This window comes from Emys orbicularis, chromosome 5 (assembly GCF_028017835.1).
Source record: "Emys orbicularis isolate rEmyOrb1 chromosome 5, rEmyOrb1.hap1, whole genome shotgun sequence".
In the NCBI taxonomy this organism is placed as follows: Eukaryota; Metazoa; Chordata; order Testudines; family Emydidae; genus Emys; species Emys orbicularis.
The window spans coordinates 145,968,887-146,110,153 of record NC_088687.1 but is presented as its reverse complement, the minus strand read 5'-3'; the positions used below and the strand labels follow the sequence as shown (position 1 = coordinate 146,110,153).

At 53.9% G+C, this 141,267-nt stretch overlaps 4 protein-coding genes across 4 annotated transcripts in view; 1 reads left to right on the top strand and 3 right to left on the bottom strand.

Annotated features, from left to right (window-relative positions):
• The window catches only part of DCTN1 (dynactin subunit 1), a 124,195-nt gene extending 109,346 nt beyond the window's left edge, over window positions 1–14,849 (bottom strand). The window contains exon 1 of the mRNA XM_065404587.1: window positions 14,807–14,849. The gene's annotated coding sequence lies outside the window, so the exon portion shown is untranslated. The remainder of the gene's footprint in view (window positions 1–14,806) is intronic.
• Window positions 14,850–24,485: 9,636 nt separating this feature from the next.
• Window positions 24,486–84,539, bottom strand: LOC135879583 (retinol dehydrogenase 13-like). Its single transcript, XM_065405623.1, has 6 exons — window positions 84,383–84,539; window positions 51,993–52,232; window positions 39,125–39,214; window positions 38,633–38,821; window positions 26,220–26,326; window positions 24,486–24,680 (listed from the first exon to the last, which is right to left on the bottom strand). Exons 1-6 carry the CDS (start codon window positions 84,537–84,539, stop codon window positions 24,486–24,488), a joined length of 978 nt encoding a protein of 325 aa, XP_065261695.1.
• Window positions 84,540–118,042: 33,503 nt separating this feature from the next.
• On the bottom strand, window positions 118,043–123,743 carry C5H2orf81 (chromosome 5 C2orf81 homolog). Its single transcript, XM_065405769.1, has 4 exons — window positions 123,519–123,743; window positions 122,226–122,438; window positions 121,347–121,538; window positions 118,043–119,074 (listed from the first exon to the last, which is right to left on the bottom strand). Exons 1-4 carry the CDS (start codon window positions 123,741–123,743, stop codon window positions 118,043–118,045), a joined length of 1,662 nt encoding a protein of 553 aa, XP_065261841.1.
• Window positions 123,744–125,695: 1,952 nt separating this feature from the next.
• On the top strand, window positions 125,696–139,929 carry WDR54 (WD repeat domain 54). Its single transcript, XM_065405660.1, has 9 exons — window positions 125,696–125,921; window positions 129,016–129,078; window positions 130,039–130,105; window positions 134,311–134,367; window positions 134,812–134,939; window positions 137,574–137,674; window positions 137,828–137,990; window positions 138,398–138,472; window positions 139,798–139,929. The coding sequence occupies exons 1-9, from the start codon at window positions 125,697–125,699 to the stop codon at window positions 139,927–139,929; spliced, it is 1,011 nt and encodes a 336-aa protein (XP_065261732.1). The 5' UTR covers window position 125,696.
• Window positions 139,930–141,267: the final 1,338 nt, after the last annotated feature.

The following is a 141,267-nucleotide window of genomic DNA, read 5'->3' as shown; positions in this document are numbered from 1 at the left end:
GCAGTATCCAATACAGAGCTGGGTGGGGAGCTCAGTGGGCTGCCACAGGAGTTAGGCTGATTTAACAAAGACGTTAATTTAAGAATTAACTAAATTCTTAAAGCTAAAGCACAGGACTAAGAGTCAGGAGACCTGGCTCTGTACAGATGTTACTGCCTGGCCTCAGCTGAACCCCTTTGGGCCTCAGAATGCACAGAAGAGCAATAAACAAGGGTTGGCTAGCAGGGCCGGATCTATGAGGAAGGATTAAAAGAATTAAATATGGGCAGAGCTGTTCGGCTGAACAACTACTACTAAGTGAAGGTCAGAGTGTGCAAATATTTGAAGGGCGTAAACCCCAACCAGAGAGAGGAATTATCTAGAGACATATGACAGGGCAGAACTACAAAAGATGGGACAAAAATCCAGAAAGGTAACATTTAGGCTAAATATCAGGAAAACTATCTTGACAGTGAAGGGCTCTGACTGTAGAATCACATCCCAGAAGGAGGAGAGCTGTTCTGTTCACTCCCTCTGAAGCACCTGGCATTAGCCACTGTCAGAAGACAGGATACTGGGCTAGATGGACCTTTGGTCTGACCCAATATGGCCGTTCTTAGGCCACTCGGCACATTTAAAGCCAGACTAAGCAAAAAACTAGAAAGTGCACAATAGTGAACAATCCTGGGCAGGCCACTGAGCGAGAACTAGATGAGACCTAGTCTTCTCTCTCTAACGTCCATACATTTGAGTCTGTTATGCCTAGATTCCTAGAAGTAATGAGATATAATTATGCAAAGGGAAAACTCAGGCTGAACATCAGGAAGAGTTCTCTACTAATAAGGTCAACTGTAGGGAGTAATAGTTGAAGCACTATCTTTACATTTAGACCTGAAAGCAAAAAATAATTATAGGTATATCTACATACACACACTTTTCTCACTTCCTTCAAGCAAAATTTAAAATAGAAGGTTAAATCCTGCTGTTTTGTTTTGCTTTTTAAAGTTCCCCATGGAGCCAGCCCCCAACTTTGTTGAGGTGTTGCAGCATTGTCCAATTAAAAAGCCAGTTGCTCAAATGGTCAGCATCTGTCAATCAACTTGCAAATAACATGACCTACACCTTCACTGGGCCACTTGAGTGCCTGCTGACAGTGCTGGTGTGGAGGCCTTCACCAAGCCCACACAGTTCCACTCTCACCAGCACAACACACATTGTCAATGACTGTACTGTCCAACTAATGATGCATTTCCACTCATAGTAACAGCAGCAGCAGATTCATATGGCTATGATGTAGCCATAGTGGCATGTAGAATGGATTTCCATCTTTAATAGTCCCTTGCAAGACTTCTTCCTTTGGCAAGAGTCAGCATGGAGGATTTCGGTTTCTTAAATCCCTCAAAATTGCATCTTCCAACCTCATTCACAGTTGACTTTGTTGCTCTTCTTCCTTCAATCTGAGCTCTATAAACCTTCTGTAAAAGCATACATTCTTCTGCACGTTGGACATGACCCCGCTACTGCAGTCGTCTTGTTCTCAACTGCTGCAAGATTGCAACTTGCCGGGATCATCTAAATATCTCCTCATTTGTGACAAAAATCAGACCACACTGTTAAGAATACACTGTAACTTTTGATCCTGACAACTGTTTGGTTTCCGCTCCTTGGCTGCTTTTAATTGCCATGTTTCTGATCCATTTAATAAGAGTTATCACTACCGAGGTGAACACTCAGCTCCTAGTTGTCACACAGACATCCCACTGCCCAGACAGAGGCTTCTGAAGCTCCAATGCCAGCGATGCAAGGCCAATCCAACGTAAGACTTTTGACATAGAACCTCCTGTTGTCAACCAACTACCCAAACAGATAAAACTAGTCACCCATTCAATGTCACTGCCATCTCCATGTAGTGTTGGCAGGTCATTCCTTTCTGTTTTATAGGAGGCACACATAGCTCCTACTATATCATGCATTTTAATAGCTACTCGGGGACCTTGATAACATCGTATAAAAGCTGAAAATATTTATATAAAACCTGGGAGGAAAGTGTCTTATTTGAAAAACAAAAACACAGTTAACCCCCAAATTGCTATTTTCAGCCCATTTTTAAATCCCCAAATCTAAAAATAAAAGCTGAAAGATACCATCTTACAAAGGGGAAGTGGTGGAGGCCTCGTCTTCTGGGTCACTGAAGGGAACACTTCTGCCTTGGCACCTAGTAGGACAGACTACACAGAACCAAAGAGGGCACTCGTTTCTCATTTCTAGAGTTCTAGGACTGGGACTGGGTAAGCACAAAGTTCTGCCTCCTCTGTGACAGAGCCTCTTAAACAGTGACACCACAAAATGACTAGAACGTGAGCAGCAGTGACGGCTTCCAAATGAGCCTTCAACAAAATCCCTTGAAATCCTGCCACAAAGAGAAAAAATTCCACAGCTATTGAAATAGGTCAAGAATGAGAACAGAGCCATCTGTGTCTCATACTTATGGAAAGTCTTTGCCACTTAAAGGCACGTGTCTCAAGAGCTGAGGCTTGAGAGATTCCAAAGTTTAATACCTCCCAATCTCTCTCTCTCGCTCACACACACACCCAGCCAGCCAGCCCAAGAGCCAAAGTGCTACATGGAGGGAAAACTGGATCAGCGTGGAGAGGATTCTGTTCCTTGTAGGAAAGAGGGAAATACAAGAAGAAAAGCAACATGAATAGAGGTGTCTGAAAACAGAGACGGTTCAGGAATCATAGCACCTGGTTAGGCCTGCTGGCTAATAAGCAACACTGTCCTGCCTTGCCCCACGGAGCACCTTGAGAAAGAGAGAAGAGCAGCTGCCAGGAACAGAGGTTTCCCAGGGAGGCAGGAAGACGTCCATAAGTCCATGTTAACCAGTTACACTGCTCAGGCAGAAGCAACAAAATGTTCAACTGGTGGCTAAGGCAAAACAACCGCCAGAGGTAACTCCATTAGGGGAGCATCCTATCTGTAGGTACATCTACACTTACGGTGGCACTACACACCCAGCTAGCACAGGTATGTAGACAGTGAGACTTGGTTTAGGCGGACTAGACCAGCGTGGAGCACGTACTCTACATGCCTGAACCCTATGGAATATACCACACAGTTCTCTATAGGGCCGGCTCCAGCATTTTTGCCACCCCAAGCAGCGGGGGGGGGGGGGGGGGTAAGAAAGCCGCGATCGGCACTTCTACCGCCGCCGCTTCATTCTTTGGGGGCAATTCGGCGGCAGGTCCTTCCCTCTGAGAGGGACTGAGAGACCCACCGCCGAAGAGCCGGACGTGCTGCCCCTTTCCGTTGGCCACCCCAAGCACCTGCTTGCTTTGCTGGTGCTTGGAGCCGGCCCTGGTTCTCTACACACCCAAGCAGCGCCTCCCACATCTATACTCCTATTGTGAGCGATGTAGTGTCCTGCTGCCGGAGCCTATCCCCACAGCAGAGAAATGCTCTAGCGAGGGAAGGCTGCCGGGAAATGCTTGCAACACATACATAAGGGACCCTCCACTCCCTTCAACTCAGGCTGGTCACTGCAAGTACTTCCCCTGCAATAGGCAAGCCGAGACCATCTCCTTAGCTACGAGACCTGAGCCCTCCCACAGATGATTGAGACAGTCCACTGCTACTGAGCAGTCTGCAAGGATCTGGAACAACTTGGCTGGGATCACTAAGGAAAGTGTCCGAGTCAAACCTATAGTTCATAACTGTAGCTGCGGTGGCCAAGAAACTTGTTTCTATAGCTGTCCTGCACAGCAGCCCTGATCGGGGTTTGCTAGGCACCCGACAAACACTCAGGAAGACACAGTCCCTGCTCCAAAAACTCATAATCCAACTCGACACGATGGAGACAAATGGAAGTAGAAGGGAGACTAGCATACATGCAAAGTGAGCAGGGTGATCTTTGGCACATGGTATGTTAGCCCCAGAACTTTAAAAAAGGTATTAACTTACTTTTATTTAATTTTATTATGGGGCCAGGTCTGTGGCATTAGCAGGAGTAGGTAGGAGCAAGGGAGTGGTGGGAAAAAAGGAAGGAAGGAAGGAAGGGGAAAGAGGGGAACTGAGGGGGAAGGGAGAAAGGAGCAGGAAGAGCAAAGCTGGTAGAGGAGGTATTGAGATGGAGGGAGGGGGGGCAGTCAGACAATAACATCCAGACTCAAATTGTAGACAGCAGTCTGCTGATACAGCGGCCTGCCCAGGGCACACAAAGGTATTAAGAGCCCTTGCTGCTCCCAAGGGCTGGCTGCAACACTAGAAGTCCCTGTTCTACTTTCCCCAGCCCTTTGAGGGAGGGGTGTGTACAGGGATCTGGTGCACTCCTCCCGCCCTTTGAACCTCAAACACGTACAGCCTTTTCTTTCCGATGCTGACACTGCCACAGCTCTCTATGCTTGTGTCACTCTGAGACATTAGTGCTGTAGTGTGCTTCGCACAGGGACCAGCTGGAAATGAAAATTATTGCAGAACAATGCTATACATTTAAGCAGTGCTTCATAGAGAGCGCCCACTGCATGGGTGCTGCTCTGTAGTTCACACGGACTCCAATTAGCTTTAGGATGGAGTCCCTGGGTAGGTCTATACTGCAACCGCAGTTCATGTAGACAAAGCTGAGCTCGCTCGGGAACCAGAGCAGCGAATGCCAGGGCAGCCCATGCTGAATCTCAAGCTGCCGTGGTTTCACTACTCCAATACCTAAGCTAGCTAGATTAATGCTAGCTCAGGTACGTCTACACATGCTGCAATCCCACCCAGCAACTGCAGTACAGACATTCCCAAAGATGGCTGTTTTGACCTAGAGAGTCCTAAATGGCTGGATCATGGCCACCGAAGAGTCCGCCTTGTTCCATGACCAGTGTAGGTGCTTGAGCTAGCCAGCCCTGGTTTCAAAGGAGAAGAGTGCGTGCAGGATGCATTCCATGAGACTCTAGAACATGCTCCCCGAGTGCTGCTCAGGGCGTGAGCCATGTCAGGTAGGTCTCAAAAGCCTTTTGGGGCTCTACAGCCTATAGGTCACAATCAACAGAATTCCCAGGAACCCCCCATCAGCCAGTGCAGATCACAAGAGTACTGACATCAGGTGCTCCAGCAAAGGGCACTGTTTAATGAGCAGGCTACTGTATATTGCACCGGCTTCAGTTCTGGGAGAGGAAGTGTCCATAAGATCATTTCTGTATTAAGATGTGGGCTACGCTATGAAAACTTCGGAGAACCCTGCTTAGGGCGTTGTGATATTTTGCGTGATATTTACTCTTTGTAATACACAACTAGAGGCCCCAGCCATACCTCACACACACACAAAGGCAGCCGCACCAAAGAACATGCAATCCAAGTATAAAATCAGAGACAGCATGTGGATACAGATTGGGGGGGCCCACAAGGGAACAGTGAGACGGTAAGTGTAATAAGCAGCAGTCAACAGCACGCCAACTGTCTTGCGTTTTGCAGGCATCGTGGCAGAGGTGAGTTTTAAGGAGAGATTTGGAGGCTAGCAGAGTTGCTTTGCAGATATTTACAGGGAGCTTGATATGAAGTATGAAATATACAAATATTTTGTATTTTATGGTATATTTTCCCATGATCCTTAAAAGCCAAGTCAAAATATGTATTTACTACATAGGTTTACATTACCATTCATGACTGAATTAGATAAACTCAAGGCAGAACAAAGTAATGAGGTCATCTGTGCTTGACTCGGTGAGTTTTCTACCATGACTTGCTTTAATCTGTTCAAACAGGAGTACTGCTACATGACTGACAGCTTCTGCACCTTTCTAACAAAGGAGTAGGTGGCAAAAGCCATAGTTCTACCAGCTAGGGAGATTAATTTCTGCCAGACTTCCTATGCACACTGAAGTCCAATGGTCTTGATACCAGTCTTGAATTTTCCCTCTGCATTCAAGGTTTCCCTTGAGTCAAGAAGTTAACTTCTGAAGCAGGATCTAGCCAGGTGTCTTTTAATGGAGCACTAAATAGGATAGAAGACTATCACAGCAATAAGCACCTTAGAGAAAGCCGATAAGAGAAACATACTGTAGGGAATCATCCTGCACTGACAAGGGAATAGACATGACTGCTCCTCAGTTCACTGGCGAGCAGCGGCAGAATCCTCCCCTCAGACGAGGAGCAGGCTACTGTACCTCACTAGCCCTTCCTTCCCGGGGAGTGAGACCCAAACACAGCCAGGAGGTCATCCGGCTAGACCAGTGGTCCCCAACCTTTTTCGTCTGGCGGCCGCCAGACGACGAGCCACGGAGGAGCGTGGCGGCGGATGAGCATCTGCCGAAATACCACCAACAAGCGGCAACGTCAATAGGCGTCGCCGCCGAAATGCTGCCGACAAGCAGCGTCATCCAGAGGCGTCGCCGCCGAAATGCCGCCAATTGTCAGCGGCATTTCGGCGGATGCTCATCCGCCAGCCAGTATGCGGGTGTACTTAGACGCCCCGGCGGGCACCATGGCGCCCACGGGCACCGCATTGGGGACCCCTGGGCTAGACCCATGTCGAATGGTGTTTTTCCACCAGTGCTATAGATGTGAGTCGTCATTACTGGACCATCACTAACTAGCTCACGTGAGAGGACGACTGGTCTTGTAGTTAAGGCAGTGGACATGTGGGGTCTATTCTTAGCTCTGCCACAGACTCAGTCACTCAGTTGTTCCCCTGGTGCAGCGTGGGGATGTTATTCACCCAACCTCACAGGGGAACTGCCAGGATAAAGTCATCACCACAGAGGTTCTGACGTTTTTCATAACACGGACTACATTTTAAATGGCGAGTGAGCGCCTCTCAGGCACTTCCCCACATTTGCAGTCATAGAACATCCCCGTAGCAACTACAAGAACAACCTATGTGAGGTGCCCCTATGCTAGTGAAGAGTGCCATAGATATTACCCTAAATATCAACAATAAAGCCAAAGCTTTTTAACTAAAAACCAAACCTTAAAATCTCACAGGACATGGGGAGTCCACTGGAGAGAGCAGCTAGCACATTATAAGAGCAACCTAATAATTCAGTCAGCTGAACTGAGCAAAAAGTTTAAGAACCTCCACAAGCGTCAACGTAATTTATTAACAAACAGCAAAATTCTGTCAGGCTACGTTACGCTTAACACGCTATTGGGGTCCCTTGAAATAGCTTCAGCACTTGTCAAACCTCTTGCGGACCTTTCAGCAGCTTGGAGTCTTGCAGCGAGATGCTGGTGTGAAAAACAATTCTAAAAACAACACTGAGTTTCCATCTTTACTGTGTCAATCTGACTCCAGATCAAGTCTGCTCAATTTGCAAGCAAGAAGATGGTTTTTCTAACTGCCAGCCCTGCAAACTCCCCTGGGGACCTGAAAGTCAAGCTGGGTTCTTGCTTGTTCATGCTTCAAAAACAGTAAGACTCTGCAGGCCAGATTCTGCCTTCAGTTACATGTATACAATGATCCTATACTATTTAAAGCCTGCCCTCAGTTACACCCCTCTGAAAACTATGTTTAGGTGTAAGTAAGGACAAACTTTGGCCCTGCAGATGGGGCTTATTAACCCTATAGTTGATGCATGAGCCAGAATAAAACCCAGCTCCCTCTGCTGTCGCTGTGCTGACTCCTGGAAAGTTTGTTACAATATACTTAAGGCAAATCACTGCTAACTCTGACCTACAAATAGCCAAAACACAAGAGGTTAGGGCCTAGCTATTAGCTACAATACTGACAATCAGGTCAGGTACTTTCTTCACTGCAGGAAACCCCAACTTCATCTTAAAATGAGTCTTGATTCACTTGGCACTAGGACCCTGCAGATGAGTGCTGCGAGTCTGCGCTCTGACAAACTGCACCATTTCACAACTTCGGCAACAGCCAGAGCAACAACAAAGCCAGACTGCAAGCACTGAAGGACAATGAGGTTGTTATTTTTGTTTTCTATTCCTTATGCCACCCATTCCACGTTTTTCTGTTTAGCTAAAACTGAAGCGATCGAGATTGCAATCAATCTATCAGAAGCACCTCATTGAAAAGGTAACCATAGCAACACACCGAGGAACACAGGATGCTGCATCCAAGCTACATCTGTCTGGTAACAGGAGGAGGTTAGTCAATTTCAGCTCAAGATCATCTCCATCAAAACAACGCACCCATTATTTCACAGCTGAACACCTTTCCATAGTCATCAATAGCTCTGGCCTTTAACCATCTATACACTGTACATATCATGTAACCTTCATTGTTTCTGACTGTATCAAGGGTAAACCCTTTTAAAAATACGCCTACTCTGCTCTTATAACTCAAAGATTTAAAACAACCAAAACAAAGGTTTTCACTGTTCCTTCCTTATTTGGATTTAAACGATACTGCTGTCAAAACATAATTGCTTTTTACCTATTAGCCACACTCCTGTCATTTTCCTCTGCCCTCTGAATGATTAATACACATTTTTTAATTCAACTCATCTCATTCAGTGCATTGCTGGTTTTCTGACATGCAACATTATTCTTTATCTTCAAAATACTGAAAAACTGAAATTAAGGCTCATTTATAGAGGGACCTAGGAAGAGAAGCAATATAACTCGAGAAGAAATCACCCACATTGTAGCATTAACACATACACGCAAATCGTTTAACAACCCAAACAGACAGATGGAGAAGAACATTCACCGGGATGCTGAAGGGGAGATGTGGCTAAAGGTTAATTTTATATCTGAGTATATCATAATCCTCATGTATTTTCTAAATTATTTCTGTTCTGACTCATTTGGTCATATATTATTCTTTAGAATGGTTTAATCCAGACCTCCCAAGCCCTCGGAGGGTAAATGCAGAAACCCCTGCAATTCAGCACCCAAAGGTCCCCATGGGGATTTGGGTCTTTATAATGCATCAGACATCTCACAAATGGAGGCCCAAACCTCCAAACCAATAGCTCCAGAGACCTCCCTCCTAATAACCAGTTATACTTGGCACTGCTAGACCTTTCCAGCAGAGGATCTTAAAGTGTTTTGCATTTCATTTAGCAATGAATCTTCCCCAAACATATGTGAAGTGCGTCAATATTACTGACCCTATGTGAAGTGGGGGGAACTGAGGTACAGAGAGTGACAAATGACTTGTCCGAGATCACCTGGCAAGCCTTTGGCAGAGCCAAACGGAATCCAGATCGCCCATGTCCTAGTCTGAGACTGTCCCTCCCACCTACATAATAAATGAGGTGATGTTACAGGACTCCACCAAACACGCTCAGTGAATTTACTGGGCTGCACCTGAATGAATTGGAAAAAGTAGTGAATTTCGGCTCAGAAAAAAGAGCCCTCTACTGGGAGTTTCTCTTAGTAGTCGGTGCAGTGTTCTAGAATGCAGCCATTCAATCAGGGGCACTATCTAGGCTGACACATCCTTGTGTGGCTTACTGCAATTATGAAATGGCCTGATTCAGTCTGGAGTGAGTCCCATTGAAATTGTTTCTTGCCATCAAAGCCATCTGGAGGAAAGATTTAATTTGTAATAATGAGATTTAAGGTCTGTAATGGCATTTACGCAACACGACTGCAGTATGCAAGTTAACTGGGGACAGTGTCTATTAGTCATTTATCTTTGATGTCAAGACACGAGCATCATCAGGCCGAGTTTTCCATTCAGAAATGAGGGTCGTTCGCTTGCCGTGATAAAACGATCCATCTGACAATGAAGCAAGCGGAGGGGAGCTCTCTGCTCTCCGACTCATCCATTCAAGGTCTTTGGGAAGAATTGGTTACAGAGGCTGACTCTCTCAAGAGAAGTGCTGGAGGATGAAGAGGGTGTGCATAGGTATCTCAGAGGGGTAGGAAGAAAGAAGGGCATAGGAGGCAGTCAGGCCTCTCAGCTGTGTGCTTTGAGGGAAGGAATCTATGGAAGTGAGCTCTGTCAAGGAAGAGTGCAAACAAGAGAGGTCTGGAGGGTGGAGGAGAGAAAGCAGGCCACCACCGACTTGGTAATAGTCAGAGACTCCTTCCCTCTTTGTGTTATGTCATATCTGTATGGTAGTAGCACCTCAAAGGCCCGGTCAGAATCAGGGCCCCATTGTGATGGGCACTGCACAGGCACATAGGAAAGAAGAGAGCCTGCCACTACCAGCCTCCCCCAAAGATCTGCTATTGTAGATCCTGATAGCTTACACCACTCCAAGTTCCTGCTGAAGAACCAGTGCATTTAACAAGTCTCACTCTTCAGGGCTGCTTGTTTGTGACTCTCATGGAAGGGCGCTCTCTCTCTCTATCGGAGCACGGGGGGAGGGAAGAGACATTCCTTCCTTCCCTGCGTTAGTATCACAGAAGGCCTGCTGTCTTACTGCCTCCATCCCTCACCTCTGATAGAAGTCCCCACTAGGCCCTGGGCAAAGATCCAGCGATGTCACCAGAGCAAAGGGCCATCCCCAGCTGCTGCAGTTAGAGGTGTCATCCTTCAGACCAGCATTACACCAGGGTCCCCTCTCCTCATTGCCAGTGACTGTTCACGTGGAAGCTAGAGGATAAGGGAACATTCTCATGCTCAGTACCAGGGTGAGGTACCACTGAGTGCAGAAAAGCTGCTCACAGCGTGACTGCACCAGCAACGTCTACCTCGTTATGTACGAAAGGAGTTACCAAATACCAGCTTCTATTCAAATACCTCATGTGGAGGTTCATGTTTATCAAGTCTTTTAAAGATGACAGCTTACATTGAGCACAGAAGTAAACACACTGGACAATAACAATGAGGCAGAGCTAGGATGACTGTCTCAACAAGCACTGCTGTATTTACCCAGTGCCCAAATATCAACACTAACACTAAATTACAGAGCTAATCAAAGACCTGGCTTTCAGACACCTACTTAAGCACATAAGAACGGCCACACTGCGTCAGACCAATGGTCCATCTAGCCCAGTATTCTGTCTTCTGACAGTGGCCAATGCCAGGTGCTTCAGAGGGAATGGACAGAACAGGGCAATTATTGAGTGATCCATCCCCAGTCATCCACTGCCAGCTTCTGGCAATCTGAGCTAGGGACACTCAGAGCACAGGGTTGAATCCCTGACCACATTAGCTAATAGCTATTGATGGACCTATCCTCCATGAACGTATCTAATGCTCTTCTGAACCCCATTATAGTTTTGACCTTCACAACATCCCCCGGCAACAGGTTCTACAGTTTGACTGTGCATTGTGTTATATTTTGTTCTTGTGCCCAAGATAGTGTCTGGCACAGAGCAGATGTATTTAGAAAAATACACAGGATTGAGGAATCAATGCCATTGGCTAACTAGAGCTCCAACCAACCTGTGCCTTAGGGGACATCTGACTGGCAGAATTCTCAGCCAATCAGAGGAGTAAGCTGCTGTCCAGTTACTGACCCATACCTGTAGAAGTATTTCTCAAAACTATACACCAATAGCCAATAAGAAAGCAGGGATTTGCATGAAGAGCTTCAACGAGCACATATCCACTTGTACGGATGGGATATTATCCGAGGGCTCAGATTTGCTACTGCCCTCAAAATATGACACTTTTCCCTGCAGCAAATGATCAGTACCTCAACTTCTGCCCCGGCAACATACACTCCCCAGGAAGGCTTACCCCATTAAAAAAAAAAAAGCACACTTTTAAAGCTTTCCCTCCTTATGAACATGCTTTCAGATGGAAGTCTAGACTACACGTAAAAGTTCACTTATGCTGGCAAAGATGTGGGGCCAAGGACTTGTGTTTTGGATTATCTTGTGTTTTGTCCCTTAGAAGAGTTTCATACCAGGAGGCAGGCAAATCTGTAGTTCTAGAACGTTGTAATCATAACAGAGTGCCCCAAAACCACTAAAGATAAAGCTTTCTAAATCAACACCTGTGTCAGGAAAAGTGTTTTATACATGTTTCACAGATGCATGTTAAACTTTAATCTGTTTGTTGTTTAAAGCATTCTGGAGATGTTATAAGTGTGAAATGAATTGGAATACTTTTAGTACAAGAGATGCTATAGTCAGATTTGGGTTTCTATGGGCAATCCATAATGATTGTGCTTTTTTGTGATTTTATTACACACTGCAGAGTTCTTGATCACCAAATGCAAGATGTTTGAAAGAATATGTAACTACAGTCAGCAAAATGAAACCTGCTTCCATGCCTTAGATAGGTTGAAGGTTGCAAGCCTCCCACCAAGGAAAAAGGTGAATTACACTAAATTTTTAAAAAATTGTAGCAACAAGCAGCATCTGAGTTAAACTGAAAAAAAAAAATGTGTTTTTTAAAAACTTCTATGCAGGTGTCATTATGTTTAAGAACAATCCTGCTTCTGTACGAGTCTCGGGGGGTATTTTGGCCTTTCTGGATATGCTCTCATTTGTTTTTAAGTTTGCTGATAGGAACAGCTGCACAAAAACAGAATCTGTGTTTCCACAAATAGGTCACCTGCTTGTTACTGTGGAAATAATTGTTACCAGATTGTGGAAATAGTTCATTCATTGACATTTGTACTAGCACTTCTTTTCCTAAACGGTGAAAGAAAACACCTTTCCACATCCCTCTAACAGTGCCACTGCTGTATGTGTGTGAACTGTATCAAAGTGCTGTCTGGACAGCACTCATACAAGTGGAAAGGGCTTTACAAATGAATAAACACCACTATTAATGTTTGGGTCTCCAGGTGGGGCAGAAAGCAAATGAATTAATAAACAAATAACCTGTTTTCATACAGTTATCCCTAGCAACTTTATCAATGGGGAATATAAAGTTTAAATAAAGCAGAATTGTCTCTAACCACACACTGGTTGTGGTCTCAGATGAGAGCTAGGAGCCCAGAACTCCAGAGTAATTCCAACTATGCCGATAACTCACTATGGGGAAATTATTTCACTTCTTTGTGCCTGAGGTTTCCTGTCTATAAAATGGGAACTCTGCCACCTACTTACCTCATAGGGGAAATGCAAGGCTCTATTAATGTCTACACAGCACCTCAAAGAGCATGGTCTACAGCAGGGGTTCTCAAACTGGGGGTCGGGACCCCTCAGGAGGTCACGAGGTTATTACATGGGGGGATGTGAGCTGTCAACCTCCATCCCAAACTCCACTTTGCCTCCAGCATTTATAATGGTGTTAAATATATAAAAAAGTGTTTTTAATTTATAAAGGGGGGGTCACACTCAGACTTGCTATGTGAAAGGGGTCACCAGTACAAAAGTTTGAGAACCACTGATCTGGAGGCTAAGTACATCCCTATTAAAGAGAGGATTTTTTTTAATTTACAGTAAAACATTAGCAAAATTCCTGATTTCTGTGCTGCCCCCTCATCATATGGGAACCAGATTAGGAATGAGAACAGCTGCCAAAGCATTGGGCGATTCAGCCTCACTCTTTTCTTGAAGCATTTTATGGCCCCACTGATTTCGAGAGAGATGGATTAAGCTTCACCACCACAGGGAGGCAAAGAGAACGCCTGCTGGGTTACGGTGCCCCCTTCCCGCAGAAATGCCAGGGTGAGCTGGGTACCGAGCAATGCTAAGCTTCGCTCATTTCCTTGGCACTTGACCTCTTTACACTACAGAAACCAAATCCTTAAAGCTCTATGGGGTAGGGACGGGAACCCACCTCCTCCCTGTGTCTGCGCAGCTCCCAGGCCGCCAGGGCCAGAGCCCAACCAGGCACCACTGCAATATCAATACTAAACCTCAGACAAAAGGCAGGTCTGGGCTGCAAGGGCCACATCAGCAGCCAACAGGAAAACCGGCTGCAAAGAGAAACTTCTGCAGTGCCCCGCCCTGGCACCAACCCGGGGCAGGGAGGTGGGGCTGCCTCATCCCAGCACCAACCCTCACAGAGGGGAGCCCCCCCGCCCTGGCACCAACTCCCCCAGGGGCCACCCCCACCCCCAGGGGGCTGCCCCATCCCAGCACCAACCCTCACAGGGGAACCCCCCCCCCCGCCCTGGCACCAACTCCCCCAGGAGCCACCCCCACCCCCAGGGGGCTGCCCCATCCCAGCGCCAACCCTCACAGAGGGGAGCCCCCCCCGCCCTGGCACCAACTCCCCCAGGGCCACCCCCATGGGGCTGCCCCATCCCAGCGCCAACCCTCACAGAGGAAACCTCCCCGCCCTGGCACCAACTCCGCCAGGGGCCACCCCCCATTCCCCAGGGGGCTGCCCCATCCCAGCGCCAACCCTCACAGCGGGGAGCCCCCCCCCGCCCTGGCACCAACTCCCCCAGGGGCCACCCCCCATTCCCCAGGGGGCTGCCCCATCCCAGCGCCAACCCTCACAGAGGGGAGCCCCCCCCGCCCTGGCACCAACTCCCCCAGGGGCCACCCCCCATTCCCCAGGGGGCTGCCCCATCCCAGCGCCAACCCTCACAGAGGGGAGCCCCCCCGCCCCCAGGGGCCACCCCCCCCATTCCCCGGGGTGCTGCCCCATCCCAGCGCCAACCCCCACAGAGGGGAGCACCCCCCCGCCCCCAGGGGGCACCCCCCCATTCCCCAGGGGGCTGCCCCATCCCAGCGCCAACCCTCACAGAGGGGAGCCCCCCCGCCCCCAGGGGCCACCCCCCCCCATTCCCCGGGGTGCTGCCCCATCCCAGCGCCAACCCCCACAGAGGGGAGCACCCCCCCGCCCCCAGGGGGCACCCCCCCATTCCCCAGGGGGCTGCCCCATCCCAGCGCCAACCCTCACAGCGGGGAGCCCCCCCCGCCCTGGCACCAACTCCCCCAGGGGGCACCCCCCCATTCCCCAGGGGGCTGCCCCATCCCAGCGCCAACCCCCCATCTCCCTGCCCCGCCCCCACAGAGAGGGGGAGGGGAGCCCCGCCCCGCAGAGGGGGCCCTGTCCGGTGCCGCGGGGGGTCGGTACCTGCTGCCCGGCCGCCCCCTGGACTGCTCACCCTCGGCTCCGGCCCCCGGCTCCGCGCGCCCAGCCCAGTCCCGCCCCGCCCCTTGCCCGCGGTTGGCGATCGCGCCGCCTGACGCACCCACACTCGCCGGTCTCCTCAGTGCGAAACTTTCCGGTCAGGCATCGCCAGGGGCAGCCCGCGGGGTCCAGCGGAAAGGGTCGCGCAGGCGCGGTGAGGCGCGGAGGCCAAGGAGAAGCAGGGCGTGAGATCACTGTACGGCAAGAGGAAGGGGACTCAGGGGGCGGGGCCTAGAGCAAGGAGGGGCGGGGCGGGGCGGGGCAGGCGCGCGAGAGCTGGGGACCGGGCGGCGGGTGCACTGCTGGGAGGGGCTGATCGTGAGGGACCCGGTGCATGGGGGCGGCACCAGGGAGCAGCTGCCAGGGGCGGGGGTCTGAGCACCACTGACCAACGCTACTGGGGTCTTGAGCACCAGGTGCTAGGTGTAGGGGGAGTTTGCGGGGAGGGGGGCTGCAACACACACACACCCCTAGTTCCAGCACCTACACACGCACGCACACCTTGTCCAGCACCTACACACACACCCACACCCCTAGTTCCAGCACCTACACACACACCCACACCCCTAGTTCCAGCACCTACACACACACACACACACACACCCCTAGTTCCAGCACCTACACACACACACACACACACACACACACACCACTTGTCCAGCACCTACACACACCCCTAGTTCCAGCACCTACACACACACACACTATATGCTTTCCAGCTGATTTCTAGTGTCTAGCAAACGCTTTTCACAAAGCGATCACGCCATATCTGACCTATCCGGCCTCATCCTCAACGGAGACCTGCCCACTCTCAGGAGCAGCCTGGGTGCTCACGTTCATAACTTAGCTAGACACTAAAAATCATGGTCTTAAGTTACAGCACCGTGTAACCCACTAGCCCGGCTTTTGGTCCTGTGGCTACAGGGGCAGCTCCTTGAGGGGTCCCTTAGAACATGTGCTCACTACCTATGTTGTGCTATCTGTGGGCTCTTGTATTTAGCTGTGACACTCGGAGAACATTTCCCAGACCCGGAGAAGAGCTCGGTGTGGCTCCAAAGCTTGTCTCTCTCACCCACAGGAGTCGGTCCAATAAAAGATATTCCCTCCCGCCCCCACCTTGTCCCTCTATATCTTGGGACTGCTCGGCTACAACGTGCTGCCTGTGGCTCTTTAGACAGCAGGAGGCGAGGAGAGGAAACTTTCTCTCCCCTCCCTCGGGAAGGTGGGGCCAGCCAGCCACTGCCTTGGGACAGGAAGCAGGGGAGCCCAGCTGCTGGGGAGGGCTGAGGTGGGGTGGAGTTGCTGCTGGTAAGGAAGGGGCTGTCACTTTGAAATTGTGGTGCCCGTGGGGAAGAGAGCCAGCCCAGGTTTGCCCTGTCTGTGCTGCGGTCACTGGGATCCTGTCTCTGGCAGCCGCCGTTTGGCTCTGTCGCTGTTTCGTAAGCTGAGGTGGGAACCGAGAAGGGCTGGGAAAGGGTGGATCAGAACCGGGAGGAAGCCGGGAGGGGGGCATGTAGATGGGATTGTTAAAATCAAGTAATGGCAAATGAAACGTGAGAACCCCGCGGTAATAAAACTCCTGGGCAGCTTTCAGCCCTCCAGTGGGGATTCAGCCAAACCTCCGGCTCACGCTGGAGGCCTCTGTCCCACCATGTGCTAAACCCAGGGTGGAGGGAATGGATGGGGAAACTGCCCCTGAAAAACATGGCGGGTGCGATCATGTCTTGTATTGGACCAGCTTCTGGTGGTGAAAGAGACAAGCTCCAAACAGCTCCAACCACACTGCAAACAAGGAGAGAAACAAAGGCAGAGCTCAGGGGGGCTGGAACAACGGGAATAGTGGGGTGCTGAGAGCCACTGAACCAAACTGTAACCCCTGCATGGGATGGAAACCGCTTCCAGCCAGGGGGTGCGGCCGGCAGCCCCCCTAGATCCAGCACCTATGGCAGAGCTTGGGAGGTCTCCTGGGGAGGGGGGGGTGCATGCGTGCCAGAGAGAGCGAGCCTGCGCCTAGAGCCGGGGGGGGAGTGGAACACAAACACTGGAATAGCACAGCAGCCCAGGGGTTTCCTGTCTCTGGCAGGGGTCAGGGGCCAGGCCTCCTGGCTCTGAGGGACTGGCTTGACCCTGGGGCGCTTGGCCAGTAGATGGGGCTGCCCACCCTGCTGTGCTCCGCTGTGCTCCAGGAGGAGAGGCAGCCTGCTTCTCTCGCTTTCCTTGAGCAGGTCCTGCTGGAGGGTGCTCCCTGCCCACCCCTCTCCCCTGGCCTTCTGGACTGCCTCATCAGGCCCCACCCTGCAAGCCTCCCCAGCACGCCCCTTGAGTCAGCCGAATGACATCCAACCAGTCCGTCTCTGAGCCGCACCCAGGAAACAGCTGTCCATGCTCTGCCTCCTTGCCCTCGTGTCCCACCCCGGCCTGCTGCGAGCTGAGGAGGGCGAGGAAGGGCCGGTGGCCAGTCTGTGCTATTCTAGTTCCACAGTCTGCCCGGGAGAGCAGCTGGCAGCTCCTCCACGGAGCTCTGAGCATGGGCGAGTACCTGGCGCAGTTCATCACTCCCCTGGCATCTGTTCCTTGTGCAGCTAGAGGGAGACCCTGGCGTGTGTCTGTGGAGGGTGCGTCAGCTCCTTCAGAACCTCTTCCTGAGATTCTGGCCCCACTTCTCCCCACCCCCACTCCTAATTCACACCCCCCTTCCAATCCATGGCCCCACAAAGTTGTGGGACCTCCTCCTCCACCTCCTCCTGGCGCTGGCCAGGATGGCCATCCGCCATCCCAGGAAGATAAAGCTGGAGGTGCCTGTAGGGCCTGTTTCTGCTCTGCAGAGTCATGCCACCGAGCAGAGGTCCTCTGGTCGGCGTCCACCGGCACCTTTGAGGAGCAGCGGGCGCTGACGGGGGTTCTTTGACCCATTCCAGTATTTTCATTAGTTGTCCCCAGTATTTACTTGTGGGCTGGGTCCGCTGCCCACCCCCCCTCGGTTGAGGGGCGGGCCCTTAGCTTTAGGCAGGCTTAAGCCCACCTCTCCTGGTAACCGCAATGGGACCTGGGACCCCAGCGGCTTCTGAAGCAGACCCAAGAAACCTGCTAGCAGCCAGCCAGGGAATGAGCTGCCCGGAGTGGCAGAGGCGTGGGCGAGATGGCTGGCGGTGTAGGAACGAGGGCGCAGCAGAGATTTGAGGGGAGAAGCAAAAGAGACAGAAAATCTAGGGGAGAAGGGAGAGCTCCTGGTGTAGGGCAAGAAAGAAACCGGGGAGTGTGAGGGAGAGAGGCCTGGAAGACATGCAGGACGAGAGCCCCAGGGCTAGTCCAGGGCAGAGGTGGAGCCTCCCAGCAGACTGGCCCAGCTCCCTCTTGACCCTGTTAGTGCCGGGCAGTGGGCTGCCCCACAGGGCTTGCTGCAGAGGGCTCTGCACCATGCCCCTGGGCTGTGCATGCTGCCTCCCCGGCACGCCCTGGTGGCCTTGCACCCAGAGCCCTGAAAGGAGGCAGGACAGTCGTGTGGCTGAGGCACAGGGACTGGGGACCAGGACTCCTGGGTTCTATTTCTGATCCTGACGCGGAGTCGCTGCCTGAGTCCCTTTCCCCATCAGTCCCTGACCCTCCCTGCGTGGCTTCAGTCCCTAATGTGGTGTTGTCCCACAAACTTATACAGGATCGTTTTAGGGGTCAAGACAAAGATGCCACATTTATTATGATAACAATTTGATTTATGACCAATAACTAATATCTTAATCCTTATACACACACATTATACCCAATACCTATACACACACACACACATTCACACACACACACACATCCATCAGATGTTCTGCAGCTGCTGCATAGTTACCAGTCCTGCTTGAGTCTGTGGCTTGAGTTTGCAGCTTGGGTTCGTAGCTTGTGGCGGTAACTGGCCAGGAAAGCTGGGCACAAGGACGAGCTGGGTCTCTGTTGGGCATGCACCGATGCCCTTCCATGTTGGCAGCAGAATGTTACCCTCCTCCAAAGTTTTCCATCTCACCCATCCTTTTTGTAGGCTTTAGTTTGAATCCAGAGTCTATAGGTCTTGCTGTGTCACGCTGCCTCCAGGTTTGGTGATTGATCACCTGTCAATTGCAGACATGACTTTCAGCCTCGGACCGGGCTTTGATCTTCCTTCTATTGTACCTTTTCTTTTTAGGGTGGATTCTTCTTACTTTGTTAGGGCTCTTGTCTGCATCTTCAGCCGTTGGTGTTTGAACTCTATTTAATCAGGACAGGCTGGTGCTGGAGGTTGATTCCATCATCCATACATACCTCATTCACACATCTGAACTAAACTAATAAGATTACAGCAGGGTTTGCAAAAATGAAGGTTGCAGCAAGCCCTTACAAAATGGAGTAAGCGTTTTAAAATGGGGTTTGAATTACAATATGGCAAACAGTGAACAGAAGTTACAATATAGACAAGTATAATGGATGGCAAACAGTGAACAGAAGTTACACTGTAGGCAAGTGTAATAAATGGTGAACAGAAATTACAATACTGAAACAGTGCAAGTCTCAGTGATTTAAGTAGGAATTGGATTGATAGTGAAACTTACAAAGGCAGCTGACTGAACAGCTATGGCTCTTAACAAGCATCTTAACTGTTAATTAGCCAGTTATTGGGGTAACCGGTTTTATGAATGAATATTATTTCATTCATAAAACTTTACTTATGAAGTTACATTCATAAAGTAAACAATTAAAAACAATTTCATTCATGAGTCCTACAGTGGGCCAGTGCTCTGAGCTCCTTGGCTGGCCGGTGCACAAAGGGCAGGCAGAGCTGGGGATGTGGGATGCTCCCCTCTGAACCCCTCCTCTCTTCCCCCCAGCAGCCAGATGCCCAAGAAGAAAGTCGTAGCGCCGCTGAGCCGCTTGTGCCTGGGCAACGTGGCCAGGCACATGCAGAGCGTGTGGGTGAAGGATTACAGCGAGAACTACCTCGACGAGTACCAGTTCCGCTACGTCATGGGGCCCTTCAATGAGCTGGGTGAGAGGCAGCCGTGTCCCTCTGCCCCCGCCACCCTCCCATCCCAGAGCATCTCCTGGCCTTGTCCCGCTGGCACCCGGGAGGGCGGGGGACCACCTGGGCATAGCAGGGAGGAAACGCGCTGCAGTGCTGACTTCCTGGCCTTGCCATTTCACAACGCAGACACCCTCCTGCCCTGCTGCCCCCTGCCCGCCATGGGCAGCCCCTCTGCTGGCACAGCCCCGTGCCCAGGGAGGCTGATTATCACGCTGTCTCCCACACAGCCGGCTGTTTAGTCCAGGACCTGCTCCAGTTACTGGGCGAGAGTCGGCGCCTGACGCGGGCCGCACTCCACCTGCTGCTCCTGCCCCACCTGACAGAGCTGAGCCTGCGCTCCTGTCCGGGCCTGGTCAGCAACGCCATCACCCAGCTGATCACGGTGCGGTGCCAGGTAAGCAGAGCCCCAGCGACCTCCTGGGGACGCACGTGTGATCAGGAAACAGGAGGGAAGGGGTCTGAGCGGATGAACTCCTGGGTTCTGTCCCCAGCTCTGGGAGGAGGTGGGGTCCAGTGGTCAGACCAAGGCGGACTGGGAGCCAGCACTCCTGGGTTCTGTCCCCAGCTCTGGGAGGAGGTGGGGTCCAGTGGTCAGACCAAGGCGGACTGGGAGCCAGCACTCCTGGGTTCTGTCCCCAGCTCTGGGAGGAGGTGGGGTCCAGTGGTCAGACCAAGGCGGACTGGGAGCCAGCACTCCTGGGTTCTGTCCCCAGCTCTGGGAGGAGGTGGGGTCCAGTGGTGTTAGCCAAATAGGGCCCGTTCTCCCCCCGGAGCTTACCTAATTACACCAAGGAGGCACGGAGAGACAAGAAGACGGGTACCAAGTTCTTTATTGATCGATCAGCTGAGCGGGTGCTCTCATCGGCTAATGCCAGAAGAGAGACACACCTTACATGGCCGAACAGGCCCTTTTTATAACCAGTAACAAACAACTTAGCCTTCATCTTTTTGTGTCATTACGCTGACCTATAGATAATAGGTTACACAGGATACATATATTATTTTGGGGAGGGGGATACAAGAGACATCTGTTGCGGATACATTTGTCATTTTGCAGGGAAAACAAGGTACATTTGTTGACCCTTTGCACTAAATACCTTGGGGAGATATGGGGAAACAGCTGCATATACTTGTGAGCCAAGTGAGCCAATTAAATTGGTTAACAAATAGCTGACATGGTTAAATGCACGTCCTTGGTTCTATTTAGATCTTTAGGCCTTTTCTATCCGTGGTCAGAGCTGGGGGGAGGCTGGCAATTATGACTACTAGGTTCTATCCCCGGCTCTGGGAGGAAATTAGTCTAGTGTTTGCAGAGCGGGAGCGGGGGCGGGGGGGATATTGTCTGGGAGTCAGGACTCCTGGGTTCTATGGTTATGTTCCCCAGCTCTGGGAGGAGCTGAGCTCAGGACTCCTGGGTTCTATTCATGCCTTAGTCGCTGATTGGCTTTTGCAGGGAAGGTCAGTGGTTCCCGCAGCAGCACGCGGAGTGGGTGTGGTGGGTGACGGGCTCCCAGTGTAAATAGACAGGGGGCGGGGTGCTGGGCACGGCCGTTAGGGGAGTGGCTGCCTCGCTCCAGCACAGCACTGGCCTGCTGCCCCTCCCCAGAGTCAGGTGAAGCCAGGATTGGACAGGTCCCTCTCCACCGTGAGGGTGGGGCCCTGCCCCGGGGGGAGGGGAGAAGCTGCTGCGACCCCTACCTGCATCCTGGAGCTAATGGAGGAGCCCGTTGTGCCCCCCCCCAGTCATTAACCCCCCAAGGGAAGCGCCTGGTCTATCTCCCTGGTTCCTGTTGCAGAACTTGTCCTCCCTGGACCTCAAGGGCTGCAGCCGGGTCCCGACGGCCGCGCTGGTGGACCTGCTGGAAGGGCTGCCGCGTCTGAGCAAGCTGGGCCTGGCGGAGACGCAGGCCAACACGCAGGTGCTGGCGGCCGTGGGCTCCTGCTGCCGGCGCCTGCGGGAGCTGGACGTCTCGCACTGCCAGAAGGTGGCGCCGGACTCCCTGCTGCACCTGGCCTACGACCAGACCGAGAGCGCCCTGTGCTGCCCCGCGCTGCGGGTGCTGCTGGCCCAGGGGATAGAGCCCAAGGCCCGCAGCCAGGACTTGGTCAGAGCCCTGGCCTTCGTGCTGCTAGCTCTGCCCAGCCTGGAGTTCCTGGCCAACAGCTACCTCAGGGAGGCGCTGTGTCTCATTCACACGCAGCAGTTCAGCGGCGCGCAGGGCTTGCCGGGATTCCCCTCGCTGGAGGAGCTGGCCCGGTGCAGGCAGGGTGCCCGTGCAGCCGGGGGCGACTCCTGGCTCACGCTGCCGCTCCGGCGGGTGGAGGAGGTGGAGGATCCCTTCCTCCCCACCTTCTGCTCCGTGTGCCCGGAGGTGGCAGAGGCGGCCGTGTCGCTCAGCGACGGCCCTGGCACCAGCTGGGGCAGCCTGGCCTGGAGCCGCCTCACCCAGCTCGCCGTGCACTGCACGGGGCACCGGGGGCGGGGGCTGGCCGAGATGCTTCCCGTGGCTCAGGGCCTGGGAGCCCAGCTACAGTCCCTCTCCCTCCACGGCTTCTCCTACGATGACGAGTTTTCCTTCTGCGCCCTGCTGAACTGCTGCCACAACCTCGCCACCTTCAGCAGCCACCTGAACGCCCCCGCGGGGCCCGTGCGGCCGGCCGACGCTGTGCCCAACGGGGAGCCTGCCGCGGAGCCGCAGGACTGGGAGCTGGACCTGCTCCGCCACCCCTTCCCCAAGCTCCGGCACTTCAGCTTGGGCCTGGCCAGCTCGTGTGAGCCTCTCCCTTCCCAGCATGCCACTGTCCTGCGGGCGAGCCTGGCCTCGCTACTCAGCCACTCCCCCCGCCTGGAGACCCTGGCCCTGCTCAGCATCCCCTTCTCCCTGGACGGCGTGTTCCAGAAGGTGCTGGCTGCCCCCGACGCTGCCCTCCGCAATCTGCGAGAGCTGTCGCTGGCCGAGAGCCAGGTGTCCAGCCCGACCCTGCACTGCCTGCTGGCCTTGGACAACGGGCTCAGCTCCCTGAACCTGGCCGGCTGCCCGGCCATCCACCGGCGGGACTACGACCAGCTGCTCCGCACCGTCCGCAAGGAGCGGCTGGAGCTGGACATTGCATGGCAGTGAGGTGTCCTGCCTCGCCTGGGACGCTGCCCCTCTGCCCCGTGCCGCGGGAAGGAGCCCACACCGCACGCAGGCCCCAGAGAGCTGTGTTTAATAAAGCAGAGTGAACACGGGGGGGGGGGGGGGGGAAGCGCCTGCGAACGAGCTTCTGTCAGCCTCCCTGGGACTGCGCTTTCCTCGGCACAGCCTTGAACAGGGGCGGTGAGGGCCCCATTGTGGGGGGCCCGGGGGAGACGGCGAGGGGCCCAATGCCAGGCCTGCCCTGTATACTGCCGGGACACGGGCTCAGGCTCTGAGGAGGTTGCTGACTGGCTTGGCCCGCCCCCCATCAGCAGCTGCGCTGTAGAGGCTCCTCCAAGCAGGGCCCCCACTGGAGTGGGGTAGTGTAGACAGGGCCCTGCCCTGCCCAGGCTAGTTCTGAACTGTTCCCCAGATAACGGGCGGGGCTGCCACAGGCGGCAGGAAGGGTGGAGGAGGAGCTGGCACTCAGCAGCACGGAGACCAGTGGGCCCTTGCAATAGGGTTGCCAGGTGTCCGGTTTTCGACCAAAACGCCCGGTCGAAAAGGGACCCCGGCGGCTCCGGTCAGCACCACTGACTGGGCTGTTAAAAGTCCTGTTGGCGGCGCAGCGGGGCTAAGGCAGGCTTCCTGCCTGCCATGGCTCCGCGCAGCTCCCGGAAGCAGCAGCATGTCCCCCTCTGGCTCCTAGGTGTAGGGGCAGCCAGGGGGCTCCGTGCGCTGCCTATGCCCGAAGAGCCAGCTCCACAGCTCCCATTGGTTGAGAACTGCAGCCAGTGGGAGCTGCGGGGGCAGCGCCTGCGGATGGGGCAGTGCACAGAGCCTCCTGGCTGCGCCTTCGCATAGGAGCCGGAGGGAGGACATGCCGCTGCTTTTGGGAGCTGCTTGAGATAAGCGCCGCCCAGAGCCCGCACCCTAATCCCCTGCCCCAGCCCTGATCCCACTCCCGCCCTCCAAACTCCTCGGCCCTAGCCCGGAGCACCATCCTGCACCCCAAACCCCTCATCTCCCACCACCAGCCGGAGTCCTCACCCCCCTTGTACCCCAACCCACTGCCTCAGCCTGGAGCCCCCTCCCACACCCTGAACTCCTCGTTTCTGGCCCCACCCCAGAGCCCGCACCCCCAGCCGGAGCCCTCACCCCCTCCCGCACCCCAACCCCCTGAGCCAGCCCGGTGAAAATAAGCAAGTGAGCAAGGATGGGAGAATGAGCGACATGGGGGGAGGGCTCGGAGAAGGGGCAGCGGTGGGGCAAGTGTGTTTGGTTTTCTGCAAGTAAAAAGTTGGCAACCCTACCTTGCAATGACTCAGCTAATTCCCACCCTCCTGCCGGCAGAGCCCCCACCTCCCCTCCTGCTCGCCCCAGGCCCCAGCTCCCGCAGGCCACCTGGCCCTGCGCCCGCGGGAGTCGCTGGGTGCTGCAGGGCAGGGGCGACAGGCTCCATTGTTCACATGCGCCCGCTCTCCGTGAGGCCTGTCAGTCGCTCCGACTCCTCCCACAGCTTGCGCTCCAGGCCCGGGTCGCGGGCAGCCGCAGAGGGCAGCACCAGCCTGCAGTCACTGTCGAAGTACTTCCCCGTGATGTCTGCGACCTCCTCCGAGACGGCGCAGTAAATGGTGCTGGCTGCTCCCTCCTCGGCGGACTAGAGAGAAGAGGGGGGTTAAAAGCAGCCTCAGCAGCGGCTCCCCCCCACACCAGCCCCCCACAGGCCCCAGGCTCTGCACAAACCCCGCCTGGCGGCACCAGAGGGGCACAGCTCAAGCCCCCCACCGAGGCTCTCATGCCATCCTGGCCCCACAACTGCAGAGACAGGGAGCAGCGAGTGGGAACAGGGCCCTGGAGCAGGGAGGGAGGGACAGCGGGTCCCGGGCACAGTGTGGAGAGCTGGGTCCAGGGGCGGGGCAGGGAGGCAGTAACTGAGGGTATGGGGAGCCGGGCAGGGGGCAGGAAGTAGGTGGGTTTGTGGAGGGCAGGCCGTGGGTGAAGTTGAGGGGAGCAGGGCAGGGGGCAGGAAGTAGGTGAGGGTGTGGGGAGCAGGCAGTAGGTGGGTTTGTGGAGGGCAGGCAGCAGGTGAGGGTGTGAGGACAGGCCGTGGGTGAAGTTGAGGGGAGCAGGGCAGGGGGCAGGCAGTAGGTGAGGGCAGGCAGTAGGTTGGCATGGGGGGACAGGCCGTGGGTGAAGTTGTGGGGAGCAGGGCAGGGCTTGGGCAGAGGGTTGAGTTGTGGGGGGCTGAGGGGTGGGGCTGGGGCAGAGGATTGGGATGCGGGGGTGAGGGCTCAGGTGGGGCCAGGGATGAGAGGTTCAGGGTGCGGGAGGGGGGTCAGGGCTGGGACAGAGGGAGGGGGTGAGGGCTCCAGCTGGGGGTGCAGGCTCTGGGGTGGAGCCAGGGATGAGGGGCTCGGGGTGCAGGCTGCTCTGGGGCTGCAGCAGGGATAGAGGACTCCCCCCAGCCAGGGCCAGCTCTCTCGCCGCAGCAGCTCCGGGGCTGGGGAGAGGCACCTCTGCTCGCCTGCGCGGCCCTGGATAGCCTGCTGTGCGGCCGTGGGGCCGGGCAGTTTACAGGGAACGTAGGTCCTGGCCTCGCCTCCACCGCAGCTCTGGCCAGGGCAGCAGGGGCCGGTTCTCTGCTCTCTTCGAGCTCAAGTCACGGCCCCTGTGCATGGAGGGGAGGAGGGCTGCTTAATGGTGGAGGGTTCAAATCCCCCCAAGGGGACTTGTCTGAGTCCCGCTCAGTGCAGAGGGTGACGTGCCCTGGAGGTGGGAATTAGGGTAAAGCCTCCCTCTACGGCTGCTGCTCCTCCCCCGGCGTTTGCTCGGGGACGCTCCTGAGGGACCCCAGAAATGCCCCCACCTCCCTCGCTGCAGCACCCTGGCACTCCGGCTCTGTGCACCAGCAGCTCCCCACCCTGACCGCAGCTGCCTGGACCCTCAGCCAGCCCCACTGAGCTCGACCCCAGGGCCAGACCTTCCGGGGGCAGGGTGTGGGCCGAGGCTTTGGGGATCCCGCTGTACGTCAGCCCACAACAGAGCCAACTGGAAACTTGTGCCCTGCCCCCAAGGGTCTGCGCTAGTCACTCGCTGGCCCTACCCTGCCCGTGGGGCGAGCAGTCTGCCAGAGCAGCCCTCCGGGCCCCACACCCTTCCGGGCCTGGGCCCCCCACTGCCCCCCCATTGCACGCACCATGAAGAAGATGCTGGCGATGCTGAAGAGCAGGCGAATCAGCCAGTTGAAGTGGCGCATGATTTCTGTCCTCACGATGCCGGGGTTGAGGGAATTGGCCGTCACCCCTGCAGAGGAGCAGAGTCAGTCACTGCGTGGGCTCTGGGGACAGCGTGGGGGGCAGGGCCCTATAGCCAGACCCCCTGGAGGCCTGAGGGGCCGGGGGTGAGTTTTGTACTCGCCAGCCTAGAGCCAGGGGCCTGTTTATTCCTCGAGCAGGTGCCGCCCGGACACGCTCCAACGTGCTCTCCCCAGCCTGGGAGGCCCCCTGCCCTGGGGGGCCAGGCCCTTTCAGAGGCGCTAGACTGAGCCCCACCTGTGCCCAATTACCCGCCTCCCCGGTGCTTGTTGGGTCAGTGACCAGGCCTCACAGGATGATGGGGGGAGTGATTAGGAGCTGAGGGTAGGCTCCGGCAGCACGCTCTGGGGAAGAGAGAGACAGCTGGGTTCAGGGGAGCATGAGACCCCCAGGGGCCGGGACGCAGCTCTCCATGCCAGCCAGGCGGGATGGCCCGGAGCCATCCGCAGGGCTGGGCAGGAGCAGCCCTTCCGCGGGGCGCTGGGCCAGCAGCCTGGCAAAGACACTGGGAATCTCTGGTGGTTCAACTGGTTCTTTGATGCTAATAAAACAGGCCCAGCCAGGCGAGTGACTCAGAAGCCCCAGGTATCCAGGCCTGTCTGGCAGCAAAGAGACGGGGTGTGACGAAGTAGGACTGTTCTTAATGTATTCCTCAGTTTCCCCTATGCAGTTCTTAAGTATCTAGGGGGTGGGATAAGGGTGTATGGTTGCTGCAGAGCAAAGGGCCAGGGCACATAAATGCCTGACACTCTGTCTCCTAGCAACTGATGGCCTGGGCCCCTCCTCTGCAAAGGTGCCAACTGAAGGTGTTGGAGACAAAGGGATCAGGTGACCTCCTGGCCTGGGAAAGAGACAAAGCCCAGAGAAGGAGGGGCTGGACGGGAGTTTGGAGCTAGCTGGGGACTGGAAGGGAGGGCAGACAGGAGTCTGCATCGCTGGGCCCCAGAATGGACCCGGCGGAGGGGTCCCGTTCGCTGGACCTACAAGCTCTGTTTTAGACCGTGTTCCTGTCGTCTAATAAACCTCTGTTTTACTGGCTGAGAGTCATGTCTGACTGCAAAGTGGGGGGTGCAGAACCCTTTGGCTGCCCCAGGACCCCGCCGGGGCGGACTCGCTGTGGGAAGCGCACGGAGGGGCATATGCTGAATGCTCCCAGGAGAGACCCAGGAGGTGAAGCCGTGTGAGCTTCTTGCCCTGAAGACGGTCTGCTCCGAGGGAGAGGAGGCTCCCCAAAGTCCTGACTGGCTTTGTGGGGAGCAGTTCCAGAGCATCGCCCGAGGACTCCGTGACATGGGGTAGGGCCAGGGTCTGGCACAGATGAGGCAAGACCTATCCCAGCCCCTTCTCATGGGATTCTCCCGCCTGGGTCTCATGCTTCCAGGGTGAGGCAGGCTGGGAACGCCCACAGCTGCACCCCCACTGGCCCGTCCTTCCCTCAGAGACGCTGTGGGGTGCAGGAGCCTGGGCCAAACTGCCATTAGCACCTCCCGCTGCCTACACCCCACTGGGACGCCGGCCTTGCTTCTGTGTGTCACCACGGTGCCGTGCCAGTGACTGAAACTCTAGCACCCAGTGGCTACAGCAGTGGGGCTCTTCCTACAGGGCAGAGGGAGCAGGCTGTGGGGAAACCATGCCTGGGGGGGCAGAGGGGAGATATCCAGGCAGCCTATGCGATTCCTGGATTAGGCCTTCCGGGACGGGGGAAATCACTTCAGTGGAGCAGAGACCGTCCAGCCCTGCACGGGGCATGCAGCGGGGAACGGAGCCGTCTCTCTCTCATAGGGACTGAGGCGTCTCTGGGCCATTCCAGCACCCCAAACTCTGGTGCCGATGGCTGTGCTTCCCCAGAGGGGTTCTGAGATGCTTGGCGCCCAACCCTGCTGCCGGAGCAGTGGCAGCTCTCCCCCCAGGTGATCGCTCACCACGAGGGCACCTTGCCCGAGGCCAGCCCCCAGCCTGGTGTGCTCAGAAGGGCACACGCACTGTTGGGAACGGCTTGTGGGGTAGAGCAGGCAGGGCCACGTGCCTCTGTTTCCCGGGTTTCTGACGTTTGAGTTTTGCTGAACTCAGCATTCGGGAAGAGCCCGAGATACCCCAGGGCAGCCCGACCTCTGCAGGTGTAACCCACACACCTCCTGGGTCCCGCTAGTGGCACCAAGACCACTTAAAGAGAGAGCGAAAATGAGTCGGCTTAACAGCCAGTTGGCTTTTAGCTCGTGCAATAGAGGCTCATGCACTGAGGTCCCAGGTTCAATCCCGCCCGCCGACGACAGGGGTCTGTCGGGGTTACACAGGCACAAAGGGTTTGTCAGTACCTGACGGTCAGGCCAGCTCCGATGCAGAGACAGGTTAAAGTAGGGGGCACCTTGCAGACGGTGGCTACTGTGGTATCATGGGGGAGGGGAGAGAAGCTCATAGAACCGTAGAGTTAGAAGGGACTGCAGGTGTCATCTAGTCTAACCCCTGCCAAGATGTGGTGTCTGACCCATCCCAGACAGACTCTCCAGCCTCCTTTTGAAATCCTCCAGTGAAGGAGCTTCCACGACCTCCCGAGGCGTCTGTTCCACTGACCGACTGTTCTCACAGTGAGGAAGTTTGTCCTGAGATTTCATCTAAATCTGCTGTGCTGGAGTCTTTCAAGTATCTGAAGTCCACTATCATGTCCCCCCTTAATCTTCTCTTTTCCAAACTAACATACCTGTTTCTTCAGCCTTTGCTCGTACGGCTGCATTCCATCCCTTTGATCAGCTTTGTCGCTCGCCCCTGGAGCCTTTCCAGTTTCTCTACATCCTTTCTATTAGGGTTACCATATTTTGAGCCTCCAAAAGGAGGACACTCCACGGGGCCCCGCCCCCGCCCCCAGCCCCGCCCATGCCCCAACTCCGCCCCTTCCCCAAAGTCCCCGCCCCAACTCCGCCCCCTCCCCTGCTTCCCGCGAACATTTGATTCGCGGGAAGCCTGAAGCAGGTAAGGGGGGTGTGGGGGGAGGAGGCGCAGCCCAGTCTGGCCCCCCCGGCGTCTCCAGCCTGGGTCGGCTCAGGCTCTGGGGTGCCGGCCCCGGGCCAGCCCCCGGCCGAGCACCCCCGGCCCGCCCAGCACTGCCGGTCCCCGGCCCGGCCCCCGGGCCCCCGGGCGAGCGCCCCCGGGCGAGCACCCCCGGCCCGCCCAGCACTGCCGGTCCCCGGCCCCCGGCTCAGCACCCCCCGGCCCCCGGCTCGGCACCGCCGGCCCGGCCCCCGGCACCGGCCCCCGGCTCGGCACTGCACCGCCGGCCCGGTCCCCGGCCCGGCCCCCGGCCTCCAGCTCGGCACCGCCGGCCCGGTCCCCGGCCCCCAGCTCGGCACCGCCGGCCCGGTCCCCGGCCCGGCACCGCCGGCCCGGTCCCCGGCCCAGCACCGCCGGCCCCGCATGTCCCGATTTTCCCGAACATGTCCGGCTTTTGGGGATTTCCCCCCGGACGGGGATTTGGAGCCCAAAAAGCCGGACATGTCCGGGAAAATCCGGACGTGTGGTAACCCTACTTTCTATACATTGGTGACCAGAACTTCGGCTGAGGCCTACCCAGCGCTGTCACCTCCTGTGACTTGCAGGCGAGGCCTCTGTTAATACAACCTGAGATTGCATTTGGGTTTTTTGCAACAGCATCACATTGCTGACTCATGCTGAGGTTGGGATCCACCCCAACTCCCAGATCCTTCCCAGCAGTGCTGCTGCCCAGCCAGTTTCCCCCCATTCTGTATTTGTGCGTTTGGTTTTTCTTCTCTAAGTGTAGCAGGTTACATTTGTCTTTCTTGAATTTCATGTTGTTGTCTATAGCCCAGTTCTCCAATTTATCAAGATCCCTCTGGATTTTAGCTCTAGCCTCCGAAGTGTCTGCAACCCCCTAGCCTTGTGTCATCTGCAAACTTGATCAGTCTGCTCTCTATTCCTACATCCAGGTTATGAATAAAGATGTTAAATAACGTCGGACCCAGAACAGATCTCTGTGGAACCCCACTTGAGACCTCCCTCCAATCTGACATCGTTCCATTCACAGTGACTCTTTGTTTGTGGTTGTTTAGCCAATTATGTATCCACCTAATGGTAGCTCTGCTGAGCCCACATTTCTCCAGCTAACTTATCAGAATGTCATGTAGGACTGTGGAAAACGCCTTGTTAATATCCAGGTATATTATGTCCACCGCCCACTAAATCAGTTCCCTTGTCAGAGAAGGAAATCCAGCTGGTTTGGCGTGCTTTGTTCTTGGTAAATCCATGGTGGCTGCTAGTGATCACACCCTTTATCCTCCAGGTATTTGCTGATGGAATGTTTTATACATGGCTGTAGTAGCTTCCCAGGTAGGAAGGACAGGCTGACTGGTCTATAGTTCCCTGACTCCTCTGTTTTCCCCTTTTTAAAGACGGGCACTACCTTAGCCCTTCTCCAGGCTTCTGGGACCTCTCCTGTCAGCCATGAGTTTGTAAATATTATTGCCAGTGGCGCTGAGATTTCTTCAGCCAATTCCTTCAGCGCCCTGGGGTGACTGGCACCAGCCCTGCTGACTTGAATTCATTCAAATTAGTCAGAAGATCTCTGGCATGTTCTTTACTTATCCGGATCTGCCTCCCTTCCCCTGGATTGCCTACGGTAAGTTGGCTAGCTGTCTGATCAGATGATATTTTTGTGAGCAGACTGAAGCAAGGTAGGCATTGAGCAGCTCTGCCTTCCTATCATCTTCCATTACCTGCTCACCTTCTCCATTGAGCAGCGCACCCACTCCGTCCTTGTGCTTTCTTTTTTGTGTGACATATTTGTAGAACCCCTTCTTCTTGTCTCTAACATTCCTTGCCAGTTGTGACTCCTGCCTTGCCTTGGCTTTCCTGATACAGGGGCTGTCCCATGTATATTTCCTTGGGGACATGCCCCTCCTTCCATTTCCTGGGTGGATCCCTTATCATTTTTAAAAGCTCCCTGGTATCCAGATCCTACAGGTCAAGACCAAGGCCCAGAGACCTAGTGGGAGCCACTGGAGATCACACGGCCCACTTGCTCCCTGGGAGAAGCAGTGTGTAATACATTCTGCACCAGCTGCAGGTTCTGAGTGGCCTTCGGGTACACCCTACGTGGAACTAATAGCACTGACCCAACTTTCAGGGGACATAGGCCTGGAGAGCTACCATGGGCTCTGCCACCGAGGGGCCAGCTCGCAGTGGGGCAGGAAGGGCCCTAAACAGCAGGGCGAGAGAGCCGGGGCTAGTGAAAGCCCTGGAGTGATGGAGGCCCCTGAGAACAGATGATCAGACAGACTTTCTGCCATCTAACATGCAATCAAGTGAACAGCGTCGGCTAATCACAGCTCCCCCCAGTGCAAGGAGCCAGGCCTTGAGGCCGCACCGTGTGTCGGCACAACCCAGATGGAGACGTCTGCAGATGAAAGCAAGGCTGATGTAAGGACATGATGAAATAAACGAGACCCAAAGATCATGCCCAGCCTGTTCTCAGGGACAGCTGTCTCCCGGGAAGGAGTCACCACGCTGAATGACTCAACAGAAAGGTCCAAGGCAGTGCGGCAGAAGCAGATCCCAGCTGGAGACAGCAGCCAGGCGAGGAGCTCCAAGGAGCTGGGAGCACATGGGGCATTTCTCACCTGCTCCGGGCATGCCCAAGAAGCTGTAAGAGGAGATGAACCCGGTTCCCCTCTCACTAAAATTGGTGTGGATCAGCGGAGCTGCCCCAGGTCAAAACCACCTAAACGAGGGGAGAATCGGGCACTGTGAGATACTGAGAAAACAGCAGTGCTGAAAGAGGCCTGGGAGGGCAGAGATGCCAGTCAGGGCACAATGCCTGGGGATCAGAAACTGCGAATCCGTAGAGCCATTGTGGCCATGCAGCTGCCAGCACCAGTATCATGGGACGAGCTGGAGGAGCACAGGGCTTGGCCATGCCAAGTTCCCGCAGAGTCTGTAGGAGAGAGAGTCCAGCCGAGTGCCCGTTTCTAGACCCGGTGGATGGACGGGGGGGGAGGGGGGAGTTAGCCCAGGACAATGGGCTACAGACAGGTGACTTGCCAAAGTCTGCACTCCATCCAACTCGGTCTCCCTGTGCTGACAGTGGCCAGCACCAGCTGCGCCAAAGCGAGGAGCAAGAACCCAGGCAGGAGGCAGTGACGGGATAACCTGCCCCAGGGGGAAATTCCTGACCCCTGACGGTTGGAGAGAGAAAAGTTCCCAGCCTTTATTCTGTAACTCTGATTGTTCTCATTATCCAGGTGACCCTTCACTGACCCCTGCTAAACCCTTGGTCTCAACCACATATAAGAACATAAGAACGGCCGTACCGGGTCAGACCAAAGGTCCATCTAGCCCAGTATCCTGTCTACCGACAGTGGCCAATGCCAGGTCGACTCCCTCTGGGGCAACTAACAGGCAATGATCAAGTGATCTCTCTGCTGCCATCCATCTCCATCCTCTGACAAACAGAGGCTAGGGACACCATTCCTTACCCGTCCTGGCTAATAGACATTAATGGACTTAACCACCATGAATTGATCCAGTTCTCTTTTAAAGAGAATGGTGGCAGTGGATTCCACGGGCTAATTACACACAGTGTAACGATATTGCCTTTGATCAGTTTTAAATGTTCTGCCTGTCAGTTTCATTGACTGTTGCCATGTTCTTGTGTTGTGAGAGGGTCAATACAAGTGCCCCATTTGCTCTACCCCATTCGTTATCCTTTCCCCAGGTATTCGGCTCCTCTCAGAACAAAACACCCTGTCATTTGCCAGGAGAGCTGCAGGAGGGGCAAGATCACGCAGGGTCTGTTCTCATTTCTGTCCATCTCAGGTGCTATCACTGTAGTATCTGAAGCCTCACAACCTGAACCTTCAGTGCCTTGATCCTCACAGGCCCTGCATGCAGCAAGCAGTGTTACAGCGACTGGTTCAGTTAAACCTTGTTATGGGTCAGGCCTGGGCACCACCTTCCGTGGAGGACAGATGTAAAGAAATCATTGTAAGGAGGTCGCTGAAACAATAGCAGTAGCCCCCCAAAACACAGGCACATGGAAATGGTGTGTAGAAGCTAAAACATGTGGCCCAAGAGGATTGGTGGAAGGGTGTGGGGGGGATAGGGGTGAGGGGTGAGAGAGAGGGAGGGCATGTTGAAGCAGCAAGAGAAAGCCAAGTAGACAGTAACAGACAACTAGTAATGTGGCCATGAGCGAGAGCTAAGAGAGACAGCTCTTTGGGCGCAGAGCGCTGGTGGCTAGGCAGGCTTGGAGCAGCAAGCAGACACTGGCTCCTGCTGTTTGATTTCTATGTTCAGGGGAACAAGACTTCGTACACCTTTTGTAAATAAACAAGACTGCACCAAAGAAATCCCTGACTCTCACCAATTCATCCTCCGACCTGGAACAACGAACAAGAGCCCCAACTTTTGGCTAGCTTCTCAGGTCACAAAGGGCAACACTGTTATCCCCACAGGTACAGAAAAAATCTGAAACCCAGAGATTGATTTCAATGGGAGTTAGGCACCAAAATACCTGGAAAATCTGGCCGTTGGGTCTTGATTTCACTGTGGCATCAAGAGAGGGTTGGAAATGTACATGGATGATGGCGGTGATCTGGAAGCCTACTTTCGTCGTCTCCGACTCAAGGAATATTTTCAACGCACCACTGAACAGTGCACTGACCCACAGGTACCCTCCTACTAACACTACAAGAAGAAGAACTCTGCATGGACTCCTCCTGACGGTCGAAATGACAGACTGGACCTCTACATAGAGTGCTTCCGCAGACGTGCACAGGCTGAAATTGTGGACAAACATCATCACTTGTCCCATAACCTCAGCCGTACAGAACGCAATGCCATCCACAGCCTCAGAAACAACTCTGACATTATCATCAAAGGGGCTGACAAAGGAGGTGCTGTAGTCATAATGAACAGGTCGGATTATGAACAGGAGGCTGCCAGGCAACTCTCCAAGACCACATTCTACAGGCCACTATCCTCTGATCCCACTGAGGAATACCAAAAGAAACTACACCATCTGCTCAAGAAATTCCCAGCTACAGTACGGGAACAAATCTACATGGACACACCCCCAGAACCCCGACCAGGGGTATTCTATCTGCTACCCAAGATCCATAAACCCGGAAACCCTGGACGCCCCATCATCTCAGGCATTGGCACTCTTACAGCAGGATTATCTGGCTATTTGGACTCTCTCCTCAGACCCTACGCTACCAGCACTCCCAGCTATCTTCGAGACACCACCGACTTCCTGAGGAAACTACAATGCATTGGTGTTCTTCCTGAAAACACCATCCTGGCCACCATGGCTGTAGAAGCACTTTACACCAATATTCCACACGAGGATGGACTACAAGCTGTCAGGAACAGTATCCCTGATGAGGCCACAGCACGTCTGGTGGCTGAGCTTTGTGACTTTGTCCTCACCCACAACCACTTCAGATTTGGGGACAACTTATACCTTCAAGTCAGTGGCACTGCTATGGGTACCCGCATGGCCCCACAGTATGCCAACATTTTTATGTATCAGAGGGGTAGCCGTGTTAGTCTGAATCTGTAAAAAGCAACAGAGGGTCCTGTGGCACCTTTAAGACTAACAGAAGTATTGGGAGCATAAGCTTTCGTGGGTAAGAACCTCACTTCTTCAGATGCAAGTAATGGAAATCTCCAGAGGCAGGTATAAATCAGTATGGAGATAACGAGGTTAGTTCAATCAGGGAGGGTGAGGTGCTCTGCTAGCAGTAGAGGTGTGAACACCAAGGGAGGAGAAACTGCTTCTGTAGTTGGATAGCCATTCACAGTCTTTGTTTAATCCCGATTTGATGGTGTCAAATTTGCAAATGAACTGGAGCTCAGCAGTTTCTCTTTGGAGTCTGGTCCTGAAGTTTTTTTGCTGTAAGATGGCTACCTTAACATCTGCTATTGTGTGGCCAGGGAGGTTGAAGTGTTCTCCTACAGGTTTTTGTATATTGCCATTCCTGATATCTGACTTGTGTCCATTTATCCTCTTGCGTAGTGACTGTCCAGTTTGGCCAATGTACATAGCAGAGGGGCATTGCTGGCACATGATGGCATATATAACATTGGTGGACGTGCAGGTGAATGAGCCGGTGATGTTGTAGCTGATCTGGTTAGGTCCTGTGATGGTGTTGCTGGTGTAGATATGTGGGCAGAGTTGGCATCGAGGTTTGTTGCATGGGTTGGTTCCTGAGTTAGAGTTGTTATGGTGCGGTGCGTGGTTGCTGGTGAGAATATGCTTAAGGTTGGCGGGTTGTCTGTGGGCGAGGACTGGCCTGCCTCCCAAGGTCTGTGAAAGTGAGGGATCATTGTCCAGGATGGGTTGTAGATCACTGATGATGCGTTGGAGAGGTTTAAGCTGAGGACTGTAGGTGATGGCCAGTGGAGTTCTGTTGGTTTCTTTTTTGGGCCTGTCTTGTAGCAGGAGGCTTCTGGGTACACGTCTGGCTCTGTTGATTTGTTTCTTTATTTCCTTGTGTGGGTATCGTAGTTTTGAGAATGCTTGGTGAAGATCTTGTAGGTGTTGGTCTCTGTCTGAGGGGTTGGAGCAGATGCGGTTGTACCTCAGTGCTTGGCTGTAGACGATGGATCGTGTGGTGTGTCCGGGGTGGAAGCTGGAGGCATGAAGGTAGGCATAGCGGTCGGTGGGTTTTCGGTATAGGGTGGTGTTAACGTGGCCATTGCTTATTTGTACTGTGGTGTCTAGGAAGTGGACCTCCCGTGTAGATTGGTCCAGGCTGAGGTTGATGGTGGGGTGGAAGCTGTTGAAATCATGGTGGAATTCTTCCAGGGTCTCCTTCCCATGGGTCCAGATGATGAAGATGTCATCAATGTAGCGTAGGTAGAGAAGGGGCGTGAGTGGACGAGAGCTGAGGAAGCGTTGTTCCAGGTCAGCCATAAAGATGTTGGCATATTGTGGGGCCATGCGGGTGCCCATAGCGGTGCCACTAGTCTGGAGGTATATATTGTCACCAAATTTGAAATAATTGTGCGTGAGGATAAAGCCACAGAGCTCAGCAATAACATTTTTATGGCTGACTTAGAACAACACTTCCTCAGCTCTCGTCCCCTAGTGCCCCTCCTCTACTTGCGCTACATTGATGACATCTTCATCATATGGACCCACGGAAAGGAGGCCCTTGAAGAATTCCACCTGGACTTCAACAATTTCCACCCCACCATCAACCTCAGCCTGGACCAGTCCACACAAGAGATCCACTTCCTGGACACTACAGTGCAAATAAGTGATGGTCACATAAACACCACCCTATACCGGAAACCTACTGACCGCTATACGTACCTACATGCCTCCAGCTTCCATCCAAGACACATCACACGATCCATTGTCTACAGCCAAGCCCTAAGATACAACCGAATTTGCTCCAACCCCTCAGACAGAGACAAACACCTACAAGATCTTTATCAAGCATTCTTAAAACTACAATACCCACCTGGGGAAGTGAGGAAACAGATTGACAGAGCAAGACGGGTACCCAGAAATCACCTACTACAGGACAGGCCCAACAAGGACAATAACAGAACACCACTGGCCATCACATACAGCCCCCAGCTAAAACCTCTCCAGCGCATTATCCACGATCTACAACCTATCCTGGAAAATGATCCCTCACTCTCACAGACCTTGAGAGGCAGGCCAGTCCTCGCTTACAGACAACCCCCCAACCTGAAGCAAATACTCACCAGCAACTACATACCACACCACAGAAACACCAACCCAGGAACCAATCCCTGTAGCAAACCTCGTTGCCTACTCTGTCCCCATATCTACTCTGGCGACACCATCAGAGGACCCAACCACATCAGCCACACCATCAAGGGCTCATTCACCTGCACATCTACTAATGTTATATATGCCATCATGTGCCAGCAATGCCCCTCTGCCATGTACATTGGCCAAACTGGACAGTCCCTCCGCAAAAGAATAAATGGACACAAATTGGACATCAGGAATGGTAACATACATAAGCCAGTAAGTGAACACTTCAATCTCCCTGGTCATTCTATTACAGATTTAAAAGTCACTATCATTGAACAAAAAAACTTCAGAAACAGACTTCAAAGAGAAACAGCAGAACTAAAATTCATTTGCAAATTGAACACCATTAATCTGGGCTTGAATAGGGACTGGGAGTGGCTGGCTCATTACATAAGCAGCTTTTCCTCTCCTGGAATTGACACCTCCTCATCCATTATTGGGAGTGGACTACATCCACCCTGATTGAATTGGCCCTGTCAACCCTGGTTCTCCACTTGCGAAGTAACTCCCTGCTCTCCATGTGTCAGTATAGAATGCCTGCATCTGTAACTTTCACTCTATGCATCCGAAGAAGTGAGGTTTTTACCCACGAAAGCTTATGCCCAAATAAATCTGTTAGTCTTTAAGGTGCCACCAGACTCCTTGTTGTTTTTATGGACGATGAGAACAACCCGAGTTACAGAAATAAAAGCTGGTAATTCCTGCTGCCTGGTTAGCCCAGCCTTGCCCCAAACCCTCGCCAGTGGGGCCACATGGAACTTGCTGGGAAGTCAAACCCCACCCCACTGCCTGGGGTACATGCCGGAATCCTGGCAGCTTCTCACCAAGCCCTAGAAAATGTCCCCGGTGCTGTGTTCTCTCTAGCGCCGGAAGCAGCGGAAGGGCTAGAAGAGCTCGCCATGGAACGAGCAGGCCCGGGCACAGCCAGCCCGGGGAGCAGACAAGCTCTCCTGCGAGGACACCCCCCACCCCCCACTCCTGCACAGCTCACAGCCCTCCCAGACGAGGAGGCCGTGGCGCCTAGCAGCATCTGTTCTGTACCTCGGGGAGTCACACCCTTGACAGCGTTGGTGAGTAATTTGGAAATGTTGCAAATAGAGACTCCCCCCCCCCATCCCCCGGTCCCACGACTGGGGCGAGTCGAGGGAGCGCGGCTGCCGTCCCAGCGGAACGGCAGCCGGGGCAGAGCACACGCAGCAGCGGTAACTGGGCCAGTGGGTGTTTGCAGGACAGGGCAGCTAGGCCTGGCCCCTCTTAGCTGGCAGGGATTAGGCTCGGGACCCTCCGCAGGTCCTGACCACAGTGCAGGGAATTCCCCCCCCGGGAGGCCTGTCTGCTGGGACGGTGCCTCCGGATCACAGTGCCAAGGCCATCGCTTCCCTTTCTGCCAGGGGGACGTGAGGAGCGAACGCAGCTGGGGGGGGTTCAGGAGGGGCCACAGGGTGCTGGCCTCTGCTGCCCCGGGAGTGTGGGGGGGGAGATCACACTGACCTGTGGCCTGCAGCCTCCTGGCCAGCTCGTTGGTGAACAGGATGTTCATGAGCTTGGTGCTACTGTAGCACTGGTCAAAGTTCTTGGGCCTCTCCTCCCCGGCCAGGTGCTTCACGTTGACCATGCCCCCGACGTGTCTGAAGGACGAGACGTTCACGATGCGGGCGGGAGCGGAGCCCTTCATGGTGTCTGTGCGGGGGAGGGGCAAAGCCAACAGGCTCATGTCAGGGGGTGGCGTGGTGGGGCAGGGCTCCCACATGGCCGGGGAGAAGCCCCAGCTTAGAGAGACCCTTGGGCAGCAGACGGGGAGTCGGCTAGCAGCCCCGGCACAGCCAGCGCAAGGCCTGGGTCCATGCCCCAGGGGAATGCCAGGGGCAGCAGGGCAGCCCTCCCCCAGCCCCGCAGCACCCAATGCCTGGGGCAGCCCCGCAAGTGCCCAGTGCAGCCCCTCCCCCAGCTGAGCGAGTGCCCAGTTCCTGGGGCAGCCCTTACCCAGAAGCAAATTGGTCAGAAGAAAAGGGCCCAAGTAGTTGGTGGCGAACGTCTGCTCCAGCCCCTCGGAGGTGATGGAGAACGGCAAACCTGGAAGAGAAGAGGGGACTGGCACAGCAGGCCCTGGCTGGGCAGTCGGGGGTGGGTGCCATTCGGATTCGTGCTCCCTGCCCGCCACAGCCCCAGGCTGAGCTGAGACAGCTGCTTTCTGCTAAGCCTTGTCTGTTCACTGGTACCACCTCCCACGTGTCTGTCCCAGCCCCGGCCGGGCTGTGGCCTGCAGGCTGAGTGCTCTGGTGGAGTGCCTGGCCCAGTGGGCCCCGCTCCCTGATGGGGTACTTCAGTGCCACTGTCAGACCGGGAATAACCTCGGCGTGGGATCTGCCACGGGCTGGGTCATGAACAAAGCTCTCCCAGCCACCCAGGGAGACCTGGCAGCTTCGGCGAGACGACGTGTAGAGGTCACCGTGGCAAGGGCCAGCCGTGCCACGTGCCCGGTTAGCAATGGGGTATTGGGCTGGTGCTGGGCACCTCACAGCAGGCCCGCCCGTCTGTTGGGGTAACTGGGCGACAAAAGTACCCGACTTGTGAGCTCCGCTATGGAAAGCAAGTGCACGGTCGTAGGATGTGACCGTAACCGACAACAACGACCGCGGAGGGGCAAAGGCGGGACAGGCTGAATGAGCACAAAGAGAAAGGCCTCATGACGGAACTCAAGAACTGTGCTAAGCCCGGGCCTGGGCAAGGAGAACAGCACAGAACCAGAAATCAGGGGATCCAGATTGGTGCGTTGGAAACTAGACCTTGCTGCTGGACAGGATAATGAGGGGACGGGCTGGGATGACACGGGCTTGGACATTAACAGCAGCAGCAGCTCCAGCCTGTCTCAACTAAAGTCTTCTCCTTTCCCCAGAAGCACAGTTATCACCAGCTTTCGCTGGTTTCTCTTCTTTTCTGTATCTTTAATCACCGGCTAAACGGACGTTTAATGGGGTGTTTGCCATGGCGCTAAGCAGGCTGAGGTCTGCGTGTACCAAACTCCAACCTGGTGTAAACACTGTGTAATGTGGCTGGGTTACGTTAACACCTTTAGCCCATATATTTCATCGAAATTCATACATTTCTGGCACCCAGTGTGGAGCCTAGAGGGTTCATACATACTCAGAAGCCAGCACCTTAGCAAACAACTGGAGGTTGCTTATCTGTACCCAGAGGTTCTTCGAGATGTGCGGCCCCAGTCTGTATTCCACGCGTGGGGTACACATGCACACCTGGGCCTGAAGCCAGAATTTTCTTAGCAAGCCGTGTCCGTTGATCCGCACATGAACCAAACTGAAGGTATAAATGGCCATGCAGCCTGGTGCCTCTCCAGTTCCTTCTCTTACAGCAAATCCAGATAATTGGCAGTAGAGGGGATGGAGAATCATAGAATATCAGGGTTGGAAGGGACCTCAGGAGGTCATCTAGTCCAACCCCCTGCTCAAAGTAGCACCAATCCCCAACTAAATCATCCCAGCCAGGGCTTTGTCAAGCTGGGCCTTAAAAACCTCTAAGGAAGGAGATTCCACCACCTTCCTAGGGAACCCATTCCAGTGCTTCACCACCCTCCTAGTGAAAAAAAGTTTTTCCTAATATCCAACCTAAACCTCCCCCACTGCAACTTGAGACCATTACTCCTTGTTCTGTCATCTGCCACCACTGAGAACAGTCTAGATCCATCCTCTTTGGAACCCCCTTTCAGGTAGTTGAAAGCAGCTATCAAATCCCCCCTCATTCTTCTCTTCTGCAGACTAAACAATCCCAGTTCCCTCAGCCTCTCCTCATAAGTCATGTGTTCCAGACCCCTAATCATTTTTGTTGCCCTCTGCTGGACTCTTTCCAATTTTTCCACATCCTTCTTGTAGTGTGGGGCCCAAAACTGGACACAGTACTCCAGATGGGTGTGGGATACAGATGGGACCACACATCTCAAAGAACCTCCAGTTACAGGTAGGTAACCTCCATTTCTTCTTCAAGTGCGCAGGAGCTTAGCAAGCAGTGGTCAAACAGGTGGTGGGTGGGAGGAGGCATAAGAACATAAGAAAGGCCGTACCGGGTCAGACCAAAGGTCCATCTAGCCCAGTGTCCTGTCTACCGACAGTGGCCAATGCCAGGTGCCCCAGAGGGAGTGGACCAACAGGAAATGATCAAGTGATCTCTCTCCTGCCATCCATCTCCATCCTCTGACAAACACAGGCTAGGGACACCATTCCTTACCCATCCTGGCTAATAGCCATTAATGGACTTAACCTCCATGAATTTATCCAATTCTCTTTTAAACGCTATTATAGTCCTAGCCTTCACAACCTCCTCAGGTAAGGAGTTCCACAAGTTGACTGTGCGCTGCGTGAAGAACTTCCTTGTATTTGTTTTAAACCTGCTGCCTATTAATTTCATTTGGTGACCCCTAGTTCTTGTATTATGGGAATAAGTAAATAACTTTTCCTTATCCACTTTCTCCACATCACTCATGATTTTATATACCTCTATCATATCCCCCCTTAGTCTCCTCTTTTCCAAGCTGAAGAGTCCTAGCCTCTTTAATCTCTCCTCATATGGGACCCGTTCCAAACCCCTAATCATTTTAGTTGCCCTTTTCTGAACCTTTTCTAGTGCCAGTATATCTTTTTTGAGATGAGGAGACCACATCTGTACGCAGTATTCGAGATATGGGCGTACCATCGATTTATATAAGGCAAGAATATATTCTCAGTCTTATTCTCTATCCCCTTTTTAATGATCCCTAACATCCTGTTTGCTTTTTTGACCGCCTCTGCATACTGCGTGGACATCTTCAGAGAACTATCCACGATGACTCCAAGATCTTTTTCCTGACTCGTTGTAGCTAAATTAGCCCCCATCATATTGTATGTATAGTTGGGGTTATTTTTTCCAATGTGCATTACTTTACATTTATCCACATTAAATTTCATTTGCCATTTTGTTGCCCAATCACTTAGTTTTGTGAGATCTTTTTGAAGTTCGTCACAGTCTGCTTTGGTCTTAACTGTCTTGAGCAGTTTAGTACCATCTGCAAACTTTGCCACCTCACTGTTTGCCCCTTTCTCCAGATCATTTATGAATAAGTTGAATAGGATTGGTCCGACGACTGACCCTTGTGGAACACCACTAGTTACCCCTCTCCATTCTGAGAATTTACCATTAATTCCTACCCTTTGTTCCCGGTCTTTTAACCAGTTCTCAATCCATGAAAGGACCCTCCCTTTTATCCCATGACAGCTTAATTTATGTAAGAGCCTTTGGTGAGGGACCTTGTCAAAGGCTTTCTGGAAATCTAAGAACACTATGTCCACTGGATCCCCCTTGTCCACATGTTTGTTGAACCCTTCAAAGAACTCTAATAGATTAGTAAGCCACGATTTCCCTTTACAGAAACCATGTTGACTATTGCTCAACAGTTTATGTTTTTCTATGTGTCTGACAATTTTATTCTTAACTATTGTTTCGACTAATTTGCCCGGTACCGACATTAGACTTACCGGTCTGTAACTGCCGGGATCACCTCTAGAGCCCTTTTTAAAGATTGGTGTTACATTAGCTAACTTCCAGTAATAGAATGACCAGGGAGATTGAAGTGTTCACTTACTGGCTTTAACGCTTCAATCTCCCTGGTTATTCTATTACAGATTTAAAAGTCACTATCATTGCACAAAAAAACTTCAGAAACAGACTTCAAAGAGAAACAGCAGAACTAAAATTCCTTTGCAAATTTAACACCATTAATCTGGGCTTGAATAGGGACTGGGAGTGGCTGGCTCATTACATAAGCAGCTTTTCCTCTCCTGGAATTGACACCTCCTCATCTATTATTGGGAGTGGACTACATCCACCCTGATTGAATTGGCCCTGTCAACACTGGTTCTCCTCTTGCGAAGTAACTTCCTGCTCTCCATGTGTCAGTATATAATGCCTGCATCTGTAACTTTCACTCTATGCACCCGAAGAAGTGAGGTTTTTACCCACGAAAGCTTATGCCCAAATAAATCTGTTAGTCTTTAAGGTGCCACCAGTCTCCTTGTTGTTTTTTTAAGGGTAAGTGGATATTCCAGGACAGCAGGGACCCAAGCAGCTCTGGAGATAATGGGCCTTGCTGAGCTCAGAAGGAGAAATGCCTCCATTTTGCTGAGTAACATTTCCTAGTCGAGTCTTTCCTGCTTTGGTCGAGGATGCTTTGCACCCTGTTGCAACACGAGCGCTCTACAGCAGACGCCCATCCAACCGCCAGGCTCTGAGCGGCTGTGTGTCTGGATTGGGGTGCTTGGAAGTGCCCACGGGTCATGTTAGAAGGTCCAAAATGGGCAGATGTTTGTGGGCGTGGAGCTGAGAGCTTCAGTAGATGCATAAAGCAGAACTGTCTCAGCAACAATAAGGATGACTAAAGCTCTGTCCTGGCAGATTTTCCGTAGGAACCAGGGTAGGACTGGAATGGGAGGGAACGCGAAGGCATACCTCAGGAGATCCTTCCAGAACAGCAGGAAGGCATCTCCCATCTCTCTCTCACACACACCTAAGCAGACAAAGGAACCAGCCCTTTGACTTTGGGGGGATCCGGACCTGAGAATTTGGTCCTCCTGTTGCTGGGAACGTGTGGTGAGGATTTTAGCTTGAATCATGTCTAGCTTGTTAAGTTTTAGCTACTAGGGAGATTTTTATCTTTATTTCTCTTGTGCCCATTTCTGACTGTAATGCCTTACACTTGCACTCACTTCAAACCTACCTCTTGGGAGCGAAATAAACTTCTTGTATTTTTAATCTAAACTAACCCAGTGTTGTGTTTGAACTGAGCTGTTTGGGTAACTCCAGTTAAAGCAGCGACTGCTGGATACAGGGGTAACAGCCCTCTACTGTCTGAGCTGCCCCGGAGAGGGCTGGACGCAGTGGCCTAGCCAGGTTTTAAGTGCAGGGGGAGCAAACATAAAAAAGGCGCCCCCCCTCGGCTCCTCCTCTGGCCACGCCCCCCATGGCTCCTCCTCCGGCCGCGCCGCGTCCCTCCCCCCTTGGCTCCTCCAGCCACGCTGCGCCCCCCCCTCGGAGGGGCTCGGTCCGGGGGGAGGGGGCCGGGTGCAGCCCGGCCGGCCGAGGAAGTTTTTAGGTGCGGTCGGAGGGGGGGGAGAAGAGGCGAGAAAGTGTCACCGGCCCCCGGGGGCGGGACCGCGGCGGGAGGGCGCGGGGAGAGGCACGCGGGAAGCTCCAGGGGGCTGGAGTCTCGGACGTGACCTGAGCGGGGAGCGGACGGTCGGTCCCTGACTCCCCCCTCCCAGACACCCCGCTCATTGGCTCATTGGGTCCGCGCTTACCTGGCTGCCCAGGTGCCTCTGATGAGCGAGCTGCTCCTCCCCCCCAGCGCCAGGGCGCCCAGCTCCTGCTGCTTCCCGCTGAGTCCGGCGTGACCTAGGAGCCGGCTCCCCCCGGGGAACGGAGTCTGTCCCCGTGGCTCGGGCGGGGAGCTTCCAGCTCGTCTCCCCCTGGGCTGGGAGCAAGTCCCTCCTGCCCAGCAGGGGCTCAGGCAGAGCGGGCTGGCGGCGAGGCCCCCCCCGGCGGAGCAGCAGGCACAGCCTTCGGGGGGGGGCCGGAGGGCTCCTCATGGCGGAGGTGGGGGGAGAGCCCCACGGCTGCGGCGGGGACGGGGGTGGCTGCGCACCCCGGCTCGTAGCAGGTGTCCCCGCCCCACCCGGGGGGGCGGGCTGGCTGACGGACGGGGCAGGTGTCCTGCCTCCAGCCCTCTACCGCGCGACTGTGCCCACCTCAGCCTGCGCGGGACCCGCTCCCCGCGGGACCGGGCCGCCCCCTCACAGAGCCCGAGCAGCCGGTCCGTCCCCCTGCGGGCGGCGCTGCTCAGGGTCACTTTGCACCCCACCGCCCGGAGAGCTGGAGCTGCCGCAGCACCTGTGCCCGAGCAGCGGCAGCGCCTCCTCCCGCCCCTCCCTTTCTTCTCCCGCACTGCGAGCCGGGCGCCCCGCTGCAGCCCCCCCCCCCCTCCCGCCGCCGAGCTGCGCCGCGCCGGGACCCACAGCTCCCGCAGCCGCTTTTTAAAAATGTGCTGAGGGGAAGTGGCTGCTTCCCCTGCACCCCCTAGCTACGCTACTGGCTGGACGGTGCAGAACACAGGATTGGGGGGAAATCCGGGATTGGGAGTGACCCTGCAGGTAGTGACCAAGGCTGGTGGAAGCCAGAGGGTGGCTGGTGTATTGCTGCTTGGCTCAGAGGTGCTGGACCTGGGCTGTAGCTATGCACAGAGCTACAGCAGCAAAGCATTGTGAGGTACCCAAGGTTGCAGAGCAGATGGTGCACAACCCCTCACTGGTCTGGACTGCACCCCCAACGTGAGACCTTCTCTTTAGGCTTAGAGTCTTGGCCTCCATTGCCAAACTCATGCATGGAGGGGCACTGCAGACTAAACAATCCCAGTTCCCTCAGCCTCTCCTCATAAGTCATGTGCTCCAGCCCCCTAATCATTTTTGTTGCCCTCCGCTGGACTCTTTCCAATTTTTCCACATCCTTCTTGTAGTGTGGGGCCCAAAACTGGACACAGTACTCCAGATGAGGCCTCACCAATGTCGAATAAAGGGGAACGATCACGTTCCTCGATCAGCTGGCAATGCCCCTACTTATACAGTCCAAAATGCCGTTAGCCTTCTTGGCAACAAGGGCACACTGTTGACTCATATCCAGCTTCTCGTCCACTGTAACCCCTAGGTCCTTTTCTGCAGAACTGCTTCCTAGCCATTCGGTCCCTCGTCTGTAGCAGTGCATGGGATTCTTCCGTCCTAAGTGCAGGACTCTGCACTTGTCATTGTTGAACCTCTTTTTTGTCCCTATATTTTGTCCCTATATGATTGGTTTTGTATTTGTTTTGTTTTTGTTTTGATTGATAAGCTATGTATGGGGAGAAAGGTCTGAGTTAGGTGGACACATCTTAAGATCCCCCGTGGCAGACAGAAGGTTGGCCCCCAGAAATCTGACACTGACCCACTGAAAGACCACTCCAGACTTTGGTAATGATTGTTTTGGGGTGCTCTACTAACTGGTGGGGGACACGTATAAGTGCTGGAGACTAAATAAAGTAAAAGCTTTTAGTGGAAGCACTCGTTTGCGCTGTTTATACCAACCACCCATCAGACAGATGTGCAGTGTCCCCATCAATTTACTTCCTGGCACCGCCTCACAAAGGGTAAAGTTACCCAGAGCTCTGGGTTCAGAAAATCCTGGGTAACACTAGTTGTCTTCTCTGTCTGTGTTCACTGCACTCTTTGGAGCACTTCATATAAGAGTCCTGCCGACTCTGCATATCCTACAATAAGCTCCCGACAGAAATTCGTGAGACCCAAGAAAGACTGCAGCGATTTAATATCCCCTGGCATGGGAAGCTGGATAATACTTTCTACTCTTTCCTTAGTGACTGACCTATCTCCTGCACCCAGTCTAATTCCTAGATACTGTACCTCCTTTTGCTTGATTTGAGACTTAGGAGGATTAAGTCTTAAGCCCTATGTCTGGCAACATTCCAATAAGTTCTGTGCTAATTGTTCATGTTCCTTTGCTGGCTCACTTACCCCACGATGTTATCTAAATATTGATGTATTCATCCGGTTTGTAAAAATCCCTCTTTTTCTAGCATATTTCTCACCACAGCAGGAAGTATGGTTGGTGCATCACAATAGCCCTTAGGTAAAACAGTCGGCAATACTGGGTTCCTGGAAACACAACAGCTGTTGGATACGGCTACCTGGAGTTCAAGGGGAGACTCCAGAGCCTGCTACATATGTACACAACAGAGAACCCCTTCGTTTTAGGAGAGGCCACCTCCATCAATGCAGGACAGGCTGCCACTACTTGTGCCGCTCTCTTCGAAGTTTTATTTAATCCTCTATAATCAACTGTCAGTCTCCACGTTCCAGCTGGCTATTTTACCGGGCCAACTGGTGCGGTATCAGGTGTTGAGCACCACCTAATAAATCCACCCCTCTCTAATTTGTCAATAACATGTCTTAATGAGTCTTTGGCTTCCTGGGGTATTGGATATTGTTTAATGTATGGAGGGGGAGGGAGGAGTCTCCTTCCAGGGTAACTAGGGTCTGTACTCTTCCTGCAGCTGACGAATCTTGTACACATACTCCCAGGGTAACTAGGCTCTGTTTCAGTCCACCAAGCTCCCATCCCTCCGGCATGGGGTGGTTACTTTGGTTTTATTGCCTTCACTGTTTGTGTAGCCAATTCCCTGGGAATTAAATGATTACTGTCACTGTCCTCGTTTCCTGTAAGGTTTGCTAAAGCCATGTTTGGAAAGTCAATAATTATCCCCCATCGTTTTATTGTTTCTGCTCCAATCTGATTTTCTCTCCTTTTAATGGCACATTTTTCCTGGAGGGTGATATTTTAACATAGTCTTGTTTATTCCCCGTATTTGTACTGACTGTCACTGGCTGTGCATTGAATATGTCCTTAGCTATGGGGATCCCTGCCCCTGGAGCCAAAACAAACATTTACAAGCCCATCCCCAACTCAGATGCAAATATGAGGGTGTCCCCAAACATCTACAGTCACGGGTTGCTGACAAATGTGTCCTGAGTCTCGGGAAGGGCTATCCTATGCCATTGGTTCATCGGCAATGGGGTAGTTCAATCCAGAAGTGAACACAGCTACCACAGTCCTTTTTCTTATCTTTTTCTCCCCGTTCCCTACTAACCATACATGCTTGGAACTGTGCCTGCAACTTCTCAGTCTCTCCTTTCAGATCTCTATTCTCCTGTATTAACTATCCGGCTGGCACCCATTCACCATCTCCTCCTCCTCCTCCGCCTCGATTCATTCTGCAATCTCTCTAACCCCAGCCTCGGCCTCCGGGTCCCTCTGTTTCCCACTGACCTAGCTGTGTTCTCAGCTCATTTCCAGGCGTTCCCTCACAGCTGCTTCCATTTTCCCAGCCATTCACCCAGCGGCATGTAGCTGCTTCATCCTCATGCCACGCTTCCATCCATTCCACCACACCTCAGAGTAATGTCTGCGACACGGTGTTTCCTTAGGTGTTTCTGGCTCTAAGTCCCCATCCATCCACATCTGGAATCTCTCTGCTAAGCGTGCGGGAGCCTCTCTGTGCATTCTTGTAACTTCCTTTGTTGCTGCTCCACCCGAGGGAACTGTAAAATACTTCTGAGTCACCCAACCGCTCACTGCAGTGACACCAGCATCAAACCCGACTGGGTGGATTTGATGCTGGGGTGGCTTAAGGCTCCTACCAATGTCCAAAATAGGTTTCGGTTCAGGATTTGCCGGAACCTGGCTTTCATCGTACAGGGCCAGTTGTGGTGCGGCGGCCCCTGCCCAGGGGCTACGTGGTGACTGTTGGCCTAGGTCATTCCAATCCTCCCGGGATCTAGCTTTCAATGGTCCATTTCTGTCCCCGTCCTTCAGGCACAAGAGAAGTCCCCGAAGCTTGCTGCTGCACACCCAGATCGATAACGGGGGCAGCACTTCTCTTTTTTGCAGATTCTCTACAGCTCTTTCCAATTTTCTAGTCTGTTCCTGTGCTTGCTGCAACATACCCTGTGTCTGGACTGCTTTCTGCCTGCATTTTCCCGGGCTCCATTGCTTCTGTTCCTTCTTCGGACTCTTTCTTTCTATTACTTGCCCTGCCAATTTTGTGGCCTGTTGTCTTAGCCATCTAACAGCCATGGCCACGGTTTGCAAGATTCTACATTTCTTTACACTTCTTCTTCAAGGCTATAGTCTCTGGCACTGCCTTACCGATTCCAGCCCATGTCTCCCCACTTTCTTTGTAAACTCGGATGGCCTGCCTTGACCTACTCCCCAGCGCGTCCACACCTTATCAAACTCTGGGGCGATCTGGATGGGGGGGATGAGGGGATTCCCTAGCTCGGAGATTTCGACCATCTTAGGCCGCGACTCCTAGAGTGGGCACCCATCAAATCAGCGGTCGGGGTGCCTGGCGGTGTGCCGACGTCAGCTGCAGCAGCAGAGAACTCAGGGTGCTGATCCCGCAGGCCGCGATGTCCGGCGTAAAGAAGGCCCACAGGCTCAGCGCAGCGGGGAAGGCGCGCTGCCAGGTTTCTTGTCGCCAAAGCGTGGGCCTAGCACCCACTACGAGCTGCAGGTGCACTAGCACGAGTACGCTCGCCACAACGAGACCAGCTCAGTCAGGACACCAGGGCCTGCCCCTAGACCAGCACAAAGACACCCCTCCTGTGACTTCTCCTTTTCTACCGGGATACGAGCAGGGGCCGTGGGACACCCTGCTGCTTTTGGTTATTATCCTGCACCTTCGAGCAAAACATCCCCCTCCAGTCTCCTGTTGGTCCCTCCTCATCTTACAGGGTCGGGGTGTCCCTGTCCCAGCTCCCAGGAATGTGTTCAGGCCATGACTCTGGGTGCTGCTGCACCATGCTCCCCAGTCAGGAATGGGCTGAGTTGGGGCTAGTTAATACCTGCCCCGCCCAGGCCTACTCTGCTTCACTGTCCCTTGTTCATACAGTCAGTTATGCCAAGGGCTCCAGCAAGGCCTACAGGGGGTTCTGCTGGCAGGAGCTGGGCAGATGTGGCTGGCGTGTGGCACAGGGAAGGGGGGTTCCGCAGGCAGGGGCTGGGCAGACGTGGCTGGCGTGTGGGCACAGGGGAGGGGGGTTCTGTAGGCAGGAGCTGGGCAGACGTGGCTGTCGTGTGGGCACAGGGGAGGGAGGTTCTGCAGGCAGGAGCTGGGCAGATGTGGCTGGCGTGTGGGCACAGGGGAGGGGGGTTCTGCAGGCAGGAGCTGGGCAGACGTGGCTGGCGTGTGGCACAGGGGAGGGGGGTTCCGCGGGCAGGGGCTGGGCAGACGTGGCTGGCGTGTGGCACAGGGGAGGGAGGTTCTGCTGGCAGGGGCTGGGCAGACGTGGCTGGCGTGTGGCACAGGGGAGGGAGGTTCCGCAGGCGGGGGCTGGGTAGACGTGGCTGGCGTGTGGCACAGGGGAGGGGGGTTCCGCGGGCAGGAGCTGGGCAGACGTGGCTGGCGTGTGGCACAGGGGAGGGGGGTTCCGCGGGCAGGAGCTGGGCAGACGTGGGCAGGCGTGTGGCACAGGGGAGGGGGGTTCCGCGGGCAGGGGCTGGGCAGACGTGGCTTGCGTGTGGCACAGGGGAGGGGGGTTCCGCGGGCAGGAGCTGGGCAGACGTGGCTGTCGTGTGGACACAGGGGAGGGAGGTTCCGCAGGCAGGAGCTGGGCAGACGTGGCTGGCGTGTGGGCACAGGGGAGGGGGGTTCCGCAGGCAGGGGCTGGGCAGACGTGGCTGGCGTGTGGCACAGGGGAGGGGGGTTCCGCAGGCAGGAGCTGGGCAGACGTGGCTGGCGTGTGGCACAGGGGAGGGGGGTTCCGCGGGCAGGGGCTGGGCAGACGTGGCTGGCGTGTGGCACAGGGGAGGGAGGTTCCGCAGGCGGGGGCTGGGCAGACGTGGCTGGCGTGTGGCACAGGGGAGGGGGGTTCCGCGGGCAGGAGCTGGGCAGACGTGGCTGGCGTGTGGCACAGGGGAGAGGGAGGTTCCGCAGGCGGGGGCTGGGTAGACGTGGCTGGCGTGTGGCACAGGGGAGGGGGGTTCCGCGGGCAGGAGCTGGGCAGACGTGGCTGGCGTGTGGCACAGGGGAGGGGGGTTCCGCGGGCAGGAGCTGGGCAGACGTGGGCAGGCGTGTGGCACAGGGGAGGGGGGTTCCGCGGGCAGGGGCTGGGCAGACGTGGCTGGCGTGTGGCACAGGGGAGGGAGGTTCCGCAGGCGGGGGCTGGGTAGACGTGGCTGGCGTGTGGCACAGGGGAGGGGGGTTCCGCGGGCAGGAGCTGGGCAGACGTGGCTGGCGTGTGGCACAGGGGAGGGGGGTTCCGCGGGCAGGAGCTGGGCAGACGTGGGCAGGCGTGTGGCACAGGGGAGGGGGGTTCCGCGGGCAGGGGCTGGGCAGACGTGGCTTGCGTGTGGCACAGGGGAGGGGGGTTCCGCGGGCAGGAGCTGGGCAGACGTGGCTGTCGTGTGGACACAGGGGAGGGAGGTTCCGCAGGCAGGAGCTGGGCAGCCGTGGCTGGCGTGTGGGCACAGGGGAGGGGGGTTCCGCAGGCAGGGGCTGGGCAGACGTGGCTGGCGTGTGGCACAGGGGAGGGGGGTTCCGCAGGCAGGAGCTGGGCAGACGTGGCTGGCGTGTGGCACAGGGGAGGGGGGTTCCGCGGGCAGGGGCTGGGCAGACGTGGCTGGCGTGTGGCACAGGGGAGGGAGGTTCCGCAGGCGGGGGCTGGGCAGACGTGGCTGGCGTGTGGCACAGGGGAGGGGGGTTCCGCGGGCAGGAGCTGGGCAGACGTGGCTGGCGTGTGGCACAGGGGAGAGGGGTTCCGCAGGCAGGGGCTGGGCAGACGTGGCTGGCGTGTGGCACAGGGGAGGGGGGTTCCGCAGGCAGGAGCTGGGCAGACGTGGCTGTCGTGTGGGCACAGGGGAGGGAGGTTCTGCAGGCAGGAGCTGGGCAGACGTGGCTGGCGTGTGGCACAGGGGAGGGGGGTTCTGCTGGCAGGGGCTGGGCAGACGTGGCTGGCGTGTGGCACAGGGGAGGGGGGTTCTGCTGGCAGGGGCTGGGCAGACGTGGCTGGCGTGTGGGCACAGGGGAGGGGGGTTCTGCAGGCAGGAGCTGGGCAGACGTGGCTGGCGTGTGGCACAGGGGAGGGGGGTTCCGCAGGCAGGGGCTGGGCAGACGTGGCTGGCGTGTGGCACAGGGGAGGGGGGTTCTGCTGGCAGGGGCTGGGCACACTCTGCTGAAGGCCTGTCCCCATCCCTACGCGATGCCACCAACCTGTGACTCCGGCGTTATTGACCAGGATGTCCAGTCGCTTCTCCTCCTGCCGGATCTGCTTGGCAAAGCGCCGGACGGAGGCCATGTTGCTGATGTCCACGATCCTCAGAAGCACGTTTGGGTTCCCGGTGGCCCTCTGGATTTCCTCCACCGCCGCCTGCCCCCGCTCTCTGCTGCGGCAGGCGAGGATGGTGCGGGCGTTCCTGCGGGCCAGGTCCAAGGCCACGTATTTCCCGATCCCTGTGGACACAGGCCCGCGTCACATGGTGACGCTCTAACTTCCCCTTCTCCCTCCAGAACTCAGCCCCTTTGTCTGCCCCAGTGCCCGACATCGCTCTGCCACGCCCCTGCCAACATCCGCCCCCTCCCCGGTCACCCGAGAGCGAGCAGGTGGGGGACATGCCGCGGGGGTATCGCAGAAGAACTGGGTTTGCAGGAGGGTTGAGAGGAGGGGCCGGGGCAGGGGGCAGGAAGGAGAGGGAGCCCGGGGGCAGCAGACAGGTAGGAGCAGAGGCTTCCAGCAGCGGCCAGGCTGGAGCAATGGCAGCTGGAGTCCTGCAGACCCCAAGGTGACCACGGGAGGTGGTGGGGAAGGGGCAGCCTGGGGGAGATTCGTAGGAGGGCAGGACGTGCTTAGGGAGGCAAGTGGGGCAGAGCAGCCTCGGGGGCTCTCTGGGGTGGGCAGTTGGAGAGGAGGAGGCAGGACGGGAGATAGGGAAGGGTCTGGGAGAGGGTATTAGCCGCAGCGAGGGAAGGAAAAAGCCAGGGCCTCAGGACACAAGATATGGGCGAAAGCTGGGCCCTGGATGCCCTGCCCGTAGGAACAGCCTCCCCCAGGCCCAGCGGCAGGGCTGGCTGCTAAGAGGGGCCAAGCAGTGGCACTGATCGACTCGCACTGCACAGAGCAGTCAGAGCATAGGTGCCGACTCCGTGGATGCTCCGGGGCTGGAGCACCCATGGGGAAAAATTAGTGGGTGCTCTGCACCCACCGGCAGCCAAGTTCCCTGCCTCCCCTCCCCTCCTCCGCCTCCTCCCCTGAGCGTGCCGCATCCCCGCTCCTCCGCCTACCTCCCAGCGCTTCCTGCCCGGCTGCCGCCAAACAGCTGTTTGGCAGCGTTAGCACGCCCCGGGAGGGAAGGGGAGGAGGCGGGGCCGGGGCGGGGATTTGGGGAAGGGGTTGGAATGGGGGTTGGGGAGGGGGCGGGGCTTCATGGAAGGGGTGGACTGGGGGCGGGGCCAGGGGCGGAGTGGGGGTCGAGCACCCAGAGGAAAGCAGGGAAGTCAGCACCTATGGGAGGACACCTCTGACCCAAGGAGCAGAGGGGTCTCAGTGCTGGCTCTGGGGACCTGGGACCCCTGCCTGCCCTGCCTGCGAGGGGCAGCACTCAGCTCCATGGGGACTGGGCTCAGTGCGGGGAGGGGGAGAGTGGCCAGACAGGGCCCCGGAGGGGCTGAGGGCTGGGGAGAGGACGGCCAGACGGGACCCCGGGGTGGGGGGAGAGGATAGCCAGACGGGGCTCCAGGGGAAGAGGATGGCCAGATGGGGCCCTGGGGGGCTGAAGGGGGGAGAGGATGGCCAGAGAGGGCTCCGGGGGAGGAGGGAGGGGAAGAGGACAGCCAGACGGGGCCCTGGGGGGCGGGGAAGAGGACAGCCAGATGGGGCCCTGGGGGACAAGGCCGGGGAGAGGACGGCCAGACGGGGCCCTGGGGGGTGGGGAAGAGGACAGCCAGACGGGGCCCCAGGGGATAAGGCCGGGGAGAGGACGGCCGGATGGGGCCCCGGGGGACAAGGGCGGGGAGAGGACGGCCAGACGGGGCCCTGGGGGTCGGGGAGGGGAAAGAGGACAGCCAGACGGGGCCCTGGGGGGCGGGGAAGAGGACAGCCAGATGGGGCCCCGGGTGACAAGGGCGGGGAGAGGACGGCCGGACGGGGTCTCGGGGGGGGGCAGGGGTTTCACTATGTGGGTATTCACTGCGTCACCCGAGCTTTACTTGCCTTCTCTCCCTCAACCGTTCCGCCCCGCCCCGCTTACTGCCTGCCCTCCCCCGCCGCCCCCGTGCCTCTCCCTGCCCCGGCTCCTCACTCAACGCCTCCGGCGCACCCCAGCCCGCAGCTGCCCAAACCTCCCTCCTCAAACCCCCCTGCTGGGCCCGGCATGAGGCAATCGCTGGAGGGCAGCCAGCCCCTTCGCCCCCCATTCTGCTCGCAGTGCGCTCGCCCCACGCCCGTCCCCGCTGTCCCGGGCCGTGCTCAGCGCCTGCTGGACGGGGTGTCGAACGGTGGCGGGGGGACATGCTGTGTCAGCGGCACGATGGCCGGGGCGTCCCCTCCTCTCGGCACTCACAGGCTCAGGCGGGTCGGGGGAGGGCAGAGCAGGTTGGTGGCTGCTCCATGGAGGGTCTCTCAGATTTGGCAATCAGCCGGGGGGGGGGGTGTCCCCTTCCCACCCGCAGCCCATGGGGCTCCAAGCTTCCCGGAGGGCCAAAGGGGGCAGAGGTCCAGAGACGGGGGTGGGGGGTGATGTTCCCCTGGTGTTATCCGGACCAGTGATCTGCGAGGTCACTCCAATCCTCGACTCTGGGAGGCAGCCTGACCCTGCTCACTGTGAGAGCCCCCACTCCTGGGCTGTTCACGCACAGCCCCTGGCATGTAAACTGCTCCTTGGATTCTGCAAGCGAATGACACTAGCCAATATCTCCGGTCCCAGACGCAACCCTTCCATCTTCCAGTGTCCGATTATGCCCACTGGACGCTGCAAGCTTATATGAGTTTGTCAATTTAACAAAGAAATTGATCTGTTCCAGGCTTGTTCTCCCAAGGGGAGCCTCTGACACACTGCAAACCAAACGCACTGCGTCAGGGAGAACAAACAAACACATTTATTAAAGATAGATTTTGAGTGATTATAAGTCAAAGCGCAACAAGTCAGATTTGGTCAAATGAAACAAAAGCAAAACACATTCTAAGCTGATCTGAACACTTTCAGTGCCCTTACAAATATAGATGCTTCTCACCACAGGCTGGCTGGTTGTGTGACGAACTGGGACTGTTCTTAAAGTGGTCTGTGAATGCTGACAGGGGAGTGTGGCTAGGATAGTCTGCAATGGGGGGATGGGAGACTGACCGACGGAGAATACCTGAGCATGTAACATGAGAACCCAGGAAGGAGTGAGAGGCCAGGTGACACCTTTGCCCGGGAAACTGAACAAAGGCTGTGGGAGGGGTCGCTGGAGGCAGAGTCTCAGGAGCTGGCTGGTTAGGTGGCTGGGGGGCAGAGAGGGCTCTGACCTCCCAGGGGGGCTAGGGTGCCCGAGGACCCCAAGATGGACCTAACTGAGGGGTATCCTGTTGTCTGTGCCTGCAAGACCGGTCTTGGACTGTGTCCCTGTCATCTAAATAAACCTTCTGCTTTACTGGCTGGCTAAGAGTCATGGTGAATCGCAGGAAGCCGGGGGTGCAGGGCCCTGAGTTCCCCCACACTCCGTGACAGGTTGCCCTTCAGCCAGGCTCTCCCCTCTGATCAGCGCTTCTGTCGCTTGGTGTGGTGTCTGTAGATGTAGGTGGAAGAGAAGAAGAGCATGGCCAACGTCTCTCCCTTTTATCATGTTCCTTCTTCCCCCTTGGCTTTGCCCCCCCCTTCAGAGTCAGGTGAGCGTTACCTCATCGCAGTCCCAAACTGACCAAGGGAAGGGGGGTGACTCACTCGAGAGTCCAACAGATCCTTTGTTGTTGCCTAAGCCAGTGTCCTTTGTTCCTGTGAGGCTGGGCTGGGTTTGTCCCATACATGCCCTGATGAGGTGTGAACTGCCCCTCTGCTCTTGGAGAGTTTTGCCTGGGCTTATTTTAAGCCATGAGGACACATTTTCAGCCTCATAACTATATACATGAAATTACAACCTATAACATCACTATAACAACAATGCTCAGTGCATCACGAGCCTTCCGAAGACATCTGACATGACAAACTTTGCATTGGACACCCCACAAGCATATTATAAGGACGAACATGGGGGTGCAGAGAGTTCCCCCAAGGTACACAATGTCACAAGGGTGGCTGCTCCACGGAGGGTCTCTTGAATTCGGCAATCAGCCGTAGGGGTCCCCTCCCCACCTGCTGCCCGTGGAGGCTCCAAGCTTCCCGGAGGGCCAAAGGATGCAGAGGTCCAGAGAGAGGGGGATGAGGACAGAGCCTCTGGTGCTGGGGGTTGGGGGCAGGGAAAGTGAGCTGGTCCTGCTCCGTTCTGGTTTCTGACTCCTGGCTCCAACTCCTGGCTACAGCTCTGACCCTTTGGCTGAGGCTTTGGCTTCTGACTCCAGTTCTGCCCTTCAGTTTGGCCCCCCAGCTCTGACACCAGCTTCACCCTGGGACTGACGCCTGATTCCTGAATCTACGCTTGGCATTTCTCTGGGCTTCCACCACAGGCGCCAGGCAAGGTCCTGCTCCACCCCTAGGTAGGCTGCCAAGGCCCTGGCCGCTTGCAGTTCGAGCACCCAGAAAAGACCAGACGTAGGAAGGGTGCAGGCTGAATGAAGTGGAGGTCTCTTCTGGAACTACCACTGCAGGCGCCCTGCACCCATAGGTGCCGACTCTGTGGGTGCTCCAGCCCTGGAGGCGGGGCGGGAGTGGGGGCTTAAAATAAATAAATTAATGGAGATATCCTAGAACTGGAAGGGACCTTGAAAGGTCTACGAGTCCATCCCCCTGGACTAAGTACTGATTTTGCCCCAGATCCCTAAGTGGCCCCCTCAAGGATTGAACTCACAACCCTGGGTTTAGCAGGCCAATGCTCAAACCACTGAGCTATCCCTCCCCCCCAGGGCAACCAACTAACAGAACGAGGGCAGGAAAAGACATGCATCAGCCAACCCCTGTTGAACCGTCCCCTTCTGCCAGACCCCAAGCCAACACAGAGTGACCAAGTTCCACCCCAGCTCTCCGCCGATGAAACAGACCGGCGCCAAACTCCAGGACTCTACCTGTACTGTGGGGAATCCAGGCATTTTGCAGCGGGTTGCCCAGCCAAGAACCTCTGCCCCTCTGGGTCAGACAACTCCAGGACCCAGGTCCAGCAGCAGGGCCAGAGCTGGGTCAGTACCTCACTCCACCACACCATGAGCCACCCCGCTGGAATCCTGACACCCCTAACCAGAGCACCACTCCACTTCGTCTGACCTCCCTTTCAGCACCCTGCAATGCCCAGCCTCCGCTTGGAGGCATTGGTCGACTTGGGCACAGCTGGTAACTTCATTGATCAAGAAATTGTCAAGGGTCATCGGCTTCCTCCCCCCCGCCCCCCCAAGGACTCCCCTCAGCTCGTTCAGACCATTGAGGGGTCACTTCTCTCTTCGGGGCCCGTCACCTATCAAACAGCACCTCTGGAGGTGTGACGTTATTGACATAAACTGGGACCATATAGATCATTGTTGCAACCAAGGTCCTGTAGTGTACATGGCATAGGGTGTACATGGCATACATTGAATAATAAGACTAATGTACTGTATAATGGCAATGTGTATGTGTTCATTGTTGGGAAAAGGTGTATGAGTGAAGAGTGGAAGTTTCCTTTGTAGGTTAAAAGAAGCCAAGAAGGGGAGAAGGAAAAAGAACAGAATGAGTTAACTGAGGGAAAAAATAGCTAGCAAGCTCAGTCCAAAGATAAGACGCTGGACCCATCCAAGGATACTACCCACAGCTAAGACTTGGCTGACAGCCAAGAAAAGGGGGGGCCTGAATGTGCCCAAGCAACTATGAGATCTGCAAAACACTGCCAGGCATTAATGAAATGTGTTAGGTTTCTTTTCTCACAGATAAAAGAAGTGCTACCCAAAGACCCTAGCAGCCCTGCCATTCATTGAAACAAGGAGACTGAGTCTACGTAAAGTCCATCAACGAAAGACTGCTTTGGCTCCACACTGGAAAGGCCCTTTCCAAGTCCTGTTCACCACCAACACCGCTGTGAAGTGCCAAGGACTGCCTACCTGGACCCATGCTTCTCACTGTAAAAAGACCCCTCCACCTCGGGAGGACTCTCCGACTGATAAGCCTATTTCTCCTTCTAGCTCTGCTGTGCCTTCTGGACAGCAGGAAAAAGGAAAAAAGACAAGGTGAAGTGCTAGTAACCTCTCCCTTGTCCACTGACAGACCTACTGTGCCTTTGGATTTTTCTAGAAGAAGCAAAACCATTACAGGGTGATGTGCTAGTAACCTCTCCCCTGTATGATGCTAAACCACACTGTTTCAGGAAAAGAGAAGAAGGAACACTTGCTTCATTGAAACCACAAAGTCCAGGGATTCCTGACTACAAGAGACATTAAGAACTGACCCTGGTGAAGAAACAAAGAATTATACACTGGCAGGAAGAAACTTGTGGGACCCATGCTTGGGAACGTGGTATTGATTGGATTTTGGGGTTTATTCTACAGGCTGCGCCCTGTGTTTTGGATAAGTCCTTCAGCATGTATTGCCCTCCCTAATTGGATTTTAAATGATAAGTACCAAAGGCACCTTGTTGCCATTGCCCCTGCCATCTCCTCCATTACACTATTACCCCTGTAACACATCCAAATACAGACAATGCCATAGATTTGATAAAACCAATGACTAAGGCCTTCACACTTTGGTGATTTATTTAAATATTGTTTGAAAAATATATTTTTAAGGTTCAGGATATCCCATATAAGCAAACAATTGAATGGCTCAGTGGAGATAAAAGTATATGATATCACTACCAGTGAACCCCAAGAATCTGTAATTACAATTGATGGGTTCTATAGCGAATGTTCCTGGAATTTGCACTGTGTTAAATGAGAAAGGCCCTTATTGTTATTTGGTCACCCAATTAGTGAACAATTAAACGAATACCCAAATTGCTCACAGGAGGCTGCCATTAGATTAGCACAACAGAGGGCTTGGGTTATTTCCTCTAGAAAGAAGAGAGACTTGACCGGATCCCTTTGGGATGGGGCCAATAATGCAGCAGCAGTTTGGAATATTTTTAAGAACCAAGAACATGATGAGAAATTGGGGCAACTAGAGAAGGCCATTGGCCTTGTTTCTGGAGTACAACTAACCCAGGTACAGGCTGGAGTTGGTGAGTTACATGTTATTTCCGCCCTTAGTTCCATGACCCAGAAGTTGCTGACAGAGATGGTATTGAATATCACTGAGGCTGGGAAGGCATTGCAGTGGGATCTAGCATGTTCAGAAATTCAGGATTTCCTGAATGACCAGCTAATGGCCATTCGGAATGATCTAGAGCATCAGGCTTGGCCCACTGCCCTTACAGACACATCAGGAGTACCATCTGATCTGTGGCCATGGAGACATACTTGGAGACTTTCTGGGTGGAAGTGCAGACATTCTCAGTGCTCCTTCCAAGCATATGGACCGGTTGGGGGGGGGGGGGGGGGGGCTCCCACATACCGAATCCTCCCGGGTCCTTGGGGAGGATGCATGTGGGATTGGGTAATTCACCGAGATATCTGGGAAATTAGACCTCCTGGTATGCCCAATCGATTTTTAGTCAGTGCTCCTGGGATTACATCTGACATTTGGATGGGGTTAGGGAGTCAATGGACATTTTGGCTGTTACAACCCCCACAGCTTCAGTGTATCCGTAAACTGAAGCCAGGAGCAGTTGTTACTCTTCATGACTACGTTTGCTGGGAGGGTAGGGGACAAGGAACTACCCTGACATGACACTTATTTTTTTCAAGCTAATGATAGCTGTGTGTATGTTAATGCCACCACATCGCAAGACATACATTTTAATTGCATTACCACTGCAGGCAATTATATTATTTACTGGCCTGCAGATAGAATTTTGCAAGTAGTCCTTAGGTTCCAGATACCCTTTAATTGGACTAGTTTAGTACCTGATCGATTTCAAAATTTGCTTTCACTGTTACCAGAGGTTCAGAAAATCTCTGAAGTACAAGGGCAAATTCACATGCTTCAAAATATATATCAAGTTAAAAAGTATGCCTTTCAGACAGCTTATAGAGTATCCACCTTATGTACTAAGTATGATGTATTGTGTTATATGACTAAGATTGTACAACAACCCCATCATATTATCGCTATGGGAATGTTATTGTTTGTGTTGTTGTTAGCTAGTGTAGGAGTATGTTATTGTTGTGGTAAAGGACGTAATAATAGTAATACCTTTCATGTCCATACTCATCATGCATTGTCATTACATCCAATTAAAACCCCTAAGGTTGAAGCATCTGATGTAAAATCTGAATTCCGAGATTTAATGCAAATAGAGATTTGAAAATGTTTGTTGTACTAGTAGTACAAAAGGGGGGGTTGTGGAAGCAGAGAAAGAACGGACAGGAAGGGGATTGCAATGCATGACAGTTCGTTAGCAAGAGTTAGGCTAACTGTAACCCTAATAACGCGAGATTTGTAGAAGCGAGGAATGTGTGAGGCGAGTGGGAAAGAACTGTGTGAGAAGTTGTTGCGACCTTGTGTAGATAATATGGAATGTAGACTAAGAGTCTACATTAGTGAGCAAAACAAGATATCAGAATGACCTATGTATAAACAAAATGCAGCTGTTGCTCATTATTGTCTGTAACAAAAGGTATAAATGCTTGCTGTAATTGTTTACCTGTTGAGAGACCTGCTTAGCTCTCTCCCTCTATGCAATTGATAGAGAGAAAGAAAATAAAGTATCTGATTTGCTGTACCCAAACAAAAAGTGAGAACTCTGTTATTCTCCGACACTTCTAACCCAATAGTAGCTGTAGTGAGACAGACCCAAGGATGGGGAGCTCTTGGGATGCAGTCAGTGATGTTTGTGTCATCCCTTCCTGCATCAATTTTGCGTTGGGGGTGTGACGTTATTGACATAAACTGGGACCATATAGATCATTGTTGCAACCAAGGTCCTGTAGTGGCACCAAATCTTGTATAAAGGGGGTCAAATAGGGTGTCTAAGACAAGGTTATGGTTTACTGGTTATGATTATGCTGTCTATATGTGTGTATCAGTTTTGTAGTTGAAGTTATGAATATTGGCTCTATACTGTCTATATGGCAAACTTATGCTATGCTTCTGGGTGACATCCCAGACAAGCTGGGATTAGCTCTGCCTAGCCTGCTTGATGGCCCATTAAGGACCATCAGCTATACAATGGACTCATTGAGAGAAGGCAAATATGCCTTCAGACTCAGCAAAGTATGCAGGGACTGGCCCATGTGACTCCAGGCTCCATTTTGCTGTAATTTTCCACAGTAAGAACAAAGAGGTGTTCTTACACCTGGAAAAGACTATAAAAGGCTGATGCCTCATCTCCATTTTGTCTTCAATCCTGCTTCTTACCTCTGGAGGAACTTTGCTACAAGCTGAAACTTTGAACAAAGGACTGAATGACCCATCCCAACAGGGGATGTATTCCAGAGACTTAATTTGAACCTGCAGTTTATTCTATCACTGCTGCAAGCCTGAACCAAGAACTTTGCCATTACTGTATGTAATTGATTCCATTTAACCAATTCTAGCTCTCATCTCTATCTTTTTCTTTTATCAATAAACCTTTAGATTTTAGATTCTAAAGGATTGGCAACAGCGTGATTTGTGGGTAAGATCTGATTTGTATATTGACCTGGGTCTGGGGCTTGGTCCTTTGGGATCAGGAGAACCTTTTTTCTTTTACTGGGCTATTGGTTTTCATAACCATTTGTCCCCATAACGAGTGGCACTGGTGGTGATACTGGGAAACTGGAGTGTCTAAGGAAATTGCTTGTGAGACTTGTGGTTAGCCAGTGGGGTGAGACCGAAGTCCTCTTAGTCTGGCTGGTTTGGTTTGCCTTAGAGGTGGAAAAACCCCAGCCTTGGGCTGTGACTGCCCTGTTTGAGCAATTTGTCCTGAGTTGGCACTCTCAGTTGGGTTCCGCCAGAACCGCATTGTCACAGTGGCGTAGTCGTGCTTGGATCCACAGAACCAGGTCAATTAAGCTTTGGGTCAGAACCCCACGCTATCCACATTTGAAATTTGGGATTGAGAGTTTTGTTGGTTAAAGAGCTGCTGCAATGGCTGAGCAAAGAGCATATGAGGGACTTGGCAAAAAAGTCCTGGAAAATTTGTGTTCAGAAAAGAGGATAAGCTTTAGAAAGAAAGCTACAAAGGAAGAACTGAGAAATCTTAATAGCCAGTGATCAGGGGGCAAGAGCACAGCCCTTACCTGAGGCTACAGAAGATGCAGAAAAAATTAGAGTGCAAAAGGTAACAAGTAAACTGCAATTTGAGCATGAACAGAAGCTAGCAGATCTTTGATTGCTGGAGAAGCAAAAAATAGCAGAATTAGGAGAGAGAGAGAGAAAGAGGCTGCTGAGAGAGAGAAAGAAGCCGATCAAAGAAAGAAGGAGGCTGATGAGAGAGAAGAGAGAGCTCGTAAGGGGCGTCTAGAGCTGCTCGCTGCTGAACAGGAGACTCACAAGATGGAACAGGAGACGGCCAGACTTCAGCTCCAAGTAATGGAAGAGCGGAGAAAGTCATCCCCACCGGGTACTCCACTTCCCCCCCCCCCCCCCCGCCATGAGAAAAACTGGGAAAGGATGTGTCCCATTTACAATGATACTGAGGATATAGAGGAGTTTTTGTCTACCTTTGAACGCCTCTGCAATCTGTACCAGTTCCCCGAGGGTCAGCGAATGCCTGTCCTGCTGACCAGACTGACTGGAAAAGCCAGGGAGGTATTTAATGAATTGGGGGAACAAGAAGCCTTGGATTATGGGCGGTTTAAAGATTCTGTGTTAAGGCGGTTCAAGGTTACTCCTGAATCTTACAGAGTTAAGTTTAGAAAGTTTAAGATGTCTAATGATTGTACTTTTGTAGAATGTGCTCATAAGCTGATGGGTTTTGTTAAAAAGTGGGTTAAGGGAGCCAAGGCGCATGGGAGTTTTGAAAAACTGCTGGATTTAATAACTTTGGAACAGTTCTTAGACATTGTGCCTGACAATGTGAGAGCAGCTGTGTGTGATAGGGACCCTGAGTCAGTCCTATGGGCAGCAGAGATTGCGGATGCCTATACCCAAAACAGGGCTCGAGAAGGGTGTAAAACCCCGGGGAAAACTAATCACCATTCTCCCCAGTTCAAGAGGAGGGAAGGATTTAAAAGTAAACCTGACTCTTCTAAAGGAGTTCAAGGGGGCCCGGAGGGTAGGAACTCACATCCCAGGACGGAACAGGTTACATGCTATCACTGTGGTATGCTGGGTCACATGAGACCAGACTGCCCGACACTGAAGGGCAGTCCAAAACCAGGAACCCCAAATGCCACGGCCAATGCTAACCCTGTTGTTATAAACTCACAGGCAAGCTACACAGAGCCCAGCATTGGTGCCCTGTGTGCAAATGCTGTTTCTGTGGTCTCTGAAGAATTTGACCTTAAAACTCACATTAAAGCTAAATATGGGGAAATAATGCAGAGTTTATTAGCAGTGCAGAAGTGAATGGAGTAAGGTGTATGGCATGGAGGGACACCGCAGCAGATATCACTTTGGTTAAAGCAAGTCTTGTCAGGAAGGAAGATAATTGGCCAGGTGAAGATGTGACTGTTGTAGCCTTATCTGAGTATTTTGTCACGGTGCCTTTGGCTAAAATCCACCTGAAATGGAAGGGATTTGAGGGCACCATGGTTGTGGGAGTAAAAGACACAATCCCTAAGGATATTATGATTGGAAATGATATTAAAGCTATGGTCAGTCAAGTTAACACAAACCAGGCACAGGAGAGGATTGATCCTAAGGTTGTGCCTATGGAGGGTTTCTCCAAAAGTTTGTCTTTGGAAAGTAGCTGTTTGGCTGTGAATGAAGTTGCTGAATGTCTATCTAATGTCTCAGAAGTAAATCTGGAATTAGATCAAGCGAAGGGAGAGGAGAACAAGGAGATTTTGGATGAGCCTAGGCAGTCTTGTGAGCTGATGGCTTTATCTAGTCAGCAGTTTGGGAAGGCGAGGAGAGTGGAAGATGAGTGTCCCTATACCTTACCTGTTTCCTGTGTGAAGAATAGTGACAGTGAAGGAAATGTGCCTGTGTCTGTCAGGGGTATTGACTTGCCTATGGAGGAAGCTACCCCAGTCTCCAAGCAGTTGTCTATGAACAGCCCGGTGTGCTGGGACAAGGGAAATGAAATCCCAAACTGTATGTCTAGTAAAGGTAAATGTGTCTCCAACTCTTTTTTGTCTGTGGAGCAGAGGGTGCCTTTCAGCCTGTGATGGTTGAGAGTAATTCAGTTGTCTCAGATTTGGTTCTGGATTCAACTAAAGCCCAGGAAGGGAATGGTCCTAAGTTTGTGTCTGCTGGGGAGAATGGCACTGTAACTAGGTTGCATCCAGTTAGTGTCTTAGCAAAATCCCAGAGACCAGACAATTCTGGTGCTTGTATCTTGCCTGTTGCTCATGTGTGGTTGGAGAAGGGTGTAACAACTCTGTCTAATCAGGGTGATACCCTAGCCAGGGCACAAGGAGAGCAGAAAGGTAATTTGGTTGTGGTACCTACGGACAGTTTAACAACTTGTAGCAAAAAGGACAAAATTCCTAAGCTTGTGTGTGGCAAAGGAAAGGAGAATGCTTCTGACCTTTCATCTAGTGAGTCTATGGGTTTGCCTGAAAGGGGATTGTGTAGAAATCTGCCTGATGGGCCAAAGGTGATCCTAAATGTAAGTAAGACCCAGACAGAGTCTGTTGTTGCTCAGGGAAGTGTTCCTTTAGAGCAAGCCCTAGGTGAAGAGGGTAAGAGGAGTGATTTGCTGCTTAGAAAAGCTCCTGGGGAAAGGAATCCTCATGGAAATCTGTGCAAGCAGTTCCCTGCAACTGAAGGGTGTGAGAGTGATTTAATCAAGGAAGTTTCAGTTCCTAACAGCCAGAAGTTGTCTGTTGTGAATGGATCCACTGACTTTCCTTTTAAAAGATCCAGTGTGGGTAGCTTTGAGAAGGTCTCAGAGGAAGTAAAAGTTGTTAAGGAATTGAGGCAGCCCTATAACCAAGTGGCTATGTGGGGCCAACTTGTTGGGGAGACAATGGTGTTGAAACAGGAATGTCTCCATTCTAATTCTTTAAATGAGCAGTTTGTGCTTCAGGGTTTGAGGACAGATTTGGTTACTGATGTGTCAGAGCAGAGCAGTTTTATGGCTAAATGCTTGAGGATGCGGGGGAGAGCCAAGCAAACTCTCACCCTCAGACTCTTTAGATTTGTGTGGTATCTCTTTAAGACAGAGTCCAGCCTTGGAAATGATAGCAGTTACGAATATAAAAACAGGTGGACTGGCTCTGGTCTGGGGTAGTGGAAATTACTTGCCTGGCTGGGAGAGGAAGGACTTGCTAATAGCTGTTAGCACAGAGAGCCCACCCCATCAGCCAGTGAATTCTGTTAAGCAAGAGAAATCCGGGTTTGATCCTGCAGGACAAGGAGGAAAGAGAAAACTGAATTTTGCAAAGGGAAGCCACAGGTTAACCCTAAAATGCCCAAACCCCAATGGTATTGAGCCAAAGGGGTGGCATGACAAACATGATTGTAGATGGACACTTGCAATGAACTTGTTGTTATTGCTAATGGTAAATTTTGTAATGAATGTGTTGCTATTGCCACAAACTGTAAAAATGTACAATGTGCCTTGTGACGTTGTGCAGTCTACATGGTTTTATAAAAACATGATAATAAGTGAATATAATGTAACTGGGATAGTTTTATAAAAAATTTGATAATAAGTGACTATAATGCAAATGGGATATGCTTTGTGCAAAAGGTCTCCTGTAAGGTATCATTACAAAGCTCATAAGCTACTGAGTGTAATCATCCTATTTGTAGAAATGTACCACTCTTGTATCTAAAACTAGAAATATAAAATGTAACTCTGAGGGCCTATTGTAATTATGTAAAGTGTGGGCCATTAATGGTGGTTTGGAATCTTGATGACTCCCATTGTCTGCAGATGGCTGTTTACCTGTGAGTCTCCCTGTATATGTGTGTGCTGGCAAGTGAGTAATGAAGTCTTGCAGTGACATGTGATCATGTCACCTGAACTGGAATCCATCTTTAACCTGGTGCTTTTCCAGTGAGGGGAGGGGGTGGAAACCCAGAGGGACAAAGGGTTCCCGCCTTATGCAAAAGATATATAAAGGGGTGGAAGAGAACAGAGAGGGAGAGGAGCCATCATGAAGAATCCCCTAGCTATCACGTGAGCTGCAACAAGAGCTGTACCAGGGGAAAGAATTGTGCCCAGGCCTGGAAGGTGTCCAGTCTGAGAAAAGCTTACTGAAGCATCTCTGAGGGTGAGATTATCTGTATTCAGTTTGATTAGGCATAGATTTGCGCATTTTATTTTATTTTGCTTGTGACTTACTTTGTTCTGTCTGTTACTACTTGGAACCACTTAAATCCTACTGTCTGTATTTAATAAAATCACTTTTTATTTAGTAATTTACTCAGAGTATGTATTAATACCTGGGGGAGCAAACAACTGTGCATATCTCTCTATCAGTGTTATAGAGGGCGAACAATTTATGAGTTTACTCTGCATAAGCTTTATGCAGGGTAAAACGGATTTATCTGGGTTTAGACCCCATTGGGAGTTGGGCATCTGAGTGCTAAAGACAAGCACACTCCTGTGAGCTGTTTTTGGGTAAACTTGCAGCTTTGGGACAAGTGATTCAGACCCTGAGTCTTTGTTAGAGCAGACTGGAGTGTCTGGCTCAGCAAGACAGGGGGCTGGAGTCCTAAGCTGGCAGGGAAAACAGAAGCAGGGGTAGTCTTTGCACATTAGGTGGCAGCTCCCAAGGGGGTTTCTGTGATCCAACCCGTCACATGCCTAATCTTTTGGAAAATCCCTTGAACATGTTAAAAGGACTACATGAGAACACAAGTTATGTTAAAAGGCCTTGTTATACTGATGTTTCACAGTTAATGCCTGTAAACAATATTGGAACTTTTCACAAGGGAAAAGACATTCCAGACCTAATGTGCTGTGTGAAAAGGAAGACTGAGGCACACTATCATATTGCTTTCATGGCTAAATGCCAAGATTCCTGTACTATGAAGAACATTAATATCTGCATTTATTTGACGTTAATTGGGTTCCAAACATTTGCCCGAGCTTGTATAAATAAAGTAGCTGTTTGCTTTAGCTCTTGGCAAGATCACATGAGACATACAGGAACCATGCTGCAAGAGCAGATCCAATCCACTATTGTTCTAACTAAGTTTTACCTTGAGTTTGTAAAGAGGTTCAATCATGTTGTTGAACATGACTTTGATAAACCATTTCTGTTATACACTGGTATGGCTTCTAACCCAATACTAGCTGTAGTGAGACAGACCCAAGGATGGGGAGCTCTTGGGATGCAGTCAGTGATGTTTGTGTCATCCCTTCCTGCATCAATTTTGCGTTGGGGGTGTGACGTTATTGACATAAACTGGGACCATATAGATCATTGTTGCAACCAAGGTCCTGTAGTGGCACCCAAATCTTGTATAAAGGGGGTCAAATGGGGTGTCTAAGACAAGGTTATGGTTTGGACACAGACTGGCTAACCTAGTGAGGAGGGCTTTAAACTAGGTTCGACGGGGACAGGTGAGCAAAGCCCACAGGTAAGTGGGGAACATGGAGACCTGGGAGATGGGTCGGAAACGAGAGGGAGTGTGGGCTATATTGGCAGAGAGAAAGGAGGGTCAGGACAAAACTGGGAGGAAAGATCAAACCAGTATCTTAGATGCCTATATACAAATGCGAGAAGTATGGGTAATAAGCAGGAAGAACTGGAAGTGCTAATAAATAAATACAACTATGACATTGTTGGCATCACTGAAACTTGGTGGGATAATACACATGATTGGAATGTTGGTGTGGATGGATACAGCTTGCTCAGGAAGGATAGACAGGGGAAAAAGGGAGGAGGTGTTGCCTTATATATTAAAAATGTACACACTTGGACTGAGGTAGAGATGGACATAGGAGATGGAAGTGTTGAGAGTCTCTGGGTTAGGCTAAAAGGGGTAAAAAACAAGGGTGATGTCATGCTAGGAGTCTACTACAGGCCACCTAACCAGGTGGAAGAGGTGGATGAGGCGTTTTTTAAACAACTAACAAAATCATCCAAAGCCCAAGATTTGGTGGTGATGGGGGACTTCAACTATCCGGATATATGTTGGGAAAATAACACAGCGGGGCACAGACTATCCAACAAATTCTTGGACTGCATTGCAGACAACTTTTTATTTCAGAAGGTTGAAAAAGCTACTAGGGGGGAAGCTGTTCTAGACTTGATTTTAACAAATAGGGAGGAACTCGTTGAGAATTTGAAAGTAGAAGGCAGCTTGGGTGAAAGTGATCATGAAATCATAGAGTTTGCAATTCTAAGGAAGGGTAGAAGGGAGAACAGCAAAATAGAGACAATGGATTTCAGGAAGGCGGATTTTGGTAAGCTCAGAGAGCTGATAGGTAAGGTCCCATGGGAATCAAGACTGAGGGGAAAAACAACTGAGGAGAGTTGGCAGTTTTTCAAAGGGACACTATTAAGGGCCCAAAAGCAAGCTATTCCGCTGGTTAGGAAAGATAGAAAATGTGGCAAAAGACCACCTTGGCTTAACCACGAGATCTTGCATGATCTAAAAAATAAAAAGGAGTCATATAAAAAATGGAAACTAGGACGGATTACAAAGGATGAATATAGGCAAACAACACAGGAATACAGGGGCAAGATTAGAAAGGCAAAGGCACAAAATGAGCTCAAACTAGCTACGGGAATAAAGGGGAACAAGAAGACTTTTTATCAATACATTAGAAGCAAGAGGAAGACCAAAGACAGGGTAGGCCCACTGCTTAGTGAAGAGGGAGAAACAGTAACAGGAAACTTGGAAATGGCAGAGATGCTTAATGACTTCTTTGTTTCGGTCTTCACCGAGAAGTCTGAAGGAATGCCTAACATAGTGAATGCTAATGGGAAGGGGGTAGGTTTAGCAGATAAAATAAAAAAAGAACAAGTTAAAAATCACTTAGAAAAGTTAGATGCCTGAAAGTCACCAAGGCCTGATGAAATGCATCCTAGAATACTCAAGGAGCTAATAGAGGAGGTATCTGAGCCTCTAGCTATTATCTTTGGAAAATCATGGGAGACGGGAGAGATTCCAGAAGACTGGAAAAGGGCAAATATAGTGCCCATCTATAAAAAGGGAAATAAAAACAACCCAGGAAACTACAGACCAGTTAGTTTAACTTCTGTGCCAGGGAAGATAATGGAGCAAGTAATTAAGGAAATCATCTGCAAACACTTGGAAGGTGGTACGGTGATAGGGAACAGCCAGCATGGATTTGTAAAGAACAAATCATGTCAAACCAATCTGATAGCTTTCTTCGATAGGATAACGAGTCTTGTGGATAAGGGAGAAGCTGTGGATGTGGTATACCTAGACTTTAGTAAGGCATTTGATACGGTCTCGCATGATATTCTTATCGATAAACTAGACAAATACAATTTAGATGGGGCTACTATAAGGTGGGTGCATAACTGGCTGGATAACCGTATTCAGAGAGTTGTTATTAATGGTTCCCAATCCTGCTGGAAAGGCATAACGAGTGGGGTTCCGCAGGGGTCTGTTTTGGGACCGGCTCTGTTCAATATCTTCATTAATGACTTAGATATTGGCATAGAAAGTACGCTTATTAAGTTTGCGGATGATACCAAACTGGGAGGGATTGCAACTGCTTTGGAGGACAGGGTCATAATTCAAAATGATCTGGACAAATTGGAGAAATGGTCTGAGTTAAACAGGATGAAGTTTAACAAAGACAAATGCAAAGTGCTCCACTTAGGAAGAAAAAATCAGTTTCACACATACAGAATGGGAAGAGACTGTCTAGGAAGGAGTACGGCAGAAAGGGATCTAGGGGTTATAGTGGACCACAAGCTAAATATGAGTCAACAGTGTGATGCTGTTGCAAAAAAAGCAAACATGATTCTGGGATGCATTAACAGGTGTGTTGTGAGCAAGACACGAGAAGTCATTCTTCCGCTCTACTCTGCTCTGGTTAGGCCTCAGCTGGAGTATTGTGTCCAGTTCTGGGCACCGCATTTCAAGAAAGATGTGGAGAAATTGGAAAGGGTCCAGAGAAGAGCAACAAGAATGATTAAAGGTCTTGAGAACATGACCTATGAAGGAAGGCTGAAAGAATTGGGTTTGTTTAGTTTGGAAAAGAGAAGACTGAGAGGGGACATGATAGCAGTTTTCAGGTATCTAAAAGGGTGTCATAAGGAGGAGGGAGAAAACTTGTTCACCTTAGCCTCTGAGGATAGAACAAGAAGCAATGGGCTTAAACTGCAGCAAGGGAGGTCTAGGTTGGACATTAGGAAAAAGTTCCTAACTGTCAGGGTGGTTAAACACTGGAATAAATTGCCTAGGGAGGTTGTGGAATCTCCATCTCTGGAGATATTTAAGAGTAGGTTAGATAAATGTCTATCAGGGATGGTCTAGACAGTATTTGGTCCTGCCATGCGGGCAGGGGACTGGACTTGATGACCTCTCGAGGTCCCTTCCAGTCCTAGAATCTATGAATCTATGATTATGCTGTCTATATGTGTGTATCAGTTTTGTAGTTGAAGTTATGAATATTGGCTCTATACTGTCTGTATGGCAAACTTATGCTATGCTTCTGGGTGACATCCCAGACAAACTGGGATTAGCTCTGCCTAGCCTGCTTGATGGCCCATTAAGGACCATCAACTATACAATGGACTCATTGAGAGAAGGCAAATATGCCTTCAGACTCAGCAAAGTATGCAGGGACTGGCCCATGTGACTCCAGGCTCCATTTTGCTGTAATTTTCCACAGTAAGAACAAAGAGGTGTTCTTACACCTGGAAAAGACTATATAAGGCTGATGCCTCATCTCCATTTTGTCTTCAATCCTGCTTCTTACCTCTGGAAGGACTTTGCTACAAGCTGAAACTTTGAACAAAGGACTGAGGACCCATCCCAGCGGGGGATGTATTCCAGAGACTTAATTTGAACCTGCAGTTTATTCTATCACTGCTGCAAGCCTGAACCAAGAACTTTGCCATTACTGTATGTAATTGATTCCATTTAACCAATTCTAGCTCTCATCTCTATCTTTTTCTTTTATCAATAAACCTTTAGATTTTAGATTCTAAAGGATTGGCAACAGCGTGATTTGTGGGTAAGATCTGATTTGTATATTGACCTGGGTCTGGGGCTTGGTCCTTTGGGATCAGGAGAACCTTTTTTCTTTTACTGGGCTATTGGTTTTCATAACCATTTGTCCCCATAATGAGTGGCACTGGTGGTGATACTGGGAAACTGGAGTGTCTAAGGGAATTGCTTGTGAGACTTGTGGTTAGCCAGTGGGGTGAGACCAAAGTCCTCTTAGTCTGGCTGGTTTGGTTTGCCTTAGAGGTGGAAAAACCCCAGCCTTGGGCTGTGACTGCCCTGTTTGAGCAATTTGTCCTGAGTTGGCACTCTCAGTTGGGTTCCGCCAGAACCGCATCGTCACAGGAGGTCATCACCAGCAGCGGCCACGGGGAATCATGCAGTTCAGGGTGATCTGTGCCCCACAGTCACCAGTTGTCCTTGGTGCCCCTTGGCTTGTTGCCCATGACTCCCTAATCGGCTGGTAATCACTGCTCACTGCAGTGCCAACGAGAATGCCTCCCGAGCCCCCGTCCACAGTTGGCCATGCTCTGTGGTTCGCTCCAACCCCCGAGACTCCAGGAGAGGCAAGCAGCAGGCCCAGCCACACCGAAGATTCCTGTCAAATACCTGCAATTTGCCAAGGTGTTTGACAGACTGAAGTCAGACCCCCTACCACCCCACTGCCATACAACTGCCCTATTGAACTCGGCCCGGGAACAGAGGTTCCCTTCGGATGCATTTATGCTCTCTCTGAGCCACAGCTCCAAGCCCCCTGGGAATAGCTAGAGGAAAACCTGCGGAAGGAATTTAACCTTGGTGCCTCTGTATTCTGGTAGCCAAGAAGGATGGTTCTCTCCAACCCTGCATCGAAGACCTGCCGCTAAATCAAATCACAGAATGCAATCGGTATCTCCATCCCCTTATTAATGAGTTCCTGCAGAGACTCCTTTTCACAAACTTAGTCCTGGATGGAGCATATAACGTGGTCAGAATCAGCGAGGGGATGAGCCCAAGAGCGCTCTGAACGAAGGACGGCCAGTTTAAATATTTGATCACGCTGTTTGGCCTCTGTAATGCTCCCACTACCTTCCAGCGTTTTACAAATGACATCGTTAGGGATATCCTTGATCAGTTCATGGTCATCTAGAGGACGTTCTCATCTTCTCTGCAAATCAAGAGCTCCGTGACCGCTATGTATGTATCGTTCCAGATAGACTTTGTCCGAACGAACTCTGTGCCAAGCCCGAAATGTGTGAATTTGACAAGGACACAGTGGAGTTGCTAGGTTACATCACGTCCCCAGCAGAACTAACCCGGACCTCACAGAACAGCAGCAACCAGAGTGGAAGGCACCATCTAAGGTGCTGGGGGGTCAGCGATTCTTGGGCTTTGCAAACCTTAACAGGCAATTCATTAAGGGGTTTGTTATGCTGCACTCCATATGTTTTATGGAAATATGCTAATGAGTGTGAATATGATGTAACTGGAATGTGCTTCATGCAAAAGGTCTCTTGTAAGGTATCATTACAAAGCTTATAATCTACTGAGTGTGGTCATCCTATTTGTATGAATGTATCACTTGTGTATCTGAAACTAGGAATATAAACTATAACTCTGAGGTACTTCTGTAATTATGCAAAGTGTGAGCCATTAATGGTGGTTTGGAATCTTGATGGCTCCCATTGACTAGGACAGTTGGTTGTATATGGCTCTGTTTACTTGCAAACCTTCCTGTGTTCGTGTAAGCCAGCCCAGAAAGAATGGAGGTTGGGGGGTCTCACAGGACATGTGATCATGTCACATGATGCTGGAATCCATCTTAAATCTGGTACTTTCCCATTTAGAAGGAGGGGTGGGGACCCAGAGAGACAAAAGATTCCCACCTTGGGCCAAAGCTATATAAGGGGGTGGAACAGAACAAAGGGGGCTGCAGTCATGAGAAATCCCCTAGCTATCACCTCAGCTGGAACTAACAAGGATTGTACCAGGGGACAGGATTGGGCCCAGACTAGGGAGGAGTCTAGTCTGTGAAAGAAGTTCATTGGAACATCTCTGAGGGTGAGATATTACCTGTAATCAGTTTCTTAATATATTAGGCTTAGACTTGCGTGTTTTTGCTTTAGTTTACTTGGTGAGTTACTTTGTTCTGTCTGTTATTACTTGAAACCACTTAAATCCTACTTTTTATACTTAATAAAATCATGTTTGTTATTAGTAAACCCAGAGTAAGTGATAGGGGAGCAAACAGCTGTGCATCTCTCTCTGTCAGTGTTATAGAGGGTGGACAATTTATGAGTTTATCCTGTATAAGCTTTATACAGAGTAAAACGGATTTATTTGGAGTTTGCATCCCATTGGGAACTGGGTGTCTGGGTGCTGGAGATAGGTGATCTGCTGAGCAGTTTTTGGTTAAAGTCTGCAACTTTGGGGGTGTGAATCAGACCTGGGTCGGGGTTGCAGCAGGCTACCGTGTCTGGCTCAACAAGGCAGGGTTCTGGAGTCCCAAGCTGGCAGGGAGAACGGGCTCAGAGGTAATTCCAGCACATCAGGTGACAGTCCCAAGGGGATCTTTGTGACCAAACCCATCACAGTGGCGTAGTCGAACAGGATATGTGCACAGCTGATTGCTTTGAGACACTGATAGTGATTTTAAGTGAGTTTTAAGTGTGGTGGCCAGAGAGCAGACGAAGTGGTTACTGGTTTGTTATTTTCTGTTTGCTTATTTCGGGTAAGGGAAATAGAGGCAGAAAATTAGCAAAATGGGTGAGAGTGAAGCTCAGAAGAAGCTAGAACGGCACAGGTTGCACATTGCTAAGAAGGAAAGCGAGAGCCAGCAAGCCCTGCACTTAAAAGAAAGAAACTGAGGCCCAGAGAGAAGCACAAATTGAGACCCAGAAGCAGGAACTGGCTGTAATGGAGTGGAAGAGGTGCACAGAGACATGTATCCTGGAGGTGGAAGTTGCGGGGAGGGATAGCTCAGTGGTTTGAGCATTGGCCTGCTAAACCCAGGGTTGTGAGTTGCCTCCTTGAGGGGGCCACTTAGGGATCTGGGGCAAAATCAGTACTTGGTCCTGCTAGTGAAGGCAGGGGGCTGGGCTCGATGACCTTTCAAGGTCCCTTCCAGCTCTAGGAGAGAGGATATCTCCATTAATTATTATTTATTAATTATTATTATTAATTAGGTCCTGGTGACTGCTGCGGTGGGAACAGACCCCAAGGACTCTGTAGCTGGAAGCAAGCCCAACCTGAGTGGGGGGGGGGGGGGGGGATTTTGCTGTCCAGTGATGGGTCTGTCATAGCTGGTAGCTGTGAACCCACAGCTGGATCAGGGTCACCTTCCCTTTTGGGGGACACAGGAGTGTCTGACCCAGAGAGGGAAGCCCAGACGGAAGGTGAGGGGGGACAGGAGGGTCTGCCCACCTTTTGTAGGAAGGCCTGGAGAAGGATCTGCATCTGAAATGCCAGACCCCTCACCTCTGGAACAGGTTTTAAGGGAACACTGGGGGTCAGATCTCCTGGAGAGGAGAGTCCACCCAGCTGACCTTTTGGGAACAGAGAGTGGGGTGACCGAGGGGACCTAACAATCCAAAGCACCCCATTGAAAGATGTTCCTGCTATGCTTGTAAGAGATCACACTGTCTCTTCAAGGCATGGGGAGGGGAAACATTGCATTTGGGAAGCTTCACAAGCGGGTGGGGCCCAACACAAAGAGATTCCCGAGGGAGGGGCGGAGGGCAGGAATGGCTGCAGTGCACCCTTTCCTTGCCAAACCCCCAAACACATACTTAAATAGAGAGCCTTCTCCAAAGAGACAGGAGTATCTGTACCTGAACACTACCGTGGTACACAAAGGAATTGAAAAATGCAATAGACACTGAACAAACCAAACTGTGTGAACAGAGTCTGTCCGTCATAGATTGGCTGTTCATCTCGTGTCTTTTGCTACTGCACCTATGTGTCAAGACAAAGGTGTTAATACTAATGGGCAACCCTTTGAAGATGTGGGACATACCTCATGCTAGGGGCGGTGACAAGACAGTCCCACAAGCATGTTGCTTTTCAGCTTATACCTGTAAACAGGCTGGAGGCTTGGCACAGCAGCAAAAGCAGAACAGGCCTACGCTGCTGTGTGGAAGGGGAAACTGAGGCACGCCCCCTCATGGCATTGGTGGCTAAATGCCAAGACATCTACACTTTGACAGATATTGCTATCTGCATTCTGTTAGCAATACTACACCCCAACCTGTTTTCAGGCACCCGGGAACCAGGAACCCCGAACCTTGCTAGGACACCTATGAATGACATCATAGGCTTTAAAAGTACTGGAAGAGGGTGTGTAACCAGAGACAAACCGGAATTTTACATGTACTGCCTCCGCCATGGACAGTGTCCAAGTCTCTGGCTGTAAGTTCAGGAGGAGGGTGTGACGTTGCACTCCATATGTGTTATGAAAATATGCTAATGAGTGTGAATGTGTTGTAACTGGAATATGTTTTCGGCAAAAGGTTTCTTGTGAGGTATCATTACAAAGCTTATAATCTACTGAGTGTCTTCATCCTATTTGTTTGCATGTATCATTCTTGTATCTGAAGCTAGATCTATAAAGGATAACTCTGAGGTACACGGGAAACAGGCTCCGAGGTAATTCCAGCACATCACGTGACCATCCCAAGGGGGTCTCTGTGACCGAACCTGTCATAGGGTTTTTCCAACCTGGTTGCCCCTTAACATCCCACTTTAAGCAGGGGGTCAGGCCCACCTGGTCCACCAACACACAGGCTGTGTTCGATCACCTAAAGAGCCTTCACATCCATGCCCACCCTAACCACCCAGACCCCGTTCGGGCCTTCGTCATGGAAACTGATCCCCTCAAACGTTGCACAGTCCTTTCTGCCAGCACAGCCATCAGGCAAGGTCCGGGCCCACGCACTAGGTAGGCTGCCCAAGCCCCAGCAGCTCACAGCGTCACCCTGAACAGTGGCTAGGGCAGTAGCGTAGCTGGGGGGGGTGCAGGGGAAGCAGCCGCTTCCCCTCAGCACATTTTCTAAAAGCGGCGCCTTAGTTAGGGGTTACCATGGCGCCAGCAGGCAGGGCCCAAGCTCCGCTCTGAAGCGTGGCTTGCCGGGCCGGCACTGGGCTCCTGCAGGCAAGGGGGGGCAGCACACCCGGAGGAGCCATGGGGAGGGGGCGGCACAGCCAGAGGAGTGAGGGGGGGCGCAGCATGGCGGCCCGCAGCGCAGCCGGCAGCAGCCAATGGGGAGGCGGTGGGCGCGGCCGGAGGAGCGAGGCGGGGGGGGCGCAGCATGGCGGCCTGCAGCGCGGCCGGCAGCCGCGGCCAGAGGAGCGAGGGGGGGCACAGCATGGCGGCCCGCAGTGCGGCCGGCAGCCGCGGCCAGAGGAGCGAGGGGGGGCACAGCATGGCAGCCTGCAGCGCGGCCGGCAGCCACGGTGGGGCAGTGAGCCGCAGCCACTTCCTCCTCTGCCAGGGCCGGGCAGCAAGCGCGACCAGCTCCTCCTTGCTGGGCGAGGTAATGGTGACTCAGTGGCGAAGCCTCCCTGCAGGGAGGGCAGAGAAGCGGATCAGTCCCCAGCGTGGGGCAAAGTGGCTGCCGCCCCCCCCCCTCTTCTAGCAGGGCACCCGGGCCAGCCTCAGCCTCTTGGCATCGCCCGGCCGGAGCCTGCTGCGGGGCTCCTGCCAGCCAGCCCCGGGCTCTCCCGCTGGACGGGGCCACCCAGCCTGGCAGCTAGAGCACCAGCACGGTGCGCACTGAGCGAGGCCCACCCCGGGCAGGCAGAGGGGAGTCACTAGCCCCCATCCCCACCCCCAGCAGCCTCAGCCCTCGGGGACCCTCCCCCTCGCAGCGGGCAGTGCCAGGCGCCGGCGGTAACTCACGAGCGGGGCGACGGAGCAGCTCCCAGGACGCAAGCGAACAGGTGGGGTCACTTTCCCCCAAGTGCTCAGCTCAGCCCGGCTGGGAACAAGGGCCCCCCGCCGCCGCCTCCGGGCCCGCTCAGCAGGCAGCCAGCATTGCCATGCGCCCCCCGGCTGATCTGCACCAGGAGGGTTTACTCGCTCCAGTGCGGCCCCCAAGAAGGGACGGGGAGAGGCTTGTCAAGCCGGTCACTCCATCGGGCATGGCCGGAGGAGCCGGGGGGGCAGCACGGCGGCCGGCAGCCGGAGGAGCGGGGGGGGGGGGGCGCGGGGGTGGCACGGCACGGAGGGAGGAGCCATAGGGGGGGGAAGGGCGGTGCGGCCAAAGGAGCCAGCCGGGGGGGGGGCGCGGAGCGGCCGGAGGAGGAGCCAAGGGGGGCGTGGCCAGAGGAGGAGCCAAGGGGGGCGCCTTTTTTATGTTTGCTCCCCCTCCTCTTAGAACCTGGCTACGCCACTGGGCTAGGGGTGAAGGTCGCTTCCCATTATAAGCTCAATGTTTGTTCCCCCCTTCATCTTCCTCCAATACAACTCCCCGCACCCACTGGAGATTGCATCACATCCCTCATCCTCAGCCCAGTGGAGTATTTTGCTGGGAAGATTTGGGGGAAAAGCCGGAAAAGGAATTTCAAAGCTCAGGGCCGGATCCTGAGCTAGGTAAACCAGCACAGTGCTCTGCTGTCCCCAGTAAGCTGCGCTGGATCACACCAGCCGAGGAGCTGGTTCCCGGGGTTTGAAAACCGCCCTTGTCACGGACATTTAAACTGATCCTCATTGTTGGTAACTCACCGCAGCTGCTAGTGGCTTGGTCTGCGGGCTTCACCCCTGCTCTGCTGGTCTTGCTGATGGGGGGCTCTTGGTGCTTGAGGCATTAGTAGGCGAGTTACAAGAGGAAGGATAGAAACAGCCCAGGGTAGTTGCTACCCCAGCTATAGCACTCCTAGCTCCTGGAGCTAAACTCTCCCACAGTCCCCCCCCTCTGGAACCCTCCACCGCCAGGGAGTCAGCACAGCCCGTGGCAGGAGCTGTCCATGCTGACAGCAGACCCGCCGACAGCAATGCCGGGCCCCAGGGCGGAAGAGTCACTGGGCTGTCGCTGCGCATTGTGCACGGTGGGCTGGAGCCGGGCCCCAGCCCGGCATCGCCACACGGCCGCCGAGCTGGTCGCCCAGGCCCCTGGACAATAGCCCCCTTTGCCCCCCAGCGGGCCTGCTGAGCACGTTCAAACTTCCCGGGGGTCTGAAAGGGGAGGGGCACCTGCCTATGTACCTGGATGCAGGGCAGCGGAGTTCAAAATGGTGAGCAGAGCGGTCACGGTGGGAATTGTGGGATACCTCCTGGAGGCCAGTTACGGCGATGTAATGAACACAATGTCTACACTGATGCTTTGTCGATCTGACTGTGCTGCAAAAAGCTCCACGCCTCTTGGCAAGGTGGTTTTGTTTTGTCAGCAAGGCAGAAGAGGTTTGTCGGCGGGAGGAGCATTGTAGCGTATACACCTCCACGGCTTTGTTGGCCAAAGCGGGCTTTTGTCCACAAACCTGTGCCGTGTAGGCAACGCCTAAGCCAACAGGAGAGCTCTCTCCCGGCAGCTCAGAGCATCTTCATTACAGCAGGACAGTGGCGCAGTTGTGTCAGTGCAGCGGTTTACGGGTAGAACTACCCTAAAACATGTTCCAAGTCTGGGGAGCAGCTAAACCAGTTCCTCAGAGACAAGACAAGCTGACACCTCAGCCAGGTGTAAACCGGCCAAATGGACCATCGCCTGCTAAAGAGCTATTCACTGGTAGGAAAAGGGACACAGGCAACAAAAATCTACATTTTAAAAAGAAACAGCTGGGGGTTCCCATCCACACAGACTGTCACCTCAGCTGGAGATGCTTCTCAAAGAAGGGAAAGAACTAGGAGAAGGAAGGGCAGACGGCCCCCAATCATTCCTCCCTGTCTCTCTTCCCACAGCACCCATGATACCTGAAGACCAACAGCAGCAGCATCGGACGGGGGGGAGGGATCCTGGCTGCACAAAGACCTGCTGTAATATGTGCTGAACATGCTGGAATTCACTCTCGTTTGTGACGTTAGGCATTAGCTGCATTTCCCTTTTATTTTCCTTGTAATCTGTCACATGGGGCAGACCGCACTGCCAGACCGGGGCCTCCTCCTGGCCGTGCTGGGGATTAGCTCGAGGCTGACACCCATGTCCGCAGTCTGCACACCAGCACTCTGTCTCTGCTCCCGCCTCACCTGCTCTGGCCAAGGGGCTTTACCGTTCTCTGCCCTCCAGGGACAACGTCCTTACACCCCAGGCTCCCAGCAGCAACTGACCCTGCTCTGCCCTGCAGCTCCCTTTTATATAGACCAGCTGGACCCTGACTGGCTGGTCCTCACAGCCCCTCTCCTATTGGCTGCTTTCTACGCAGCCACCCTAGTGCTCTGTTAACCCCTTCTCTGCCAGTGTGGGGCAGATGCCCCATCACATAACCAATTCAGACTTTTATGTCTCTTTACTTGTATTCTTGTAAATCTATCCTCGTGTAGCTAATAAACGTGTTTTAGCTAAACCAGTGTGTTTGAACGGAAGTGTTTGGGAAGCTCCATTTGGGACAACAGGGTGGGTGCGTATCATTTTCCATGATGAAATGATGGAGTGTCTAGGAGCTGGTGCTGTGCAGGAGGGCACTGGGCAGTACCAGACACACACTGCCGGGGACGTCTGGGCCTGGGGGGTCGCTCTGCAGCGTACTGTACGAGTGGCTGGCTGCGGCTGCGGACACCATAACGGGGAGTAACTCACACGCTGGTGGCTGGGTGTGAGCAGACCAGGAGTGTGAAAGCCGCCCAGGCCAGAGAGCTGAGGGGACACTGCTGTTCGTCAGTCCAGATGCCCAGGCAGCCGGTGCAATCCCTGTGGGGCGTCCCTGTTCCAGGCAGAGAGCAGGTTTCTGGGGCTCACTTCAGTCAACTGGGAAGAAATTTGTCGGGGACTCGAACCCAGACGGCACGGTTCGTTGTCTGACCGCAGAGAGACAGGCAACACCAGCAAGGTCCAAACACAAGCTCTTTATTGAAGAGTGCACACAACAATAGAGAGCGGCCCGTCTCCAAAGAGAACCAGCCCCGATTACAATGACTAGTAAGGTTATATAGACAGTTCCGTCGCGTCATACTTAAAACAACCCAACCCAGGGCCGGCTCCAGCATTTCTGCCGCCCCAAGCAAGAAAACAAACACAAACACAAAACCAAACCAAACCAAAACAAAAAAGCCACGATCGCGATCGCCAGCGGCAATTGGGGGGGGAAAAAAAAAGCCGCGATCAGCGGTGGCAGTTCAGCGGCAGGTCCTTCGCTCCTAGAGGGAGTGAGGGACCTGCCGCCCCCGAATTGCCGCAGGTGCCGCCCCTCTCCCTTGGCCGCCCCAAGCACCTGCTTGTTAAGCTGGTGCCTGGAGCCGGCCCTGACCCAACCCCCCCTTTATGAGTTAGAAAGCTTCTAATAGTCATGCATATCTATTTTCTTTGGCACTACAAACAATTCGTGATGCCTCAGCAACTTCTTATCAGCTTTGCTGTCATGCACCATGTTGAGATGAGTTCCTGTCTGCATCCTGTAAAACTTGCCCATACCGGTATTGCCCTGGCCTCTTCTTTTGTCATTCAGTGTTGCAAGCATTCTAAAGCAATATGCATTTCCTCACCTTTTGGGGGCGAAGCCAGACTTTGAGGCACCTGCTCCCCTACTTGGTGTAAACTTTGCTTGTGCCAATCAGAAACGAACACAAACAGGTTTTGGGCCCCGTCCCCTATGACACTTCTATGATGTCATAGTTGGTACTTTATGGGCTGCCTGCCATGTGCAGGCAGGGAGAGGAGAAAGAAAAACGAATCCTGTGTATCCTGTGTACACCCGTAACCGAGCCTGATCACCTCGAAGCCTCTCTCTCAGCTCACGTGTTTCAAACAGAGTTTCTACGTTTGCCGGTCATTATGCGTTGGTTTGTATTTGTAAGTATCAGTTATTACTAATCGCTGCATCTTTGTTTATAAATATTGTTAGTAGATATTTTAGTCATTGTGTGTTTTAAGTTTCATTAACTCTATTAGCTAATCAAACGCTGCTCCCTTACCCCTTGTAATTATCCCCAATAAAACTTTAAATTGATTAATTTTAGTTGTGTGTGTGTCTGCAGTTTGCAGCGTGACCCATACTCTCCTTGCATCCCTTACCAATATAGTCTATTGCCACGTGCAGCCTGGTGAATACCAGGCCTGCATTTTCTTTCGCCCCTGCGTGCCCGTGGCAATCCCCACACCAGAAACTAGGAGAAAGGAGGGAGTTAAGAACAGATGAAGAACAGAAACAGGGAGTAGAGACTGCAAGTCTCCATATGTCCAAACAAACTGTTCCTAGCACTTCTGATACAAGAATGCGCCCCCCCCCCCCCCCCATCTCATTCTCTGCAGCTCAAACAAGCATGTCCTCAGGTTTCACAGAGAGACAGGAATGGCCCAGCAACTACTGTTAGCCTAACTTTGGCTAAGCTGGCCAAACAATGTTCTATACTCCATATTTTTGGGCCTAACAATCCCCCCTTTGTCCCTGGAGTGCCTTGGAGGGACTCCTGGGACAACTAGCTGCTATGAGTGGTGAGCTTGGAGTTGATTACTTTTGGACGGAACACAGCTTGGTGCCCATCCAACATCCAACCTTTACCATAACATACAAAGCTAGCAGGCCACATATAATTACAAGGGCGCTTCGGAGTACATTATGGAGCCAACCACCTATGTTTGGAATCCAATTGAACAGGTTACTCCACCAGGATTCAACCCGCTCCCCTCCATGGTCCTTTGCTACTTGTATGAGGTGGTTCGCTCTTTCCCAAGTGGCATTATAAACGTCTGGGACATACACACAGCATTCCTGCCCAATCAACGCACATGTTCCTCCCTGACAGGCTAGTAATATATCTAATGACAGGCAGTTTTGGAGGACCATCTGCCTTAGTTTTCGCTGTTCAGCTGCCAAATCAACCAAGGCATCGGCGGTGGTGTTTGCCATTACCTCCAAAACCCCTTGGAGCCTCATTACCCCTTCTCCTATTCGCCAAGTGGCTCCCCCGCAAGCGAAGACAAATCCTGCACAAGCACCTGTCCAGTCATTTAGAGCTCGCCAAGTGAGGGGGCGAGATTCTTTAACGTCTTCCTCAGCCCCCCTTACGTTCCTGATTTTTCCCCGTGGGAGATGAGCTCGATACACTACAGGTGGTTCTAACCAGGCCAAATAACAGGACCCACTCCATGAAGAAGGGAGAGCTAAGTATGCCTTGTGACCACATACCCAGTATACCCCAAAAAAGGTGGGAAACGCCTTGGACAAGGCATTAATGTTTGTCATGTACCATCCTGTCCAGGAAGGGAGGAGGGAAAACTTAGTCGCGGAGGCATTAGTAGAACATAAACACATAGTGTGATTTGGTAGACTGTATTCCAGCGTGCAATTAACAACATAATGCTCGATCAATCTATGTCCTTCGTATAGAAAGTGTTGCTCCCCGTGCATACTGCACTTTTGGTCAGGAAAATTACACCATTCGGAGGCGCAAAAGGTTGCTCCAAAATGAGTGCCATTCTATACTCCATATTTTTGGGCCTAACAGGTTTAAGCTAAACCCCGAGCAGCCTCGTCAGCCCAATCAGCACATGCCCCTGGGGCTTAGCACCGGCCTGGCTTAGAGCCTGGCTGCAGTTAGAGCAGGGCCCCGTCCCGTACGCTCGGGGCCTTGGCGGTGTGGCTGGAGCGTCGCTAACAGCCATTCTCCCCCCTTCCCGGTGGAGTTCAGAGCCCTGAGCAGGTACTGCCGGGCTAGGCCGTGCCCTTGACAAGGCAGTCATTAACCGCAGGGAAAGCCATTGCAGAGGGGAAGGAAGGGGAGGAGAGCAAAGGAGTGTGTGTGTGTGGGGTATTAACACATTGGTGTTGGGGGAATGATCAGCAAATGGCTTCCCTCCTGGTGGCATTGGGGCTCTGGGGCTGCGTCAGGCTGGAGAGGAGCAGGGGAAATTGAGGATTACAGAGCAGGGGAAATTGAGGATTACAGAGGATTTGAACAGTCAGCTAAGGGAGAGGCCCCCCCCGCCCTGTGTGAGCCATCCAGCCCTCCCCCCCCCCGCGCCCTGTGTGAGCCGTCCAGCCCCCCCCCAGCCCTCTGTGAGCCATCCAGCGCTTCCCCCCCGCCCTGTGTGAGCCGTCCAGCTCCCCCCAGCCCTCTGTGAGCCATCCAGCGCTTCCCCCCCGCCCTGTGTGAGCCGTCCAGCCCTTCCCCCCCGCCCTGTGTGAGCCGTCCAGCCCTTCCCCCCCCCACCATCTGTGAGCCGTCCAGCCCTTCCCCCCCAGCCCTCTGTGAGCCGTCCAGCCCTTCCCCCCCGCCCTGTGTGAGCCGTCCAGCCCCCCCCCCAGCCCTGTGTGAGCCGTCCAGCCCTCCCCCCCAGCCCTGTGAGCCGTCTAGCCCTCCCCCCCGCCCTGTGTGAGCCGTCCAGCCCCCTCCGCCCTGTGTGAGCCGTCCAGCCCTTCCCCCCTGCCAATGCCACAGTCCGAACCAGCTGCGCTCCCCTCCTGTGCTCAGTCCCCCCCGGCCCCATCACCAGCCCCACTGCGCCCTCCTTCCTCTGAACCTCCACCTGCCGGGAGAGAAAGTCCTCCCAGGCTGCGCTCAGGCATGCAGGGCCTTGTGGGGCCGGAGGCAGAAGCAGCCCCGGCATGCACCTGTACATTCACATGCATGCACGCGCATACCCACACACCCACCTGCATGCACACGCAGCCACACGCATGCCCTCCCTGCACTGTTTATTTACATTTCTCTTTTAAGCGACTGATCCCCCCGCAAGCTGGATCCCTCCGTTCACCTCACCCATCATTGCTGCATGAATCCGGCCCTTAGTAACGCTGTAAAACCCGCTCCCTGCCTGGCAGCAGTGGTGGGTCCCTTTTCCTCTCTGGGAGCCCAGCCATGAGAGGGCACCACGGCCCACTCCCCCGGGCGGGGCGTGTTTCTGTCCGGTCTCCCCCTCCCCACAGGCCCTAGCGAGCAGGGCTCGGGAGCCGCCAGACGGGGGACCCCCAGCCCCCTTCTTCCCCTCTCCCTGCCCAGCTCCACTCCCTGCAGCCCAGCTACTGCCACTGCCGACAGGGTGTGCCGGGGGAGAGGGATGGGGGAGAGGCTGGTGCCTCCAGCTGCGCCTAGCCAACAGCACGGAGCGCTAGCCAGCCCCCGGCTGCACCCACCCAGGGGGCTGGGGCCAGACTCACCGCAGTTGGCTCCAGTGACAATGGCTGTCTTGCCCGTCAGGTCAGTGGGAGACATGCGGGGGAGCCAGGCGCCCTTTCTCCTGGCTCGGAGGAGCAGGGCCAGCACCAGCACACACGCAGCCCAGCCCAGGTGGCTGCCGAAGCAGGAGAGCTCCATAGCAGGCTGCAAACCTCAGCTCCTCCGGGACGAGGAGTGTGGTCAGTCCCCAGGGAGGCTGGCCTCAGGGGCAGGGAGTCCGCCCGCCCACCCGCCCGCCACACCCCACGCTGCACTTCCAGCTCGTCAGGGTCTGAAACGTCTGTCCCACACTCCTGGCTGCCTCTGGCAAGAGCCGAGAGGAATGTCGGCCGCCAGGCCGGGAGGGGAAAGGGCAGGCTCGGAGCACACACAGCCTGGCTGCAATGCCTGGCCCACCAGCCTCCCACCGCGAGGGGCCCGCGGCTTCCCTCTGGGCTGGAGTTCTGGCTGGTCAACCCCCCTGCCTCTGTCGGGGAGCCACAGACCCCCGGCCCTTCCCCCCGGGGTGATTCCCGACAATCCACCCCCGTCGGGGAGCCACAGAGCCCCGGCCCTTCCCCCGGGGCAATTCCCAACCAACTCACCCCCGTCGGGGAGCCACGGACCTCGGCCCTTCCCCCGGGGCAATTCCCGACAATCCACCCCCGTCGGGGAGCCACAGACCCCCGGCCCTTCCCCCGGGGCAATTCCCGACAATCCACCCCCGTCGGGGAGCCACGGACCCCCGGCCCTTCCCCCGGGGCAATTCCCAACCAACTCACCCCCGTCGGGGAGCCACAGACCCCCGGCCCTTCCCCCCGGGGCAATTCCCGACAATCCACCCCCGTCGGGGAGCCACGGACCCCGGCCCTTCCCCCGGGGCAATTCCCGACAATCCACCCCCGTCGGGGAGCCAGAGACCCCCGGCCCTTCCCCCGGGGCAATTCCCGACAATCCACCCCCGTCGGGGAGCCACGGACCCCCGGCCCTTCCCCCGGGGCAATTCCCGACAATCCACCCCCGTCGGGGAGCCACGGACCCCCGGCCCTTCCCCCGGGGCAATTCCCGACAATCCACCCCCGTCGGGGAGCCACGGACCCCCGGCCCTTCCCCCCGGGGCAATTCCCGACAATCCACCCCCGTCGGGGAGCCACGGACCCCCGGCCCTTCCCCCCGGGGCAATTCCCGACAATCCACCCCCGTCGGGGAGCCACGGACCCCCGGCCCTTCCCCCCGGGGCAATTCCCGACAATCCACCCCCGTCGGGGAGCCACGGACCCCCGGCCCTTCCCCCGGGGCAATTCCCGACAATCCACCCCCGTCGGGGAGCCACGGACCCAGGGCCGGCCCCGCGCTGCAGCTCTCCACCCCGCCCCCAGCTCACTTCCCCTCCTCCCCTCCCCTGAACGCTCCGCCCCCTCCCCTGTTTCCCGCGAAGTCTGAAAAGGAGCAGGGGCGGCCGGCAGCACCAGGGAAGCTGGGGTGGTGGGGGCGCGAGAAGGGCTCCGGGGAGGCACCGCCCGTTCTCGCCGAGCACGCAGGCCCAGATCGGCTCGGCTCGGCTCGGGTCCGGCCCCCGCGGCGCGGCTCCCGGTCGGACCCAAGCCCGGCAACCCCGGCCAGAGCGCGGCTCGATTCCTGGGGGCGGGGCTTGCAGCAAGCCCCGCCCCCAGGAATCGGGCCCCGCTCTTGCTAAAGCCGGCCCTGCACAGACCCTGGTCCTTCCCCCCAGGGCGATTCCCGGACAATCCACCCCCGTCGGGGAGCCACAGACCCCCAGCTCTTCCCCCCAGGGCGATTCCCGGACAATCCACCCCCGTCGGGGAGCCACAGACCCCCAGCTCTTCCCCCCAGGGCGATTCCCGGACAATCCACCCCCGTCGGGGAGCCACAGACCCCCAGCTCTTCCCCCCAGGGCGATTCCCGGACAATCCACCCCCGTAGGGGAGCCACAGACCCCCAGCTCTTCCCCCCAGGGCGATTCCCGGACAATCCACCCCCGTAGGGGAGCCACGGACCCCCAGCCCTTCCCTGGCAGGCGTCCATCTGGCCTGGCCTCCTGACTCTGACACCAGCCAGTCCCAGCCCTTCAGTGTGTGACTCTTTTGCCAGGCGGAGTCGGCAGTAAGAAGGGTCAGGTTCAATAGCCAGGGGCCCCTCTTAACCATACAACACAGAACCGGCTCCATGACAGGCCGCCCATGCCCCCTGCGCTCAGTACGAAAGTGATTTGTATCCCACCGCCGGCCAAAAGCGATCAGCAGACAGCTGTGCTTCATCGACACTCGTGGTCTTCCACGCTCCCGAGTTACCTAGGGTTATGCCTAATGACACCAACAAACCCACGAGTGCTGCCTAGGTACTCACTTCTGAGCACAGCTGTCTGCTGATCGCTTTTGGCCGGCGGTGGGATACCCCCGCTCTTGCTAAAGCCGGCCCTGCACAGACCCTGGTCCTTCCCCCCAGGGCGATTCCCGGACAATCGGCTCGATTCCTCGGGTCCGGCCCGGCCCACGCGGTGCGGCTCGGATCCGGCCCGGCCCCCGCGGCTCGGCTCGGCTCGGATCCGGCCCGGCCCCCGCGGCTCGGCTCGGGTCCAGCCCAGTCCGGCCCCCGCGGCTCGGCTCGGGTTCAGCCCGGCTCGGCCACCGCAGCGCGGCGCGGCTCCAGCCCGGCCCGGCCCGGCCACTGCAGCGCGGCTCCAGCCCCCGCGGCTCGCCTCGGCTCCGGCCGCCGAGCGGCTCCGGGCCGGACCCAAGCCAGGCGACCCCGGCCAGAGTGCGGCTCGATTCCTGGGGGCGGGGCTTGCCGCAAGTCCCACTCCCAGGAATTGGGCCCCGCTCTTGCTAAAGCCGGCCCTGCGGGGAAGGGATAAAAACCCATAATGGACAATTCCAGACTAAGCTGCGTGTCCCAGGTGAGGTGGCCCTCTGGGGCTTTGGGGCTCAGCCTGCCCCATGCCAGCCTCAGCCCACCGTCCCAGGCAGAGGGGATGAACGCAGGATCCCGTGGTGGGAGCACGTGATTCAGAACCAGGCCTGCTGGGGTGGGAGGACGAGGGCAGCCTGAGCTCAGCCTGGGGCAGGACAGGCCTCTCTACCACGTGTAACCCTTCTGCCCGTCTGAGTTGGCAGCAAGAAGGGCCGGGTTCTGTATCTAGGGGTTCCGTTTCAATAACGCAATGCAAAACCGGCTCGAGCCCCCACCCAGTGACCTGGGACAATTACATACCACCCCCATGGGCGCCTCTAAGAGGCAATACTTCCCCTCTCGCAAGCACGGAGTCTGAGTGTAGCAGAATCCTTTGAATAAAGGAGGGAAACAATGCAGCATCATGTTGGGGAAACACCACAAACAGGATTCATACCACAAACTATGAGCAAAAGACCCACCCCCAAGTAAGTTTGGCAGTAGCCTTTTCCCCTCAGGGTCTTAAGTCCAACAACCCAAAAAATCACCCAAAGTCCCAAAAATCCAACACCCCAAAAGTCTCTTGAGTCCAGCAACCCCAAAATCACCCAAAAGTCCAACAACCCAAAGTCTCTGTCCCTGGTCGGTGCAGCCCCAGAGTTCAAAAGTTTATCTGCAGAGTTTTACCTCCCAGCCTGGGTGGAAATGCCCCCCCCAGGGGGGTTAAGGGGCACCTTACGTGGTCCAAGGCTGACTGCCCCGCTGTCACGGAGTATGGGGGAACTCAGGGCCCTGCACCCCCGGCTTCCTGCGATTCACCATGACTCTCAGCCAGCCAGTAAAGCAGAAGGTTTATTTAGACGACGGGAATACAGTCCGAGACAGGTCTTGCAGGCACAGACAACAGGATACCCCTCAGTTAGGTCCATCTTGGGGTCCTCGGGCATCCCAGCCCCCCTCCAGAGGTCAGAGCCCTCCCTGCCTGCCAGCCACCTCACCAGCCAGCTTCCCCAGACTCTGCCTTCAGCGACCCCTCCCACCGCCTTTGTTCAGTTTCCCGGGCAAAGGTGTCACCTCGCCCCAGCCCCCTCCTGGGTTCTCATGTTACAGGCTCAGGTATTTCCCTTCAGTCATTCTCCCATCCCCCAACGCAGACCATCCCAGCCACACTCCCCTGTCAGCACTTACAGATCACAGTAAGAACAGTCCCAGTTCGTCACATCTCCCCCCTTCGAGACCGAACTGAGCGGGGTCACTTCAGCCAGTGACCCGGGGAAGTTCGAACCTACCCCCGTTCCCATGGATGCCCCAGCATCCCTCCCATTCCTGGGTGAGAATTACACCAGGCCCCTCCAGTTTCACGCCCCCCCTTAGGTCGGGGGTGCTCGAGGGCATTTGCAGTTCGCATGTGGGAAGGGTTATGCGGCCTATGCCCTTTTTCCACCCCAATACCCCTGGGGTTCCAACTGGGCTGTGGTCTTCTCCCAGCGTTCCAGTCTGGAGGTCTGTGCTTCGGGCTCTCTTGGTTCAGAGCCCCCCTTTTAACCTTGGCCACCCTCTGCAAAGGCTCCTCTATGCTGGGCAAGGGTCCTAAAGCCGTTTTCCCCTTGCCCCGGGCCTTCCTCCCCCTCTGACAGGGGTCACAGGATCGGCAGTACTGCCGGACAGTAACAAAGACCCCAGGCCAGTAAAAGCTCCGTAGCAGCCTCTGCTGGGTACGCCAGGTTTCCTGGTGCCCTGAGAGGGGAATGTCATGGGCCCGGCACAGCAGCTGGCGGCGATACTTCTGGGGTACCACCAGCTGCCTCCTGAACCCCCCTGACTCCATTTTCCCTGGGGGAGCCCATTCTCGGTACAGGAACCCCTTCTCCCACAGGAACCTTTTCCGGCCACCTCTCCCCATGGTCTGTACCGCACCGAGGTCGGCCAGGTCCCTTATCTTCCGTAAGGAGGGATCTTTTTGCACCTCGGCCTGGAACTCAGCAGCTGGGACAGGGATGGCCACCTGCTCTCTCTTGCCGGCTGGGTCTGAAGCCGCAGCCTCCCTGAGCCGTGTCCCTGGGCGTTCCCTCCCCACCAGGTTAGGGTCCTGCGCCTCGGGCAAGGCACCCTCCCCAAGGCCAGGGCGCAGTGCCCCTCGCCGGCTCTGACTGCGGGTCACAACCAGTGCACTTGGTGGGTTGCTTGACCAGTCCTCCAGGTCCCCCCCCATCAACACCTCAGTGGGCAAATACGGGTGTACCCCCACATCCTTGGGGCCCTCCTTGGCCCCCCACTTCAGGTGGGGGGGAGGGATAGCTCAGTGGTTTGAGCATTGGCCTGCTAAACCCAGGGTTGTGAGTTCAATCCTTGAGGGGGCCACTTAGGGACCTGAGGCAAAATCAGTACTTGGTCCTGCTAGTGAAGGCAGGGGGCTGGACTCGATGACCTTTCAAGGTCCCTTCCAGTTCTAGGAGATAGGATATCTCCATTAATTTATAATTTAGGTGTACCCTCGCCACGGGCACTTTGACTGGTGTCCCGCCCACCCCCGTCAGGGTCAGGTAGGTGTTGGGCAGCACCTGATCTGCGGCCACCACCTCGGGCCGGGCCAGCGTCACCTCTGCGCCCGTATCCCAGTATCCATCGACCTTCCTCCCATCCACCTCCAGGGGAACGAGGTACTCTTTCCGGAGGGACCGCCCCGCGCCCACCGTATAAACCAAAAACCCTGAGTCTGGAGCATCCCGCCCCGCAGAGGAGCAGGCCTGGAGCTCTCCTCCCTCCTTAGCAGGTGGTACTCTGCCAGCCCCCCTTCCCTGGGAGTGCTGCCTCTCGCCCGGCTGGGTCTCTACCCAGTCAACCCTCTGTGGGTTTGGTCTGCTCAGTCTGTCCCTGAGCCTGGGGCACTGGGCCCGTATGTGACCTCTTTGGTCACAGTGATAGCAGACCATGTCCCAGGGGTCCCCTCGAGTGGGTTGGATGGACCTGACGCTGGATCTTCCCCTTTGGTGGGGTTTCTCCGTATTTTCCCGCTGGGATGGCCCATGGTGACTCTCGCTCTGCGTTGTGGTGGGACTGTTCCTTTGGGACTCCTCCCTGCCAGCCCCTGACCGGCTCTTTACAAACTCATCGGCCAGCCGGCCTGCATGTCGCGGGTTCTCTGGCTTTTTGTCCACCAACCACAGCCTCAGGTCGGATGGGCACCGCTCATACAGTTGCTCCAGTACCAGCAGTTTAACCAGGTCCTCCTTTGTCTGGGCCCCAGCAGCCCACTTGCTGGCGTATCCTTCCATGCGGACGGCTAGTTGCAGATATGAGATCTCCGGGGTTTTATCCTGACTCCGGAACCTTTCCCGGTACATCTCAGAAGTCAGCCCAAACTCATGTAACAGGGCCTTTTTGAATAGTTCATAGTCCCCTTTTTCCGCCTCTTCCAGTTGGCGGTACAAGGCCACGGCTTTGGGGTCCAGTAAGGGGGTGAGAACCCGGAGTCTGTCTGCAGGATGAACCTGGTGCAGCTCGCAGGCCGTCTCAAAGGCATCCAGGAAGTCATCCATGTCCTCCCCCTCCTTGCGTGGGGCCAGGATGCACTTATCAAAGTTCCGTGCAGTCCTGGGTCCCCCCTCACTCACCGCAGCCGGGGGCTCGCGGCCCCTCAGCCTCGCCAGCTCCAGTTCATGATGCCTCTGTCTCTCATTCTCCTCCCGTTCATGCTGCCTCAGTTTCTCTTCATGCTGTCTCTGGTGTTCACGATCCTCCAGCTCTCTCAGTTTTAGCTCTATCTCCCATTCCAGCCCATTCCGCTCCACGGATGGCGCGCGTGGCCGGGAGGATCCCCTGCTGGCCGGGGGGGTCACTGCGCCCTCGGTATTTGCTGGGCTCCTCCCCACCCTTCCCCTAGGCGTAGGAAGGAGGGGTCTCTGGAAGCCCTCAGCAGCCGGCTGACCACTCCCAGATGGGACAGACACTGGGGCCTGCGCTGCATCTGCCCGGCTGCTTCCCTCAGAGACAGGGATCAGTTCATTCGCGCGATCTCCCTTCTCCAGCTGGGCAATGAGCTGTTCTTTGGTGAGCTTCCCAATGCGCACCCCCCTCTGCTTGCACAGCTCCACCAGGTCGCTCTTAAGCCGCTTGGCATACATCTTCCTGCTGGCCACTCACAGGCCTGTGTGCTCACCGCTCCCCACAGTCTCCAGGGAGACCCCTAGTGTGCCAGCCCTTCTCGAGGTCACCACCTCTCTGCTAGGGTCGAGCTGCAGACTCCTCCGCCCCTGGGACCACTCGCTGCGATCCCTCGGGGGACCCTGTTACTGCAAAAGTCCTCGCTGGTCACACACTCCCAGGGGTGATAACCGTCTCTCTCTGACTCCTCAGCACGCTGGGTCCCCGTCAATCCCCCTTCGCTTTACTTCTCCCCAGTCACTTACTGCAGGAAGCGCCGTCCACGGGGTGCAGTAGATCCCTCCGCTGCCACCAGTTGTCACGGAGTATGGGGGAACTCAGGGCCCTGCACCCTCGGCTTCCTGCGATTCACCATGACTCTCAGCCAGCCAGTAAAGCAGAAGGTTTATTTAGACGACGGGAATACAGTCTGAGACAGGTCTTGCAGGCACAGACAACAGGATACCCCTCAGTTAGGTCCATCTTGGGGTCCTCGGGCACCCCAGCCCCCCTCCAGAGGTCAGAGCCCTCCCTGCCTGCCAGCCACCTCACCAGCCAGCTTCCCAGACTCTGCCTTCAGCGACCCCTCCCACAGCCTTTGTTCAGTTCCCCGGGCAAAGGTGTCACCTCGCCCCAGCCCCCTCCTGGGTTCTCATGTTACAGGCTCAGGTATTTCCCTTCAGTCATTCTCCCATCCCCCAACGCAGACCATCCCAGCCACACTCCCCTGTCAGCACTTACAGATCACAGTAAGAACAGTCCCAGTTCGTCACACCCGCCTCTCCTTGGGGTTCTGCTGCAGCCTTCACCGCAAGCCACTCCGCCAGCTGCTCTGCTCCGCCAGCTGCCCCGCCAACTGTGCCGCTCCGCCAGCTGCTCCGCTCCATCAGCCGTCCCGTGAGCCGCTCTGCTCCACCAACTGCACCGCTCTGCCAGCTGCTCAGTCATATAGCTTCAGCCCCCCCACCCCCTTAACACGGCACTCAGTGATTTCAGCTCTTTAGTGAATTCAGCTTGTAGTAGGGGAGCCCCAGTGCTGCTGCACCATTGGCCCAAGATGAATTCAGCTCAGCAGCCTGTATCTAGACTCCTAATAGAATCAAGATTAGCTCTGATATTCTACAGTAGAGAGAGGAAGCACAATTAGTGTATCAGGCCCTCAAAAGGGACCCATACCATGAGGTACAAATACCTGTCCCCAGCCTCTCTCCATCCACTGGGTTTTGTAACCCATGTCCCTTGTCTAGCAAGTGCTACTTAGTTGATGGTGAGTCCCTACATCATAAAATGCCAAGTACAGTTCTACTGCCCTTGATTCACATAATCAGGGTAACAACACTTTATTCTTCCTGCCCCAATAACAGAGAAACTGGGGATCCCGCAGCAGTCAAAGTGACCACTTGGGCTGCCGTGGGCTCAGGCTAGGTAAGGTGGGTGTGCCTATGCAAACAAGATCAGCCCCTGGAGTTCTTTTCCACAACCCGCCACAATTCACCACCAGATGTCAGGGTAGAGCTCATCCTGACTCTGCTTACACACGCTTTCTGCAGTGCCAGTCTGGCCACGACAAATCAATTCACACCTCAGGGATTTCCTCAGCTATTCCCTCCTGAACGGCCGGCTGATGCAACAAGACCCCCCACAGGAACTGAGATCCGCCAGGCATGGCCAGGAGGGTTTGGATGACCATGGAGAGCTTTCTCGCCTCCTAGATTGACCCAAGCAAGAGTGATGGGAAGAAACGGGTTCAGAATTGAATTTCAAGCATTCCAGTTGCAAAGCCCGGCAAACTGCTCAGATGAGTGTCAATGGTAGTCTGGGCAAGAGGGAATACCCAGACACACCCACTTCCCAGGGCAGCAGCGGGGGCAAAAAATGTAACTGGCGTCAAGACAGAGCTTGAGAAGTTTATGGAGGGGGTGGTTTGAGGAGACTGCCTACAATGGCATGTAGCCGATCTGCGACTGCCAGCAGCAAATATCTCCAATGGCCGGCGATGGGACACGAGATGGGGAGGGGTCTGTGTTACTAGAGATAATTCTTTCCCAGAGGTCTGGCTGGTGGGTCTTGCTGAAATGCTCAGGGTCCAACTGACCATCATATTTGGGGTCAAGAAGGAATTTTCCTCTGGGTCAGTTTAACAGAGACCAGGGAGGTATTTCGCCTTCCTTTGCAGCATGGGGCACGGGTCACTTGCAGGTTTAAACTAGTGTAAATGGTGGATTCTCAGTAACCCAAAGTCTTTAACTCATGATTTGAGGACGTCAGTGACTCAGCCAGAGGTCAGGGGTCTGTTACAGGAGTGGGGGGGTGCAGTGCTGTGGCCTGTGATGTGCGTGAGGTCAGACAAGATCATGATGGTCCCTTCTGGCTGCAAAGTCTATGAGTCCACAAGTGCCCAGACGTGCCTGGCAGGTGTACTGCCCCTGCATCCAACCAGTGTCTCAGTATTATCCTGAAGGGGGTCATGTGTGGTCTCTGCCAAGCGCTAGGAACTAGCGGATTGTCATGGGCCTTGTGAGATGTTTGTACAGGAAATAGTTTATGAGTTATGTCAAGTGGAGACTATTAGGTTGCAAAGCTGCTGAAGTGACTCGTCACCTGGGGCGAGGCGGGTTTCAGGGCTAGTTCAGTCAGCACAGAGAACAATAGATAACCATGGGGACAGCACCTCGGCCTGGCCTGCACGAGGGCCTGGTCTAGGTTGGGATGGTGCCAGATTGGTGTGGCCGTGCTGAAGGAATGGTGTGAGCACAACTTGACATGACTTAAACACGGCTGAAGAGCTGCAGAGGATCCTGGGAGCAGGGCCCCTTTACGCAGAAGCAGATTTGATAAAGGACGGGCAAAGCCTGTGTGTGCGATCGATATTGAACCTATTGGCCGGCAAAGATGGGCCTGTGCAAAAGTAAATATCACATGTATAAAGTTCCAGCATGGAGCACCGGCCGACCTGGTTATAGTGACCCTACAGCAAGGACACCACGCAGAGAGCCAGAGTGAATGATTGATGAGTGAGTCAACGTGGAGTGGTCTTTGTTCGGGCCCCACCCCCAGCCCCTTCCAAAATACTAATCAGCCAAAATTAATAACCACATGCCTACTGGGCATGCTTTTGAGACATCTGACTCCTTTGAGGAAAAAAGAGTATAAGAATCAAGCAAAGTAAATTACTGGAGAGAGAGGGGATTCCTTAATTGACGCTTGAAGAAACTGCTAGACCAGAAGTGGGCAAACTACGGCCCGCGGGACAGTCCTGCTGGGACCTTGAGCTCCTAGCCGGGGAGGCTAGCCCCCCCTTCCCCCGCTGTCCCTCCTCCCCCACAGTCACCCCACCGCGCAGGCAGCGCTTTGGGTGGCGCGGCTGGCTCCAGCCGGGCAGCATGGCTGCCAGACATGCTGCTCTGAACGGCATGGTAAGGGGGTCGGAGGCGAGGGGTTGGATAAGGGGCAGGGGGTCCCGGAGGGCAGGCAGGGACAGGGAGTTGGGGGTGGTTGGATGGGGCGGAGGTTCGGGGGGGGGCGGTCAGGGGACGGGGAACAGGAGGGGGTTGGATTGGTGTGGGAGTCCCGGGGGGCCTGTCAGGGGGCGGGGGGGGGTGGATAGGGGTTGGGGCAGTCAGGGGACAGGGATATGGGGGGGTTGGATAGGGTGGGGTTCTGGGGGGAGGGTTAGGGGCGGGGGTCATGGGAGGGGACGGTCAGGGGACAAGGAGCAGGGGGGTTGGATGGGCAGGAAGTGGGAGGGGCAGATAGGGGGTAGGGGCCAGGCTGTTTGTGGAGGCACAGCCTTCCCTACCTGGCCCTCCAGACAGTTTTGCAACCTCAATGTGGCCATTGGGCCAAAAAGTTTGCCTACCCCTGTGCTAGACAGAGTAGCCAAAACTCTGCTCCGTGGGCTCGAGTAGGACTGTGACCAGAGGGGCTTCCAGGCAGCCAAGGCCTGGTCTCGAGGGGATCAGACCAGAGAGCTGAGGAGACCAGACCCAGCGAGAAGAAGCCGTCCATAGAATTGGTAGCCATCTTCTCTGTTTGCCAAGCAGGAACTGTGTGTGGCTAGTACGGGGCCTGTTTGTGTATGTTTGTGATAGAGAGACTCGCTAAGAGGAATGTATCGCTCTTAACGTATAGTTCTTGAATGTCTAACATAGGAGTTATGTGCTTGATGTAACCCTTTACCACTTGCGTAATTCCTTCTCGAATAAACTGCGGAGTATGCAAGACAATTACTGTGGCCCTTTTTCATCGGCATGACAGTAATCTGCTCCATTGGGAGCCAATAAAGATCCATTTCAGGGGTAGTAGCCCCCTGGTGCCAACATTTGGTAGCAGAGGATGGTTACTGTTGTGTCCAAGAAAAAAAGGTCTTTAAACTGTAACAAACTGTTTCTGAACTGGTTGCTTGTGAAGAACTTGGTATCTTGAATCACTGGTGTTAACCAACTAATTTAAATATTGTTCTGAATCAATTCTCCCTTATATTAATTCTCGCTCGGGGACCAGATTTAGTTACAGTATGCAGAGAGTGAAATATACCGGTGAGCAGGGTTGTACTGGTCATTCCTATGTTGGATTAAAAGTAATAATTAATACATTTATGTTGTGGAAAATGTAAGAAACAATGATTCCAGAACAGACCCCAGATTTGGCCTGACCATTAGAAAGAAATATGTCTCTCAGCCTGCTTTCTCAACCTGCTGAGGTTGTGCTAATTGAAACAGGCCTGCCAGTTTGCAAGGTCTGTGCTAATTGTAGAAAAACATCCAGAGACAAAGAGTTTGTTCTAAAAGTAACAAGATAACAGCTGTCTTTTATGGCTGGTACAACTTTGTTTTCCTGAACTCCAGAATAAGATTTGTGAACCCTCCACCCCCCGGCTTGCATGCTTACCTTGTCTGTTACCTTTTAGATGTAACAAGTGGGATGAATAGACTTATTGAAGTCTGCCATGTCCCACTGATTTTAGAATGGTTGTGTTAAAGGATGGGTAGGTGACAAAATGCAGCTGTGGCAGGATATAGGTTGGAGTGTGAGTGTGATTGGATGTGTGACTGAATGAGGAATGAAAGATTAAAATTGAGGTGCCAGCCTTAAAAGACGACCGTTTGGCTGAAGAATCCAGCGGACGAGATAGCCGATGACCCTGAGGGCCAAAGAACCGAAGAACAAGATAAACATTCCGTCATTGCTGTGCCATCTGCACGATTGACTATCACTTCAAACGTGAAAACAGCATGACGAGGCAAATCCATGAGGATGGATCCCTATGAACCAACCCTGAAGACTGAGGATTTGGGGTCTAATTCTGCAAACCAACTTCCAGGAGCATCGGATGCGCATCTGACAAGGCCCGGCTCCATCCTCATGTCCAGGCCACCTGGCCAGTGGCTTGGCACGAGCAACTCTAAGGCTGGTAACGATGATAACCTTGCAGAACCTGTGTGTGTGAATGAATGTGAAACTGAATGGAATGTTATAGCTATAACTGACTGCTTACTCTGATTCTTTCTGTATTCACAATAAATGCGGCATATTGCCTTATCCCCTGAATAAACTCCTGCTGGTTTTTATTTTCTTGCTATAACATTTTGTGGAGAATTACGAAAGGGGGAATATTGCCATATGTCTTGGTTATTGTGAAAATTGGTGCACACACCACCAGCTCTAGAGAGCTTGTCTCTTCAATCTTGCCAACCAGACAAACTCTGAAGGATATAGGAGTTTGTCCATCCCCTAGGTCTTGAAGGATATATATATATAGACGGGGTAAATTCAACCTCCTGGCCTTGAAGGATATATATCGGCAGAGGTAAATATTATTCAGCTACGATTTCAGAATCCAGGTGGTGTCACTCGCTGAACTGTGTCAGGGGTGACGAGAAAGTTTCCCAGAACCTAGGCAGTGTCACTCGCTGACCTGGGTCAGGTGTGATGGGAAAGTTTGAACAAGCTTTTAAAAATATATTCAAGAGAAGGCAGGGTAAGCTCTCGCCTGCAGGGGGGATAGAACTAGAGGGAGCCCCAACCTCACCTTTTGTTCATGAGATCACCCCTTTTAAGCAAATCCTTCAAAAATTTGGGCCCAGTCCTTGGACTGAACAAGCCCTAGCTAACGTCTGCACCATTTCAGACTTAGAGGATGGATTGGCTCAGTATCTCCTCATATACAAACCCTCTAGTGCTGCCAAAAGAGATGCAGCAGCAATGTGGTTGTTGGGGGAGGCATGTAATGATTGTTACCTCCGCTTAGCTTCCTGTAAAGAGGAAAAGGCATCTCTACAGGAAAAGCTAAACCAAACGGAAAAGGGAGCAGACAATTGGGAGGTACTGGCTATGAATACACAGAGCCAGCTAGAAATAGTAAAAGAGGCACTCTGGAAATGCAGAAAGAGAAAGAAAGGTTTCAGAGGGGTAGCCGTGTTCGTCTGTATCAGCAAAAACAACGAGGAGTCCTTGTGGCACCTTAGAGACTAACCAATTTATTTGGACATAAGCTTTCGTGGGCTAGAATCCACTTCATCAGATGCATGGAGTGGAAAATACAGTAGCAGGTATATTTGTACATAGTACATGAAAAGATGGGAGTTGCCTTACCAAGTGGGGGGGTCAGTCTAATGAGACAATTCAGTTAACAGTAGAATACCAGAGGAGGAAAAAAATCATTTTTGTAGTGGTAATGAGGGTGGCCCATTTCAAACAGTTGACAAGAAGGTGTGAGTAACGGTAGGGGGAAATTAGTATGGTAAAATTAGGTTTTGTAATGACCAAACCACCCCCAGTCTTTATTCAGGCCTAATCTGATGGTGTCCAGTTTGCAAATTAATTCCAGTTCTGAAGTTTCACGCTGGAGTCTGTTTTTGAAGTTTTTCTGTTGAAGAATTGCCACTTTAAAGTCTGTTATTGAGTGACCAGGGAGGTTGAAGTGTTCACCGACTGGTTTTTGAGTGTTGTGATTCCTGATGTCAGATTTGTGTCCATTTATTCTTTTGCGGAGGGACTGTCCGGTTTGGCCAATGTACATGGCAGAGGGGCATTGCTGGCACATGATGGCATAGATCACATTGGTAGATGTGCAGGTGAACAAGCCCTGGCAGATCAGGCTGAAGCCTCCGAGGGAATTGAAAAAGAGAATCATGTGCTCCAAGGCATCGTAAAAAAAAAAATACTAATTAACCTTGGAGCAGGGCAGAGCGCCTCCAAATCCTAGTTGTGGCCAATCACTAATTGAGAGCTTGAGACAGAAGTTGGGCTTTGCCCCTCAGCTGGTGGCAGCCATTACAGCGGGTGAAGGCGGAGAAGGTCGTATGTACGGCACCCCCAACCACAAGGAGAGCACCCCGGGGGGTGATTACGAAGAGGAAAGGGACCAGGAGGGGTGGGGGCTAGTGGAGGAGCCCACCCTCCTTGCTAAATGGGTAGTGGGACAAAGCCTGTGCCCAGGGGAAGGGGCGGTTCAGTGAGGAAAGCAGGATCGGGCCCAAACAAGCAGGCAGGCAACAGATACAGAGATTGGAAAACAGGTTGGGAGCCCTGAGGGGCATATTAACAGGAGTAAGGGGAGGAGTAAGTCCAGGCCTGGGGATTCAGATCCCGGGGACAATACTTGGAATGGTGATATCTGAGCTAATGAAGGGGTCATTTGGGAGATAAACGAGTGATTTAAGAAAAAAAGAGCGAGAAGTTAATTCCCTCCAGCCTCTGCAGAGTTAAGCAGTTGAACGTAAAATGTTAAAAAGGAAAAGTGTTATAGGAAGAGAATTCTTGGTTTCTTTGCTGCCATTCTGAAGGGAAAATGGGCCCTTTTCCAAAGGAATGTCTGTAAATAAGCCAGGCAAAGAGACTGTCTGATTGAAATCATTTGACTATGGACAATTTAGTCAAATTTGCTAAAAGAACATAAGGGGTTTGTTTCTGTTGGAACTTACCTGCCCCAAATATATAAAGGGAATGTAACCTATGGAACCATAGTGTTGGCCAAATAGGGCCCGTTCTCCCCGGAGCTTATCTAATTACACCAAGGAGGCACGGAGAGACAAGAAGACGGGTACCAAGTTCTTTATTGATCGATCAGCTGAGCGGGCGCTCTCATCGGCTAATGCCAGAAGAGAGAGACACCTTACATGGCAGAACAGGCCCTTTTTATAACCAGTAACAAACAACTTAGCCTTCATCTTTTTGCGTCATTACGCTGACTTATGGATAATAGGTTACACAGGATACATATCTTACTTTTTGGGGAGGGGGATACAAGAGACATCTGTGGCGGATACATTTGTTATTTTGAAGGGAAAACAAGGTACATTTGCTGACCCTCTGCACTAAAAACCTTGGGGAGATATGGGGAAAACAGCTGCATATACTTGTGAGCCAAGTGAGCCAATTAAATTGATTAACAAATAACAAATAGCTAACATGATTAAATGCAAGGTTGAATGCATGTTCTTAGTTCTACTTAGGTCTTTAGGCCTTTTTCATCAATAGCGCAGTGTCAGGGATGTTAAGAGAAAAGAATGTGCCTGTGTATTTATACATTGTGTATATATGTGAGATTTTAAGGACCTAACTCAACACTCCTGGTTTGTAGGTTTAAGATGAATTGGTTTTGTTTTGTTTTTAACTAGTACCACTAACATCCATCTGAATCTTTCATTCAAAGTTGCAAAACTGCCAGACACGGGTAACTGGTGGTGTTTGGCTTTGGTATTTAGCATTTAACTCTCAAGGTACCTCAATGCTTTATAAAGTTCAATATCTTTTCAAAGACTAAAGTGGTGACTGCAGCAGAGCAGTCAAAACCAGGAGAAGGGGAAGAGATTTTGGATTTGGTTTTTGGTAACAAAATAGTAGATAAGAGCTGTAGTAAAAGAATAAGAAATTAAAAAAGACAGTGCCCCTCTGGAGCAACAGCCGGGGTGAAGTGCACAAAACAAAAAGAAGCAATGTTAGAAACACTGAGCCTTAGGTGGCTCTGAGTAATCAGACTGTCACTTTAATAAAGGTACTTAAACTCTGAACACAAAGTAACAGTTACACCTTATGTAAAAATTAATATAGCTAATATGTTATAGAAGTTAAAGTATGAAAGAAATGTGCATTTTCCCCAAGACATGTGCAGTGTATATTGTAAAAGGGGTAAAAGAAATGCAAACAAAACATGCTACTTAATTAAAATCCTATTAGGGCTCTAAAGGGAGCCACAATAGGTTGTGTTTTCTTTTTCAGATCACTGTGTGTTCTGGAAACAGGAGTTAAAAGTGAAAAGAAATCAGAACTCGGGTGGAAGTTGGTTGTGTCCCTTTTAAGACAGAGTCTCTGAGCTGCTGCTGGCTTTGGATCCAAAAGCAAGCCAGAAAGCGTCTGTGTTAATGCAAATTACCTCACTGACAGAGGAAGGAGAGAACTGCCCATACATGGCAGCACAAAGGAGCTGGCGATAATGAACATGCCTGGTCAGCAAACAAACTACCTGAAACCCAAAGGCTCAAATTCTGACCCTTCAGAGGAAGGTGGAAAACGAAGTCAAACCTAGAAATAAGAGAGGGACAGGTTAACCCTAAGTAGGAAAAAATATACTTTGTGTGTGTGCAGGGCTGAAATCTGAAGACAGGTACAAAAGGGGTCTGCTCATATGCATGACACCCCTATGTTTTAATTCACCCAAACCCCAAGGATAGAGTTCATGGGATAACAAGATGCCGTTAATAGATTAGATGCTAATGGTATTGTTAATATATTAAACATTGGAATACATTTAATGTTAATAAGTACCCCTGTAACAATGGATGGTGTGTACGATAAAACAAAACAAAAATCCCACCTTTACGGTCATATGGTAAGGATGCTTCTCAGCTATTACCGGTGACTAAACTTTACACTTCGCACAGCAGAGAAACATTACAAACCTGGCCTGCCTGTAGAGCAGAAACACAGGAGAGTATGGGGGTGATTCCTCTGGTTTGCCTGCAATCAGCAAGGGTATTTATAAAAGAAAGGGATATTTTAAGCAATAATCTGCCACCCCAAAAGGGGTAGAAACATATTGTTTTTGTCTTTCAGAAAATCAGAAAAAGCTGATGCCAGCTGAAGAGCAACCCAGAATACCATGGATCTACTGTCGTGACAAAAATTGTGTTTTATGTTTTGTCTTGTGTTGTTTTTCTTGTTGCTAGCATTGTTGTGTATTGAAAACTACCAATGTTGCAGAAGGGCAGAGGTCAAGGAATGCCAGTCTGTTAACAGGGAAACATCCTCAGGTAGCAAACACAATATTAGAAGGGATTGGTTTTGGAGCAGGAATTATAAATACTGTAGACTTAGAGGTAATTAAGAATAAGTTCCTTGTCACAACTGCAAGATATTCTCATTCACAAGTGGGCAGATACTACTGTGGATTTGCAAAAACAATGAGGAGTCCTTGTGGCACCTTAGAGACTAACAAATTTATCTGGGCATAAGCTTTCGTGGGCTAAAACCCACTTCATCAGATGCATGGAGTGGAAAGTACAGTAGGGATATATATACAGAGTACATGAAAAGATGGGGGTTGTCTTACCAATTCTAACAAGACAATTCAATTAACGTGGGCTATTATCAGCAGGAGGAAAAATAACTTTTGTAGTGGTAATCAGGGTGGCCCATTTCAAACAGTTGACAAGAAGGTGTGAGTAACAGTAGGGGTATATATGTGATATATGCCATCATGTGCCAGCAACGCCCCTCTGCCATGTACATTGGTCAAACCGGACAGTCTCTACACAAAAGAATAAATGGACACAAATCAGACATCAAGAATTGTAACATTCAAAAACCAGTCGGAGAACACTTCAACCTCCCTGGACACTCAATTATAGACTTAAAAGTGGCCATTCTTCAACAAAAAAAACTTCAAAAACAGACTCCAACGAGAAACTGCAGAACTGGAATTAATTTGCAAACTGGACACCATCAAATTAGGCCTGAATAAAGACTGGGAGTGGATCGGTCATTACACAAACTAAAAACTATTTCTCCACGCTAATTTCCCCCCCCTACCGTTACTCACACCTTCTTGTTCTTATGTTGTTCTTATGACTTGGGTGTCTGGGTGGAGACCTGAGGCTGGGTTGCTTTAAGGGAACTCTTCTCGACCTGCTGCTCACAAACCGGGAAGAATTAGTAGGGGAAGCAAAAGTGGATGGGAACCTGGGAGGCAGTGACCATGAGATGGTCGAGTTCAGGATCCTGACACAAGGAAGAAAGGAGAGCAGAAGAATACGGACCCTGGACCTCAGAAAAGCAGACTTTGACTCCCTCAGGGAACAGATGGGCAGGATCCCCTGGGAGAATAACATGAGGGGGAAAGGAGTCCAGGAGAGCTGGCTGTATTTTAAAGAATCCTTATTGCGGTTGCAGGAACAAACCATCCCGACGTGTAGAAAGAATAGTAAATATGGCAGGCGACCAGCTTGGCTTAACAGTGAAATCCTTGCTGACCTTAAACACAAAAAAGAAGCTTACAAGAAGTGGAAGATTGGACAAATGACCAGGGAGGAGTATAAAAATATCGCTCAGGCATGCAGGAGTGAAATCAGGAAGGCCAAATCACACTTGGAGTTGCAGCTAGCAAGAGATGTTAAGAGTAACAAGAAGGGTTTCTTCAGGTATGTTAGCAACAAGAAGAAAGTCAAGGAAAGTGTGGGCCCCTTACTGAATGAGGGAGGCAACCTAGTAACAGAGGATGTGGAAAAAGCTAATGTACTCAATGATTTTTTTTGCCTCTGTCTTCACAAACAAGGTCAGCTCCCAGACTGCTGCACTGGGCAGCACAGTATGGGGAGAAGGTGACCAGCCCTCTGTGGAGAAAGAAGTGGTTCGGGACTATTTAGAAAAACTGGACGAGCACAAGTCCATGGGGCCGGATGCGCTGCATCCGAGGGTGCTAAAGGAGTTGGCGGATGAGATTGCAGAGCCATTAGCCATTATTTTTGAAAACTCATGGCGATCGGGGGAGGTCCCGGATGACTGGAAAAAGGCTAATGTAGTGCCCATCTTTAAAAAAGGGAAGAAGGAGGATCTGGGGAACTGCAGGCCAGTGAGCCATCACTTTTTTCCACAATGAATATAAACAAGTCAAAATCCCGAACACAACTATCTGATGCTCACCTTGCTGCAATCCTGAAGGGTTCAACTGCTCAGTCACTGAGGCCAAACATCAACAAACTGACAGAACTGAAGCTTTGCCAGGTGTCTGGCAAACTCTATAAACTCTCTGGCAGGCGAAGAATTGTATAAAGTTGTATAAAGAACGAGGAGTCCTTGTGGCACCTTAGAGACTAACAAATTTATTTGAGCATAAGCTTTCGTGGGCTAAAACCCACTTCATTGGATGCATGCAGTGGAAAATACAGTAGGAAGATATATACACACAGAGGACATGAAAAAATGGGTGTTACCATACCAACTCTAACGAGAGTAATCAGTTAAGGTGAGCTATTATCAGCAGGAGAAAAATAAACTTTTGTAGTGATAATCAGGATGGCCCATTTCCAACAGTTAACAAGAAGGTACCTCTTGCCCTTCCTGGCTTTAAACAACTTTTGCAACCTCATTGTCACGCTGGCTTGCGCATTTCTGCTCTGTTCTGTCGCCGTCACGTGCTCACGCACACGTATCCCGCTGTGGAGAAGCCAGCGCCCACCCGCCCCAGAGATCACATGGGCCAGCGTCCTCACACTGACTGTAAACCGATGGTCTGGGGGAGCCAGAGCCATGGGGCAGGTCTGTGGCTAAGACCTTCACCATGTGAGGTGGATTTGGACCCTCAGCCGCTCCCAGATTCTCAGGTGGTGACACTGGCCAAGGGCTCTGGAGAAGGGTAACACCACCGGCACGCCCCCCTCATGGCTGGGTGGGCAGTAGCAGGGTCTTCTCCTCTGGGTTGGCGCCCATGCTGACAGCCCCTTTCGCCAAGTGGCGGCCCATGTCTTCTTGGACTCGCCCTCTGGCTGGGTCACGTGCTGCCGGGTAAATCAAGTCCAGCGCAACCACATTCTGGCGGCTCCATCCTAGGGCTGCAGCCTGACCTCGGCTCTATTGGCCTTCCAGCCCACATCTCCAGGGAGTCCTCGGTGGACGAGAGTGGAAGCCAGGCCCACCCTCTGCTCTGGGTTCCAGCCCAGGGACCCTGGAGCAAGGAACTAAGGTCCATCTATTCAGCTCCCCTGTGTCCGCCCTGGGCTACTTCCCACCTTGGCCTGTCACTGGGCCTGTCTTACAGCCCCTTCCTGGTCTCACTTGTTACCTGTCAGCTCTGTGTTCTCGGGGAACCAGGTGCAGTATCCAGCCTGTCTGACGCACGAAAGACCTTTCCCCCCGCCTCTGCTTGAACCAAAATGAATCAGAAGAAAGACTTACAAAAAGCAATGAAAATGCAGTGGGAGACCCACCGAAACCCTTCTGGACAAGGGTGACAGGATTAAGGCAACGCCCCTAGCCTCATTTGCATCAAAGATGGGACAGGGAGGCATCTCCATTAGCATACAGAATGGAGAACAGAGATTCCAAGGCAAGAACCGCACTGAACTCTGGGATCAGAGAAGCAGGGAAGCACTGCATGATGGGGGATCTCTGCTCCAGGTGTCAATGAACCCACGCCTACTCACACCCAGCTCAGCAGTTATCAGACCAATTCTAGTCATAAATCCTTGATTGGGATCCAAAATAGTGAAGCTGCCTAATTGCATCGTGAGCTCCCTCCAAGGAACACTGCCCATAGCCAGGAATGAGCAGTTCCCATGTCTAGCCTGAACAAAACAACTTTGGTATTCTCCCTTGAGCCATCAGTTTACCCATAAACAAATCTAGTGTTCTCCCTTGAACCATTGTATTTTCTCTACAAAATCCCCGACCCAGGCCTGGATCCAAAATCTTCATCAGTTCCACTGGGACTTCATCTTCTCCTGACTGATAGTGCTGGGGGCTCTGCCTGTCTCCAGCACTCCGGCGGACCCTCAGTTACCACCACCACCACCTGGGAGCCCCGATCGATTCCAGCTTCACGGAGTGGTGAGAACCCAGCTCTCTCTGTCTCGGTGTAGCCTTCTGACCCTGACTGGTGGGATCAGTGATAGTTTTCTAAACCTGACTGTAGTAAGTGAAGGCCCAGTATGAGGCCTGAGGCCTGAACTAGAGTAATGGTCAAGACTTCGCTAATATAAAGCAAAGTTAAGCTGTGAGCCAGAGGCAGGCCCTGCTCACAGAAGCTGGCAAGGAAAGGGCTGATGTTGCATAAATATATATTCACCTAGCAAAGTTCAAGTATAAACATGGTACCAAGACATACTATACTGGAACATTCCACAGATAACATGGAACAGGCCGACCCATCCCAATGACAGGGGCAAAAGGGTAAGGCTGTGTGACGAACTGGGACTGTTCTTAATGTGGGCTTTGAATGCTGACAGGGGAGTGTGGCTAGGATAGTCTGCATTGGGGGATGGGAGACTGACCGATGGAGAATACCTGAGCATGTAACATGAGAACCCAGGAAGGGGTTAGAGGCCAGGTGACACCTTTGCCCTGGAAACTGAACAAAGGCTGTGGGAGGGGTCGCTGAAGGAGAGTTTCAGGAGCTGGCTGTGAGGCAGACGGGGCTCTGACCTTGCAAGGGGGCTGGGGTGCCCGGGGACCCCAAGATGGACCTAACTGAGGGGGGTCCTGTTGTCTGTGCCTGCAAGACCTGTCTTGGACTGTATTCCTGTCGTCTAAATAAACCTTCTGCTTTACTGGCTGGCTGAGAGTCATGGTGAATCGCAGGAAGCCGGGGGTGCAGGGCCCTGAGTCCCCCACACTCCGTGACAACTGGTGGCAGCGGCGGGATCTACTGCACCCCGTGGACGGCGCTTCCTGCAGTAAGTGACTGGGGAGCAGTAAAACGAAGGGGGATTGACGGGGACCAGGCATGCTGAAGAGTCAGAAAGAGACGGTTATCACCCCTGGGAGTGTGTGACCAGCGAGAAGGACTTTTGCAGTAACAGGGTCCCCCGGGGGATCGCAGCGAGTGGTCCCAGGGGCAGAGGAGTCTGCAGCTCGACCCTGGCAGAGAGGTGGTGACCTCGAGAAGGGCTGTCACACTAGGGGTCTCCCTGGAAACTGTGGGGAGCGGTGAGCACCCAGGCCTGTGAGTGGCCAGCAGGAAGATGTATGCCAAGCGGCTTAAGAGCGACCTGGTGGAGCTGTGCAAGCAGAGGGGGGTGCGCATTGGGAAGCTCACCAAAGAACAGCTCATTGCCCAGCTGGAGAAGGGAGATCGCGCGAATGAACTGATCCCTGTCTCTGAGGGAAGCAGCCTGGCAGATGCAGCGCAGGCCCCAGTGTCTGTCCCAGCTGGGAGTGGTCAGCCAGCTGCTGAGGGCTTCCCGAGACCCCTCCTTCCTACGCCTAGGGGAAGGGTGGGGAGGAGCCCAGCAAATACCGAGGGTGCTGTGACCCCCCCGGCCAGCAGGGGATCCTCCCGGCAACGCTCGCCGGCCAGCAGGGGATCCTCCCGGCCACGCGCAGCATCCGTGGAGCGGAAGTGGCTGGAATGGGAGAAAGAGCTAAAACGGAGAGAGCTGGAGGATCGTGAACAACAGAGACAGCATGAAGAGAGACAGAGGCATCATGAACTGGAGGAGAAAGAGAGACAGAGGCAGCATGAAGAGAGACAGAGGCTCAGGCATCATGAACTGGAGCTGGCGAGGCTGAGGGGCCGCGAGCCCCCGGCTGCGGTGAGTGAGGGGGGACCCAAGACTGCACGGAGCTTTGATAAGTGCATCCTGGCCCCACGTAAGGAGGGGGAGGACATGGATGACTTCCTGGATGCCTTTGAGACGGCCTGCGAGCTGCACCAGGTTGATCCTGCGGACAGACTCCGGGTTCTCACCCCCTTACTGGACCCCAAAGCCGTGGCAATGTACCGCCAACTGGAAGAGGCGGAGAAAGGGGACTACGAACTATTCAAAAAGGCCCTGCTACGTGAGTTTGGGCTAACTCCTGAGATGTACCGGGAAAGGTTCCGGAGTCAGGATAAACCCCCTGAGATCTCATATCTGCAACTAGCCGTCCGCATGGAGGGATACGCCAGCAAGTGGGCAGATGGGGCCCAGACGAAGGAGGACCTGGTTAAACTGCTGGTACTGGAGCAACTGTATGAGCGGTGTCCATCCGACCTGAGGCTGTGGTTGAGGGACAAAAAAACAGAGAACCCGCGACATGCAGGCCAGCTGGCCGATGAGTTTGTAAAGAGCCGGTCAGGGGATAACAGGGAGGAGTCCCTAAGGAACAGTCCCACCACAACGCAGAGAGAGAGAATTATTCCAGGAGTGGGTGGGTCAGCTTTTGAGGCCTGCATCATGCGGGAGGTCAGACTAGATGATCAAAATGGTCCCTTCTGACCTTAAAGTCTATGAGTCACCATGGGACCTCCCAGCGGGAAAATACGGAAAAACCCCATCAAAGGGGAACATCCGGCGTCAGGGCCATCCAACCCACTCGAGGGGACCCATGGGACATGGGCTGCTATCACTGTGGCCAGAGAGGCCACATACGGGCCCAGTGCCCCAGGCTCAGGGACAGACTGAGCAGACCGAACCCACAGAGGGTTGACTGGGTAGAGACCCAGCCGGGCGAGAGGCAGCATTCCCAGGGAAGGGGGGCTGGCAGAGTACCACCTGCTAAGGAGGGAGGAGAGCTCCAGGCCAGCTCCTCTGGGGGGCTGGATGCTCCAGACTCAGGGTTTTTGGTTTATACGGTGGGCGCGGGGCTGTCTCTCCGGAGAGAGTACCTTGTTCCCCTGGAGGTGGATGGGAGGAAGGTCAATGGATACTGGGATACAGGCGCAGAGGTGACGCTGGCCCGGCCCGAGGTGGTGGCCCCAGATCAGGTGGTGCCCAACACCTACCTGACCCTGACGGGGGTGGGCGGGACACCAGTCAAAGTGCCTGTGGCAAGGGTACACCTGAAGTGGGGGGCCAAGGAGGGCCCCAAGGATGTGGGGGTACACCCGTATTTGCCCACTGAGGTGTTGATGGGGGGGGACCTGGAGGACTGGCCAAGCAACCCCCAGGGTGCACTGGTTGTGACCCGCAGTCAGAGCCGGCGAGGGGCACTGCGCCCTGACCTTGGGGAGGGTGCCTTGCCCGAGGCGCAGGACCCTAACCTGGTGGGGAGGGAACGCCCAGGGACACGGCTCAGGGAGGCTGCAGCTTCAGACCCAGCCGGCGAGAGAGAGCAGGTGGCCATCCCTGTCCCAGCTGCTGAGTTCCAGGCCGAGGTGCAGAAAGATCCCTCCTTGCGGAAGATAAAGGACCTGGCCGACCTCAGTGCGGTACAGACCATGGGGAGAGGTGGCCGGAAAAGGTTCCTGTGGGAGAAGGGGTTCCTGTACCGAGAATGGGCTCCCCCAGGGAAAATGGAGTCAGGGGGGATCAGGAGGCAGCTGGTGGTACCCCAGAAGTATCGCCGCCAGCTGCTGTACCGGGCCCATGACACCCCCCTCTCAGGGGACCAGGGAACCTGGCGTACCCAGCAGAGGCTGCTACGGAGCTTTTACTGGCCTGGGGTCTTTGTTACTGTCCGACAGTACTGCCGATCCTGTGACCCCTGTCAGAGCGGGAGGAAGGCCCGGGACAAGGGGAAAACGGCTTTAGGACCCTTGCCCAGCATAGAGGAGCCTTTCCAGAGGGTGGCCAAGGTTAAAAGGGGGGCTCTGAACCAAGAGAGCCCGAATCACCGACCTCCAGACTGGAACGCTGGGAGAAGACCCCAGCCCAGTTGGCACCCCAGGGGTATTGGGGTGGGAAAAGGGCACAGGCTGCATAAACCTTCCCACATGCGAACTACGAGTGCCATCGAGCACCCCCGACCTAAGGGGGGGCGTGAAACTGGAGGGGCCTGGTGTAATTCTTACCCAGGAATGGGAGGGATGCTGGGGCATCCATGGGAACGGGGGTAGGTTCGAACTTCCCCGGGTCACTGGCTAAAGTGACCCCGCTCAGTTCGGTCTCGAAGGGGGGAGAGATGTGATGAACTGGGACTGTTCTTAATGTGGTCTGTGAATGCTGACAGGGGAGTGTGGCTAGGATAGTCTGCATGGGGGGATGGGAGACTGACCCACGGAGAATACCTGAGCATGTAACATGAGAACCCAGGAAGGGGTTAGAGGCCAGGTGACACCTTTGCCCGGGAAACTGAACAAAGGCTGTGGGAGGGGTCGCTGAAGGCAGAGTTTCAGGAGCTGGCTGGGGAGCTGGCTGGGAGGCAGACGGGGCTCTGACCTCGCAAGGGGGCTGTGGTGCCCGGGGACCCCAAGATGGACCTAACTGAGGGGGGTCCTATTGTCTGTGCCTGCAAGACCTGTCTTGGACCGTGTTCCTGTCGTCTAAATAAACCTTCTGCTTTACTGGCTGGCTGAGAGTCATGGTGAATCGCAGGAAGCCGGGGGTGCAGGGCCTTGTGTCCCCCCACACTCCGTGACAGGCTGTCACTGAAACGGTCATCATTCATAAACATCTGCAAAATGTATTGGTTGATCTGTTTCCACCTGTAAAGTTCTTACAGTTAGATATACACGATTTAGTAACCAGAACTAAGGAATCCCTAATACCAATAGCCCACTTAATCCAGCAGCAAATGCATGAAGTGGACGAGGTTCAACAAGCAGTGGAAACACCCTGGTGGGCAATCCCCGAGGATGTGACCTTGCATCCAGTAGTTTGCACTCTAAGCATATTCCTAATGGGGATCCAGGCCCTAACAGTTTTGGTTTTAATGGGAATGTGTTGCTATATAATCCGTCAATCAAGGCGCGCCAAGTTACAAGGTCGAGTGGATAAGGGAATGGAAATGGCAATCAACACTGTTGTTGTACACCCAAACAATCACTTCATAAAGTAAGGAGTTAAGGCACAGTAGCTGAATCACGCTGAATAATAAGTCTATTAAAGCACACAAGTTTTAAGCACTATATCATACATATACTCATACTTATATAATACCAATATATAAGTCATATATTCCATAATTTTCATTTATATCCTGGGCATAGTTTGTATGTCCCCACGAAGCCCTTAAGGAACTATCAGATAGGCTACTAACCCCCACGTACCTATGGTCCCGGGCCTAACATTCCCAGGCCCACCGTAAGGGACTGAAAATAAAATTGGATAATAAAGTCTGTCCCTCAGTCGTACGAGGGAATGTGCAGACTAAAGAGACAGATGGGGCATGAGTGTATGGATGGTAAAATAAGGTAACCACATAACAGTGTTTAGCCCACTGGGTTACCTTTAGTCCATGCATTATGCTTTTCCGGGACGATGGGTAAACATCCTCCCCTTAAAAAGACAAAAAGTGGGGGAATGTAGTAAGAGGAGGCCCTGAGAGATAAACCTTGGTATCAGAGGCCTGGTATGAGGCCTAAGGCCTGAACTAAAGACATGGTCAAGACTTTGCTAACATAAAGCAAAGTTAAGCTGTGAGCCAGAGGCAGGCCCTGCTCACAGAAGCTGGCAAGGAAAGGGCTGATGTTGCATAAATATATATTCACCTAGCAAAGTTCAAGTATAAACATGGTACCAAGACATACTATACTGGAACATTCCACAGATAACATGGAACAGGCCGACCCATCCCAATGACAGGGGCAAAAGGGTAAGGCTGTGTGAGGGTTCTCGTCGGGTCTGCTGGGTCAGCTATCTGCAGAGCTGGGGCAGCACACAGAGGGACACACGCACGCAGCCGAGTGATATCAACATAGGAGAAGGCAGAGCACCACACCGGTAGCATCTGACAACACTGACTTTTATAATCAAATGCAAGTTAGATTTAATATTGTAACTGTTTTGTTTGTTTGGCTCCCCTGTGGTTATTACCTGGCAATAAATAACTTTAATGGTTAAGCGGTTGCTTCTCTCTCTCTCTCCCTCTCGTGGGTGTTTTTTGGCTTCCTCATTTTCTCTGCAGCAACGCTCCTCGTACCTAAGCTAAAGATCCCTGCAGCGCCTAAAGACCCGGTGAGGTTTGCTCACCAAGTGGGTCACTGCCAGGACAATTGCAACGTGACAGTGGGGATAGGGACATGCTCAACCTGGGACATACGAGGGTGGCAGATTGAGTGTGCTGCTCCACCCAGCCCTGCTATTCCGGTGCTGTGCCCATGGCATATGAGGGCAACAGCTTGGAGGTACTGCTCGACTGAGACCGGGGGTGTGGGTGTGGGTGGGGCTGGAGGAACCCAGCCCGGGGGAACCTAGGTCCTGCAGGAGAGCTCCACTGGGAGGGAACTTGCAGCAGGGAGAAGCAGAGCTCCGTATGAGAACACACGTGACACAAGCAGTACACTGATAGAATTACAGAACCCCCCCCCCCCCCAGGAGAATAACCCTCATAAATGAGCGTACCCCAAAGTAACGGGCAGATCTGGTAACACCCTGCTCCGCAGAGCCCATCAGGAAAGGAGATGAGCGACAGTGAGCAAAGCAAATGTAAAGGGCCTAGGCCAGGCCTGCCTGCCCCATGGGGCTCTGGCATGGGGTTGCCAACTTTCTAATCGCACAAACCCAAACACCCTTGCCCTGCCCCCTGCCCCGCCCCTTCCCTGAGACCCCGCCCCCCACTCAGTCCATCCCCCACTCCCTCCATCACTCGCTCTCCCCCAACCTCACTCACTTTCACCGGGCTGGGGCAGGGGGTTAGGGTGTGGGAGGGGGTGAGAGCTCCGGCTGGGGGTGTGGGTTCCAGGGTGAGGCCAGAAATGAGGGGTTCAGGGTGGGAAGGAGGCTCCAGGCTGGGGCAGGGAGTTGGGGTGTGGGATCTGGGGTGGGGCTGGGAATGAGGGGTTTGGGGTGCAGGAGGGGGCTCATGGCTGAGGCAGGGGATTGGGGTGTGGGGGGGAGGGGTGTGTGTTCTGGGAAGGAGTTTGGGTGCGGGACGATGCTCAGCACCGGGGCAATGGGTTGGGGTGCGGCAGGGGGCGTGGGCTTTGGCTCCTGGAAGCAACCAGCATGTCCGGCTCCTTGGCTCAGGGGCGGCCAGGTGGCTCTGCGTGCTCCCATTGGCTGCAATTCCTAGAGTTGGCGTTTGGGGTGGGGCAGGGGGGCAGCACGCGGAGACCCCCTGGCCGCCCCTGCACGTAGGAGCTGGACATGCCGGCCACTTCCAGGAGCCGCACACAGCCAAGGCAGGTAGGGAGCCTGCCTTATAAAAATAAAAAAAAATAATATATGGAGATATACCTATCTCCTAGAACTGGAAGGGACCCTGAAAGGTCATCGAGTCCAGCCCCCTGCCTTCACTAGCAGGACCAAGTACTGATTTTGCCCCAGATCCCTAAGTGGCCCCCTCAAGGAGGGAACTCACAACCCTGGGTTTAGCAGGCCAATGCTCAAACCACTGAGCTATCCCTCCCTTAGCCCTGCTGTGCCGCCAACCGGACCTTGGCCTATTAAAATCTCCCGGCTTGCCTTTAATAGTCACCAGGAGATTGAGGCCGATTCCGGGAGACTCCTGGCCAATCCGGGAGAGTTGGCAACCTTACTCTGCTGTCTAGTAGTCTCATAGACCCTGCCCCTAACCCAGCCCAGCCTTCCTTCACAGAGCTAGCACTACAGGGCCACTCCCTCGCCCGGTCAGCCATGGTTGAACTGGGCTTTTCTTCTTTTAACTGGTCCTCTGGCCTGCCACACCCCGCAAGTGTAATGGGGCCGAGCGGATTGAGCCCACAGGCTCTCATTAACCTAGGGTTACCATACGTCCAGATTTTCCCGGACATGTCCGGCTTTTTGGTCCTCAAATCCCCGTCCGGGGGGAATTGCCAAAAAGCCGAACATGTCCGGGAAAATGCTTTGCCAGCATCCCTGCCCCTGTCCCCTGCTTACCTTAGAGCGGCTCCGGCAGCGGCTGCTGCTCCCCCCAGACACCTCAGCTCTGTGCAGCTGACGAGCCGAGCTGCCCGAGCGCTACTGGCTTCACGGTTTGCCGGGCAGCTCCCAGACCTCCAGACCCTGCGGCCCCGGCCGGGCGCTTCCCCTCCCGGGCTCCGGCTGCGCTGGAGAAGCGCCCGGCCGGGGGCGCAGAGTCTGGAGGTCTGGGGGCTGCCCGGCAAACCGTGAAGCCGGTAGCTCGGGCAGCTGTTTCACGTGGCTGGGAGGGAAGAGGAGGGGGAATGCGGGGCGCTTAGGGGAGGGGGTGGAGACTTTGGGGAAGAGGTTGGAATGGGGGCAGAGTTGGGGCGGGGCCCGTGGAGTGTCCTCTTTTTAAAATGTTTTAATATGGTAACCTTAATTAACCCCTTTCCAGCCAGCATGGGGACTGTGCCGCCCATCACACCGTCCTGGCCTGGTCCACCATCTCCCTGGGCTGTGGGCTGCAGGTATCCAGGCCCCCCTCTCAGAGAGTGGCTCGTTGAAATGCACTCCATGGGCTCCTCTGATGCTTGGGAAGGTAAAGCTGGTGCAGAGCAGAGCAGTTTTCTGGGGAGACAGTTTCGTAGGCAACTGATCTCTGGTTAACCCGCCGCTGGATGGGACTGTCATGCCCACGATCTCTGCAATAGGATGGTGTTGGAGGGCCGGTCTTGGGTCACTGGAGCAGGCAATGTAAACACGCGTCACATCGCTGGCTGCACCCTTCACCTCCCCGCTGCCAGCACCGGGGACTAAAATCCTGCTCCACTCTGTGCAACCTTGTGGCTGCCACCTCTCCCAGCCCTGGTAAGCCTAACTCCCTCCCTAGACCGAAGAAGAGAGGCAGAGCCTCTCCAGTAATGGTTATTCCAACCTGAACAGGCAGGAGCAGCCGCTGCACCCTTAGGAGGATCACGCAGGGATGGGGAACTTTGCCCTGCTACCTACCCCAAACAGCTGCTGTTAGGGAGCCCCCCAGAGCTCTTACCCCAGCTAGGGAGCGGTTCAGCTGAACTGGGGAGACTATTTTTGTCAATTTCGGCACTGTCCATGAGACCTTGTTATAGGCCATTCCTTGAGGTCAAGAGATGGGCACCATCTCTTCCAGACTCCCAGTCCACATTCCACAACCTCCCCACTGCACCCTCGGACATGGGAAGAAAGAAATGATTTAGTGCAACAGTGCAGTGGCTTGCTGGTCTACCCTCCAGCGTTCTAAGTGCTGTTCATTTCCTCTCCCTGGCTGTTGGGCTCCATGTTTAGTACTGAATCTCCCTTAGCAGCTACTCCACTCTCACTCCTCTAGGTCGGTTTAGCGTTCGGGTTTGGAGCTTTATATGTTTTCTTTCCCTTCACTTTGCACCTCAGCCTCAAGTTTGATCAGAGCTAAATCAAAGAACTGCAGAATCAAAGAAAGAGCAAAGAAAAACATCAAGCAGCTCCCCAGTGTCTGGGCAGGGGCAAGCTTTTGTTGATAGTCCAGTTGGCCAAAAAAGTCTCTGGGAATGCCTGGCCTAGGGATAATGTTTGTAGCGGTTGAACTGTTTGGATTTGGGGTGTGATTTATTTTTTTACCAAACTAGTTGTACCAGTACAACTCCAGAGGTGAATGCAGTTCTCTTGGCCTGTAAAGTGCTATTTCCCTTCTGTAATCAGGTGTGGACTCACCCCTGCGGCGCCTCCTGCTGGTCGTCTCGGGAATTAGCTCACCCAGCATCCAGAGCCCCCTCTGCAGGCCAGGTGTCCCGCCTGTAGTTGGCCCCCCATGTCCCTCCCAGACCCCGCTGCCCTTGGCTTAGGTGCTGCCCCCCTGGCAGTATCCCACTCTCTCTCTGGGTCTCCCCACCTCCTATCCCAATGTCGCCTCAGTTGTGGCTACTGCCAGTCACCATCTAGCCCCCGCGCCCTGGGGCAGACCGCAGTCTGTCAGCCAACCATCACCGGCAACAAGGGGTTTGGACTGGCTGCCTTTGCCCACCCTCAGGCTGCCCCTCTGCAACCCCAATACCTATGTGGGCCTAGGACTGGGCCCTACAGCCTGGGGAGTTGCTGGCCTAGGGCTTCCCAGCGCCCAAGGCCTTTCCCCAGCCCTGCCTCACTCTAGGTCCCCGGTGAGCTCCCTACAGCCAGGCCTGTCTCTCTCTCCTGTCAGAGGGAGACTCCTCAGCTCTGGCTGCCCTGACCTTCTTATCAGGCTGAGTGGCTCAGTTTGGGGGCATGGCCCCAGCTGCAGCCACTTCCCCAATCAGCCGGGGTTTTGCTCCTTTACTCAGCCCCAGCCCCATGCAGGGCTTTTCCAACCCCTTCCGGGCTGGAGCGGGCGTTCACCCCGCTACACCTTCCCATACACGAGAGTCGGAGACCTCCTGGACTACGACCGGGGAGTCTGGCTGGATCCCCTGACGCTCGCTCGGCGCATGGGGCTCTCCAGGCCTTGTACTCCCCGGCGCGTACTTCAGGAGGTGAAGGCTGCTTTGCCGCCCGCTGCTCGGGTCTACCTCGACCATGTCCTGTGCGAGGGCACGCCCCACCCACCCTCCACCCCTGGTCCTCCGGACCTTTTTATTGGGCCCCTGCCCCGTGGACCCGACCGGCCTCCCCGCCCCTTCTCCGTGAGCCGGCTGCACGACTTGCAGCCAGTTCGTTTCCTGACCGCGCCAAGGAAACATCTATACACGCTCGTGCTCCACACTCTTCACTTCCTCACCCTCGTGTCCCGCCCCGATACGAAGTGGCGGGACCTCCTGCCACCTGTCGAGGGTGAGAAGCCCCGGTGGGCCAGCCTCTATTCCACCCTGGTCCCGAGGCCCGCCGGGGATGTCAGTTGGCGGCTCCTTCATGGGGCCGTGAGCACGGGCGTGTACTTGGCGCGGTTTACCCCTGTCCCTGACACCTGTCCTTTCTGCGGCGTGAGGGAGACCCTGGCTCACGTTTACTTAGAGTGTGCCAGGTTGCAGCCCCTACACCGGCTCCTCACCGACATTATGTTGCGTTTTTGGTTACACTTTCCCCCTCACCTTCTCATTTATGCACTCCCTATCCGTGGCCCCACGAAGTCACGGGACCTCCTGGTCAACTTCCTCTTGGCCCTGGCTAAACAGGCCATCTATAAAACCAGGGAGCGGAGGTTGGCCGATGGAGGTTCCTGTGACTGTGGGGCCTGTTTCCGATCCTCTGTCCGTTCACGTATCCGGGCAGAGTTCCTCTGGGCGGCGTCCACTGGCTCCCTTGACACCTTTGAGGAGCAGTGGGCACTGTCCGGGGTTCTCTGCTCGGTGTCCCCGTCAGGTTCCCTTCTTTTGACCCTTTAATCGCACTCCTGTCCCTGTTTTTACATTAGTTGTCCCCCGTAATCATTTGGATTTTAGGTCCTGTGGGTCCTCCCCTTAGGCTGGGGGGAGGATGCCCGCCCACTTCCCGGAACCCAATAGGTACACCTTCCCATAGAGGAACAGCTCTGCTGCTCTGGGAGCCTTTGCTCTGGTCTAACTGGATTGGTACTAGGGGGGTAGTACTGGAGTAACTAGACCAGTATTGTATAACTTGTCTGTAGACCAGTGTGGTCCAAAGTGATCAGGAGGAATCACTGCTAGGACTGGCTCTATTGCCATGATAGACCACCTGCGCTGCACAGACCAAAGTCTCAGCCTTGTGGCAAGGGGATAAATACAGCTGAAGTCCTGCTGCGTGACAGAGAGTGCTCCTGGGAGCTGTTGCGTACGATTGTCATGGCTCACGGAAAGTCCTAGAAAGGCTGTCATGGGATGCCAGAATTCGAGGATCGAAGCACCGTAATGCCAGTCAATATGGCTTTATGGGAAACAGATTTTGTCAGACAAACTTGCTATTGTTTTTTAACGAGATTACTAGTCTAGTCTGTGACGCTGGCAGACCAGACGCCAGCTCATGCCAAGGTCCCCAGGTCTGACCTGAACACTGACAAATCCATGGCTGGAATCAGCCTGGCTCCCCTGAGTGTTAGGGCTGTTAAAACAGGTACTAGGATTAGAAGACAGTTTAGACTTTACTGAATGCTGGGGAGTTGCTGCTAGCATTAAGCTCAGGGCATGTCTACACTGGCAGAGTTACAGTGCCGGTGTAGACCTGTAGCTCAGGGTTTGAATGGTAACCAATGAAGGGAACTGAATTCCTCCCTGCAACCTCCAGTCCCTCGTCCACTCACACCCACACAGCGAGGTGCTCAGGGACCACAGTGATGGACAGACCGACCACGGGTTGGGACTGATGCTAACTGGTCTATGGAGACCCTCTGAGAAAAGAGAGGGGAGGAACATTTCATTAAGCAATCATCCCTGTTGCAGCTGGGCGAGGTTCCAGCAGGTAAGTTAATAGCATCCAGGGGGCGTGTAGCCTTGGGGCCCAGGCTGTCCCCCTGACACCGCGGGGTCTCCTGGGTCAGAGGGGCTGGTGTGCAGGGAGGTGGAACCAAAGCAGGCAAGTGAGTCGTGCTGTGGGTGCTCGGGATTTATTGTCGCCAAGAGCTGGGGAAGACGAGGAGGTCAGCGCAGGCAGGTCCCTCATCACATGCACCAGCTGGTTACCACAGCCAAGCAGCGAGACGCCCCTGCACACCACGCTGGCTGGAGAGGCTGGGGGTTGGTAACAGGCCGTGCGATGGTATGGCACATCGGCCCAGTCCCAGAGGGGAGGACAGGGAGCGTGCTCCACTTAGAAGTGCTCTGGCCCCGATGACATGAGCGATGTGAGCAGAGCCATTGGCCGGACCTGGGGCGTGTGATCACGGATGAGCTGCTCCACAGCAACTGCGGGCAGTGGCACTCTGGGGCGGATGGGCCTGAGCTTCCTTTGGAAGACCCCTTCCCCGCCCTCTTCATAGAGTGCCCCATGGTGGGGCCCACGCTTCACACTGCTGCTGTCCCTGATTGCCACTCCTGGGGCCAGCTCAATGGAGTCCAGCAGGTTGCTGGGCTTCCAGTAGACATGGCTGCTGGGTTCAAGGCTTTTCCCTGTGGAAGGCAAATGCTGAGCTCTCTTGTCCGCGTGTCTCGGACAGAAAGCCTGGGCCAGCCCACCACTCAGCGTGGGCCCCGTGTCCTGGAGCAGCTTAACGCTAATGAGCTCTCCTACCCCTGGCCCTTGGGCTGCACGGCTGAGGGACTTCGTACTCCTCTGGCCACGCCCGGAGACGGTTTTGAGAACTTCCTGCCGCTTGGCCTCAACATCTGGATCCAGCACCTCCACCTGAGGCTTGATCCAGCGCTTGGGTAGCTGGGTTGGGTCCAGCTTGGGCATGGCGATGACTGTACCGAACTCATCATATGTCACACCCTTGATGGTGGGGGGCCTGCCCATCTGGATCTTCAGCAGGTTGCTGCACGACATGGGCAGGAGCTGGTGAAGGCTGCCAAGATCTTCCTGTGGTGATTCCTCAGGCACTGTCTGTGAGAGCTGCTGCCGGAGCAGCTCCTTCTCAGTCTCCTGTAGGGGCCTGGCCATGCTCTTCAGGCTGGCTGAACGCAGCAGCCCTCGATGGGGCCTGTATGCTTTTCTGGTCTTGGGCGAGGGGGGTGGGGCTGGCTGGGGAAGCAGATTCTGGGGCCTGGATGACTTTGCAGACTTGACCCCCTTCTCCTGAGAAGGCTGTTCTGAGGGGGGGCTTGCTGGCACCTCGGGGGATCCTGTGTAGGACCGCGTCTCCTCATGGGAAAGTGTTTCCTCGGGGAGTTTGTCCAAAGACACCTGTTGGAAATAGCCATTAATGTCGAGAGGAAGCCTCAGCTTCACAGGCCAGAGTGGCCACCACACCCAGGACAAGCTGTTGCCCACTTAGCAGCAGGGCCTGAGGGCCATTTCTTCATACCCCAGCAAATGGATGGAGGGCAAGAGCCAGGCCACAGTGCAGGGGGTGTTTGGGGTCAAGGTCTTCAGTGTCAGAGAGGGAGCTGGTTGGTGAGGTCAGGCTGGCACCTCGCTCCTCCCACGCCCCTCCCAGTGGGTAGCTTTGGCAGGATGAAGGGCTGAGCGAACTGTGCTGTTCACCCTGCGCCTCCCCGCTACCCCTCCTGCCCAAGCAGCTCCAAGAGATGCTCCACCGGGGGACATCCTGCAACTGCTGCAAGGTCCTACAGCAAACAGACCCCTTTCAGTGCACGCGGCGACAAATGGGAATGAGCTGGGCCCCTGATCATCCTGTTCCTTTCTAACACATCAGCATCCTGGGACACTGCACCCCATATTCTTCAGAGTGGTATTGCTCGGATAGGATTATGGCAGAATTACGATGCATATTATGCAAGATGGGTCATGTAGGATGTCATTGAAAAGATTAAGATTGGCTGAATATGATTATCCTATTTGTGTGCATGTATCATTTTTGTATCTGAAGTTATAAATACTGACTATGTATCTGTACTTCAAATGTAGTTACACCTGGGTAATGCCCACTAGACAAGATGCTTTCAGTCTCGAGAGTGGGTGGGGAAGGGCCTATTCAGGGCAATGGGCCATTAGGAAAAACAACAGGCCTTGGGAGAAGGTTATTCCCCATCTGGGGAACCTTCCTGAGAATGCTACAGACAGCCTGTAAGTAACGGCTGCTGTGACTCTACAAGGACATGTGACCAGGCCACATGACGCTGGTCTCCATGTTGGGATGGCAGTGTTTTTCCACAGACTGGTCTGGGAACCAAGCTTTGGAACAAAGGGTTCCCGCCGTATGCTAAAGCTCTATAAGGCAGGGAGTGACATCAGCTGGGTTTCTTCACTCCCCACACAAGAAGACTCCTGGAAACACCTGAGGAACAAAGACTGAACTGGGGGAAGTGCTGGACCCAGGCTAAAGGGATTTCTGGCCTGTGTATGAAGGATCTGGGGACAGGGCTGTCCTTAGGCATACACAGCATACCCAGCTCCGTAGGGCACCCGAAAATGTGGGGCACCACCGGGGCAGCAGGTAAGAGCGGGTTGGCTCCCTCATACGCAGCACGCGCTGCAGTGTCCTTAGGCAGGGGCTGTATTCACAAAGCCGAATGTGCCGGCGCGGCGCATTCTGCACGAGGGAGAGAGTACGGGGGTCTCTGCGGGGAACTGAGACTCTTCGCTGGTGTGAGGGGCAGGGGCGGCTCTAGCTTTTTTGCCGCCCCAAGCACGGCAGGCAGGCCGCCTTCGGCAGCTTGCCTGCGGGAGGTCCCCAGTCCCGCGGCTTCGGCGTACTCGCTGCCGAATTGCTGCCGAATCCGCGGACCTCCCGCAGGCATGCCGCCCTCGCAGGGACCAGCAGGGCACCCCCCGCAGCTTGCCGCCCCAGGCACGCACTTGGAGCGCTGGTGCCTGGAGCCGCCGCTGGTGAGGTGGGCCGGGCAGCTTGGTATCCTTTGCTGCCTCGTCCCTCCCCCCCGGGCTCTGAGCCCGGGCTGCCGCAGCGTCTGCTGAGTATGAAGCTCAGTGTGTGTCAGCAATGGGGGGGGTCTTCTGGGGGTCCGTGGGCGGGGGTGGTGGCTGTGCCCCAAGTCGGACACAGGGGCACCAGTTTAATAATACTGCGTAGGACCCCGTAAATCACAAGGACAGCCCTGCCTGGGGATTCCAAGCTGCAAAGCAAGTGCAGCTTGCCCCTTAAGAATCTGCAGCCTGCTTGTATCATTTCTCAGGGTGAGAATCTGCTAATTCGTATCCAATCGATCTAGTAGATTAAGCTTAGTTTGCACTTTTTGTTTATTTACTAGGTAATCTGCTTTGATCTGTTTGCTGTCACTTATAATCACTTAAAATCTATCTTTTGTATTTATTAAATTTATGTTATGTTTTAATCCAAACCAGTGAGCTTTGACTGGAGTGCTTGGGGGAAATCTCGGCTGCGTTGTTCTCTTCACATTGAGGGAGCGGTGGACCAGGTATTAAACCCATAGGCTGGCCACATTTGACCGGGGCAGGACAGTGCTGCCCTGGGGCCTAGGCTGGGAAGCTGGCAGTCAGAGAGCCTGCGTGTAACTGCAGCTGGGTGTGTCCCTACCTGTGTGAAGGCTGGAGGGTTTTGCACCTCGTCACAGCAGCACAGTGTGAGAGGGAGCCCAGGCTGGTGGGTCAGAGGCTCAGTGGTACCCCAGTTCCAGGTGGCAGCCCAGGGGGAACCTGTCACACATCCCTGCATTGGCTGTGTGCCCAACGACAATGGGTCTCTGGCACATGGGACCTGTTGGAAGGGCTGTAGGACAAGCAGGAATTGGGAAGGAAGTATTTACACTCATATACACATGCCATGTTGACTGGCTGTCCCATGGTGGCAGGGCCTGCTCTGATGCACATACAAATCTCAGCATGTCTGTGGAACCTCACTGGCTTGGCTGGTGGGAGCGGATGAGCTACCTCACTGAGAAGGGAAGGGGGAAAGCCCATCATCCATGGAAGGGGTAGGCATACCAGTGCAATTTCTAGGGGTCAGATGACCACAGCACAAAGCCCAGCATTGCTTGACATGCTTATTGACTGGCTTGGTAGAGAGGGGGTGGCTGGAACTCCTCTCTCATCCATAGACAAGATCTCAGAGGTTATTTGGCTCAAGATGAAGCATCGCATGCTGGGACATGTTGTCTCTGCAGGCAACTCCACAGTGAAGAAGGCACTTGCAGGATCTACAGGCCGCAGATCCTGGTTTCCTGGAAGCTGGGGGGTGGGCTGATAGGTTTTTTCCATGGCATTCATCCCTGTAGATTCCACAACCAGACTGAAGTACTAACCAGACTGAAGGCAGTTTCAGGTCTCCTCTCTTGTGCCCTGCCAGGCCCAGAATGCCTCTGTCAGGACAAGCACTCGGGAGCAGCCTGCTTCCCTCGCCCCACCCCCCACTGGCCCAAGGCCAGTGCTCCCAAGGTAAGCCCTGGTGCTAGAGTACCTCTCTCTCCTTCGGGAACAGGGTCAGGCTGGTTCGCATGACGGGGACTGAGCCCTGTGCCCACGAGTCTGTGACACAGGCCACTGGCTCTTCCTCCTCCTGCCAGGTAGCATCTTCTTCCACGGTGGCCTCCCCCTCATCCCGCGCCAGGAAGCGCCATTCGGCAATCTGCAGGATGGCATCCCGTGCCTGGCTGATGGTGAATGGGATGCACTGGGAAAGCAGAGCAGAGACAGAATGAGCCCAGCACCACCCACTTGCTTCCTGACTTTGGCTAGAAGTGAGGCAGGAGACCAAGACTCCATCTCAACTCCCGTAGACGCACCCCACCCATCAGTGTGCCCTTGCTGTCCATGCCAACTCGAACTTTGGCCCACTGAATCTAAGGGAGTCCAAGCTGGTGCAGCTCACGTGCCGAGTCAGAAGAGAGGCGTGTGGCCAGGGAGGTGACTGTCAGGACGGTGCAGGCTCGGGTACCTTTTCCAACTAAGCAATCTGCATATAGTAAAATAATCCACATTGCACGAAGCTCAGCGCTCCAGAGCACGGACGCAGTCCCGCCCCTGGAGAGCAGAAGCTATTATCTCCATAATGGAGCTGAGAGGCAAGTCGAAGGCCAGGAGGGAGACGCCCATTCTATTCGGGGTCTTATACCACACCCATCACCATGGTATCTGAGTGCCTCATGGCTGAGGGCAGGAGATGACAGCGCCACCAGTGAGATGAGAGTGACTCGGGGTGTACTCCGCCTGGGAGTCATTGCCTGGGTCGATGGGAGCATGAAGACGTCTGGGTAAGCAGAGAGATTTCCCCTGGGGTTCCAGGAGCTCTCAGCCTGAGGGAGGGGGAGACATACCCAGCTTCGAGCAAGGAGCTGGGCAGCCAAGTCAGGATCGCACAAAGGCCACTGCAATAGGAACCTCTTGCCCCATCCCCGCCGGAAGCTCCATTTCTAGTGGCCACAGAAAGGCTCTGTCCTGAATCCCTGCCCTGCTTTCCTTTCTCTCCAGGAAGCAAGCAGCAGCATAGAGCGGCTCTGAGCCAGATGGCCTGGTCCCTCTGGACCAACCCCTTTCCCCGAAGCCCTTCCATCTGTTACCATAGTGCTTGGTTTCACACAGCCAGTGTCCTCAGTGGCTCCCTACAGAATGCAGGCAGAAGCCAGGCCCTGCAGCTGGGTCCATTCAGATGTAGTGGGAACAAAGCCTTGGAGAATAGTCCTGCCCTGAGCCCGAAGCTGGGACCATCTCTACCGCTTGGATTCCATGGAAAGCCGCGGCCTGGCATGCTCACCTGCCGAGCCAGGTACACTTTATAGCACTCGTCCATCACTTGGTTTATCATCCCTTCCAGGATATCTCCCACTCCATCCTCTCCTTCCTCCATGGTGACCAGGGAGATCCATTCCAACTCAGAGAGGCGTCCTGGGACGATATCCACTTGAGGGATGGGTACCGTGGGGGGGCGTGACTTCTCCGCCCGTGACTTGGAGAGAGGCACACGGTCCCGGGATGTCATTTTCTACAGGGAAATATGACAGTGCCCATCAGCACCATCCCATTAGCACTGTACCCATAAGGACATAACATAAGAAAGGCCATGCTGGGTCAGACCAAAGGTCCATCTAGCCCAGTATCCTGTTTTCCGACAGTGGCCAATGCCCAGGTGCCCCAAAGGGAGTGAACAGAACAGGTAATCCTCAAGTGATCCATCCCCTGTCGCCCATTCCCAGCTTCTGGCAAACAGAGGCTAGAGACACCATCCCTGCCCATCGCTGCACATTGAGTGGCTGTTTTCAGAGAACTATCCACAATGACTCCAAGATCTCCTTCTTGAGTGGTAACAGCTCATTTAGACCCCATCATTTTATATGGGGTCTACTCAGGGCAACAAGCAACATGGGCAACAGGGCCACCAGCTGGGGATAATGCTGAGTGAAGGACCAAGCCAGGGTGCCCCAGTATGGCCTACAGGCCACATGCAGTTCCTGGCACTGTATACTGTGGCCCACAGTCACCCTCAGCTTTAAAATGGATGCAAGGGCCACAGGGACCGTAAGTACGTTATGCTCTGGTGCCTCTCCCATCCACTCCTCACAGGGACACCAGGGACTGGTGACAAGGATCTGTGCAGGGCTTCATGTGAGTGTTGTTCTGGTATCTCCCAGTCCTGGGAGACAGCAAGGTCTAATGGTTAGAGCAGGGATCTGGACGTCAGGACTCCTGGGTGCTAGAACATTCCCCAGGAGGGACTGGGCTCTAGTAGTATTCCCTGCCTTTAGCGCGGGGAACCTTCGCTGGTCACAGAATGCAGGGGCGTTCTGGCAAGTGACGCTGGGACAACGAGGACAAGCAAGCAGGCAGTTCAGTGGGGGCCTGTGGTGCTGGTCTCCCCTCCAGCACCTCTGTGCTGCTGTGCCTGCTACCGGGTGGTGCTAGCTCTGCAGGTGAGAAGGGAGGCATCAAGCAGAGAGGGCAAATTCGACAGTGCTGCGTCTCTCAGTACCTGAGCTCCAGATAGTCAAAAGCTTAAGATGTCCCCACTGAGGGGGGGAAACTGAGGCAAGGAGGGGCCACACAGCAAGTCAATGTCAGAGCCAGAAATAGAACCCAGGAGCCCTGGCTCCCCATGCCAGAGCATGCGGGGGGGGGGGGGTGTCACTGCCTCTCCTGCCACTTTTTATTTGTGACCTTTGAGTCACTGTGTCCTAACAGCACCCACCAGCACCTTCCTCAATCACCCCCAGCCATGCCTCTCCCCACCCCCCACTGCACCCCTCCCAGCCACCATTGCAGCCCCTGCCCCCAGCACCGCCCTCCAGCCATGCCCCTCCCCACCTCCACTGCCCCCCACATCCAGCACCCCCAGTCATGCCCCTCCCCCCACCTCCACTGCACCCCACATCCAGCACCCCCAGTCATGCCCCTCCCCCCACCTCCACTGCACCCCACATCCAGCACCCCCAGCCACGCCCCTCCCCACCCCCACTGCACCCCCCACATCCAGCACCCCCAGTCATGCTCCTCCCCCCACCTCCACTGCACCCCCAGCCATGCCCCCCCCTGCAACCATCGCACCCCCCACCCCAGCGGTGCCCCCTCACCGAGCCGGCTGGAGCCCCCCTTCCGCTGGCTGCGTCCCCGTCACCAAGGCAACGCCAGCCCCGTCCCGGGCCGTGATGTCATCGCCCTGCGACGCCCGCGCCCTGACAACACGCTGCGCCGTCTCCATGGCTGCGGGGGACACGGGGTGAGCGGGAGGGATCGAGGCCCCCTTCGACCCCCCGGCTCGGGCTCTGCCCCGGCGGCCCAGGTGCGGCTGCCTCGCCCAGCCGGCGTGTCCCGCGGGGAGGGGCCCGGCCCCCGCGTGCGCGTGACCCCGGCCCCATCCCCCGCCCAGCGCGCGTGACCCCGAGTACCCCCCCCCCCCGAGTGCCCGGCCCGGGCCCCGCTGACCGGCTCGCCCCCCAGGATGTACCGCAAGGAGCGGAGCGTCCCGCTGAAGAGCAGCAGCTCGGCGCTGTACAACAACCTGAGCGTGCTGCCCCTGCGCGACAAGCAGCTCACCTACTTCGCCGCCGTGCACGGCAGCACCGTCAGCCTGGCCAGCGCCTCGGCCGACGGGCTCAGCGTCTCCCACCGCCAGCTGCAGGCCAAGGAGGGCGGCCTGGCGGTCAGCGCCTCCATCGTCACCCAGGTAGGGGGGCGGCCCAGGAGCCCCGGCTCCCCGCCTAGGGAAACGGAGCTCGGGACAGGGGCCGTAACCAAGGGCCGCGCCAGCCAGGCTCGGACCCGCCCGTAAAGCCAGCCCGGCCGGAGGGGAGAAGGAGGGGCCGGGTTCGGGGCACAGACCCCGTGTAACCGGCTGGTTAGCGCCCCAGGGAGTGTAAGAAAGCGCTCCGGAGTCTGCCCTAGCTCACTGTGGGCACACGACTCGGCCTCACTGCCCCTGCCCTGCCTTGGGGATAGGGTGACCAGATGTCCCCAGTTTAGGGCGACCAGACAGCAAGTGTGAAAAATCGGGACAGGGCGTGGGGGGTAATAGGAGCCTATAGAAGAAAAAGACCCAAAAATCGGGACTCTCCCTATAAAATTGGGACATCTGGTCACCCTACCCCAGTTTATAGGGACAGTCCCAATATTTGGGGCATTTTCTTCTATAGGCTCCTATTACCCCCCACCCCGGTCCCAATTTTTCACACGTGCTGTCTGGTCGCCATACTTGGGAAGAACAGCTCTCTCCTTCCTCCCAGTGGAGGTCGCAGCAGCCCCGTAGAACTCTGGGGGCAGTTTGGTGTCAAGCCCGGGCCACCCCGAAATGGCTCTAATCCAGCCAGCATTGCCCCAAAACACTGCCTAGACCAACCTCCTCCAGCCCCTCAGCGCCGGCGGGAGGTGTCGTCCCAGATTGTCTCTAGCTTCTAGGATCCTGTATGCCAGGCTTTGCCGCTTGAGCCGGGCTCCTGGAGAGCAGTGCAGGCTTCTTGCTCCTCTCCCCTCTCTGCCTGGCCCTCGCCGACCTGCTGTCATGGCCAGAGGAGACCAGTGTGGTCAGCCAGTCTGACTTCCTGTATGACACGGGCCAGAGATCTGCCCCACAATAATTTCTGGAGCAGAGCTTTTCGAAAAACAGCCAGTCTTGATTTAAAAATCACCAGTGATGGAGAATCCACTTTGCCCCTTGGTAAATTATTCCCAGGGTTAATTACTCTCTCTGTTAAAGTATTCCTTGTTTCCAGTCTGAATTTGTCTAGTTTCAACTTTCAGCCATTGGCTCATGTTAGAGCTTTCTCTGCTAGATTGAAGAACCCATTACTAAGTATTTATTCCCCTTGTAGGTACTTTAATCAAGTCATCTCTTAACTTTCTCTTTAAGCTAAATAGATTGAGCTCCTTGACTATCAGTATAAGGCATCCTAATTCTGTAATCATTCCTGTGTCTCTTCTCTGAATCCCCTCCAATTTATCAACATCTTTTTTGAATTGCGAGCACCAGAACTGGACACAGGATTCCAGCAGCAGTCACACCAGTGCCAAATAGAGGTAAAATAACCTCTCTACCATTTATGCATCCCAGAATTGTGTTAGACATTTTGGCCACAGTGTCACTCAGAGAGCTCATGTTCAGCTGATTAGCTACCACAACCCCCAAATCTTTTTCAGAGTCGCTGCTTCCCAGGATAGTCTCTCCCATCCTGTAAGTATGGCTTGCATTCTTTGTTCCCAAATGTGTGCATTTAGCCATATTAAAAATCACATATTGTTTGTGGCATCCAGTTTACCAAGAGGTCTAGATTGCTCGGCTGTCCTCTTCATTATTTACTGCTCCCTTAATTTTTGTGTCATCTGCAAATTTTTATTAGTGTCACTAATAAACACGTTAAATAGCATAGGGCCAAGAACCAATTCCTGCAGGACCCCTCTGGAAACACACTCAGTTAGTGACTATTCCTCATTTACAGTTACATTGTAGGATCTATCAGTTAGCCAGTTTTTAATACGTTTAATGTGCGCCAGGTTAATTTTATGTAATTCTAGTTTTTGAATCTAAATGTTGTGTGGTACCAACTCAAACACCTTACAGCAGTCTAAGTATATTACTTCAACACTATTACATTTATCAACCAAACTTGTAATCTCATAAAAAAAATATATATATATCAAGTTAGTATGACAGGATCTGTTTTTCCATAGAATTGCATTAATTATATTACCCTCTTTCAGTTCTCAATTAATTATATTACCCTCTTTCAGTACTCAATTATTGATTGAGTACTATATCAGTTGCTCCATTATCTTGCCTGGGATCAATATAGGTCCATCAGCCTGACAGTTACCTGGGTCATCCTGTTTACCCTTTTTTAAAGTTGGCACATTAGCTTTCTTCTGGAACTTCCCAGTGTGCCAAGACTTATTTACAAAAAAAAAAAAAAAAAAAAAATCAACATGAATGATCCAGTGAGCTCCTAGGCCAGCTCTTTTAAAACTCTTTGATGCCCATTCTCTGGACCAGCTGATTTAAAAGTGGCTTGTTTTAGTAGCTTCTTTTTAATATCCTCCAGAGATACTTGCAGAAAGGAAAGCGTGTTATCACCGTATGATGAGACTGCATAATCTCCCCCCCCCCATATAGAACAGAAATATATATTGAACACTTGCCTTTTTTGCATTAATATTGATAATTCTACCATTTCCATCTAGTAATAGACCAATACCATTGTCAGGATTCTTTTTGTTCCTAATATATTTTTAAAACTCCTTATTGTTCTTAACTCTGCTGGCCATAGATTTTTCCTTGTGTTCTTGGACTTCCTGTATCAATTTTCTACAATTTCTCACTTCTGATTTATATTCATTACTATCAACTTCCCCCTTCTTCCCTTTGTTATATGTTACAGCTGCCTTCACTTCCCCTCTAAACCTGGTTGGGTTTTTTTAAACCAGCACAGCCTTCTTCCTCTAGTGTGGCTTTTGGGGCATCTAGTAAGGTGTTCTTAAATGATTCTCAATCATCATTCACACTTTTCAGGTTAAATTCTTCCTCACAGCTGATTTGGCCCATAATCATTTTCAGCTTTGTGAAATTGGCCTTGTAAAACACCAAGTATATCTATTACTGGTCTGGACTTTATTCTGTTTGTACATTATAAATGGGATCAAGTCATGATAATTTGTACCTAAGCTACCATTAACTTTTAGCTCTGCGATCAGTTCCCCTTTAGCTGTTAGGATAAGATATCATGTAGAATTACCCCATGTTGGCTGCAACAGCTCCTTTCCCTCCCTTTCAGGCCTCCTGGTGTGTCCTGCCTTCTCGAGTTCTCCTAGTCCTGACCTCTCAGAAAGGCATCCAGGTAAGAGTGCTTCCTTTTCTAGGCTCTGGGAAAGGAGTGGGTGGGGCCTGTGGTGGAGAGCTGTGTGTGAACAAGGCTAGCCTCGTGAACTGCAGGAAGGTCAATGGAGGCATGTCATAGGGCATGACTGCCCCATAGTACTCTCTGCTGGGGAAGTCTGGCTCTGCAGGCACTTCCTGCCTCAGTTTCCCTTCACCCAGGACTTCCTGTCTCTCCCAGGTTTCACATGGCTCAGGCCTCCAGCTGGGTCATTCTCACAGTGCAGTCCCCTTCCAGGGTAATAAAAGTCCCAAACAAAAAAATTTTTCCACCCCACTTGGGCCCCTCTTCAGCCCAGCCTCCAGCCTCAGTTCCTTGTCCCTTCTGAGTTTCTCTAATCTCTCTGTTCTGAGATGGAGCACTGCTTCCCTGCACTCCTTCCTCGGGAACACAGCTTGCACTTGCCTGTCAATCCGCTATTAAACTGTGTTCTCGCTGCCCTTTCATAAGGCTCAGGTGTTTCAGGCTGTCAGCCCAAGCAGTCCAGCCATCTTAGGCTGGGAGACAAGTCATTATGGCACCGGCCCGGTGTGCTGGAGCTATGGGTGTGGCCCCTGGCTGGAAGCGATAATAGCAACCAAATGCCTAGCTCCCATCACGTATGGGGTTATAGTGTTGTTTGATTGCTTTCAGCACTGCCCCTGTAAAAACTGTTCCCATGCCCTGCACAGATGTGGCTGGTTGAACAGGGCTGGCTAGCCCCAGGCCTCTTGGCCCATCTTGGCAGCTACCTGTTACAAGGTGCCTTCTGGAGGTCCTTGTGTCAGGGACTTTAAGGGCCCCAGGTCACAGTGGTGCCTCCCCCCTCTCTGGAAAACTTTGTGGGGGCAGCACTCAGGGTTTCTCCTGATGGCTTCAGGCTCATCGACCCCACCCAGAAGTGACTCTGCAACGAGCTGACCAGGTGTTTTCACTCCCCAGATGTACGAGTCAGACGGCTCCATCATGGTTTATTGGCATGCCCTGGATGTCTTGGAACCACCGCCAGGTAAAGAGAGATCCCAGCTGGGGGCAGTTCTGCAGCAGGAGCCTAGGGAGGAGGGCTCTGCAGAGCCAACAACTGCCCTGGAAGGGCAGGCTGAACCATGGGCATGGATTTTGTGTGGCACAGTTTGGCTCCCTCCACCCCAGGAGCCAATACCCTGTAGGGGGCTCTGGCCCAGGGAGCCAGCAGAAGGGAGGATGTTGGTTTTATTTAGGAATTAATTCCAGGATGTCTATTGCCCATTGTGACGGTGCTGCCTGTGGGAGCCAGCTGAGGTCACTCAATCAGGGTGAACTGCAAACAAAACGGGGCAGCCAAACCCCAAACGCTGGTGGATATTCCAATACTTAGATTTACCAACCAGCACAAAACAGCTTCTGCATTACCTCACTTGTTACTCAGAAGTCCAAACAACGCAGTTCCCTTAAAGTGCCCAGCCTCAGGCCTCCATCCAGACACACCCGTCAGATATGATGATGATGATTACTGAAAATCTTATCTCATCATAGAAAAGAAAAGGTTCTTCCAATCCCAAAGGATCAGCCACATACCCAGGTTCAATTACAACTTAGATCTTACCCAAAATACACTCTATAGTCAATTCTTATTAACTAAACTAAAATTTATTAAAAAAGAAAAGAGAGAGAGTGTTGGTTAAAAGATCAATATACAGACAGACTTGAATTCAATTCTTGAGATCCAGATACATAGCAGAGGTGAGCTTGTAGTCAGGACCAGCTCTGGCTTTTTTGCCGCCCCAGGCAAAAAAGCCTCCCGCCGCCCCCCGGCGGGGAGCGCGGCAGGGGAGGGCGCCGAGCCCGGTCGCGGCCCCGCTCTCCCCGACCAGCCGGAGCGCCGGGAGGAGGGCGCCGAGCCCGGCCACGGCCCCGCTCTCCCCGGCCGGCCGGAGCGCCGCGGGGAGGGCGGCGAGCCCGGCTGGGGCCCCGCTCTCCCCAGCCACCTGGAGCGCCGGGAGGAGGGCGCCGAGCCCGGCCGCGGCCCCGCTCTCCCCGACCGGCCGGAGCGCCGGGAGGAGGGCGGAAAGCCGGCCACGGCCCCGCTCTCCCCAACAGGCCGAAGCGCCGGGGGAGGGCGGCGAGCCCGCTGCTGCTCCGCTCTCCCCGGGTGAGCGCCGCCCCCCTCCAGGTGCCGCCCCAAGCACATTCTTGGTAGGCTGGTGCCTGGAGCCAGCCCTGCTTGTAGTTGCCAAAAGTCCTTTAGAACATAAGAACATAAGAACGGCCGTACTGGGTCAGACCAAAGGTCCATCTAGCCCAGTATCCTGTCTACCGACAGTAGCCAATGCCAGGTGCCCCAGGGGGAGTGAACCTAACAGGTAATGATCAAGTGATCTCTCTCTTTTGCCAACCATCTCCACCCTCTGACAAACAGAGTCTAGGGACACCATTCCTTACCCATCCTGGCTAATAGCCATTAATGGACTTAACCTCCATGAATTTATCCAGTTCTCTTTTAAACACTGTTATAGTCCTAGCCTTCACAACCTCCTCAGGTAAGGAGTTCCACACGTTGACGAAGAAGAATAACTTCCTTTTATTTGTTTTAAACCTGCTGCCTATTAATTTCATTTGGTGACCCCTAGTTCTTGTATTATGGGAATAAGTAAATAACTTTTCCTTATCTACTTTCTCCACATCACTCATAATTTTATATACCTCTATCATGTCCCCCCTTAGTCTCCTCTTTTCCAAGCTGAAAAGTCCTAGCCTCTTTAATCTCTCCTCATATGGGACCCTCTCCAAACCCCTAATCATTTTAGTTGCCCTTCTCTGAACCTTTTCTAGTGCCAGTATATCTTTTTTGAGATGAGGAGACCGCATCTATACGCAGTATTCAAGATGTGGGCGTAACATCGATTTATATAAGGGCAATAATATATTCTCCATCTTATTCTCTATCCCCTTTTTAATGATTCCTAACATCCTGTTTGCTTTTTTGACCGCCTCTGCACACTGCATGGACATCTTCAGAGAACTATCCACGATGACTCCAAGATCTTTTTCCTGACTCGTTGTAGCTAAATTAGCCCCCATCATGTTGTATGTATAGTTGGGGTTATTTTTTCCAATGTGCATTACTTTGCATTTATCCACATTAAATTTCATTTGCCATTTTGCTGCCCAATCACTTAGTTTTGTGAGATCTTTTTGAAGTTCTTCACAGTCTGCTTTGGTCTTAACTATCTTGAGCAGTTTAGTACCATCTGCAAACTTTGCCACCTCACTGTTTACCCCTTTCTCCAGATCATTTATGAATAAGTTGAATAGGATAGGTCCTAGGATTTACCCTTGGGGAACACCACTAGTTACCCCTCTCCATTCTGAGAATTTACCATTAATTCCTACCCTTTGTTCCCTGTCCTTTAACCAGTTCTCAATCCATGAAAGGACCTTCCCTTTTATCCCATGACAGCTTAATTTACGTAAGAGCCTTTGGTGAGGGACCTTGTCAAAGGCTTTCTGGAAATCTAAGTACACTGGCTCCCCCTTGTCCACATGTTTGTTGACCCCTTCAAAGAACTCTAATAGATTAGTAAGACACGATTTCCCTTTACAGAAACCATGTTGACTTTTGCCCAACAATTTATGTTCTTCTATGTGTCTGACAATTTTATTCTTAACTATTGTTTCAACTAATTTGCCCGGTACCGACGTTAGACTTACTGGTCTGTAATTGCCGGGATCACCTCAAGAGCCCTTTTTAAATATTGGCGTTACATTAGCTATCTTCCAGTCATTGGGTACCGAAGCCGATTTAAAGGACAGGTTACAAATCTTAGTTAATAGTTCCGCAACTTCACATTTGAGTTCTTTCAGAACTCTTGGGTGAATGCCATCTGGTCCCGGTGACTTGTTAATGTTAAGTTTATCTATTAATTCCAAAACCTCCTCTAGTGACACTTCAATCTGTGACAGTTCCTCAGATTTGTCACCTACAAAAACCGGCTCCATGGGTTATAGTCCAATGCCCATATTCAGGGTGACTCCAGTCAATGACTGGGGATCTCAATCCTTGTGGCTTAAGGTTTCCCCCTCTTGAAACCCAAAGGGGATCTGAGATGAAGTAGGATCGTGTCCCAGGGTTCTTATACATTTCCAGCAGCCTTTCGGCCTGAGAAAACAATAGGCCTAACTCTCCTTCTTCCAAACATCCTGGCAATTAGCACAGGGTCATTTATCCATTAAACAGTTCAGATACAGGTTACCACAACCTTCAAAGAGACATAGAGACAATAATACTATTTCCCTCAAGTATCATCATAAATGTTAATATTCCTTTTTTGATCTTTGAATTAAAACTATCGCAATAGACAAGCCGTGTTTACTTACATCACAAGCCCTGAGCAAACATCTCCCCTTCTACCTCTAACAATGCAGCCTGCATTTCAAAGCTCTATTCATTTACCTATCTTACTAGCAGGGCCGGCTCCAGGCACCAGCTGAGCAAGCTGGTGCTTGGGGCGGCAGATTGTTGGAGGCGGCATTCTGCCCAATCCTAGGGCGGCACGGCCGCTTTTTTGTTTGTTTGTTTGTTCTTGTTCCGCTCCGGCCACCCTGTAGAGTCCTCTTCCTTCCCTCCCCACCGACCGGAGCGGAGCCCTCGCGGCAGGTGGCAGGAGGCGGCGCAGCGGGAGGGGCCGCGTGGCAGCACCCCTGCTGTAGCCCTGGCCGCCCCCTTCTCTCTCTCTCCCGCCCGCTCCCTCCCCTCCCCCCCCCCCCCCCCGCCGGTCCCCCTGCACCCGCGCTCCGGCTGCACCGCAGGATTTTTTTTTTTTTGCTTTGCCGTTCTGGCCGCTCCGTTTCTTTTTTGTTTTTTTTTTGCTTGGGGCGGCCAAAAAGCCAGAGCCGGCCCTGCTTCCTAGCCAGTCTCTAAAGTTCACCCATGGGTCAGGTCAGTCGGTGAGTTAATTAACTCTTTCTGGCCCTGTCACCTTCCAATGAAATATTCTATTACACTCATAATGTCACACCCATGTTGTGCAGGAGGTCAGACAAGGTGACCCCAATGTTCCCTTCTGGCTAGACAATCTGTAGTTTCTCAGTGATCTGGCCTTAAATCAGGGTGTCTGGGTCCCTCACACCTTGTGGCCCTGACTTTCAAAGTGTCCCCCTGTGGCCTGGGGTCTCCATCGAGCTCTGGGGTAGGAGCTGCTGCAGGGGTGTAATGGGGCGTCTGTTTCCTTCCAGCCCAGGCAGTGTTTGCTCGAGGGATCGCTGCTGCCAGTGGGCGCTTCATCTGTGTGGGTGAGTGGGGTAGGGAAACGGGAGGCTGGGGGACGGAGTGAGGGGGAGATTAGTCTATGTACAGGTGCAGCAACTGGGCACCTGATCTTCTGCATGGTAGGGCTGAGGCCATGGGCAGGGGAGGAGAGGTCTGGGATAGCGGGGAAGCAGAGGGCCTGCATACAGCAGCTGGGTGATGGGGCTGGGCGGTGGATGTGCTGCACTAGGCACATTTGGGCCCAGGAGGATGGGAGTGGAGTGTGCGGGGAACAGGAAGAAGGGTCTAGTCAGACTCCTGGAGCTGGAGGAGTTATTGAGGTGAGGGCTGGGGAGAAGGTGAGGACTGGTTTGGGGTGGGTAGAGACTGGTTCCCAGAGGTGGAAAGACCAGGAGGCTGATTCCTAGTGCAGAGTGGGGCGGGCTCCGGTACTGGCTGCCAGTGGCATCTCCCTCGCTTGTCCGCAGGGACTTCTTCGGGACTGGTGCTGGTGTTTGACATCCCCAGCAAGGGAACAAACATCACGCTGAGCGAGGTCCTGCAGGAGCATCGCGACTCCATCACTGACATCGCCTCGGAGGTCGGTGAGAACCCGGTATGGAGCCCCCAGCACTGCGCACAGCTCCTATCCCAGCCTTACAGCCGGGTTGCCAAATGCCCGAGCAGCCAGTTGGGCCCCTCCTTCCTTGGGAACTGGAAACCAGTCTGTCAGCCCTTCCTCTTTCCCATGTGCTTCCCAGTGCGGGAGACTCAGAGCTGAGGCCCCACCTGCGCTGCCTGGACACTAATGATGCCAGAGCCCTTCCTGGGAGAGCCCAGACCAAAACCGTTCGTGCCGAGGCTTTCCAGCGGCCAGGGTGGTCCTTACTGTGCACCAGAGGTCAGTAGAGACGCCTCACCCCCACCCAGACCCAGCCACCGCAAAGACAGGGCTCACTGACCCCTCCCAGGGCTGGTACAGTCCCTGCAGGATGGGTACAGTCGGTGGCTCAAACCCTACTCTCTCTTCTCCTATGCCTCTCTAGCCCATGTGGAGCAGAGGCCCTTCACCACAGCTGTCCTTCCTTGCCAGTCTCCTGCCACAGCCTTAGCTTTTTATCAATTCTGCTTCTGTTATTCTTGGGCTACCTCGTTGCCTTTTGCCCTAGGGGCTCCAGTTCAGCGCCTCTCTTGTTACATTGTGCAGGTCTTTGCTCCATGAGTGTCCGAGCCAACTCCATTTTTGTTCCATAGTTTCCTGTCCTATTCGTTTTTGTTTCGTCCTCCTCCAGAGTTCTTCGTTCGTGATTTTTTTCTGGCTATCTGATATAGAGGGTTTGTCTAAGGCAACTGAGAACTTGGAGTTTAGATAGTAAGGTCTTAATAAGTCTCCAGGTTTCAGTGCTATATTTACAATGATGTTAAATATTCAAAGTTTAGTTTGGAGGCAAGATTTCTATTTCTCCAGATCGGCCTTAGAGATACAAAGGCCCATCTGGCTCTTGCTATTCTGGCTGTAATGTCTTTGTCTGCTCCACCTGTTTTACTTACAGTGCTGCCAAGATACATGAAATATCAGACCTCTTCCATGTCAGACCCAGAGAGTGGTATCGGTGTTTCTTGTTGTGCGTTGATTCTCATAGTTTGAGTTTTCTCAGTGTTGATTTTCAACCCTCCTAATTGTGCATAGGCCTAGAGATTATTGGTTTTAGCTTGCACGTCTCTATGGGTGCGGGATAGCAAGTTGATTTCATCTGCAAGATCAAGGTCCTCTAACTTCTGTGTGAAAGTCCATTGTCTCCCCCTTGGTTGTTCTCTGGTCTCTCATTACCCAATCCACTATCAGTAAAAAGATCACAGGAGACACAAAGCATCCTTGTCTGATGCCCGTAGTAACCTTGGTTTAGTCAGTTCACTGTCATGTATTGCCTGGCAGGTGATGTTTTCATAGAAGCTCTGAGTGATGTTCACAAATTTCAGAGGCTTTCCATAGTGGCGTAGCAGCTTCCATAAACCTGTCTTCTCCGCTGTACCAAAGGCTTTTTGGAAATCCCCACAATTCATATGAAGTGGTACTTTTCTGGCTCTGTCACCACAAGTGCCACAAGGACTCCTTGTTCTTTTTGCTGATACAGACTAGCATGGCTACCACTCTGAAAATAGCAACTGACCAGCTCAAGACAATGAGGACATCTTAACAATAAAGACCTTGGAACAATTAAATCGATGGAGGCAGCACTTTAGTCAGCTACTTTGCCTAAGCCCAGTGAAATAAGATATCTCCATTAGTTTCTATCTCCTAGAACTGGAAGGGACCTTGAAAGGTCATCAAGTCCAGCCCCCTGCCTTCACTAGCAGGACCAAGTACTGATTTTGCCCCAGATCCCTAAGTGCCCCCCTCAAGGAACTCACAACCCTGGGTTTAGCAGGCCAATGCTCAAACCACTGAGCTATCCCTCCTTCCCCCCTGTGCCAGAACCATCTCTCAGCCAGCTGTGGGCTACGAAAGCCTCCCTGGACTCAAGGCCATTTATTAGCGGGGTCGGACTGTATCCACTCCCTTAATATCAGGGGGTAGCTGTGTTAGTCTGTATCCACAAAAACAACAAGGAGTCCGGTGGCACTTTAAAGACTAACAGATTTCTTTGGGCATAAGCTTTCGTGGGTAAAAATCCCACTTCTTCAGATGCATGGAGTGAAAGTTACAGATGCACGCCCTTAGTGTCTCTGCCTCACCACCCTTACCCAGAGCTCCTCGCCCCACCTCCCACGTTCCCACTGGGGCCGTTGTTCATCCAGAGGCGGCAGCCAGTAAAACCCTTTGGGATGAAAGCGCAAGAGACAGGTCAAATCCAGTCACCTGGCACGTGGGTGTCCCTGTGCTGCATAACACATGCTCACGCTCCTAAAGCCCAGGCCCTGCCCGCTGGAACCAAAGGAGAGTCTCCATCCGCTGTTCACAGGACGGGGGAGGTGCCACACAGCTAACAGTTCTCAGTCCGCCCACTAGAGGGCAGTGATGTGCACCAGCTCATTAGTTATTCGGAGAAGGATGGGTCAGTGTCGGTTTCCTGGGAGCTCATTGGCTGAGGGGAGTAGATTATAAAGCAACTTTCCTGCCCTTCTGCGAAAGAGCGCTTTGGTGACTGGCTACTCTGTAGTATCCTTACTAATGGCTGACTTCCCCATGCTCTGATTGGCTGAGAGGGGTCCCATGGCATGGCACTGACTGTGGCTTCTCCCATTGCAGGGTGGGGCTGCTGACCTGGTGACTGCAGATGACTCTGGGGCCCTGTGTGTCTGGCGATCCAAGGAGGAGTTCTCCCTGCTCACCAAAATCTCTGCCTTTGGGTAAGGGGGGTGGGGGGCTCCCACAGCTCCTTGGGGCAGTGAGATGAGCCCAGAGACCTCCCCCTGGGCCTTGCTAGAGGGGGGAAGGGGGAAGCCCATAACTCCCCCGCCCCGGTGGCGCCAGTGGGGCTGACATGTCTCCTTTGTGCCCAGGTGGACCTGCTCCTCGGTGAAGCTGTGGAACGGGGTCATTGCTGCTGGCTATGGGAATGGGCAGATCCGGCTGTACGAGGCCACGAGTGGGGCCCTGCGTGCCACGGTCAGCGCCCACGCTCGCTGGATCTACGCCCTGGACCTGGCCCCCCTGACGGGGAAGGTAAACCTGTCCAAGGCCTCCCGGCAGTCCACCTGCCTGCCAGCCTTCTGGACACAGCTTGGCTGAGCTCCTCAGCTGCCTGCCTCAATCCTTCACTGAGGCTGGGAAGAGCTGCAGCTCCCACACTAGCCAGGAGGGGGCGCACACATACCATTGCATTCTGCCCCAGGCGGTGCTGCTGTCCTGCCCAGGGAGAGAGGCCCGAGCCCCAGAGCCAGTGTGCCAAGGAGTAGAACTGCCTCAGTCGCTGCAGGCAGCAGGCTTCGGCAGCATCTGGTGGCACCTGTGCTGAGAGGCTCTGCTCGCTGCAGTGAGCACTGGGCCCGAGCTCAGAGGCTGGCAGAGCCCCCCCGCCACCCCAGGAGAATGCAGCCCCCTCACCGCCTCTGTTCTGCCTCCCACTGCAGCTGCTGTCGGGTGCTGAGGATTCCTATGTCCAGATCTGGAAACTCAGCCGGAGCCCAGACACCGGCGACATCGAGGTGAGGGGCCAGTGCTGTGATGGCCACACGCCCCTGCAGAGAACCATGGGGCTAATGGTCTGAGCATGGGGCTGGGAGCCAGGAGCTCCTCAGTTCCAGTCCTGGCTCTGCCACTGACTCTCAGTGCAGCCGTCAGCCAGTCACTGCTCCTTTGTGCCTCAGTTTCCCCCCGTGACATTCCACCACTGCCACAAGGGGCTGTGAGGCTGAGCTGGGGACTAGGTGCTCTAGTTGCACAACAAGGCCCCAGAGGGCCCTGGGGCAAGAATAGGTGAGGGGCCTGGGCCCTCTTCCTGATTCTAAAAGCCACCCCCCTCCACCTCCCCCACAGCCCCAGTCCAGCTCACCGCTGCCCCTGCCTATTTCCCTCAATCCATGCACCCCTCTAGAGCCTTTTAGCTCCCCTCCTGCCTCCCACTGTCCTGATCCACCCCCCTAGCCCTGGTTCAGAGCTCCCCACGTGGTCTCCTCCAGCTCTGCACCAACCCCTGCCCACTCCCCCATCCTCCCAGCTCTGATCCAACCCCCCCAAGCTGCCCTCCAATCCCCATCCCCCACCTTCAACAGCTCCACCCAGTTTTGATCTAGCTACCCCTCCCCCAACCCTCCCAAATTCCCCACACTTCCATGCCGCACGCAAAACAGCCAATGGTTTTACTTTGCCCTCTGTCTTGGGGGGGCTGTCTGACCCCCCTCTAGACTCCCCCACTCCCCTGCATGTCCCCCAACACACAATTCCCCACACCTCTGCATGTCTTTGCCAGTTGCTGGTGCCAGAGGGGCCCCCATATCCCTGCCCCAGGGGGCCAGCTTGTCCTACTCTCCCGGCAGCCCCTCAGTCGGGCCCTGGCGTGACCACACCCCTTGCACTATTCCAGTTACTCCACTGAGGTGCTTCCTCTTCCCTCCACAGGCCCTGCCCTGCTACCCCCACCCTGCGCCTCTGTCAGCTCCCCTGAGCTGCTCTGTCTGCCCCACATCCTCCTCCCCACTGAAATCCCTCTGAGCCGGCTGGCTGGCAGCCTGGGGAGGGCATGCTGTGCCTCAATTTCCCTCAGCGCTGCCCCAAGCCTGGGGCTGGTGTTGCAGCGAGGGAGGGGCTGGATGCTGGGGAGGGGAGAGAGACCCCGAGCGTGGTTCTTGTATCCCTGTGACATTCCAGCCCCCAACGTTCAGATGAAACACTGTGTCCCCTTGCTGCAGCCTGCAGGGGGCGCCTGCACTTGAGTCCATGCCCGTGGGGGATTCGCTGCGGGGAAGCCTGTCTAGCCCTGGGGCTCAGCTGGGCTGCGTAGTCCAAGCGCGCTCTCTCCTGCCCCCTGCAGATCGAGCACTGCCACTCGGAGTGCGTGACTGACACCCAGCTCTGCGGCGCCCGCTTCTGTGACCCTGAGGGAAACTCCTTCGCTGCAACCGGCTACGACCTCAGCGAGATCGTCCGCTATGGCCAGGTCTAGGCTGCCCCGCTGCAGGGGGGCTTTGAGCATAGGGCGTGGAGGTACCTGCAGGCACTGTGCTGCTGCAGCATGTTCCAGCCCCCCTGCTAATGGGCCGCTGCAGCTGTGCCTCAGGGACTCTGTGCAGACCCCTGGCTCCCGTTGCACAGGGGCTGGGGCAGCTGCATGTAGCTGAGGATGCCCCCCACCTGGGTGGAGATCAGACACGTGGGAGAGTAGGATCAGACAGGTGGGGGGACATGCACAAAGAAGGGGGGGCCCAGATCTCTTCAAACTTCAGAGTCCCTCTGGCCAGACGCCTGCCCACACCCCATGGCTGCTCATCTCCCCCCTCTCCTGCCTCCATGATCTTTCTTCCCTGTGGGCAGGCAGCTGCCGTCTCCTGCCTGCCACAGCTCTGTCGTGCTGGGCCCCTTGCCCAAGGCCCCTGCAGGCTGTGATTCCCCTCTGCTCCTATATGGAGACCAGAGCCTGGAGAGGTGCAGAGCTGGGCCCCCGGCAGGCCCTGAGTTGGGGGGTAGGGACAGTAGCTGAGGAGGTGCAGAGCCGGGTCCCCCCCCCGCAGGCCCTGAGTTGGGGGGTAGGGACAGTAGCTGAGGAGGTGCAGAGCCGGGTCGTCCCCCCCCCGCAGGCCCTGAGTTGGGGGGGGTAGGGACAGTAGCTGAGGAGGTGCAGAGCTGGGTCCCCCCCCGCAGGCCCTGAGTTGGGGGGTAGGGACAGTAGCTGAGGAGGTGCAGAGCCGGGTCCCCCCCCCGCAGGCCCTGAGTTGGGGGGGGGGGTAGGGACAGTAGCTGAGGAGGTGCAGAGCCGGGTCCCCCCCCGCAGGCCCTGAGTTGGGGGGTAGGGACAGTAGCTGAGGAGGTGCAGAGCCGGGTCCCCCCCCCCGCAGGCCCTGAGTTGGGGGGTAGGGACAGTAGCTGAGGAGGTGCAGAGCCGGGTCCCCCCCCCGCAGGCCCTGAGTTGGGGGGTAGGGACAGTAGCTGAGGAGGTGCAGAGCCGGGTCCCCCCCCGGCAGGCCCTGAGTTGGGGGGGGTAGGGACAGTAGCTGAGGAGGTGCAGAGCCGGGTACCGCAGGCCCTGAGTTGGGGGGTAGGGACAGTAGCTGAGGAGGTGCAGAGCCGGGTCCCCCCCCGCAGGCCCTGAGTTGGGGGGTAGGGACAGTAGCTGAGGAGGTGCAGAGCCGGGTCCCCCCCGCAGGCCCTGAGTTGGGGGGTAGGGACAGTAGCTGAGGAGGTGCAGAGCCGGGTCCCCCCCCGCAGGCCCTGAGTTGGGGGGTAGGGACAGTAGCTGAGGAGGTGCAGAGCCGGGTCTCCCCCCGCAGGCCCTGAGTTGGGGGGT

Bases quoted from the DNA above. Each gene is read 5' to 3' on its own strand.
- LOC135879583 (XM_065405623.1), bottom strand. From the start codon at position 84,539: ATGGAGCTCTCCTGCTTCGGCAGCCACCTGGGCTGGGCTGCGTGTGTG. The intron at 39,215-51,992 runs GTTGGTGGCATC...CTTCTCTTCCAG, and splicing joins CAATAACGCCGGAGTCACAG to GTTTGCCGTTCTCCATCACC. The intron at 24,681-26,219 runs GTGCGTGCAATG...TCTTCTCTCTAG, and splicing joins TCGCCAGCATCTTCTTCATG to TCCGCCGAGGAGGGAGCAGC.
- WDR54 (XM_065405660.1), top strand. From the start codon at position 125,697: ATGTACCGCAAGGAGCGGAGCGTCCCGCTGAAGAGCAGCAGCTCGGCG. The intron at 134,368-134,811 runs GTGAGTGGGGTA...GCTTGTCCGCAG, and splicing joins TGGGCGCTTCATCTGTGTGG to GGACTTCTTCGGGACTGGTG. The intron at 134,940-137,573 runs GTATGGAGCCCC...CTCCCATTGCAG, and splicing joins CGGAGGTCGGTGAGAACCCG to GGTGGGGCTGCTGACCTGGT.
- C5H2orf81 (XM_065405769.1), bottom strand. From the start codon at position 123,743: ATGACATCCCGGGACCGTGTGCCTCTCTCCAAGTCACGGGCGGAGAAG. The intron at 122,439-123,518 runs GTGAGCATGCCA...CTGCTTTCCCAG, and splicing joins AAGTGTACCTGGCTCGGCAG to TGCATCCCATTCACCATCAG. The intron at 121,539-122,225 runs GTACTCTAGCAC...CTTGTCCTACAG, and splicing joins TGTTCCCGAAGGAGAGAGAG to CCCTTCCAACAGGTCCCATG.